This window comes from Acanthopagrus latus, chromosome 15 (assembly GCF_904848185.1).
Source record: "Acanthopagrus latus isolate v.2019 chromosome 15, fAcaLat1.1, whole genome shotgun sequence".
NCBI lineage: Eukaryota > Metazoa > Chordata > Actinopteri > Spariformes > Sparidae > Acanthopagrus > Acanthopagrus latus.
In genome coordinates this window covers 17,870,266-17,985,723 of record NC_051053.1, presented here as the reverse complement: position 1 = coordinate 17,985,723, position 115,458 = coordinate 17,870,266, and the positions used below count along the sequence as shown (strand labels likewise).

The 115,458-nt window shown below is 40.3% G+C and overlaps 2 long non-coding RNA genes across 2 annotated transcripts; one reads left to right on the top strand and one right to left on the bottom strand.

The window, feature by feature from the left end:
* Positions 1–5,625: 5,625 nt before the first annotated feature.
* Positions 5,626–83,329, top strand: LOC119033555. Its single transcript, XR_005079290.1, has 4 exons — positions 5,626–5,911; positions 24,069–24,118; positions 67,074–67,185; positions 79,398–83,329. It is a non-coding gene; the product is annotated as an uncharacterized LOC119033555 (long non-coding RNA).
* A 2,030-nt stretch (positions 83,330–85,359) lies between these two features.
* LOC119033556 lies at positions 85,360–113,826 on the bottom strand. Its single transcript, XR_005079291.1, has 5 exons — positions 113,394–113,826; positions 112,949–113,040; positions 87,320–87,415; positions 86,063–86,155; positions 85,360–85,468 (listed from the first exon to the last, which is right to left on the bottom strand). It is a non-coding gene; the product is annotated as an uncharacterized LOC119033556 (long non-coding RNA).
* Positions 113,827–115,458: the final 1,632 nt, after the last annotated feature.

The following is a 115,458-nucleotide window of genomic DNA, read 5'->3' as shown; positions in this document are numbered from 1 at the left end:
CATAAGTGAAGGGTACATGAGGGAAAACTAAACCAAAGCTGACTTTATCTGGTGTTTATTTAATTGCGGTTGGTTTCCAAATCAAGCATACTAGCAGATAACACTCGGCAATACTCAAAAAAAAACATGTTTTTGATACTAGCCATCAAGCTTCCTTTCTCACAATGGGGGAAGGAGATGAGGATCAGTCCAGTGCGTCAGAAATCTTCTGGATCCTGTCTTAAACCAGTCCCAGACCATACATGGACACCAATCCATGTTTGCATCTGGGACGACATGGTTCTTGATGACACCGATCATATTTCCTAAAACAAAAGCCAGTTGTCAAACGGCCAAGGGCGTGGCCAACACGGACTAATACAGGCCCATCCCAAATTCAAGATTCAAGAAGACTTTATTTATCCCGAGGGAAATTGTCGGGGGAAATACCGGCTGGGAGAAAATAACAAAGGGGATAAACTCTTGACACCTGTTACCTAATGTGCATGCCAACAAAGTGTACATTTCCATCACTTTAATTCACTAAAATTAAAACATAGAATCATGCCAAAGTGCTACAAGATGGCAGGAGCTACATTAGTACAGGTACTGTAATAGATTTATGTAGTCCAAAAAGATGTTCCTGCAAATATTTATTGTTTAAAGCTGTTGATACACTTGTAATGTTTGCCACGATAAACTTGTACACCCAAGTATTGAGTCGGAACTTATGCATCGCTAATAGACCAATTTGCAGTGGATTTCATGATGAGGTCATTGCAGTTTTGGGACAAATCGTGGTGGAAAAGTGGAAAGAAGCCGAGAGAAATGGGAGGCATCCCCAGAATGGGGGGGGGGGGTCTCATTGTGCTGTTCAATGTTAAGGATTTTTTTAAAAGATGCCCTTTCTTTTTGCAGAATAATCTCATTAAAGAAACCATGAATATGGACAATTCAAAACCATTCTGGGCATTCGACCAAACTTGGCTAAACGTGTTCTTTCTGGTTCAGGGTAGTTTCATGCTGCTTGACAAACCAAATACCAATTTCCTGTGAGCTGTGCCTTGAACTTTATGCTTTCACATTAATCTTTACGCTTTCACACTAATCTTTACATGTCCATGTCCATGTCCTTTTCTTTTTTTGTCACGTTAGATGTTTTCTGCTGGAGGCATGGCAGACTTCCTGTCTCCTACTCCTTAGTAGGCTAGAGACTTTATGCCCACCACATTTGATCTTTGCTTGTCTTGCAGCAAACAGTCAGCTGGACCACAGTTATGCTCCAAAAAACAAGCTAGAGGGCACACACAGTGGAACCTCCACTCTAGGTTAGACAGTTTGTCCGTTCGTCAGCTCCAGTCGTGGTCACTTGAACAATAATGCGGGTGATGTTGATTTTGAGCTTTTTTCTATTGTTGGATCCATTGGAAGTTACTCTGTTTTCGATATAAATGCCGTGGGATTGCGTAATAAACGTGGGAGTAGAGTTTTGTCCCAGACGACACTGAGGTATGTGTTGAGAAACCGTGGACTGTCTGCCTTCACTGAGCCTGTGGGGAAAAATGAGTGCTGCCTCCAGGAAAAATCCCTGTGTGTTTGTTTCCACAATAAGCCAGTCTAAGTGTGTCACAGTGAAGACGCCCTCCAACGCCGCGGCTTTTCTCACATTGAAACTCTATGCACAGAAGCATTTTGTGTAAACTCTTACTGAAACATTTAAATCCACAGCCTAAATGAGGACCACCACAGAGACAAAACAGTGCAATATATCAGAGAAGTAAAGAAGAGGGTTATTTTGTAAGAGGGGCTTTTTTTTAATTATCCTTCTTTTTACTTTTCAAATCTATTCATCATAGGAGCTGAGACAACAGAATCCCAACATTTACACGTCTTCTTCTAAATCCTCACAGTTTCCAAACCAGCCAAGTGGTTGAAATCCTGTATGAGTAATTCTAAAGTGTGATTTAGAAATAAGACTAAAATGTGACAGAAAAACTACGATGGATATGAACTTATAACAAATATAATTTCAAAGACGACTACAATCATGTACTCTGTAGCGTGATTATATTTGTTTTGTATAATGCCAGGTCATTCTGTCTGTCCTCTTTCCTGACAACTGAGTATTATGTGGGTTTTAAACACCTTTTCCAATCAAAGGGCAGGAAAACACACATTACTGCCTACGTTTTTTACGTGCCAAAAAGCTTGGATGCACTGCAACACTTTGTTCTAGCTCGCTGTTAAAAAGCAAAGTCACTCGCATCCAAGAGTGTGCAAGACATTTATTGAATTACCAACGCTGAGTTGCTTATACCATTATGTGCATATGCAGGAGCTCAAGGTAACCTGCTAAAAATAGACAATTTACTCTGGTCCCACTGACTGTAGATGAGTTTGCCTTGATGTTGAGTTTTTGTTTTCTGTTTCTAACTCTAAAGAATGGAAGTTTACCCAAGTTGATCACAGAAAATTAAACTATCCTATAGGCCTATATGTAATAATTTTATATACCAAAACTGCCAAGATGATCACAGTTCGAGTCCATGTTTTAACATCTGTATGTGAGAAACCACCGGATATATTTGACGAGGGATCCTTGTGTTCCAACATTTATAAATACGACATATGTGTAGATATATCTAAGGACAGTTTCAGACTTGAACAGGAAGTAGGCCATCTGCAACCATGACTGTGTTGATGTAACTGGGCTTTTTTACCGAGACTTCAGGGTATCTCCAGCTGTTTGTGGTGACCAAGACAGGTATTTTTAGCCCAACCATGTTAGTGTTTGGACCACTGACCAAGTGTTTTTTGTGCCTAAACCTAACCAGAGCATAAGCAAAGTGTTGTTACCACATAATAAACTTAAAGAAACATGAAGTTGCAACATGAAGAAATGCAAAGTTTTGACTCATCTGTTGTTTTGCAGAGATGTACATGGTTGTTCTGCTTTTTTTTTTTTTTTTTAACTCACTTTAACATCTCATGAGCCAACGCACTGATCTAGATAATATGGGTTGTATCACACCCTTAATGCTTATATACGTACTTGTTTCAGTCCAACATACAGAAACAGTAGTATCTGTTCCTCAGAAGTGTCAGTAGAGATTCAGCAAATGACTTTCAGGTCATCTGTGGGACAAAGTTATTGAAACATCAAAACTGGGAGGAGTTCATAAATCCCGACATGACAACACATCTGTACTTCCCTCTCCTCCAACGTTCACATTTCATCACCAGGTCGACGCTACAAGCAGCAGTTGTTTGCATTTAAAGAAAAGTTATGTAAATCTTGACAGGAAATTTCTCACTCAGCATTTATGCAGAAACTGGGTTCATCACGGTTCGTTTTATACAGAAGTGTGTTTACGTGTGAGGAAGTCGCCGTGTCCATCTCATTGTGACTCGAGCGAGGAGACGGTTTGGTGGTTACTTCCAAGCCTTTCAGAGCAACAACAGACATGCTTTCCCCCCCTCTGTTAACGTGCCTGCGTCTACTTTTGAGCAAGGCATCAAGATCTAAATGAAACAAGCTGCAGGGAAGTCACCCCAGCATTTTGCCACAACTTCTGCTTTTGATTCCTCTGTGTCTCTGTTCATGAAAATGTGGTGAATTCCCCTGTCTTCTTATGCACGCCGGCTTTTACTATATCTGCATAATGTCCTCTATTATTAGTCTACGAAACATGGAAGAGGAAAAGGAGAAGGATGATGGATGTGGTCTTACCTAATGCAACTTTAATTATGAAGTCAGTCTTGATGGTATTGATTGATGGTTCTTTCATTCCTGTATGTCTTTCAGTATCTTCTGTAATCCATGTTTATTGATCAGAATGAGAATGTCTGTGATTTCTCGATGAATAAACTGAACTTTTCATTACTCATTTCGTTATACACTTTTTGGCTACAGAATCTGGTACATGTCTAGTGTTTGACAAATAACTAGGTCTGATTTACACACTTTGGATTATCTGGTGGGTTCAAATGAGAATTTGCCGGCCTGTTTTGAGACGACCAGCCAGGTACGTTCTGGTGCCTATGGAGAAGGCTGTGGATTGATGGATTGTCAGGAAGTTTATCTGCCGACATTCATGGTCCCCAGAGGATGAATAAAGCACCAGATGGATTGGCACCCAGTTTGGTACCAAAGTTCATGATCCCCAGATGTTAAATTGTTAAATACCATAAAAATCGTTCACACATTCTTGCTCCCTTCCCGATAAACTCAAATAACATTGGCGATCCTATAATGCCTCACTCAGTGTCATTGTCAGGTCAAATTTTTACTTTAATTCATAATTAAATACCAGTGGATCTTTTGACATTCCTGAGTTTGGTATTGTGGTTGTTGCTATCTTGGTTTTCTGGATCCATAAGTGACCACATTTGGACAAAAGGGTGGAGCTGGGGAGGACAGCCTGACCAAATGGATCTGAATGGAAAATCAAGGATACACCATTGCAGTGACATGTCAATCACAGTTTAGTCACGCCCTAACGCGTACCCTGCTTTATCACCAGTTTCACTCTAACATACAACATTTACAAAATAGATGTTGCGCTGTATTCAAGACGACCTGAATCTAGCAATTGAGACCTGGGCACATTAGTAAGCTGTAGATCAAGTGAGAAGTAGGGTCATTTTCTCATAAGCTTACATATAATCAGAAATCTTTTTGAAACCAGTGGAGTCATCCCCTGCTGGCCATAATAGTGACAGCAGGTTTCTTCCACGTTGGCTTCACGGCTCACATGGTCAACTAAGACTGTTAACACAGTAAAGATTGCATCCGCGACTCAGCACATTAGCATCTTTGAGCATGTCAGCAGGCTAATAGTATTTGGGAGTAGTCAGGAGTATTAGGGTTAGGTGTGTGGAAAACAAATTTGCGACCTTTCTTTCTTTTTTTTTTTAAGAAGTGCATCATGAAAAAATAAAACTTCTTCCTCTCACTTTTTTTTCTTCTCAGCCCTCGCCCAAATACTCTTCGTCTCACAGATCTGCAGAGAGAACAGAAAGTCTTTTCTCAAATTTAGTCACAGCTGAAAAATAAAATACACTTTCATTTCATTGAATCTATTGAACCTTGGAGCCTGTTGGCCAGTATTAGAACAGGCCTCTCTGGTGTCCTTCTTTTTGGTCACATTAGAGACATTTTCATCGTTACAATGCCAAATAAGCTAAACACACTGTTAGCTTCTTTACAATAATCTGGTTTTATTGATATTGTTTGGGCTCACAGGGGTGTGTCAGCAAAGCCAGGAAGCCCACAACAATGAAAAACATCAAGCAAGTGGAGTTTCATAGAAAATGACTCTCCAAACACTCACTTTACTTTTACTTCCTAGCCCAGTAAATGTGTATTCTTTGCAGATGACACACTCTTACTGCGAGGCTGTGAGTTCACCCCATTGTTCATCAAGGTCAGTGATAGATGTGCTTGAACCTTCAACCATTTCCAAATTAATGCCTGCACATGCACTGTTCCTCTGTGTGTCTTTCTGCGTGTGATCCGGCTTTAAAACAAACAGAGAGCTCCATTCATGATGAGGCTTCCTCTGGTGCAGCACAGAGGGAAGGACAGGAGGTGGGTGTGACTAAAAATACAAAAATGTATTACACTGCAAGTCTGTCTGCAGCCTCAGTATGAATGGTGGAGCTGCAGAGGACACGTCTGGTGCAGCAATTAAGAAAAGTTGGTGAGAGGAGACGCACACAGAGAGAGGGGGGGAAAGAAAGAAAGAAAGAAAACGCGCACATGGCTTTGCGGTGTGTTCAGGAAGATCTGCAGAGCGAAAAGTCTCAAAGTGAAAGAAAATGTGTCAGGGCACACATTGGTGGAGACGCGCGCCTTGCCAAATGTTGCCTGAGTTTAAAAAAGAAAAAGAAAAGCCGTGCACAGTTTGCGCCTGGCCGCCAGTGACGTGAGGTAAGTCTGTGAGTTAATTTCTCTAATGAATTAAACGCGTAAAAGTCCGATTTTCCTCTTCACAGCTGTGCCGCCTTCAAAGTCCAAACGAGGAAGCGGGTTGTGACTTTGCTGAAACTTGGGCTGAGTTTGTGTAAAGTTCACTGAGCTATCTCAGTACCTTTACTGCACAGAATTGGACATTGCAGAACTGTCAACTGTTCCAAGAAGTGGAGAGAGGTTTGAGGGCCGTGCACGGCGCAGTCATGCGTAATGGGCGGTTTGCGCACCGATAAAAGGAAGTTGTGCGGTGTCAGACGCAGATAGTAACCCGGCCTTCCTCTTCCTTTTGTATTTTTTTTTTTTTTTTTTTTAAAGATATTGAATGACAAGTTCTGAAACGCTTCAGTCTGACATGCTCACTCCTATTACTCTCTGCGTGCTGCAGCCACGAACGCACAAAAAGCGTCACTGGAGCCGCAGCGGCCGGTTATTATCACCAACCCGCAGAAAAATATTCCTGCAACTCGTGTGAACGTCACCGAGCTTTTTATAGTCCGATCCTTATCAGTGTGTGAAGTTTGGGTGGTGTGCTCCTTGACAGAGTCTTAACAGAATGCAGTGGGCGTCACTGAAATACTTTTATAAGCCGCTGCCGCCTGGGAAGTCAGGCGCTTGGGAGATGATGCGTTCAGGCGCAGTCGGAGACGAGGGTGACCATGTGCTCACGACTTCAAAAACGCAATTTAATGCGGTGTAGAACTGGCCCAACATCCTTCAGAATTATAAATATAACAATAATAACATAAGACGCATAATTGAGTATTTGATAAGAAGAGCCCAATGATTTTGTGACACCTGAATGCTGGAATTGAACATAAATCATGATGTTGATAAGACATATTATGACTCTCCAGTTGCAATTCCACAGCACAAGTGGTATCTAGTTGTAAAAGAAATCTCACTCAAGATCCACTTAGTAGTTGTTCTGGTGCTTTCTGTTAAATGACATGATCTTCCTCAGCCGTTTGGAGTTTGTCTAGTTGTTCTGGAGCTGTAGATGATTTTATTTCACGTCCACACGTCCAGGCAAATATAGCCTTGTCAGAGTGTGGGAGCAACATGGACGGCAATAAGTAGTTGTTTTGCTTCTTATCGCTCAGAGCGTCGTCAGTATTGGAGTGACATGAAGAGCGCGGTAAACGATGACGATACAACTTTCGCCCACCATGATTCAACTCATGACATCAACTCTTTTGCCAGAATGTTCTTTAGACAGCATTCTTGCATATTTTCCCAGACCTTCCCAATGCAACTTTGGCCATTAACCCAACTATTAAGTGCTGAGCTGAGTTACAGCCGCCCTGCTTCAGAATAAGGAGTCTTGAAGCTGATTGCGCTAGTGCAAATAAAGTCATACAGCTGGTTGCTTTGGAGTTCCTACAAATTTCCTATCTTGGGTGTAAGTTCCCTTATAGGACAGAAATCCGGCAACTACTCTAATATCAAGCATGATGGTTCAGTCATGACCTTGAAAATGGCAATTCAAAGTAAATGAGGCAGTCAAAAGAGGGCTGTACTTGGTAGGATAAACACTCAAATCAATCAAATATTTCATTGTCCCATTCGAAGTCAAGTCCCACTTACCAGGTTTTCCCAGAGTGCTCAGCTGCGTCTTGCAGTTATAATTAGCGAACAGTAACAACTAAGAAAAGTGATGAACTGGTGGAGACGATGAAATGCAGTTGTGCACTCTGAAGAAAGCTGATGGGGTTTGATGATCAGCTGGAGGTATGTTTGAAAGCTCAGAGAAAACCTGGTAAGTGGACCTTGAGTTCAGTGTTTTTTGTCAGACTTGGGTTGTTTGTCTCCTCTCTTGTTTGTCCATCGTTCGTTCTTCCGTACGCAATCCACTTAGGCTGCACTTGAAGTTCAAATGATGCCATCACCCCTTCGGTTGTGATTTAGTTTTAATATTTCCAACAGTATTTGAACTCATCGCCACACTGGAGGAAAAATTCTTGTAATTTTTTCCTCATGATGACACAACCGCTTCTTTAATGTCCTGGTTCTGTGGGTTGGATACAGAACATGATTCGCTCAACGTCCTGTAACTGCCTTTTGTCGTTATGTCACCACCTCATGTCTCCACTATTTGGACTCATTAAAAGTAAAGATGTGGCGGTTCTGCAGGCTGGTGGTGAAGTGTGTGTGTGTGTGTGTGTGTGTGTGAGTTTCATACTGAGTGACATGGGGTTTCCCTGCCCCCTGTTTCCTCCATTCATGTGGTCGGGAGACTGAAGTATAGAGCTGTCAATCCGGATATGAGCTGAATATTGAGTGTGTTTGATGGAGACAGAGGAAGAGAAGACAGTACGTGTGTGAGAGTGAGCGGGAGTATGTGTGTGTGTGTGCATGTATGTGTGTGTGGTGTGCATTTTTGTGTGACAGAGACAATAGGAGGCAGTGTGTTCACATGTTTTAATAATACAAGCATTATTTAAATAGGCTTGTTGTTTGAGTTATTGTATTGTATTACGTGTGTGTGTGTGTGTGTGATATGAAGACAGCAGCTCAGTCATTTCCTTGTGTTGTGTTTCCTAGTGACCTCAGCAGCACACGCTTCCTCTTGTCACTTGAACCGTTTTGCATCCACAGCAACTAAAGCCGATGCTGAGCAGGATGTGTGTCTGAAGTTAACCAGTAACCTACTGTATGTTTTTGGCTCTGACACAAGATGACAGATTACATGTAAACTACCATAAATCAGTATGTGTTAGCACTGGCGATAAATCGCATCATGCCAAGCTAGCTTTGATTTCCGAAAACGCATCGCAAGGTAACAGTCTTAATAAAAAAACATCTGTTAATTTCTGCACTTCTAACAAAATGCAGTTGTAGTGTTGTCTTTTCTGTTGAGCTTTCAAAGTGCCACTAGGGGGCAGTGTTACTCCAAAACTATGGAGATTGCCGGATATTTTCCAATTTAACAATAAACTTAATTTCATTATTAGGTTAACACTCACAAAACTTTTCTTTTGGCGCATCTTGATAAACAAATATGCTGATAGCAGTTGTCTGTGTTGGCCAATATCAGGGTGTAAAGTTAGGTGTACAGGTGTGCCAGTTCCAATATTTATCGATCAGGAAAATAATAAAAAGTTCTGTTTAGGTTCACTAAATTTAAATAAGCTTCAATCAATATAGACACGACTCTGTCTGGGCTATGAAGCTGAAGTCCCCCCCCCAAAGGAATTCAGAGTCCAAGCTTTTGTTCTAACCATGATCAGTAAAGAACGTGCTCTCCGGTGACAATCAGCCGCTCTGTTGTAAGTCGGTGAGCATGGAAATAAATCCAAAGCAGGAACTTACTGATTATAGGTTGCTCTGTGTGCTGTGCCTCGGTATAGACAAATTAGGGGAAATGTACACGAGAGATGTTGCCATGGAGACGGAAAGGTGCGGGGTTCATTTCACGTTCAACTTCCTCCATCAGCGCTAGGTGAGATATAGGTTCAAGTGTGATTCAGTCTGATTTATCGTCAGGTCGTGTGTTGAAGTAGCCATGATGGAAAGTGAAAGAATGTAGAAGGTGGGACAAAAACAAACTGATATGGTGTATGCTGCATAGCAACACCTCTTTACTGTGAAGAAGCAGGTAAGACAAGTGCAAATGTGACGTCAATGCCGCTCTTTTTCTATTTCCTGGCCCCGGTGATAATATTCAACCTATTTTTGTCTCCTACTGATCATGTCATGCGCCCACATCCTCCGTTCTCAGTTGAGCAACAGATAGTGAACTGCATAGGGGCAGTGTCGATCATATATGTTGTCATAGAGACAAGACGCGTGTAGCACTTTATCTCTCAGAGCACAAAAGCCTCATCCTCGCCAGTGCTTTTCTGCCCAACGAAATGTCAAGTGGACACGGGCCTTCTCTGGCTGAATGTTAATAAAAAAGAAACACGTCGAAGTTTGCGGTACCTGATTATTTGGCCTTTTGGGAGCAGCAGAACCAACATGTAAACACAGCGACATATCAACACATCAGTGGATGGGTTCAGCTTGATAGGTTTTTGTACAGTTGCTGCTGAAAATAGCTGCCTGCCGTGGCAAAGACTCTGTTAGGAGCAATGAGAAGGCACCGAATGGGAGAGCAGAAGCAGGAAAATTCAAAACAATGAGCTGAAACACTCTAAAACGCTCTGTAGAGCTGAGGGGAACTGCAGAGTCACGTGATAATTCTCTGTTGGTTTTGCTTATGAGCAACCCCTTTTCATAGTCATTTGATCCATTGCTGATATACATATTAATTATACAGTAGCAGCTTTAAGTTACCCAGCACCGCCAGCCTCAGATCGTCAGAGCATTCAAGCGAGAACTCTTTGGGGGGGCCAAGTCGGTCCCAATGAGACTACGAAGTTTGCAGCTACCGCCCAGTCGATTACAGAAGAGGCTGCCTCCTCTGACTGCACCACAGCGGTGGGGTTGCTCTGCTCTTCTGAGCATGCAGTCAGCAGATGTCTGTAGAGGCCACTCCTGCCCTCTCTATGCTGCAGACGGAGATGCAAACCACAGATAGCTCAGTCAAATGAAAGTAAACCCTGTGTCTATTTGTGCACCGACAAAACCAAATGAGTAGGCAGCTTTTACATCACGCACACATACTGAAATTAGCCCAAGTCACATCATGCTCACAATTTGTAATCCTTATCGGCTACGGCTCGACATGAATCATGGCGTGTCATTTGGTTGGATTAGAAATGCCCAGGATGATATTGTCTTTTAAACTATACATTTACAGGAAGGACCGGCCCTTAACCTGCAGCTGCGCCTCCGTTTTAACGTTCTCACTTCAGTTAAAACAGTACCTTGTTCCTCTGTGTGTTCCCACCTCTGGTCTTATGAAACCAAAGGGGATAAAGTCACAGATGCACAGTGGTTTCTCTTGACACTTTTTAACACTGGGCGGCCACTATGTTTCATTTCCAGCAGTAGTAGTTTCAGTGGAGAGTTGTAGACTCATACAAATAACCTCAAAAAGGAACAGTAGGGAAACTTAAGTGCTTAGAGGTGAATTAAAAAATGGATACCACCCTCATGTCTATGGATTTGTTATGGAGCTGGGGTCGGGAGGCAGTTAGCATAGCTTAGCATAAAGACTGGCAGCAAGTGGAAACCAAACACCTAGGAAGGTGGCCAGTTTCGATAGTGGCCAACCTGTGCAATTACAACGTCACCTGACGCACTGAGGATGGAAAAGCCCATTTCCCTTAAGCTTACACTGTGGGAAAGCAGCTGTAAAATAATTTGAGCCATTCAATCCAAGAGCTGCAAGATTAAATCATTTAATTTCCATTCAAGTTAGCCGGGCGCTACACTGGAAGTTAGCCGGCTTGATTGGCTGAAGTCTCAAGTGTCGCCTGCTCTTTGGGCCCCCGAACGTGGACGATCCGGGTAATTTTTATATCTGGAAAGATGAGCTTCTTTGGCTTAATGCATCACTGAGGAGCTTTCAGAACTGCTGTATCTAGATTTGAATTGTTAGATCCAAAGGGGGAATAGCAAGCCTGGCTCTGTCAGCATGACCCCAGGAAGGCACTGCACTCAGCCAGGAAACAGCTAAAAACGTATTTCCGAGAATGCCCTTCATGCTTTAAATGATTTGGGATGCTTTTAAACATTGACGAGAAAGAATATTTCAGATGAAGTATATCAAATTTGATGTCAAATTACAGCGCAGTACAAATAGCCCAGACACAAACAAAAAACAGGCTTTCCTGAAAGCTTTCAGATTCTATTGAGACCTTTTGCAGTTACAGTAAGTGTACAGTACAGTACATGCATCATCGCGGTGCATGTTAACACAGACACATGCGTCACTCGCTGCACAGGGACAGCAACACTTCCTCTTCTGTCTCTGTCAATGCTCGATTTTGACATATCAGGCGAACAAACCCTTCTTATCTACTCGTCAACTTCTCAAATTTCCAGGAACTAACAAAAAGCAGCCTTGTTCGTAGCTTGACAGGCGTTGTGTTGCATTTTTTGAATTCACCAGCGGGGTTGTCTGAGAGCCGGAGAGTTGGTGAGAAACGAGATCTTCCTGCTGAGGTTCAAACATGAAAACCACAAAATTTGTTTTATGCAAAATCCTCCCTGAGCCAGTGCTCGTGTCATGTGAAAAATGCGTGAAGGAATGTGGAGGGATGTGGAGGAATGCGTGTCTGCATTCATGACTTGTGTATGAGAGTGTTTAGGCTTGTGTGTGTGTGTGCGTGAATTTTATGAGGGTGGTTCTGCACAACTGTATGAATGTGTGGGTGTGTGCATACGTGTTCGCCAGCTGGAACCTCTTTTATTCTGGTGCTAAAGTGAAAGTACAGTGAGTTTTAGAGGCAGGCTGATCATCTGTCAGCAGCATTCCTTATCTACTTGCAGTGTTTTTCACTGTTTACGAAAATCTTATCTCGTGATAACTTTCGGAGGCTGCAGTTGACTTGTGTGGCTTTCTTATCGCTGGTGTGTGTCTGTACCTCCGATGGGGAGGGTGGGTAGAGAGCTGTGTTTTCATTCCTGTCTGTTTCTTGGAAAGATGTCTCAAAGTTTCAGTTTTTGCTGCACAGAGCTGCAAGAAATCAGCTCGTGATTTTGTCGAGATTTTTTTTATTTTTTTTTTTAAGCCTTGGTGGCACAGAACAAAGCTCTGACAGCCTTTTATCCTCACTGTATGATTGTTTCTACAAGCTACCCGGTCCCTCTATAACCAAAGTGAGAGTTGTGTCCAGATTCTAGGCACAAAGTCAAAGGCATTTCCAGTGGGTGTTGGACTCCACCACGGTTGTCTCTTGTCCCAGAGTCTATTTGGAAGGTGGAGCATGGAAGGAAAATCCAAAGTGCAGAAGCTAAACAGTCACCTTGCACGGCAGCTGGATTAGTGAGAGGCTTCAAGTTAAACACTGTTGGCCAGTCAAAGAGCGATCGGACCAATCAGACATCTTTTTAGGAAAAAGGGGTTTGAGATGTGACAACGGTGAGAACCAACAGCTAGCTTGAAAACAATGGCAGCCCGCTAAGAAGTTGGCATGGATGCTGCATGGCATAGCAGTGGGTTTTTTTTGTTTGTTTGTTTTTTTAAGAAAGGGAACGCATTTCTTCATCAAAAGAAGAGCAACCGACACAGCTGCTAGAGATTGATCTGATGGTCGTTTGAAGTTTGCCCATCACAATGGAAGGGGACTGGTACTAAAAGTACAAAAGCTGAGTTGTTCTGCAGACCAGAAGGAACTGATCTCTGTCCATTTTTTTTCAGTTCAGTCAGAGAAACTGAAGTGACTACAGCGCTGTAACAACATTCATTCCCATACCTTAATAGGCAACAGCCCCACGTCTGTTATCAGCACCTGAACAAATCCTCTTCCTGATTGACGGTAAATTGCAGCAATAACAGTTCGAACACACTCATAATACACACAGGATTCTGTTGTGCGACCACCCTGGTTTACAGTTATAGCTACTGGTTTCCAGTAAGACGCGGCCATAGGGTGCAGCTGGGTGGATGAGGATGTGCGACAGTTCTTGTGTAAATGCTACTGAGGGGTTAACTGTCTCTCTCTGTGCAACTCATCGATAACTAACGGCTGCCACAAATGCGCCGTACACTTCTACTGTAGGGTTTTTAGTCAGAGCTACTGGTTTCCAGTAAAGACCTGCACCCAGTGGCTTCACAATAGAGGAAGTGGTGGTGGTGAAAGTCTATTCAGAAAAACAAAAAGTTTCACGTGTCAATCGCTTATCTTTTCATGCAAAATGTTCCTAGCCTCACATGCATTTACATATCTGCTTTTTTATTTCATTGAGCTGATGCTGCAGCTACTTCCTGTGAGCACACACAGTGACAGTCAAGGTCAAAGGCCACAGCACACTGCAATGAGTACGACTCATGTACCTGTTTCAAACATACTGAGGTATACTTGCAGCATGTGATCGCTAAAATGTGATAACTAATTTTTAAAAATAGAGCTGACATAAAGTTTTTATGTCTTTTGAAGTGACCAACACAGAATCTGAGCAGAATATTCAGAGTTTCTGACAGAAAATCAGTCAAGTTTAATATCTGCAACGACTCTACTGCTATTGTCGTATACTATTTTCAATTTTTGTTTAGTATGAAGTAAATTTACTATTTAAATTAGGTGTAATAGTCACAGCCAGTGGATACACAGGCTAATATCGCCACTTAGTGGAGAAACACAGTCATTACAGTCCGTGTAAAGCTCCACGCCTGCTCAAAATTCAACTGCAACAAGTTCACTTCTGCCCAGTGAAAGCTGAGGCTTGCAACTTTACTACTCACAATCCACAGCAGTTTGTTGATCTGCAACTTAGAAGAAGAATCCATTTCTAGTTTCTGTGATTTTTAAAAGCAAAACCCAAACTTTCATGAGTTCCAGCTTCTCCAATATGAGCATTTGCTGCATCCTTTTGGCTCATGTGATAGTAAAGTGAATATCTTTTGGTTGATCAGACAGAAAAAAGCCATTTGAAGACACCAGCCTGGGCCCTAGGAGCTACTTTCTGATCTCTTGTAGAGCTAGAATATATCTCCTATAAATCTGGAGATGAATGAATGATGAAAACAATTTGCTGCAGCACTGTATACCACCCAGATGCTCCAGTCTAGTCAGGTCAGCCAAACTTCCAGCCTCACACCAGCAGCACCACTCTGCCTCCACCTGCTGGTTAAGTTTGAATCTGACACCTTCTTCCAACGCCTCAATCACTATTTAAACCTTACCTTAAAAAAAAACAAAAAAAAAACTTTAAGCTGTTGTTTTTTTTTTTCCATTTTATTTTAATCTAACATTCTATATATTTTTTCTCTTTTTTCTTTTGAGCATTGGATGGTTTAAATATTTATTTACTTGAGACCTCGAGACAAGAATGTCAAGCGTTTAATTATTTAATCAAAGGGAAAACTGCTACATTAGTTCTGATATATATATATATCTTATATATAAAGGTCAGGGATCAAGCTGAAGTCAGTTTACACCTCTGGTTAGGCCTTTAAACTAACAGAAACTAAGGAGGTACAGTTGGTTGTTGACTCATTGGAGGTTGCTGGTTCGATCGCGGCTGCACATCATTTAGTATCCTAGGCCAAGATACTGATGTGTAGAAATGTAATGGGGTGCTTTGGTCAGGAAGCTCTGTATCACATCAGATCAGCAGGTCGGCGCCTTGCACAACAAACTCTGCCAACAGCGTGTTGATACATTTTTAGATACATTTTGAGAATAATGAACAAATGTCTACCCATTACAAAAAACATGCACATCAGCTCAGTTATATTCATACAAAATACAGATTTGATACATGTATCCACAAAAGGCAATTTACTCAGTCAGAGGTTCATTTTCATTCTAAACATCATATTCGTTCTGAATATTTTTTAAAATTTGATAAAATACTCCAGTACCCCACCCTGCTGTCCTCAGTGTGGGCCCTGGTTGATGCCAGAGGGGGCAGTATTTCCCACATCATCCCCATCAGCTGCCTGTGTGTCTCAGTGTGCTGGAATTAATCTCAGTGTGCTCGTGCCCTCCAGCTCACAATCAGTGGGTTCTTTCATCCTCTGTCATTTCCAGCGGCTGAATGTTTGAAACCCCGCCCCCCGGAGGAATAGGTAGTATTGATTGGTTTGGCGGGTGCCAGCTGGCAGTATTGATCGGCATACTTAAAGACAACAATGAGGAGAGCAGTGAGAAGCAGCAAGGTTTTGTTTCACACAGTAGATCAGCTCAGCGAAAGGCAGACACAGCTGTGGCAATGCACTAGGCTAATTTGGTGTGTGTGTCTGTGCATGTGTGTTTCCCTCAATACATTGATTAAGCTGCAGCTGAAATTTTCCTGAATTGGTGGGACAGAAGGGCAGCTGCACCTGCTCAGGGCCCTGGTCAGGATGTTGGCTAAAGATTAATATACCACTACAGAAGTCTTCAGTAATAAAATACTTGCTTCAGTTCAGTAGAAATGGATTCCAAGTAATCAAGGCCACGCCTCAATGGTGCTTTGAGCTAAACGCTAATGTCAGCATGCTAACATGCTGATGCTTATAGCAGGTATAATTCTTTAACTGTCACCATCATAATTGTATTAATTACTAACGTGTACAGCGAAGGAGGGTTTTTCATTAGTTGACCTGATCATAAACCAAACCCTGATGGGGTTCACCCTGAAGGAGAACGTGAAGTCTGAGAACTGGCTAACAGGTGGCTGATGGCTACCAGGTGATGGTAAGGTTGAAAGGTGAAACAAGACAATTTTGGAGTGCATTGTTTTGTCTCTGTCAGGTTTGAATGAAGTTTGGCTTACAATGATCTTCGAGGTAGAGTTACCGTTTTCATAGCAGATTGATAAATCCTTACGCCTGATTTTGCCCCGTCTGTGTATTTTGGTCAGAGAAGCTGCTGCTAGTCTGACATCAACTTATCACTGCAAAGACGAGAGCAACGTGTTTCAATGATGTCTAATTGATTCCCAGTTTGAGTGTGAGTCTGGGCAATCGCATCGATCCACTATATCAGATTACTTTTATTAGTACAATGTCAGTGAGTCACCACCGGACCCTCGACGTGGACAAAGGCACCCCACATGCAGCTGCAGCCCTGGTGGTCTCACTCATCATTAATCATAGTGGAAGCCCACACATTTTCTCCCTTTCTGTCCCATACACTCAGCCCACAGGACCACACACACAAATCTGGGAAAACACAGACCTACCTCCCACACTGATACACAAACTCATAAGACGAAGACAGTTGCACGGAGGCCGTCTCGGCGGGCTAATCAGAAACACAATGGAGTCTCAGTGTATCACCTGGAAACTAATAGTATTTAGACGCAAGAGGAGGTGAGTCAGATCCTCTGTTCCCTCTGACTCATGAGCTAAACCCAGACTGGACTCTCCCAGACTGGATGGAGAGGGAGGACAGGGAAACCGTTGGTGGGGGGATGGAGGGAATGTGGGAGTAAAGACGAGGGAGGTGAGGCTGAGAATTCATTTTGCAGGGGCAGATAAAACAGAATAAACACTACCAAGTAAAATATGCCAGAGGTAATGAGAGGTTTCTGTTGAGACTCTCTTGTTGGTCATTGTGAAAGGCTGAATCCTGTCTGTGTTGCTGAACAAACATTTTTATTTCTTTGATAACATGTTTTTTTTTAAACTCACCTACACAAGTAATGTTTTTAGATTTCTAAAGCTCACACACACTCCCCGTTTAACTTCAGTGTACTCACTTGTGTAGTTGCCTTCTGAAATTTTCGTGTCTGAAAACGAGTTGAAAGAAACAATCCAGCCATCCAGCTATATCAATATCGGGGCCGATATCAGATCTTAATCGGATCCCTGAAAAGAAAATTTCCCCTGTGTGAAAAAGGGTTTGGAACTGCAGAAACTACCACTTGAAGTTGGGTGAGTTTGACATTCAGTCTAAAGTCTGGATTTTTGTGTCTGCAAATAACGTATTTTTGTAACCGTGATCATTCCATATTGTTCGTAACCGCTTTTCATCAGACTCTAACGATATTTAACCATAATTTATTTATCAAGCCCATATTTAAAACAGGACTACTTGAATGTGTTGATGGATGTCTGTTATTTAGTCCACCCCTGTGCATGTGCATGATTGCTAAATTATTTATGGTGACATTAACAGAAGAAAGAGAGATACACCAAGTGGGTGAATGGGTGCAGGTTCATTATTACCAGCTGTGAAATCACTGAGTCCTCAACAGTGTTTCCATGATAAAACATCACCAGACGGTTCCACTTTATGTTGACACAGTAACGGCAGCAACCAATAATGTGTCTTCAGAGTTAAAGAGGACGGAGGTGGAAGTTTTGTTTTGAGAAGATGGAAAGGACTGAGGGAGAGACAGACAGACAAGACAGACTGATAATAATGTTATTTTTCACCCCCAATAGTTTACATTCAGCGAATGTGTTTAAAGATATTTTATATAACATTTCTGCATTACAAATGTCTGAAAAAAGACAAGACCTTTTGTTATAGATTTTGTTGAGTTATGTATTAAAATTATTCTGTGTCTTCTAACCAGAGAAATCCACAAGTTTATTCAAAATGGCGATGTCGTACCGTGCCTGACATGACAAACAAGGTATGACGTGGGGGTGATTGTGTGTTCACCATCAGGTCACCTCTGCAGATTGCTGCTGCAGTCAGGTTGATAAACAGGAGTGAAGATAAATCAAGATGTTGATCCCAAAAGTTATTAAGTGATGTCTGTGCTCTCCTCCCGTTGGTACACGGCGTCAGACTGGAACACAATCTGATTCTGACTCTGGGTGTTTACTCCTCCAGAGGGTCTGGTTCTGTAATTAGTTTCATAGGTATTATCACAATGAGACCACGACACGCACTCTGATACACACATTATAATCGAGACACAATGTGTTACTCTATAGTCTGGGTATTACACAGCCCACTCTGACACACAGAAAATGTCACAGAGTGAGGTCAGCAGTCGGACCCCTCTCACCTGCTGAGTCACCAGGATGCCCTGCAGAGTGAGGACGTGGCAGACATTGCTGGTTAGTCAACACAGACATATAGGAGTACCTAAATGAGTAAATGCTAATGTAGGAGAGTAGAACAGTTGCAGGACCTGATTGCAGTACTCTTCTGTTAAAGAGTTTTGGACTTTTTTTAAGGTGTCTCTCAACAACCAGAGGCAAAAGGTAGCATAAGAGTAGCTTCAGTCATTTCAGTCAGAAAAATCAATGGTATCTAGGTACTAATGAGAGGCCTTCTTTTGTCTACCTCAGTCTGAGTTTAAAAGAAACACTGCTTTATAAATAACCACGCATTTCTGAGTTGTAAATCTACACCAGCAATAACTTTAAAGAGGGCGTGGATTAGTAAAGTCACCAGCATTAGCAAGGTAACAACGTGATCTTATTATTATTATTATTATTTTTTTTTTCAGAGTTGGTTGACCAAAACCAGACTTTCACTGCTAGCTTACATGCATTAGATGACCAGAAAGAGAGAGAGATAGCCGCTTTGTTGGACATATGAGTAAGCAATGTTTTGTTTTAATATAACTATGGCAACTGAAGGTTACAGTTTCAAAGGATCATGTTCTCATAGGATACACTTTGCGGTACTGGTGTCAAGCACTTCAGGCTCACCCAGCCATTACCCAGGGGCAGATAAAATATCATGAACACCCAGTAATAATAAAAATAACAGAAATGCAGCCAGAAAGCAGGGTTTGGATGCCATAGTCTGGAAAGTAATTATATGACATTTTTTAAGGAGGAAAAGTCCTGCTCAGAGCCTTGAAAGACTCAATGTTTCTCTATATATAAAAAATAGTTGGATTGTTGTCCTCGTAGGATAGTTACAATGTTCACTAAAACCAGACATGTTTTATGTGTTGAGCAGCTGTTTTTAGTTGTAAGAAACCAGAGCTATTCTGTGGCAAATCTGACGCATATTATTGCTCATTAGTTAACCAGTGATGAAAAAAATGTTCAAAATACAATTTATATATTTTCCTGTAACTATGGCCGTACAACTGTTCAAAATATTATCTTTTTTTATGCATTTAATACATGTAACCCAGCTGTAATACACTGATTCGTATTTTACTGCCCATACACACTTATATTTAAGTAACTTTGGCACTGTTTTACAAACATTTCACACCAACACTTATCAGTATCCATCTTTAGGTCAGATAAATGGAGAACACAGTCTTATTTTAGAGACGAACAACGTGCAGTATGCACATGGGCGCGCACACAGTCACCCATAGCAACGACTGTGCCAGGGTTGAAGGTTTGATTCCCACACGGATACTAAAGATAGACCCCGGTGCCATTCATTCTCATATTATGTGTAATGGGTTCTCCTTGACTCATCTGTGGACTCCCACAACGAGCACACTGCTGAGCCAGCATTTCTCACTCAAAGTCTTACTTTCTCTTTTATTCTCGGTGCGTAGAGTCTGTTTAGCTGGAGGTCAGTTAAGTAAACAAGTAAGAAAACAAGAAAATACATTTTCATTCACTGGCTTTATGTTGTTTTTTTTTACCTTTATTTTAGAGACATTTACTGTACATAAATGTAGAAGCTATATACTGGATACTGTAACTGTACTGTATCATCTGTCTGCCTCTGCTTCAGTGTCATTAAATCTGTGTTGTATCTTTTTTTATATCAAGGAAGATACAATCAATTCTATACATACCATGTATGTAATTTTAATATATTTATCAATAGTAGCAGCATGGCTCTATGGCGGGGGACATCAGCCTGTTCATCGTTGATTTTACCACTTTGTTCCACGCTAAAATATTTCAATGACCGTTTAATTGTTATCAACAAACATTCATTGTCCTCTCATCTACCGTAGCTCCACCTTTTGTCCAGTATTTGATTTGCAAAATTGAAGAAATTTCCATTAATCAAAACCGTGCTTTTTGTTTTAGCTAGTTAGCAAACTTTAGCATACAACCATGCTAAACAAATGTGGTGAACATGGCAGAAGTCATGCCCCGCCCATCGGACCAACAAGGGACCTTTTTTCAGTAAACATGTGTGTGGTAGTGAATGAGGAGACCCCGTTTCTTCTGTTTGAATTGTAATTGAATCGTAATTAGAAACACTATAGTCGCGTAAGTGCCCTCGGCATTAATGTTCACCCAAACCCTGTCAAGCCGCTCCTGTATATTAGCTAGCTCACAGAACTGACTAGCTTTTCTTTCACCTAACAGCGTATGACAAACTGAGACCTGCAAAATGTACTTTTAAACCTACAAATATCATATGTGATTAATAACTGAGTTCATACGGAATCAAAATGTGTTCCCCTACACTGACTACCTTACACATGTTTTTTAAAATAAGGTGCCGCTGGGCACACTGGAGAGTGCCTCACTTGCATCTCTGTACATGTTCACATAGTCAATGTTAGCATGTTGGCGTTAGCATTCATCTCGAGGCGCCACTGTGCTTGAGTAAAACCTAAAAATGACTTATAATTGCATTGACGTTAAAATTGTTTGGTGGTTGACTATCTGGTTTCTGTGTGTGTCATTCGACTGAGCTGCAGGAGGCAACGCTGTCTCGTTTCACTTTACACGGGCAACCACTAAATGCCAATACAGTAAAAATGCAGGTTAGCTTCGAGCTGGATTGTATTTAACCAGACAGTCGTACATGCAGTCTGCTGCAGTCATATTGCAGAACTGTCATATCCTGTTCATCAGCAATATCAAGTATATGTAATGAGGCTGAAAATACAGTAGCATCCGGTGCAATGATCTGCATCTGTTCCTCATTTCTGTCAATGCCAGCATGATTACACATATACATGAGCCATCATGTCCCAAGTTTTTACTTGCCTGTGTGTCTATGGGTGTGAGAGGTCTATGTATGTGTGTGTTGCACAAAGCGTGGGAACTACAGAGAAGGATGTGTGTATTTACAAAGTTGGCTCTGAGTTCCCATGATTCCCACCGGAGAGGAGACTGCATTGGATGGGCCGGAAATTTGCTTGTATCACAATAACCCCCAAAGCTGGCTGAGTTATACTGTGACAACAGAACAGAAGAGTTCAAATCCATCCTTCACACCTTGTGGTATTACAGCGGATTTCATGTTGGTTGCCTTTCTGCAGTGCTAAAACCTTTCCTGAAACGTTGCACTTTGCACCAGAGCGAGTGGCGTAAGGTACCATCTGACTGGAGAGGGGTCTTGAATATCACAAGACGAAACACTCTCAGGATGAAACGGTAATTTAGTTTTCACTTTATTTGTCTCATTACTGCCATGTCGACATGCGTAACATCTGGCATGATGACACATTTCTAAATGTCACAGAAAGTGCTGGTCAGGCTGAGGGTGCAGATGTTTCAAATACTCGGATTTACCAAATATAGACATACGTGATAATGAAAGTATTTCCAGTTATGCTCAGGTGAATAAAAAGAAATGACAGCCCCCCATAGCTGAACCCGTCCGGCTTAGTCACATTGAGACTAAGAATCAAAGATGTATCCATCTGTAATGATTCACAGGTCACTAAACTTAAACTATGCAGCTCATAGTTGTGAAACAGACTTTCACTACCAGCCTCATTTCCAATTTTGATATCAGGGCTCAACTGACCGCACTTCAACGTTAACATTAGCTACACAAGCTACTGATCGTACCAGATTTTGCCCATCTGTGTGATGCATCTCACTGTGTTTTTTCAAGACATGCCTAAAAGGCTTCTGATTGGCTTGCGTCATTTTCATATGACGAAAGCCTCAGCTGCTTTGTGGTCCTGGTACTCAGTGCTTAATACACCCATTACATCTTTGAATAGGAGAAGATGAGAAAACGGATGAAGTTCAACTGATAGGCACCTTCTTCCCGTCCCAAAAAAGTAGAAAAATAATGTAAAGAGAGAGGGAGATCGGTGGGGCCTCTACGGCAGGGGGCATCTTCTTGGCTGTCCTCCTGTGTCCACGCACCCATGGGTGCCCTGTTATTACCGTAGGGTTACTTTGTGAAACTGCCAGAAGCAGAGTTGATACAGCAGATTGTGAGCTGTAATTTCCCACACCAACCAGCAGAGCTGCAGTTTCTTTAGGGTAGTTAGGTAGAGTAGTCAGGCCGGATGTCCTCAGGGCAGAGCGGCATCATTCTGACTTGCAGACACCCGGCCTGACCGGTCCGCCCAACCCAGGGACACTGAAGCTCTGGGATGGCTGAAGTGATTGGTCGCTCCAGAGGATAAAAAAAAACCTAAGAGGAGTTGCAGAAAAGCCGTATGGAGGCCGAAGAGGTCAGTGTGTTTACCAGGGAGACTAATGCTCATAAATTGCTGTATCTGAAGCGAAGCGAAGGAAAAACAGACAAAACGAGAGCTACACTATCAACAGTTGGAGTCAAGTGTAGCAAGCTAACCAGTGAAGGGCAGCTAATAAGAGGGGGAGTAGGATGGGTCTTGCAACAGTGGGATCCATAATAACAATTGGCCTATGGTTATTGCAGCAAAGCCCTGAGTGTACTGAATTGGACAAAGGTGTGTTTTATTTGCTCATCAAGTAAGTGTTTCTTTGTAAAACTCAGTGTATTAGCCCATTTCCTCTTCATAGTCTCATGTGATTTTAATTTCAGAAAGAAGGAAAACAGGAATCTTCCCAAATGATTCCTTTAGACATTGCTCTTAGCCTGACTTCTCAAGTGATGTATAGTCAGGAAGTGTATGTGCAGCTGAGCGATCAGTAACCCTTCCCTGGATGGACTGAAGTTAAGTTAGTATGCCTCTGGGAATTATGGGAAAAGGGGAAAGCTGTTTATTTCTGAATTCAGTGGCAGATTGTGCTGTTTCTCATGACACACACAGTGGGGTCAGTTAATGGGTCAACTTCTCAGACTTTCTCTGACACACACACACACACACACACACACACACACACACACACACACACACACACACACACACACACACACAGTTTGAACCTTAAGATGCAGAAAGATTGCAGCTTGAGTTTTGAGTTTGTGTGTGTGTGTGTGTGTGTGTGTGTGTGTGTGTGTGTGTGTGTGTGTGTGTGTGTGTGTGTGTGTGTGTGTGTGTGTGTGTGTGTGTGTGTGTGTGTGTGTGTGTGTGTCTCAGAAAGTTGGCCACTCATTAGTAGAGAGCTTCATGAAGGAAGTGGTTGCTACCGATGACTCAGCCAAGCCATGCATTTCATTCTTTCTGCCTCCAGTCTCTCTTTGCGCTCTCCTCTCTCTGTCATCTGCTTTTCTCTCTACATTCTATTCATTCCTCTTTTTCTATTTGGGCTCTTTCTGTCCTGTCATTCTCTCACTCTCTGAATCTCTGTGCCCCCTTGTCTTCTCTCTCGTCTCCTGATTCATCTTGACCTTTGGGGGGTACCTCAGTGTGATTGTGTTGTGTTTGGTTGTGTGTGTGTGTTGTGTGTGTGTGTGTGTGTGTGTGTGTGTGTGTGTGTGTGCGCGCGCGTGTGTGTCTGTGTGACTAGGACACTCAGCAATGTGTGTGGGAAGATAACTGGCTTCCTTCAGAGTGATTAAAACATTCCTTCTCTGTTCTTTTTCCTCTCTCCTCTCTCTTTCTCTGTCCTTCTCAGTTTTCAGTGAAGACACCCTGATGAAGAGGAGGATGAAGACTGACAAACTGGTGAGTGAGCGCAAGCTTGACAACAGTTGTTTTTTTTTTTTGTTTTTTTCCCCATTATTGGCTGGAATTTGTCAAGATGGAATGCAGGTCAAGGAGACACTCTTGTAACAGATTGTAGTGTTTGGACTGGTTGAGGGCAATTGCTTTGATTTTAGATCCGCCTGTCTGCTTCAAGACAGTTTGATAACAGATCAAAATGAACAAATACATACATATTACAGGTTGTTGTGTTGTTAGACTTTAGAAAACAGAGGGCTAAAGAGCAGGAAGGATTCAAAAGCTGGATGGAAAATATTACAAACATTTTCCGAACATTCGTGGATTGAACTTGTGTGAGGCACTGAACACTATAAGATGATACTTTGTGCTTATTTCTTTTCTCTAAAGTCTTCAAAAAGCAGCTGCTGTATCACACTTCTTGAAGATAGATCACAGTGAGGGATTTTCCTTGATCAGTAAATAGCACGGCATGCAACAGCGGGATGTCTCGTCCTGCGGCACAGCATTTTAAGACGCAATGTAAAATCAGAAAGTGGATAATTAAGAGACGCAAATAGCACAGTTTAGGACAAATGTGCTCAGTCTTTTGGCAACCGGTGAGGTTGCAGCCAAGTATCGGCTATATTTGGCACTTGGCTCATAGCATGCTTCTCCAAACTTAGTCTTGTAATCGCGGTGTGATGCACTGACCGCACCTGTGAACGGCTGAAGTGAAAGTAGCGGTGTTGTATATCATGGCGATATTACAGCAGCTGAGTTCAGGTGGAACAAGGCAATCAAAGAGCCCCAACTTGAAGAACTTTAATCACTTTGATCATTTTGTGTACAGGAATGAGTCTTTTACTGACGTTTGTGAGAGTTTCACAATATGCACTGACGCACATTATACAAGACATGTAGGCAGTATGTTATTATATAAGGAAACTAACGAAACTACCTGTACTGTAGTCCAGAATCATATTTTGGCTTTGTTAAGTTGGCTAGCTTCATGTGACGACTTCATTTATGCACCGTTTGCGTATCCTTGTGTAGTTATTTAAAATAATGTGTTGGACATGCAGTGAGGCGTAGAAATATTTTATTTTTTGGACATTTTTTTAAATGATCATTTGGAAGATGAGGGCGTTCTTGCTGTTGTTTTTGTTTACCTCATGACGCCACATGTCACTTTACATCTGTTATCTGTTTATCTCGCCGACCTCAGAATATGGGACTATTTCAGCTCTACTTGGCTTTAAGACAACATTTTGCATGCTCAAATATTTACAAGCAAGCAGCAGGCATGATTAAGATCACTGTGGCTAACAGGGTAGATGATTTTAATCATCGGTTCGAATTTCCGTTTTTCTATCTGATTCTTTGCTTTGTGATTAGCTCGGAAACCATAATTGCCATGCATGTTTTAAGAGAGCTGGTTACCATGTTCCAAGGAGGGGCCCCATTCATTTCTGTTAAAGTTGCTAACTGGGCGAATATACCGTGGATGTAGTAAAGGAAATCTAGATATAGCAATGGAGGCGGAGCGTTGTTCATTTATAGAAAAACTGCAGAGGCTCCAAAAATTTGACTTCCTTGTGTAAATTTACCTGAATCTACCGTATTGCTTCCGCATTGTGCAGCGCATAGGACGCCTACAACAGACTCAGGCTCAGTGGCTAACCTCTGGTTTGGCTTTCCACGAGCTCAAACAGAAGTTAACATCGTGGCTGTAGCAGACAGTGGCTCAAATTCTGATGGTGAAATTAGTCATTTTGCACAAAAAAAAATAAATAAATAAATAAATAAATAAATAAATAAATAAATATATATATATATATATATATATATATATATATATATATATATATATATATATATATATATATATATATATATATATATATATATATATACACCATTTTAAAGCTGTTTCTTTCCCAATGTAAGCTTTACATTGTAATTACATGGTTTGGCCACTCTGTCAAACTGGCTTCAAGGTGTGGTGCTTTTCCTGGGGGCTTGGTGTTCACTAAGACAAATATGTCTTCACAGCCAAAGCCATTTCTGTGGGCTTCATTTTTTGGACACTAGCTAGCATATCTAGTGGAAGCTAGCCTTAGTGCTGGCTCACTTTAACCTGCTGACTACCAAGCTACCTAGCTAAACATCTGTGATCATTTATTCAGACAGAATGTGAAGCACATTTTCACCAAGGACCATTTGTGCAGCCTGTGTTTATTGGCCCCAAACAGCCAAATGTACAGACATTAGCTGTAAGCTAACAGATCATAGATTGTTCAGCTCAGCATTTAACTTTTGTCAGAACTCCAGGAACTTGTTTTTTTATGGTATTTTCCCTCCAATTTCTCTTTTATTTTGTCTGATGTTGATTTTTTTTTTTGTGTGTGCTAATTTCTATCTCCCATTGACGGGTTTTTGCCTGAATTCACATGGCTTCAAGTCATATCATGTCTCTTCATGTCTACCACTTGAATCTTTCCACTGACTGTAGATATGCAGTCAAAACATTTTTATCTCATGCAATCACGTACCAGATTTAGCTACTAGCTGCTTGGTCTGCAGCATGTTCTGGATTGATCAACAAAAGTTAAGGTTGTTTTCTCCATTGAACCTCACACCAGTGGGAGGAGGGTTCACAGTACCTGGAAAGCGACTCTTTCACCGCACCCTTGTGAAGTGGGTTAAAAAAAAAAAAAGAATCACTGTTGGCACAGATTTTGATTCAAAATGTCAATGTTTGAATCAGTGGTTCTAGTTCACGATGTTAATATTAAGAATGAAACTTTTTAGTTAATTAAGGTCCTGAATATGACCCCCCAAGAAGACATGAACAGCAGTGCCGACAGTAGATGTACCTGCTGGTCTGTACGTACTACCCTGGAGGTCCATCATACATAACTGATCTCCAGGCATGGTTGTGGATATTGAGACGCCGCCCTAGTTTGCTCACATGCAGACCTTCGTGGACATGCAGATGACCAACTTCAAGTTACTCAGATCCTCGTGACCATGCTGATGTGGAGAGTATAATTTGGGCTCCCAGCTGCAAAGCAGACGTGTCACTCTTGTCCACATCAAAACTTAACCTCCAACAGAAATCTCTCAATCCGAGGAGAAAACAAAGCCAAGAAGCTCAGCGGGGGCAGTGGTTGCGGTTACATTTTTAGCCTGTTGATGCCTCACATATGCCTCCTGTTAAGGCTTTAATTTGAGGCGAACATTAAAGACCGTCCCCTCTCTTAATCTCAAACATGATTGTTAAAAAACTGACATGAAAACAGTCCAGCACGTGATTTCTTAGTGATAGTTAGGGCCTGCTTTATATTTACAAGTCTGTGTCAAGAGCCCCTCACAGAGCAATGAACTTATTTGAACATTTGTATTTGGTTAGGCCTCTCTTGCATCTCATTTGACTTGTTCTCTTGTGTATTTTTCCCCACCGGACAGTCTTGACGGCCTTGGCCTTCTTAGTATCAGTGTGTCGTCAAACTGCGTCCTAAAGGGTTGGTTTCATGAGCTGGTCAGCAGAATACTGCTGTGTTTTCTTTGTTATCTGTAATATGTCTTTCACTCTCTTTTCCCCACACCTCTATGCACACTCTTCATAATGATCTATAAGTGGTATCAGTTTCCATATATTTTCAGAAGAAGGCTCAGAAACACACACACACATGCGCACACACACACACACGTACACTCGCACCCACCTATGCCAGCCCTGTTCCGTCAAGGCCTCCCCCCGTTTACCGTAAATGTGTGTTTTTGTCATCTGTGGGCCTGGATCAAGTGATGCAGTTAGTTTTGGTATCATGTCCGTGGCCGTGCATCTCCACCACTGAGAGAGACCGAGAGCAGTGCAGCGTGGGTAGGCGTGGGAGGGCTGTGACAGAGATGACTCAGCGCTCTGTTGCCGGGTAGAGAAGCACTAAACGCTCACCCACCCCCATACGTTTAGAAAATACAATATCTGATGTAACTGTCATTCATGACCCAGCCTTAGGTAAACACGTATCTAAAGCCTACATGGATAATATTTGCTTGTCACGGTTCCCAGAAACCATTTTCCATTGGTGCTGTAAAGGTAATGGATTTAGATAATGACAAATACTGGCAAGAATCAAAGAAATACCTGGAAATGATTGTTGTGGTGCGGCTCATGTTTGAATGAAAAATTTGTTAGCTAGCGAGCACTAGCAAATCCACTTGGGAATAAAACTAGTCACTCCTAGAGCTTCTTCTGCTTATCACTTTGAGTTCCTGGTAAAAGAAAAATCCACCTGTTTCGACCCCGTCTCCCAGAAAGTATAATTATATAATAAAAATGCAGCTGCGAATATATTTATAAGTCAAAGTGACGCAGACAGGATTTAGTTTTCTGTTGCTGTAATGAGGAAATGTGAATTAACAAACCTGTTGATGCCTCTGAAAGAAATCCAGCCAGCGGTTGCCTCTGACAGCACAACCTAGTTGAAACAATTCAATAGTCAACTTATATACCTGTATGAGACATGTGTGGGGGTACCGTGGCCACCCTTTGGGCCGCCCCTGTCTGCTAATCAGATAATGTGGTTTTAAGTTTGAGTTTTTTATTTTACAGCTTCGTACGTGGCTCAGGACCAGAACTTTCTGTGGTAACATCCATTTTAACCCTCCTTTAGAAATGAGCCTCTAAAGGTTTGAGTTGTTTAAAGCTAACTTGTGAAGTTGACTGTAAATCAACCAGGTTGTCTTTATAATCAGCGGCAATTGTCAACAATTTTGTTAATCCCAAACATTTCTTTTTTAGTTAGTGTCCTATAAAATAAAATAAAATGTACAGCTACCACTGCTGCAGTGGGCGGATATGTCAGTAATGTCACCATGTCAGCGCTTGAGTCATTCATATTAATTTCCACAAATAATGTGGGGGAAGCTGTCATTAAAACATTGCTTTACAGTGCCATCAGCAGGTTAAGAATAATGGTGTTAATTTGTCAGTTTGAACCATTAATCACTGTATTGTTGTGTGTACATGTACATATGTGTGTATGTGTATGTGAAATATTCAGATGGCCCTAATTTTTTTTAACACATCCATTTTTGTCTTCAGTTGTTTAGTTTCAGTGATCTTGATCAATACTTATTGTTTGCTGTCTTCGTACAACTAAAGTAGTAATGAGGAAACCAGCACATAAAGACATTACATGTGATATAATGCATCATTATTATTATTTCCTTCTGTGAGCCACATGGCTGATAAACTCCACAAGGACACCATGTAGTCCTTTGGCATGACTTTGAGTACCACTTATATAAAAGGAAGATAAAAGTTGGGGTGTGCAGCAAGTACAGAATTCATATCTGTGAGCTTTTATTAAGTCGTCAATCGATTCTACAAGCAGAATTTTATATTTACTGTAGTTGAATAACACTGATGGTAAATATTAACACTTATTGTTGATTCGTGCTGGTCGTAAAACTAATTAGAATGAAACAAAAGGCGTGTCTTCTAGATTTGAGATTCAGCAGAAATATGAACATTTTCGAAAGAGGTTTCAGTCGTCTGGGCTCAATTTCACACCGCAAGATGGATACAAACAACATTTAGAATAAGTAGAAGCTTCTTTTCATTTTTTTTTTTTTTTTTTTTTAAACTGAGTTGACAGGAATGTATTTACACATCACAAGTTTTGGGTTCGGCAGATAAGAGCAGCGACAGGAGAAGTGAAAACTTGCTATGTGTCAGCGGGAGGATTAAAGCAGAAACGAGAGATTAGAAAATGACTTCGCACCACAGCTGCTTGGGGATACACAGCCGATGATGGGCCCCATTTTTTTCAGCTTAATTTTCCTCTACGAAGTAAATTAATAAGCCTGAAATGTTGTATACAAATGACTGCTGATTTACTTGCATCACTTTAAAATGTCTGCGTCTCGAGGGTAAATTACACAAATGTAAGCTAAAATAAAGACCAACATTGAAGCGGACATGACAGACTGATGACTTAAAACATCCTCTTCCTTGCCTTTTAATCAAAGATTCATTGAGGGACTGACAAATCAGTCTCACCAGTCACCGCCGCTGTTGTTTTAGTGGCTGTTTCCTGCTTTTATTAATAGCCAGGCAGTTAAGACGTTTCAGCAGGAGTTTGGGGGACAAAGCTTGATGAAAAGCTAACCTTTTATCTGTTGTAATCATTCTTTATTTGTTGGCTTAGATCATTTACCACTGGGGAACAAAGGAATAGATTGGCAAGTATTGTGAGAATGCAAAGCAAAATTGCAGGCCCAATTCTAAATGATCTCTTGTGTGTTCAAGCTGTTTCCATTTGGCAGATAGAACCTGCTGAGATGCAAGAAACAATAGATTTAAAGTATCAGTGGTTCCTGCTGCTGTTGGGATGTTGAGTAATGTTACATAATCCCTAGTTTTGGTGTGAGGAAATCATACGAACGCTGATGGCTGTGTTGATTATATCACTGCTGCCCTGGGATAATAAAGATTACCTTGACTTGTTGTTGTGTCACACAATGTTCCTCAGCAGATGGAGTTTGTCCAGTTGTTGTCAGCAGTTCAAGATCAATAACTCGGTGCACTTTACAGCCACATTTGCCCAAAAGTTGAGATTGAAAGTTCTCTCTTGACCTTGGAAGCAGTTGTTGACAAAACTATCTCACCACAAAATCCATTTAGTGGCTGTTCTGGAGCTGGAGGACAGAACAAAGGGTAGGCTGGAGTTTTTTTTTTTTGTTTTTTTGTTTACCTGGTTGGGAGTGTCTGTGCTGCCAACCAATAGTAGCTCCAAGCTGGGTCTCTGGGCAGACTTCACACCTGGGTGAGAAGACCTGGAGGACTGTGGGGGACTGAGTTCAGTTGAAATCCCACAATGAGTGAATTCATCTGTGGATCCCAACAATGCACCAGATTAATTCCTCAGTTCTCTGACAGCTGCTACATGGACCCAGTGCTGAGATATTCACCAATGGTTTCCAAGGTCAACTTAAAATATCTACATTTAGAGAATTTTGGAATAAACTAAGCAGAATTTTATTTGAATAAAATATGCATCTTGTTAATGGAACCTCAAATTTGCTGTCTTGAAGGTCCACTTTCATACAGTGACTTACACACCCTGTGGTAAAATGAAATTTGACTTATCACGTTCACAAGAAGAGAAATTACAAATGTGTTATCCTCTTCTTCAGGGTGTGATCATGCCTGAAAAGGCCCAAAACTATGTTACAAAGGAAGAAAAAAAACACAGAGCAAGTTTCACACAGTGAGCACAGTAAAGCATATTTCTTTTATTCCACAGTACTTTACAGTAAATGCTAAGCGTGAAAAACAAGCCGCAATAAAATGAAGAAGAAAACAACGAAAGAAAAAAAAAATGAGCAGAACGGGGCCAGAATTGCTTTCTGAGTGTGTGTTTGTGTGAGCTCGGTACCGGTTTGAATCAAGCAGGTTTTGATTTGTCTGAAGGTGAAACCATGACATCGTCCTTAAAATGCCTTCTTACTGTAGAAATTCATGAGTCAGTGAAGAGGAGTTTCTCAGCCGCCGGGTCGAAGCACCTCATGTGGGTTCAAGCGATTTGCAGAAAAAAGTTGTTGGAAATGCGTAAAACTGCTTTGGCGACGTTTTGCTCGTCCGTAAGGAAAATTAGAAATGGTTAAAATGGAAAAAAAACTTCCAATAATTTGGTGGGAGCTCAATTTATCCTCTCAAATATAAGATACAACAGAATATATTCACACAAATATGTAGCTGCGCGATCTGAAAACTATCACGTGCCAGAAAAAAAGGGCCTGTTTTAGTGTGTGTGTGGGACCAGGAAAGAGCTGGTGATTTGTGTCCATAAATGACGATCAACCTTTCACAACACACTTGAATGAGAGTGTTTTGCGTTCTCATGAGTCAGATGTCAGGTTCCAGATCAATAAATGTCAGAGCTCAATATCCTGTCAAGGTGAAAACAGTAGTAGGTCACTAGTTTGTGGGCGTGTGTGTGGGCGTGTGTGCTCTGTTGCGCCTTTACTCATCAACGATTACGGTCCAAGATACAGTAAATGACTAAGAACGCCACAAACATCACTCTGGTCTTTACTCAGAGGTTGTAAGAGAAGTCACAGATGACAAAGATGTTTTCAGGAAGCTCATATTCTACGGTTGGCTATCTCGTTTGTGTTTTTAACCCTTTTAACTCCCGGAGAAAAATGAGTAATGTCTGCCTGCTGAAGACGTAATTCTGCTTTGTGAAATATGGAGGTTACAGAGTTCAGGTGCAGCATTTGAAACATGTGGCTGCGTTCAGTTACTTTTAAACAGGATATCACCGTAGAGAGGACTGCCGGTGGCCTCCGTGATGCATTTAGCATTAGCATTGGATTAGCATTGATAGCTGCGTTTGTTATAATCACTGTTCTGAAGTTAAAGACTTCTGTTGTATCTCCGAGATAAAAAAGCAAAAGAAATCTTTATTAGAGCCCGGACAGTTTTTGTGGCAGATACCGATAATAGGGAGTAAAAAAATTCTAATATCAATATATTGGCGCTGAACGCTGTGGTTCTTAAACAGTTGAGACGAAGCTACGTAACAGAGGAAGGATATTTTATGGTTTAAAATTTGAAAAAAAACCATTAACTTTACCATCTTAATTGATACTGTTGCACTGAAACAGTAAAATTTACTGGGAATTTCAAGGTCCAAATTCAAAGAGAATTTGATTTTTGAGTCAAATACTGACACTTTGGGATCGTAGGGAAGTTGTCATCAGAAAGGCATTGACGAGTTGGAAATGAAACTCAAAAATCAACTTTATTACACCAGTGGACCTTTTGATAATTATAAATGATCTTGTATCTTCTTCTGCAATATAATATCTAATTTTTAAAAAAAAACGCTTTTTCCTGTGTAAAAGAGTTTCTGTATATTAGCATGTAACTTTCAGTTTATAGAAATAAGGGCAGAGATTCACACTGTTGTTGTCCTGCGAGGTATTATACGTGCATGAAACAAAACAGAGCGTAAGTAATGAGTCGGCGTTTCTTGTAAATCCCTGCAGAAAGTCTCATTTTCCAGCAGAAATGATAAGTTTAAAACACCGCGCCATCTTCTGCCTCTCAATTTCTAACCACACAGTTTCAGCTTCAGGTTTTACCGGGTCTAAAAAAGGTGAGGTGACTCTGAACGGCTCTTTCCGTTGTTCTTCTAAAAAAACAAACAGGTAGATCACAGAGGTAGGAGTGTGGAGAAACAAACAGGGCTTATGGTAAAGTACGGTAGGTCTGATTCTGGGAAGCTTTAGCAGGCGTCCATCATCTTCACCGCCAATCACGAGTCTATGAACAACAGTGTACTGACGGATGAAGCATTCACAGAACACACAACAAAGCAGGTGGTGGATGTAAGGCCTGTTGTCAGAGGACATTTAGATGTTCAGATTATGTCACATTAAGGTGTCTAGATTTAAAGCTCTGATTTTCTGCCTTTTGTTCACATAAACCAGCATTTTCTTTTCCAGAGGTAAGTCTGATACAAGTCTTTTAATGGACTGTAGATGGATTCTTATCATGTTTCACTCCAGTTGGGACAACTGATGCAGCCTGAGTCAAGTGAAGATTGTGTTCTTAAAGGGAAACAAAGTCTGAATAAATGCTTTTAACTTAGATATTAGTGACCTTAAGTCATATAATCATCACAGGCCACATGTTGTCAACATTTGTTAACATTACTGGGAAAGTTACCAGATAGTTTTCGGTGAAGATTCGCTCACTGATTTGTTATAATGCCACAAAACTCTACTGATGTTGTAAAACTGTATGAAACTAAGCCAGGTGATATATATTTAAAGGTGCACTACGTGGTCTTGGGGAAGAACTGTGAATCAGAAGAGAAAGATCTTCATTGACTGATTCTTTTATGCCTAAACAAACTAAATGAATACACTCTCTTTGTTTTCATGACTGAATAAAACAAATTTACCTTATTCACAATGTCATACTGTTTTACTTGGTTTGTATGCGGCGGACCCTGCCACCTTTCTAGCTTCAAACAGTGTTCTTATTTTCCCCTGAGAACAGCTTGTTTATTCAGTTATGGAAAAAATAAACATTCCTGAGTTTGTATTATTATCACCTCGCTTATAATGAAAATATTGAAATTCTGAGTATAAATTTCCCAAACTGCCCCTTTAATTGACTAATTTCTATTATTTAATTGGAGCTTTATGGCTTTATAACAATGCCCTCTCACCTTTTGAATTGACAGTAATACAGGGAAAAACTGCAGACGAAATTTTCCAGAAGTCGAAGTGTTGCTCATTGTAAACCAGCGGTTTCCAAACGACGGTATAATTAATTTGAAACATCACCTGTGGTTAGTATCGTGCAGCAGCTCCATGTTGCTGCACTGTTACTGTTTCAGTAAAGCGACTCCGTTTTGCACACGTTAGTAGTCGAAGAAACGGGCTTCTGCGTCTCCGTGTGGTATCGTAAGACGAAGTAAGGCAGAAGTTAATATTTTGCGACATACAGCACACTGTGGTCACTGTGGTGTTCGTTGCACTGGTGAAGCCGAGGGTAACATACGCCTCGTCGTATTTTCTTGCACTTTTTGAGGCAGTTCTCTCATCGTCTACCTGAAGTCTTATCACAAACTTGTCCATTCTTTGCCTGCAGTGCACAACCATGCCTCATTCATTAAGGCTTGCTTTTTGAACTATTCACCCATCTTGGGAACTACTGTTTTAACAATAGCTTCTTCTTAGTGTATTTACATAATTGAAGATACACAGGCCTTCAGTTTAACAGTGAATCAGACTTTATGAGATTATCAGAGGGTTTCAGCACTTTAAAGGCACAGTTCAGATCTTTTGATGTGGTATTGTATGAGGTACTTACGTCCCACCTAAAACTATATATATATATCTGTTTAAGTGCACTTCATTCCACTCATGCGTAGGAATATGGACGTGGTACCATTGAGGGAGTGTATTGCCAAAGGAAAAATGATTTTTGACAGCAAAGTAAAGCACCAAGAATATTAAAACAAAAAGTGCACACTTAAACGGATATATATTTCCTTGGTGGGACTAATTTCAGGTGGCTAAAGAGCTGCTGGCTTGGTTTATAGCAGCACGATGCTCTGTCAGGGGGAGAGCTGACCGTCATCTACAGCAGGTAACACACTGACTAGAGACAAGTGCCTCACACAACCCCACATCCAAAGACCCGCACTATCCCTTTAAAGTCTTTGAGATGATACCAACACAAGAAAGAAAACTCCATTATGAGTGGAAGTGCAATAAAATGCATCTTAAGAGGCAAAAGTCAATTCTCTGTTTTTCCAGTAATCAAAGATCAGCATCTATAAACTATATTTTATGAGCTTATTAGGAGTTTTAGTCTAGAGGCTTGTTGAGTGTGTGCTGGGTGAGAGAACCGCTGCATGCTGGGATAGATCGGGTCCACCAAGCAGGATTAGAATATGTGAAGACATGAGCAGGGACCTGAACTTGTGCCGTCAAAGTAGACAAACTGCCTGTGTGTGACACAATGAGTTGGATATTCCCAGTTGTAATCTGTGTCAGTGTCACATTGTGTTTGTCTTAAAGGTTTTTCTGGGTTTTTTTGTTTTTTTTTTCCCTCACCGTTTCGATGACACAGGGGACGTCTGCTTTCCAGGAAACTTTGGCCGCGTTTCCATCTCATATGACAAAGTCATCGTGCGTTGAAGGGTTTACCTGTGGGAGCAGATCTCACTGTAGGGGGGTGTAACTGAAACCAGGCGAAGGTGACTGACAGTAATATGAAGTCATGACACACAGGAAGTGTGACAGTGTGTGAGTGTGTGCTACCAGGAGGAGGGAGGGCTGTTGTAGCTCGCTGTTCTCTCCACTAGAGGGCGACTCCTGCACACAGAACACAACCTGCCCTCTGCAGCACTGTTGTCCCTGCCGCCATCCCTCAGCCTCACCTGCCCTCTGACAGACTTTTCACTCGACTTAAAACGTGATTTTTCGACGCTTTCTGTTAAATTTCGATCTTAATCCGACTTTAACCTCAACCGGCCGTGTGTTTTATGTATTTAAACATCGAGTGTGTGTTACAGGAGGTTTGTGTTTCATCTCTCACAGCTGCACACGGCGGCTGTCGGGCAAATAAATAACACTTTTTAGACAAAGTAATGAATATAATATACCACTAATATCACTTTAGGTTGTGATAGTGTAGCTGTGGGGCTTAGTGTTGAGTTTAAAGTCACTTTATGCTGCTTCATGGTGTGTGTATTCCCTCTAATGGACACTTATGTAAGCGTAATATCCCTATAAATACAAACACCTCACGATTAATGCGGCTGTTTCGCCTTTTTTACGCGTGAATATGATCCTGTATTTATGCTCGTCATTTTATCCATCTAGGCTAAAATGTCACATTATGTACAGGGTTATTTCTTCTTCTTTTTTTCCCCCAACACACTAGTTCTGCTGTGAAATCCTTTGTCCTGCATCGTGCGGTCCTTACAGTCAGAAAATGCTCTCATTTAGGCACTTTTCCGTGTTTGCATTAGCGGGATTTGCAGACAAATAAAAGATGTGATTTTTGCCAAAACGAAAAAAAAAAAAACGCACAATGTGCAAGAGTTTCCTCACATCAGCTTTACGAGGTATTAAAGAGTTAGAGAAGGTAAAAACCCTGCGTGTTACATAACCATGAAAATCTAAATTGACTTAAATTTAAATGCTTTTTTTGTATTTCGTGCGTGATTTTACGCGGTGTAATATGGCAGTTTATGATGTAGATGATGTGGATTTTTTTTCAATTTGTAACTGCAACAACATAAAACACATATACAAATATTCTATAAATACAAATATAGAATAGAATATACATATAAAACAGGGGCAGCACGTCGCCACTTAAAAACGTTTTTTGTATTTTAAAAAAAATCACAGCAGAAACGTACATTTAACTTAAATTTATCAGCATCATAAAGTTTCTGTATGATGAAATGTTCTGCTGCTGCTGGAAATGAAATAAAAGAAGAAGAAAAAAACGTCTGCAGCTGCAAGAACAGACACGAGATCAAGCACTGTTAATAATCACTGTGATCGATGATTAACACGCGGATGGCTGTGATGTTGCGTATTTTTACTTCGTGTGTTTCTTGGTAACTGGACTGTTCGCACTCCGCAGCCACGGATCCACGCATGGAGCCGGTTTCTGCGGTGTCACGGTGAGCTGCGCGCATGTCAGCCGCTTTTTAATGTAAGCTGATGTTTCACACACACAAAAAACAACGTGGCAGGTAAAAAAGAAAGGAAAGCAGTGAAATACAAACGTGACGCGTGTTTTTAACGTTTTGCCTGTGTGATTCCTCCTCCTCCTCGACGTTTCATGGAGGGTTTTGCGGCGCGTTTGTGCCATGTTACGCGTTTCCCTGCGCGTGTAATGTGTTTATGAACGTCGCTGTCAACCTGCAGCCTTGTTGTTTACCTTTCCATTATGTCTTTAACCGGCAGAATATTGTTAAACGAGGAATTTGAAGGTAAAAAAGTTGTTTTTCTTCTTCATGTGTTAAAACATAACCAGCACCAGAGGAACTCAGCTGATGAATCGCTGCGTACATATTTGATTAAATACATTTAAAAAAACAAAAACAAACAAACTAACTAATTAACGCCGCCATTAAAGATCATTTCACAGATAAAAACGGCGCAATTCTTCTTCTTTTTTAAAAAAAAAAAGAAAAGAAAAGAAAAGATGAAACATCACATGTGAAATACTCATACTTCCTCTGCGTGACGTGGAAAGGCTGCTTGCCAGATGTGTTTATTACTCTGTAAACATCCAAAACAACAAGAGCAGATAATCTAAATGTCACAACCTGATAAGCTTCCTGTGTGATGAGAAGGCAGACATTTGACATTTTGGGTTTAGTTTTTTCCTTCTCACACGTCGGCACACACACACACACACACACACACACACACACACACACACACACACACACAGAGAGAGAGAGAGAGAGAGAAAGAGGTCGAGTCACACCGGCAGGAATTAAACGACTTGAACAAGTGTTTTTCAAATAACATGAAGAAACACAGATGATGTGTTGAGGAAGCACCTAAATGAATATAAATTCCTTTTGACTCCTGTGTTTTCACCAAATGACAAACACAGTCAAAACCTTAGCAGCATTCTAATTTAAGTAAATAAAACAATTAATAATGTATTAATTAATTTCTGTTTGATGATGGAATTGGTTTATAAATATACAATTACATCCAAATCCTTCTATTTTTGCTGTAAGCTTCTGCTTGGCATTTGCAGCGCAACACTGAAGTGATACCTTTCAATATCTGAGTCAAGGGTGATCGAAAAAGTAGCAGCAGAATCCCAAAAAAAAAAAAAAAACAGCTTCAAACCAGCGTAAACAAGCACCTAACTGTGAAATCCACTTGAGCGTTTTGAATTTCATTTTCTTTGAACTTTGAATATATAAAGTTTCACATCTTTATTCTCATGTGAGTGTGTTTGTGTGTTTCTGAGTCACCTGCGGTCGTGAGGCAGATAATATTCACCCCGCTGCTCGCTCTCGCTTTAAGTCAGCATAAAATGGATATTAGAAATGCTAAAGGTTGAATGGTTCAGACAGTTATTGGTCCATGTGGGAGGTTGTGCAGGTGGAGCTGCTTTAAACTGTCAAACCCAGAGAGGAGAGCAAATGCGTGAAGTGTCTCGTGGAAAATGAAAAAGGAGGGCAAGCTGCAAACCTGAAACTAAATGCTTTCTTGTTTCAAATAAATTGGCCCTGTAAGGAAACCCTAAAAATCACGAGCTGACATGTTAAAACATTGTGAATATTATTGGATTTACCGTCTAAAGATTAATGTCATAATTCAAAATCCATCTTATGTATCATCACTATATCAAAAATTGCATCATGTTGCAAAAACAACATGCACAAACACACTAACGATGACCAGCACATGTGAAGGTTTAGTCTAGTTTGTTTAATTAATTTGACGTTGGCAGAACAGTAACACAGTGAACAAAGCACCAGCCCCAGACACACTGCACTGATGCAACACCTGCATGGGAGGCTTTTAAATAGATAAATAAATAAATAAATAAATACGAATGTTACAGCTAGAAGAAAGAAAAGAAAAGCAAAATGAAAGAATAGAAAGACAATGAAGGTCATAAATACAGTGCAGTCATTAATATAAAGAAGATTTTAAAAAAAATCACAAACACACAACTAGGGCCTGTAGAACATTTGTGTGAGAACAGTAAGTTGTGTTGCAATTTTCAAGATAACACTTTCTATTTAAAAAAAATCATTAATTTGTGGTATATTTGTAGTTTCTTATTTGACAATTAAAAAAGAATGCTTTATAAAATATTTTTAAGCAATTGTGTATGTTTTCTAATTTTTTGTAGATGTTCAATAAATACTGTGTCATTTGTCTATAAACATAATTTGGATGGCACATTACAACAGTACAATACATCCTTTATGAAGGTTATAATGTAGTTTGTCGTGCTGTTGAATTGTATTGTACAAAGAGGAGCTTCACCCTCACTGATGTGAATGAGGTGAACAAAAACAATTAAGTAAAAAAACCATGCAGTTCACTTCAGCAGATCCCAGCTGAATCGGCGCGTCTCTGAAACACCTGAACGTTGTAATCTTCATGGCTGGAGGGTTTACAGCAGGACCGTGGAGCCGCTGCAGCCACGCGAACATTAGATGATGTGTTCAGGGTGACAGCATCTCCATTTTCTGAAAGCAGGAGGATTAAGTCTGAGTTCAAACGGATCTGAAGGTCTAGATTTTTATTAGAAGCTACGTGTAATGTTTTGGTCATAGAAAATGAATCTTAGTGTAAGAAACGTGTTCTGAAGTGTCAGCTGTTGGCCTTAAAGATTGTTTGCTGACCGAGATATGGACCGGAGTCACTGTTTTGATGATTTCGACTAAAAACAAAAGACATGAGACTCGGCTTGGATTTGGAAGTGAAAGACTTGCCACTTGTTTTGACTTTTCTCTCTTCATCTTAGGTTTTGAATTAGCTCTTTTTTGGTCTTGCTGGTAGAGTTTTACTGTTAAATTTGATATCTGATCAAGAAGAAATTCAGAAAGGAAAACACTTTCATGAAGCCTTTTGTGTTTTGTTTGATTAAATGTCTTCCATTTGATTTTCCACCAAAAATCAATAATTATGATGCAAATGTAATTTATTGTCATACCTTTTGATATCATTAGTAGACAGATATTAATGTCTTATCTTTACCCAGATAAAGACCAGATACTGCAGTGTTTTGGGGGGGTCTTGCTTTAGACTTGGACCAGATCTGCCACGTCTGCCTCCTGAACATGTTGTAATTTGTGTTCAGCGTTCAAACTTGTTGATCAAATTAATTGTGGTGTCAAAAATGATGCAAAACTTTAAGTTACAGTGAGCTCAGAGAGGCTTTCTTTCCCTCAGCACGAGTCTAAAAACCCCAGACACTGCACAGACAATCATCCTGCTTGGTGAAGCTCAACGTTTAGATTTACTTCCCAGATTGAAAATCACTCCTGTCGGTTTTCAGATGAACGTCATGTGAAACCGTGCAATAAATACAGTACTTTGATTCTAATCAAACGCCTGCTTCTACAAAAAGCACCGTGGGCATCAAAGCGGAGTCAGCTATACTGTTGTGGTTGAGTTCTGTTACCGATAAAATGGCTACTGTGTGAATTTTTTTTTTTCTTTCTTTTTTAAAGAAGTGACTGTTCAGTTTCAGAGATGGAGGTGAATGTGCAGGGATCTGAATTTAAACCTGCTCAATTCAGTTTGTTTCTTTTTTTTAAAGGGGAAATATTACCCCCCTCACACGTTTATCTTCGTGCAGCATCTTACAGTATTGATTACACAGTTCAGTTCACGAGCGTCATGTCAGTGATATATATTGATTTATATTTACATTGTTACAGCTGAGTGGGGTTGAATTTTAGCTTTAAGGCTGTTCGTATTCAAATGAAACAAAGTGTTTTTCTACCCCGAGGGGAAGGAGTGTGTACAAGAGACGCCTGCCGTTTACACACACCTCATCTCGTGTGAATGTAAAGACATCACAGTTGAATGTCAGTACTTTAACCTTGTCACTTCACTTCAGATCAAATGTAGGGCACTCCTCCAGACTGAACAGAAAACGTACCTGCACGCTGCTGCTCTTCTTACTGCTTACTGCTCCTTTTTTCATATTTTTTTTTTAGTTCAGAAATTGAAACTCACGCTGCTGTTTCATTCGGGTTTTCTGGTCTTGATAAGGAATTAAAAGTATCGTTTTACTCTGCAGATCAAACCCTAACATGTGATTTAAACTTGACAAAAACAGTTGCAGTTCCTTTGTGGGAAAAATGAATGACCATTGATTTTTTTTTGTTGTTGTTTTGTTGCAGTGGCCGAAATTTCAATATTGAGACAAATGTATAACAAAATAAACAGAAAAATAAAACATTACAACATGATAAGGCTATGCATAAGATGACATTCAACAGGTAGATTGGCACTAAAATCTCGTCCACTCTCGACTGCATGCTAACAAAATAGCCGGTTATGTAAGGCCTCCATGTCAGATGATGTTGAATCAATAACAGCACTGACAACACGCCACCCCAACCCGGTATTTACATCTCACAGAGATGTCCTAAAATAACTGGGCCACTGAGCAATATCTTCATCGCACAGAGCGTGTTTCCCTGTGAGGATCTCTGTCACGGATCGTATCGCAGGAGGTTTCACTGTGGCCTTGAAACTCAGTGTTTGTGTCCACTCGCCACTGCTGCCGTGAAGCTTCATAAGGAAATGAGGCAATGATCCTGCTGTGAAGCATGCCGACTATGGAAATGAGAGATTATTATCATTAAGTCCTGCTGTCCCACTCGCAGCACACATCCACCCACACACACACACACCTACACACCCAAACCTGTTAACACCCTCATACTGTCTGACGCAGGTAAACACCCAGACACACGCAGTTGTCTCAGCCTGCATCTTGTAAATCTCTCATTTTTTGAGGTGTTTGGTTTTTTTTTTACAGTGTTTGCTTTTAGCACAATAGGATCCTGAGTCACCTTGACAGATATTATAAATAACTTTTAAAAGATTTCTTTTAAATTAGACATTTCATTTTTTTGGAACTTTTAGATTTTTTTTTTGTATTCCAGCTTTTGGCACAGCACAAACTCAAAAAAGCATGACAAAGAGTAAAAGAAAACAAAACAACAACAAAAGTAAAAGATCATTTAGTTTCCATGTTGGTTCTCAGTGACATTATGATCATCTTTGTGCTCTTGTACTTTTGTTCTGTAGTGATTACTGTAATATGAAGTGTAATGAGCACCTAACTAGTACTCCTGCTCTCAGAGTACTTGTTACAGGTCATGTTATCAAGTACTAATTACAAATCATCATTGTGGTTTTCATTACATACCATGTTATCAAAGTGAAGACTTGGCATGTCGTCTGTGTTGTTCTCCATTGTGCTGCTGACGTGATGACGTATGCACAACAGGTAACGGCTGTGGGGAGCTGGGGAGTCGCAACAATTGTGCTTTGGCTCAATACGGAGCAACCGAGCCAAGTGTGAATGCACCTTAATAATAAAATGACTACTTCTACGACTGATACAAATATGATTATAACTTATCTTTATCATGAATATGAATGCTGTTACCACAGTTACTACTATTACAGCACGTATGCTACTATAACAACCACTACAGTTATTATAACTGATAATAGTCTACTAATGATTCTCCTTAAAATCCACGAATGCAGGTTAAAGTACATGTTAACATGCAAGGTTTTTTACAGTATGTAGTAGTACTGTATGTGTGTACCTTTCTTTGTATTCTGTTTTTGTCCTGCTTCTTTATATCATGCAGAGTTTTTGATCTGTGGGCTGTTTTGTGGGTGTGGTTGCAAAATGCAACTGCAGCACGGGTGTGTTCGTAATGCCTCAGGTTGCATGTGGATGATAAACTTCACTTCATGTCGCACATGTCCACGCTTCTATAATTTGAGGTTAAGTTAAAGTTTAACAGTCAGATTTCTCTGTAAAACCTGGTCACAGAGAGACCGGGTCGGTCAACCAGCTGTTTGACTCATCAGCTGCCGGCTCAGAGGAGCTGCACCAGCTTGGACCCAGTGTGGGATGGTCATACCCTGACGACCACAATTACTGGTTAGGGTGGTCACTAGTTCCGGATGATACTGTGCTCTGTGCACATGTTCGTCGTGTGTGGTTAAACGGGGATTTACCTCATGTTACCAGAAATCATCCAGCTCCTGACCCACAGAGGCCCACCTGCAGATCTGTTTTGTTTTCAGGACTGAAGTCACATCCTCAACATTATGTAACTTTTTTAATCTTAAAATAACAGCCTCAAAATCTTGACAGCACAGTGTCTCAGTAATAGTGGGAATGGTGTCTCGGTCTCCATTTGCTTGTTTCTGCACTGTGTAACCTAAGTGAGAGGGCAGGATCACAGCATTACATACACGTGTACTTCAACATACATGTTTTCAGCACATAATATTGTTATGATGTCGTGAGTTTTGTGCATAGTCAGCACCTACATCACGTCTGACAGCTATCACAGACCTGGGATTTGTAGCGGTGTTGCACTCAAAATCGCACAAAATGCCAATATCTACATAATGCTGCTTTAAAACTGAAAAAATAACTTGCACATTTATTTTGTAAGACAGGTGGTAGGAGAGCGACACGCTGTTGCAAGCAAACTCCCACACACAAGTTAGACAGTGTGGTGGATTTGGCTTGCAACATAATGTTGCTTTAACAGGGTGATTTTGGTGCTTTTAGACTCAATATGTTAAAATTAGACCACTTTAATGACACATAGGACATAAAAGAAATGGTAAATAACTAAAGGATTCTGTATTTCCCCACACAGTTTTATTCCTGGAGGCAAAGGGAAGGCTTTGAAACAGTATGAAGACCTTCATATGTGGAACATAAGTGTGTTACGGGTTTGTGCTTTTCAAATAACTCCAAAGGTAGTGGACAGAACTATGCCATCTGGTACAGTACTAATTTTAGGGGAAACACAGACAAAGGTCTGACAGTGAGTTTCTCTGCGTTGGTTAATTTGTTGATTTTCAGAGGAATTTCCTTCAAAGAACCACCCAGTTTTAGAAAATAACTTCCATGAAATATCATATAAGAGCTAACCCAGTACATAAAATATTTTAAAATAAAAATAAAAATAAAAAAAATAATAACAATAATTAGATCAAATAATTAGGACAGGCTGAGACATAACGTTTAGACTGTTTGTTTTTTTTTTTTTTTAAACCAGACATACGTGCATGACATTTGTAGTTGCGTAAAGTCACAGAAGAAATACTACAGTAATTTGAGTAAAATATTAACCACCTGGCTCATCTCCTCTCTCAGAAATGTCACTTTCCTCTCTGCAGTTTGGTGCATTTCCTGATCTTCCACGGGTTGTAGGCATGGCATTTAGAGCAGATGAGCGTGACCTTTGAACGTTAGCATTAAGAGAAAAACTAATTTGAATCTTGCACACAGCTGTAAACAGCAGCTACGACTCCCTGTTACTGCCAGAGGCTAAAAATACGAAGACCTAACAAAAAAAAAAAAAAACTAAACAAAAAATCAGGTGTGTGACTCCCACTTTTACGCAAAAAAACACACACGGAGAGACAGTGAGTGTGCAGTGAGTTGAACCTGAGAGGGTTTGTGCTTCTGTTGACTTTGTCGTGTGAGTTGGCAGCCGATGCCATCTTTGAGCTCTTACTGTAGCTGAACACATGATGGCTGACGGGAGGAAACCTGAATCCAATTCATTGTGCCGTCTATTCCCAATAGATTTGAGGAAAAAGTGAATAATAAGCATGATATGTACAGTTACTTAAGAGATTTTTTTATGTCGATGTTGGTAATTGAACATGCCAACTGCTACTGTATGCTGTAATCTAGAACACAACTCAGATATATTTACAAGACAGACAGTAGTTTGCTGTTTGATAACATTATCAGCACAAATCACAATCAGCAACACGATGAGCACTTCCCAGTTGACACTGCTCAATATAGAACAATGTCTATGGAGACTCATGATGTTTGTTTTTATTCTTTTAAGTTTGGTCTTAATTAATACTGTTTTTCATTGGGTTGTGTGAAATTGGATGACTGGAACACAGAATCCGACCTGCTGTAGTCCTGAGCTCTGCTGGCTGCAGGACACTGAACCCCAGACAGGTCTCTGTGGCCTCTGCAGGATCTGGTTTCGCGTTGTTTGGCTGGCCTGACGCCCATTTTCCTTTTCCTGTGACCAGACATGAGCCCGGGAGAAGCCTTAAACCAAGCTGAGTTAGCATGACTCAGACTCTCTTACTCCCTGGGGCCGTCCGACTGGTCAGTCGAAGAAAGTTGAAAGATGCCAAAGGCCGCGATGCCTGAGAGGCCGTGATGTCTGAGAGTCGGCAGCTTTTAATCCAAAACACCTTTACAATGTTCATGACAGCACTCCTGCCATAACCCACGCAGAATACATTTAATTTATCATCAAAGGAGAGCAAATATTCACACGTGAGACCAGAAACCAACAAATTATAGTGAAGATAATTGCATTTAAGATATTCTGATACTATAACAACCAGGAGTTTAGATTTTTTTCACTCCCCGTGCTCCTGGACATGGGTGAAGTTGAGCCAGAAGCCGATCATCTGGCTCTACATTCAAGATGAATCAGTTATCAAAATATCTCTGTTGTCCGACTGATTGATTGACTGATTGATTGCTTGCTTCAGCTCTACAATTGGCTGTTAAATATACATACATAATGTTGTCGAGAGATCCTCCACATTTGTACTACATCGCTTAAAATGAAAGTGGGGGGAAAAAAAAGTCAGATTGTGAGCTCAGGTGAGAGGAGTGTGTGGGCTTTATTTGGCTCCACAGATGGCACACACACACACACACACACACACACACACACACACACACACACACACACACACACACACACACTCACTTAGAAAAAGTTAAATGTCAGCATGCAGCAATACCGATGCCTCCTGTCAAACACGTCTCCCTGAATAGTAAAGCATGAAACCCACAAACCTTTTCTCAGTTTTGTTTTTCAGACAAGAAAAAAAGAAAAAAAAAACTGTTGTTTCACCTTGAGGCTGACTAAATATGGCATGTTTTGAGCAGAGATATACATTCACATTCCTGGAACCTGGGCGATATCCCCACCGCCTGTCACCTGTTTATTTATCAGAAACAGTTGGTTTCTGATGGATTCCCCTGTCACTGCCTGTCTGTTCCTGGCACGACGGCGCTGTGCGAGGAAACGATCTGCTAATTTGAGGTAAAGAGATCATGTGCTGAGCGATCACAGGCGACCTGCTTTACCGCCTGGCTCTTATCTGATCTTCCTCTCGCTGATCTGTGCCTTTTTATTAAAGCAGAACTGACATGAACTGGACTTTCCCATTGGTTTTCTTCTCGTATTCATCAATTCTGGGCAAATATCTTTTCACTCATGTGTTACCTGCCTCAGCACCCCTCTGCAGTAAGGCTTATAAAAGGCTTCTGGTACAGTTTTTAAGTATTAAAGTCAAATTGAAATCACAGTTTGTTTTTTTGGTAAAACATGTCACATATTTTTTAAATTATTCTTTATTTGACAGTCGAAGTGAATGAGTCCATGTTTGTAGCTTAGGGACACTTTAGAAGGCTGACGTGGGTAGTTGTTTAAAGTCTGTGTCACTTTCAGTGTTTTGCCTCAGGCTGCTTTCTTGCTGTTAGAGTCATCAACCGCTTCATGCAAATGCGGTATAAAATAAAATGCGATTGGCTTTACGCGTGGACTTTTGTTTATAAAAGACAGAACAGGACATGATGGCTAGAAAGCAGATCTGTCTTCCGTAGAAGGACAAAACAACATGAGGTACAGTTCAGTCAGAGCTGCCATCTCGATTTATTGTCGCGCCGCTTTAAATTGCAAAGGAAGCTGCCAGCTGGCAAATAGAAAAACAAAAAAGAAAAAGAGCTTCAGCAGTGACGAAGATCTGCGACTCGAGAACAGTCAGACTTTAGATCATTCTTTTATTATTTAAAGCTCACTTGTTTAAATAAAAAAATAAAAAAATGCGCGCTCAGATAATCGGCCAGTTGTCCATGTCTGAAAACTCACCACAAAGCCACCACTGTTTTGGGTTTCATGTTTTCATTTCAACTGAGGGGTGGATTAGGGAAAGTCTGCGGCCTTTTAGGCTCAATAAAAACTCTTTCAGGAACCCGCTGCATATAGTCAAACCTGCCCGGTGGTCAACGGACTCGATCATTGTGGGGAAAACATTTGGATTACGAAATGCCGTGAAAAGAGAAGCAACGAGTGTAGATTCATCACTTTGAATGTCATCCACTACATTTACTTATCACTTTGATCCTGTTCGCACAATGACTCCTAGTGATTCGACAATTCCTGCACTCATCGAATGGTTTTCAACATGTTTTGACTCCCTGGCAGCCATCAAACCTCTGGCAAGTCTCAAAAGGTGTGAGTTGTAACCGTTAAAGTGTTCAGTGAGTCATATTTTCTTGAACTTCTGATTATTCTCTGTCTAATTTTTCCTCATCGTCTGACATGATTGGGGTTGTTCCCTGGTAGCTTAATGTTAGATCATCACTTTAATTGGTTTTCACAATAAAAGGAAGCCGGCAAGGTCAAACATTTCTGACATCCACTCTTCCTATTGTGACAGCTGAGAGGCTGGACTGGGTTAAATAGTGACTTGCACATATTTCATAACGTTAAGTGAAGCTTGGAGTTACCACATCACTTGGGTGTACCCTGGTTCATCACGGGGGAACACATAGTACACTTTTAAAATAACACAAAATGATGCAAGTCGTGAATCGAATGTTTTTCTTGTGGGAAACTTTATCAAATGTTGCCTAAGATTTGGTGCTTTGATCACAAATGCACCAACCTACAGTATTTTTTTTTTATTTTTTGTTGCTTGTGTCTAGGTTTATACTAAGGACAGTAATTACACTAGTGCTCAGGTGCTGTCTTACAGTGCCATTGTTGCTAAGGCATACACTTGACTCCAGAGTTAATGTTAAAGGGAAAGTGCACCCAAAAATGAAAATCATGTCATTATCTTCTCACCCCCAGATGGAAAGTTAGATTAAGTTTTTTGAAGTCCACAACATGTTTCCGGAGCTTTGAAGCAAAACAGCTTTTAGCATTTTTAAAAAAAAAAAATACAACTGATGTAGGTGGGTACATGTTTTCAGATGGGAAAACAAAAGCACAAAATGGCTCCATACAGCTCGTCCAGTGTAATCAAGTCTCTGGAAGCCCAGAGATCCCAAACTAATTTGATAAGACGTCCTCTACACCCTCGTCATGTAGTCAGGCTTGTGCACCCACTCATCGCGTGCTAATGCTTTAAGCTCAGCAGCTACAGTGAAGATTTCAGTTTTAAAAAGTTTGTAAAAAAACATAATATCTGTTCAAATCAATTTACAATCTCAGGGATTCTGGTTACTTGTATGGAGCCATTTTATGTTTTTAGAAATGTGGACTAAAAAACTGCTTATCGGCAGTGGGGTCAGCAGACAATCATCAAATTTTTATTTTTGGGTGACCTTTTGTTTTTTTTATTTACATCTGTTTTGCCACAAAATAGGGTTTCCTTCACCCTGAGGGCAGCAAAAGTACATGAGCAACAAACATTTCAGATTTGTTGTCTCACTGTAAAGCCAGTTCCTGGGTAGCATTGCTCTTACTCTGGGAAAGTGTAAACTTCTTTGTTTTAGCATTATCAGTTTGTTGTCAATTTGTTTGTCCGCTCTCATATTGAAGTTGTCGTTGAGGTTCACCACATAAGAAAATTCAATAAATGTAATATTACATAAAGCACTGACAATGCAGCTGCAGCACTTACCTCATCGCTGTTGTACTACAACCACAGCAAAGAACATTATTTGTCATTGATGTTTGTGTGTAACTGTAATTTCTGCAATCTGTGGGAAAAACAACAGATCAGATGAAATATAGCGAAACGGAATTTGAGTAATCTCACTGAGGCGTGTGTGGAAGAGAGAGTGATGCTCTTAATTTGTGCATCAAAGGTGAATGAAAGTGATTCACCAGCATGGTAAGAAAATTGTTCTCTATAATCAAAATGAATTTATTTTTGACTCTAGTGCCTGTAGTAACCTACCTTCCTCTTTTTCTGGAAAGATTGAATTCTGTCAAATGCATATCTGAATAACCTAACAGCGCTGGCACATTTCATCAACTGCTTTGAGAAAAATGGACATAGTAGACACTAGATTGGCCTTTCTAAAAATGATTATTCACAGTTGAATCAACAGTGAGTCTGTGCTGTTGTGTCTGTCTGCGAGCATGTGTGTGCATGATACCTCTCCCACTTGTGGTTGTCTTGTCTCCCAGACCGTAGGAGGCCTGCAGTCTCTATCAGGACAGTTAAAAATGTCTGCATGCCACCACATACACACACACACACACACACACACCATTCTGTGATGAAGATACTGATAAACACACAATTTTTTTGGCTGGAGGTTCAAGGACATATTGTGAGCCAAACAGTCATTTTACCTCCCACCCAATCAGATAAAATCAACTTACACTGTTAGAAGTTGCACCGCAAGTGTAAGTGCTGTACTTTTGCAAATTTTAAAATTGTTGAGGCAAGAGCCATAAAGGAGATGTGGTGGAGGGGTCTATTGTTTCAGAAAAACTCATAAATCAACACACTAAAAGGTCACAGGTTTCATGTCTGCAGCCAATAACATTTTACCACATGACAGCCTTGTATCTGGTTGAAGCGTGAAGTTACTCACACTGAGAGCTGCATCGAACCAAAACTCGCATTTGGCTAAATATTAAGAATGTAAACTGATTTTAATTCTTCTTTTATTCTTTACTTTACTCACTGTCAACAAAGACCAACACAGAAAATGTTTCCAAACACATGCGCTCCTCACTTTTGTGTAAAGTGCCTGCAGCCATGCTGGCATCTCTGTGAGGCTGTACTTTGAGCACTGCTTTGATCTAATAAACCGATCCTTATACATAAACAGCTGAATAGGTTGATTCCCAAAACAACACATATCACCTTTCCCAAAAATAACATCACCACAGTGGCATACGAGAGACTGGTTTACAAGACCATCATCAAATAACTGGGTTACTGCTGCAACCTCAGTTATGTTATGCACATGCGGTCACTTCGCTACGTTAGCACATTAAAGTAACTCACTGTTGACTGTAGTGTCAGAATGGACATGAACAACAGTCTTCAGGATGAAAGTGCTTCTTTAACCCAACCATGGAGTGGTGGACTTTACTCCTGACTTCCTCCTTTGCTGCCGTAATAATTACTATGGCCACTAGAGTTCGCAGTACAAAAAGAAGAGTAAATATGGTATATAGTTCTTTTTGTGATGAGCATACTACCATTAGCATGCTACCATGCTCTCAATGACAATGCTGACAGGTATATTGACCATTTGCACTGTCTTAAACTGATGTACTAGCATGCTAATATTAGCTAATTTGCACTGAAACCAAGTACAGCTGAGGCTGATGGGAATGTCAGCATTTCTGCAGATGTATTTAATTAATATCCTGATTCTCACCTGTTGATGTTGTGCTGTAAAATCTGGACAAGATGATCACACAGTGTGTGTACCAAATGTTACGTCACTCTGTTGAATAGTTGAGACATTTCCCCCAAAAGGACAAAAAACGCAAAAATCTTAGTGATCAGTTTTTGAAGACATCATTTTAGTTAAGTATTGATAGACACTGTTAGTTTTTGACTTTTGGGGTTCCTTAACAGTAACAAAAGTGCATAAAAAAACAAATTTATCCTGAACTTACAGTAGTTCCACAGTATTCATGGAGCTGACATCGTGTACACAGAGGCAGAAAGACACTGACTTCTCATTTTGCAGCCAAACACGTCATCTCGAACTTTCTGGTCCACCACTGCAGAGACCAACCCGTCTCCTAGAAATTACGTTTGTGTAGCACCAAATTGTTTCCCCAAATCATCGTGGTGACAAACATAATTGCGGATCTGACTTTGTTGACAGCTGAACGTTTTTTTGAGAGAGAGTGAAGCGCTCGTTTTTTTGTCCCACACTAGAATCGCTGGGTCGAGACTGTGGTTTAAGTTTAATGTTGATAATCACATTGTCTGTAAGTAACTGCAGACATGTACGGTAATAAACAACATCATGATCTTTCCCTCACCTAGGTTAGTGCAGCCAGTCTTCAAACATAACCATAGCAACGTTTACATCCACGTCCTCTCACCTCTCGTGTAATAAAATGTTTTGTAACTCAGTGTAACCTTAGGGCAGACAGGCCTCATTGTTTCTAGATCCTTCACACTTTGCATATAGGAAGAGAGTGGGAGTCAGCTGCTCTGCTTCATTGCACTTGGACACAGCAGGTTGTTCTGTTTCCTCTTGGATTATTTTATTCTGTGGCATTTTAATACAATACAATCATAGATTTAAATATATATTTAGACTTTGGTCTGTCAAACTTTAAAATTAGGTCTCTCACAAAATTACAAGGTGGGTCGCCACAGAACAAACCTTTTTACAACCGTTTTTGATATTCACACAAACAGTTTGGGCTCATCGCCTTTTCTGATTCTGAACCAAAGTGTGGACTTTGTCAGCATGTGTGATTTGAGCGACTGAAACTTTGTGATACTACTTGAATTTGTTTAATGGTTTCGTGGGAAGATTAACCGGAAGAGTGACAGGACATGGGATGGAAGAGAGGAGGGATAACATGCAGCAAATGCCCGCAGGTCAGATACGAACCCTGGGCTGCTGCAGCGAGGACACAGCAGCTGTAGATGGGATGCACACTCCCCCGTTAATCAACGTCTGCATCTAGATCTGATAGTAACAGAGGGATGAACTGATCCAACCTCGATCACACCATCTTCTGACCTCATGAGCATGTAGGGTGAAATCAGTTTGAAGGGGAAACTTTAGTGGAATCTCAAGCCGCCAGCGTGCTTCATCAGAAGCGTCTGACGGGTGGTCAAACGGCTTTGGAAACCCCCTCCACTCACATTGTGCCTAATTACTGCAGTGATTGGCCAGGTGTCAGAAGGTGAGAAAGGAACCAAACTCTGAACTTCTCTCTCAGGCTCTCTTTTTTTAAACTCTACGTGTCTATTTCTGTCACTTTTTATGTGAACAATGTACCACACTATGAAAACGCTCCAGATGAGACGGTCTGAAAATCTGCACCGTTATCCACGTACTTGAACGATATCTCAATATCCTATAAATCTATGAAGGCTGGTTTTTCACTCGTCCCCCGTGGTCCAACAACACGTTGTGATGAACTTGTTCAAAACAGGCACAATTTGATCCTGAAACTTTGTCTTGTTGAATGATGTTACACAGAAGCACTTCATAGTCCAAATACGTGTTTATGTTTGCATTGCTTGGAGCAAAACGGGCCAGTGCAGACCCAAACTGGTGCCAGCTACAGCAGAGATTCAGTGTTGGACAAGATAGGAGGATACTGCATGACTGGACCTAATGCACAGACATCAGACGTTGCATATTTGTATCTCTGCAATAGAAAACTGTGAAACAGATTGACTGTGAATGTTGAGGGATATTTACTGCTTGTGTTTTTCCTCGTGGTATGCACACATTTGAATGGAGTTTTGTTCTGCTTGTTGTCTCCCATTGTTGCTTGTTGCTGGGCAGTGTCATCCAATTAAATGACCGGTGGTGGGTGAAACCGCTCAAGTTGTCAGTCCTGATATAAAACACCACTGCAGAGCACCGATGGTTTGTTGAAAAAAAAATCACAGGATGTGCTGTAAAATTACTTTTGAGGATCTTTACTCACTCAGTTTAACACACTCTTGTTGACTTCCCCTCGCTGACTTCCCCTTGGAAGATCCTGCTGTCGTCTTTAGTGATGGTGCAATGATAGTGAGGGGACAATGGTGTGACCCAGAGTAAATTGATAGACTATTTCAATTTCAGAATAGTTTAATGATTTATAATTTTTCAGGGTGGCTGAAGTAAATATAAATATCCAATCCTCGCACATGTGAAACATGTGTACATTTCACACATATCATATCTGCATCAACTGACTTTCTTGTGAGAGGGAGGAGGGGGTAGTTGGTGGCATGAGATGTAGGTGAGACGGTTGCCAAGCGAGGGACACGTGGCAGACCACCACACTGACAAAACCAGTTTGTTATATCCACATGTGAGGCAACAAAACTAAGAGAAAAGTATTATGAGACATCCAAACATTTTGCAGATGTGCGTGTGGCTACCAAACTTGGTATTTTAAGTGAAAGAATAAACCCTTCCTACCCACAGATAGATTCTAATATAGATATTTATCCCAAAGGAAATGTTGGCACTCTGTAGGCATCCTCATACAGCAAATGCAACATACTAATACTCACAACAACACAAGGGTGAGGATAAAACGGAGCCATGAGGTGATCGTCTAGCCGCCACAACTGCTACAAAGAACTGTCTTAAAGGTTTAAATGTGCACTTCAAGAAGAAGAAATTTTAATCAGGAGAGAGATTTGTGTTTTTTTTTTTATGTCCAAACAAACTAAATACACAAACCCTCTTCATTTTCACAACTGAACAAACCGAATAAACAAACTGACCTTAGAAGAACAACACAATTTCATGCCGTTTCACTTTGTTTACACGTGGCGGACCCTGCCACCTCTCTAGCTTCAAACAGCATCCCTGCAGGCCCTTACGTTCCTCTGCGAACAGCAGACCAGCATCACTGACACACATGGAACCCACGTTTCAGGTTTAGGTGCCTTGCTCGTGGGCATTTTCAGGTTACTCATTCACTTTCTCCGCGTAGTTTTTCCGAGCTGAACTTTCTTGTCGTCTTATTAGTCACACTGAGTGAAGTTCAAACCACTTGATTTAATTCTTGATACCGCATGATTCAGAACTCAAAATGTGCACCTTCACTCAATCATTTAATTTATTATTCATTCTGAGAGCGTAGCAGAGAAGGACCCAGCGTGTGTGCTCATGAAGGGGTGGTTATCTGGGGACTAATTCAGTGAGTGTGGAGGTGTGTTAGGCCTAGTTATAATTGGTTGCCTCCGCACTACTTTCAACAGATGGTGCTGTCGTTTTCATGTCACTTCAAAATGGAGACCACAGCTCTCCTCAGGACTTTTGTTCTCTCTTTCTCTCCCTCTCAGTGCAGCCTCCCACATTTCTCTCAGGTCGACACGCACCATAGTCTTCTCTGTTTTTTTGAGTCCCTTTCATGGCTTTTTTTTTTTCTTTCACTTTTGTTGTTTCTGCCTCAAAACATTCAGAAAAACACGCAGACGGGAGAAACGTTGACTTTTCTATTCCTCTGCTCGCTGCGAAACCCGAATCAAAAGAGAGCCGCTTTGATCGACGAGGCATTAAAAGGTGACATGATTCAGACTGAACCCACGTTTTAGAAACTGGCGCTTCGTTGTGAAAGTTAAACTATGACTGGTGAATATAAGGTAGAATTTATGACAAACATTTTCTACAAGCTCTACCACATTTCTTCTTGGTTGAGTTTTACCTGTGTCATAATTTAAACAGCCACCTTTTCTTTTTGATACTTTACTTTCATCCTATTTTACCATCTGTATCTTTCTACCTAAAATATAGTTCTACAAAAATGGCGGGCAGTAAATTTGAGGTCATTTTCGAACTGAATCCAAATGAGAATAAAGACTGTTTAAGGTCTGGTTTTTTATTTTTTATTTATCTAAATGCAGAAATTAAAATCTGCAAGTGCTCATTTTTTGTACTAAATCTTTTATTTTAATCTCTTTCTTTTCTGCTATCTCTCTCTCCCTTTCGTCTTTCATTTTCTCCTCTCTTTCAACTTAAAAATATCAGCTGCAGAGAAAGAGGAAAAGTGTTTTCGGCTCCTCTCTACCCACCATTCTCTCATCCTCTCGGCTTCCTTTTCACTTTTTGAAACACACACCGCGCCTGATCGCATCAAAGCCCCAGCCTAGACGGCTTCTCCTTTGCTCTCTGACTAATTTTGATAGTAACAGACGCCGAGTAAAGCTCATCTCTCTCTCTCCCCTTTTATATTTTTAGGCAACACAGTCATGCTGGATTATGTCATGTTTTTCAGGTGTAGTCTTTTTTTTTAATTTGGGTCGCGGGGACGATCGTTTCTAGCGACGCCTGTTTACATCCCACAGAGGCGAAGGCAGGCTCCGCTGTCTGGGGAAAAATTGTCCACCTCAGTTCTGATTTGACTTTGTGTTTGCCGTTTTTGCCGGGCGCTAGAAAATTGTAGTCGGAGGCTGGGTGGTGTTAAGTCACAGGGCCCTGAACCTGAACGTTCTTCGGGGGTTGTGAATGACAGAGTTGAACTGCTGATGTCGGTGTTGCAAAGAATGACAAGTAATAATTTGAAGCTTGACTCGTACGCAAAGCGTGGTTTGTCTGCTGCAGGTTTGTATTTTTTAATAAATAAAAACTGCGAGTAATAGTGAAACTCTGAATCAGAATGAGAATTACTTTGATCGATGATCCTTTAAAGGTGACATCTAAACAGTTGGAGTGTGGGTGGGGTGATGTTAAATGTTCACAAACCGTTATTTTTTTTTCTCTTTTAAGGGTACAATCTACACTTCTGAAAGTTTGATGCTTCAGAGTGATATTTCAATTATTACTCACCAACCAAGGCTTCATATGCTCAAATGGTTTTATGCAATATTTATCAGCAGTTTTGTGAGTCCTTACTGACATTTCAATGACAGTGTGTGTGAAACTTAATTCAAGCCTGTTTTAATTAAATCAAACAATATGTCCATGGTGTTGAATTTTACCTAAACAAAAAAAAACCTGATGGGTCATATTGAAAGTGAGGCTGCTACTAAAACTAACATGACATTTATTTGTGTCAGATTTGTTTTTCAGGATGTATGTCAGTTTCAAAATAAGCTGTTTAAACTGACATATACGCTCTGAGTGTATTTTGTGTAAATCGGTGTCAGGCTTGTTTTCTTCATATAAATAAATCCATCCAAGTCATACTGAAACTATGATGCTTTGGAGTGATAATAATACCCAGCACACAAGGGGAAATTTGACTTGAAATGCTCAGTATCTGGCAACCCACTCAGTTTCGGCTGGAAAGAAAAAAAATCTTTTAACCTTTTCAGCAACAACAAATGCATGTTTAAAACAAAAGCAGAAAAACAAAAAGGGTGAACTGAGGGTGGATGAATATCATCAGGGTGCCGTGTAAAAAAAAAAAAAATAAAATAAAAATCCAGCTGCTGTTGGGTGCGGAGGGTGATGTGATTTTTCGTAGGATCACCCGGTCATCCAAACACACAATTTGAAATTCCCTTAGCGTTTTCTAGATTTTCTATTTCGCATGTCCTGTGACACGTGCCTGTTTGATAATTTCGTGTTTGTGACTGAGACGAGCAGTTTCAAAATGAGACAGTAGACACAATATTTCACGGCGCATCGTGTACCTGCAATATTTATTTTCCATTGTTGTGACTAAATTTGTGGGACTGAATGTTTAAGTTGAGGGGCTTTTACTGATTTTTCCTGTAGGTGTGTTGACTTGATTGCCCCTGCTGATGACTTAAAAAGCAGTTTTAACATTTTAATCATTGTGTTGAAATGCAATTCAGGAACGTTTTCAAATTATGAATCATAATTTTAACTGCTTTTGTTTTAGTTTAGATAAATAACAAGCAGCTGTATAGTGAGGGTTTTATATCTAACTTGAAGCACATTTTCAGTCCCAGTTATCATCCTCTTCAGGGAGGTTTTTTAAAGTGCTTGCATGCACCGGTTAGTTTTTAGATATTAAATGTCTTTTTTGTTTGTCGATTCTCAGATCTAAAATGAGACACTGAGTAAATATAAACATGTTTATGGTTTCAGTCAGGCAGTGTTGCGTGCTCTGAGTCCGTGGGTGGCATCCCTGTGTTGCCATCAACGAGTGTTTGACTAATCACCTCACTGACTTGTTCCAACTGTCTGCCTGAGTGTGTGTCTGTGTGTGTTTATTCAGCTACTTTAATGTATTGATCTGTGTGTGTATATACTGTACTGTGTGAATTGTCTGCATCACCCCCTCTGTGCCTGTTGTGTTCCTGAATATTTGCCTATTTTTATACATTATGTGTACATGTGTGCATGTATTTTTGTGTCTTTTTCAGTGTGTGTGTAAATGTGTACTTATAACACATAACATTACTACGTGTAGAAACATATGATGTGTTTGTGTATGTTTATTTCTGACTTGGTGTTCTCTGAGTGTGTTTATTTCTGTTGTTTTTAAGTCTTTGTGAGAATAAACTTGTGTATTTATGGTATGTATGTGTATATTTATGAGCATATTTTGATATGATTACTGCTACTAGCCCGTGTGTGAACATATTACTGGTGTGTGTGTGTGTGTGTGTGTGTGTGTGTGTGTGTGTGTGTGTGCGTGCGTGCGTGCGTGCGTGCGTGCGTGCGTATGTGCGTGCGTGTGTGTGTGTGTTATTGTATATGTGGCTGTATTTTACTAGCTGGTTGTTGAATGTGTGTGTCTATCTGCAATTATTTGTTTTTACAGTATTATTTTGCATATACATGTATTTGTGTATTTTTTACAGTAAGTGTGCAAATGTGTTTGCACTTATTGTAGATAATATTACAACTGCTATGTTGTGTGGGAATGTATGTACATGTACATGTGTCTATGTCTACATATATTTATCAGTGTGTATGTGTGTGTCTTTACATGGTTCCTGTGTATGTGGTTCTACTAGTGTGTGCAGTATAAACAGTTTTTATATTTTTACATCTGCCACCTTACTGTCTATATGTTGACTACATATAACTGTACGTATGTAGATGATGATGATGATGATGATGATGATGATGATTATTATCATTATTATTATTATTATTATTATGCTTTTTATCACCAAGCATCAACCTACATCTACTTGTGTGTGGTTCTGCTGGATGTGTGTGTACTGTTGCAGTTAAGTGATCACGTGCAGTATTGGTGTGAATGTATTATAATGTATACACGTACATACTGTATGTTTGTGTCTTCTTACACATGTGCCTCTGTTTCTATGTTTGTATGCACTGTGTGTGTATATCCACTTGTTTTTGTGACTGTGTACATTTGTTGTTGCACGTGTGTACTTGCAGTGTTGTGCGTGTGCACATGTACACATTTTTCTCAGTGTGTATCTTCTTACAGTTTATTTATATATGTAATATCTAATTATAAACATATGCGCCTCTACATCTTTGTGTATGTCCTTTTAGACTATATGTGTATACTAGATTAGATAGATACACAGAATGACCATGTCAGTGTGTGAGTCAATTGCTGAACGTATGTGCTGTGTGTGTGAGTACAGTGTTTTTATGTGTGTCATGTGCCTTTTGTGTGTACTATGTAGTCACGTGTTTACTGTATGTAGTCCTGTTGCTACTTCTAATGTACTGCTATGTGCATTTGTCAACAGTGTACAGTGTTCTTCGGCACATGATTTCTCTCAGCTTGTGCGTGTGTTTTCTTTTATAATGTCCCTATATAGTCCTTTTTCCATATTTACTATAAGCTATTTGTGTGTATAGCATGTGTGCCTATGTCATTGTATTACTACTCATACTTTTAATGAGTGTGCATGCAGTTGCATGTGTTCACTGTTTACCTTGTGTGAATTTATTTGTACAGTATTTACAGCTGTTTGTACATATACTTGACTGTGTGTGTGTGTGTGTGTGTTGCTGTGTGTATAGTATGTATACCAGTAAGTAATTATACGACCACTGAGTGCATTTGTGAATATGTGCATTTATTTCTAATCGTAAATGTGGTTCTGTTACTGTTTGGTTGTCTGCAGGTGTGTGTACATGTACATATTGTCATCTGTGTGTATGACATGTGTAATGTGCCTGTTTGTTACAGACTGTGTGTGTGTGCGTCTGTGTGTGTGTGTGTACAGTATGTGTACCTATGTAATTATTACTTGTCATACTATTACCGTATGTGCTCGCAGCTATGTGTGCAATTATTTGTGAGGGGAACAACTCTGTGTACATGTATAACATTTTGTACTGTGGTGTGTGTGTGTGTGTGTGTGTGTGTGTGTGTGTGTGTGTGTGTGTGTGTGTGTGTGTGAGGTGTATGTTAATTTCTGGCTGGGCATGTGTGTTCTTGGTTATCTGCATATACAGACGGGTGAAATGAACGGAAAGGCTGCATGAATATCTTGAGAAACTAAACTACACATTAAATCCCCTGGTTTAAAAAAATGTACCCAGCACCAGCTGATTGTTTTGATGATATTTCTCATATACTGTTTTTTTATGTACACATTTTGACACAGTGAGATGAAGCTGTACCTCCAAACAGTCACAGATTTGCTGTGATTTGAACAAAACAATGGCATGTTTTTAACAACCAGTAAGAAATGGTGACGTTTAAGTTTAAAAAGAGCACATTTACTGGAGGCCATCATCGAAGCACATCATATAGAACAATAGTGTTGATGCCCTCAGAAGAGTTTTATTGATTTGCAGAATCAGCACTGTGACTGTCCTCACAAACTATGATTCTGTTCCTTCATTCTTCACCCGCCTGCATGTGTGTATACAGTTTGTGTCACTATATGCAATGTGCTAAAATATAGGTTGTGTGTGTTCAGCACTATGTATGTATATATTTGCATGCACGTGAACGTGTGAAAGCGCTTGTTCCCTCTTCTCACTGCTCATCGTCTGTCTGTCTGTCCCGACTGACATTTACACATTCAAATCAGACTGTTTATCGTCATTTGAGGCACATGACAAGATTTTCAGCCTTTCCGGCCAGCAGAGGTGCTGTTTGTTTCATGTTGTAGGAGTCACTGAGCACAGACGCGATGCTCTGACATCAAGTAAAAGCCTCACATCTTTCACAAGTAACTTTTCAGGAACTATGAGGCAGCCTTATTTGAAGCTTTACCACCGTGTTGTTGACCTTTTATGACTAAAATTTAATTAATGCTCTTTATAGCAAGTTCATATTTATCTATGTTTTCATTCGGTTTGGGGCCCTCGAGACCCTTGGCCTTCTGTTTTAAGCACTTCCTTTTTTTCCTGAATAATATTTGTTTTCAGGAAATAGTTTTGATTCTCATTTTCTGTTATTTCTCAGGGAATAATGCATGGATCTGGATGAATAAAAAATCAAGCAAAGGATTTAAATACGTTTTTATACGTCTTTTATCAGTTGTTATACATTTACAAATAGGATATTTGATTACCTTGACTGAATTAAAGGGGACTACTGGGCCTTGGCAGAGGTTCTAGTTTGCTGTAGTTCTGGGGAATAAATAACACGTTTTGGATGTCTCTATTCTGCAAATAACAACTATATTCATGTCAATTTTCAATGCTTCATTTTTTAGTTTTATGTCAAACTGCTTACATGAGTGGAAATACTACTTTCATCCTGTCAGAGTGACATGGTTTCCTCATTTTACGTACATTTTCCCTGAAGTAATTTATAGTTTTGCAGAGAACACAATCAAATCAAGTCTCCCTTATTATCAGATGATGGAGCCCAATAATATGACCGAGTTAATGCTCAGATTTTCTGAATCAATTAATCTGTTTTTGAACAAGAGAAGACAGAAATGACAACAGTGGATCAACTGAATCCTCGAGGTCAAATCTCTTCAAACGTTGAAAATATCAGCACCCGTGTCAACAACACTCACCTGTCCCCATGATTAATTATTAACACATCCATGTTATCAGTATTTACAGAGCTCTTCACATCCATTCAAAGTCAAACGCACATACACACACCGTCTGTGTGTGTGATCATTGTTCATGTGGAACATTGCGCGTGTCAGTTTTAAAACTGGTGTGAAGTGGTTCTGATGACAGGGCTCAGAGTTGACAACCAGCATCCTCCCAAAACTTGGCTGTCTAATCTAGTAACCATGGCAACCGTGGGAGCACTATGACATATCATTGTTGACTGGTGTCATACAGGCACAGTTGGACTGAACCAAGGGGGCCGGTCATATTCTGTTCCGTCATTACTGACCTTAATGACTAACTCAGAAATGTTCGAGTTCCGAGTCGTCTTTCAGACCGCGTCAGTGACATTGTTTGCTTACATCGTTGTTTCCCAAAAACGGTTGCTAGCAGCAACATCCTGATGACATCACATAGGGCAAGAGAGATGCACGCTTTGATTGGTTGGGTACCAACATGTAGGCTGTTTTTTTCATCTCACAACAAAAATTTATGACTCTATAATAACCTCATCTGACACAATAACAAACTTGAGACATACATATTTTGCAGCCTGAGCCCAACATTATTTGTTGTGAGTACGCGAACAGACAAGGTGGCCTATTCTTACATATTGCACTTTTAACAGGAAGACATTTTTCAATTGCATTATGGGAAATGTAGGATCCATGTAGATCCATGTGCTCTGGTGAGGTTTAGGCACAAAACACCACTTGCTAAAGGTTAGGAAAAGATTGTGGTTTAACTTCAAATATTTGCTTTGTTTGCCACAAACATGGCTGTAGGATATCCTGACTTAAAAGAAGAATGTTTTCTGTTGCCAAAAATGTAGTTGTAAAACGTCCTGATGTCTCTTTGAAAATATGCAGTGTTGTCATGTTTGCATACATATCTTGAAATGCAGTCTGATCTGCTGCCACTGGCTTGGCAGCAAAGTCAAGGATCAAAAATGTGCACATACGAAAGGTTTTGTAGAAATGTCAGTATGGTGAAAGAATGTATCGGTGGTTTACACAAAGGTTAACTGCCAACATTTTATGTGGGCAACTGGGCTGATTTCAGCTTCTGTTGATTCAATTTTGACAAATGTACTTCTTATCTGTTTCACACAAGTTTGCAAGTGCAGTGCACAGTTGTGTGCAATACCACAGTAAATCTCAGGTGCAGCTTCAAGTTCAGCTATTTGGATTCATGATCAAGTAATAGTAATAGCAATAGTGTTATATGTTGTCTGTGAGCTTGTTTCATCTGCTCTGTTCTGTTGATGGTGCTGTGTGTGAGAGCACATTAGAGGAAAAGTTTAGTGGTGATGATAACGTCAACAGACATTAGCAGCATACCGATAAGAATCATTGCCCTGGGTCGTATGAGATTTTGTTCACACTGATGTTGATCCTCACAGGTTCCCAGGAATATTAGTCACCTCTTTGGTTTGAGTCAGGGTGGCTCATCACTCGTTTCCTTTGTTGCAGTGATCACTCTTCTATCGTAGTCACTGCCAGTGACCTGTATAGGAACCTCAAATGTAAACACGCCACAGTCGGCCAGGTACTGAGAATTGAAACATATCGACTGGATTTTCCCTGTGCTCTGCCGCCTCAGCAGCTCACTGATATTGAACCTCTCACTTCCTTTTTAAAGCCGCTTTGTTTACCAGCCTACATGCTATTTTTACTGGAGGCCTCTCTTTCTCTGCTCGGTCGCAGGCTCAGTTCACTGTTGAAAAGGACAAGTCCTCTTCAGCACGTGTCTCGTTTGGAACAACGTGCACTTGTGGTAATTTTTCTGTGCAACATTTGACACTATATCACCTCAGATTCAACAGGTGGCTTCTCTGCATGATGATATAACAGCCCTCGGTCAGGTGCTTCTGATCTGGTCTTTGTTTTTCTTTTTCCACTTATTCAGGATTTTTCGCTTGTTGTAGTAGAAGCATAAACAAGTTGTGCTTTTCTAAAGACTTGATGAATGATACTATCTCAACTCTACCATCCCGTCCTTGTATTAGACCAGATTGGTTAACTTGTTGTTGATTCCAACTAAATGTCAAGCTGTGTTATACAGTCGTTCACTTTTGGACAGAGCCATGCGAGCAGCTTTCTCTTGCCTCCAGTCTTTCTGATAAGCTCCGTTAATCACTTCCTTGCTCGCTAGCTTCATACATAGCTGAATCACGCAACCGGAGTTTGTAATCCAACATGTCTCTGTGATATATCCATCCTGTGTGAAGCTTTTATGCTCAGTTCAAACGGTAGCAGAAAGGTTGACGCAGCACATTTGTGAGGCTGGAGAGGGATAAAATAAAAAGCCCTAGTGCACAAATGTAGTTATTGGCAAAGTGCGTGCTAATTTGGATGAACGCAATGCCACTTTTAGAGATCAAGCTTTTACATGACATCATTAGCAGTACCTGGCAGATGTTTTGGAGGTCAGTTTTCAAGTGTAAACTGAACAATAGTCCGCTCGTCTTTCTCCTCTCCCATCATCATGAATCACGCTGACTAACCCTGCAGCGCTGTGAGAACACACCAACGGCTCACATCTTAAAATGTTACGTGACTTGGATGTGTTTTTGTAGTTTTTCTGTTGCCAAGAGGTCAATTCAGGACGAGAGCTCCGGTTTCAACTGAAGGTTAATTGAGAATATGGTAATGTGCATGTACAGTTCAAGGTTAAGTCATTGAAATGCAAAGTGCAGTGTGAGCCGGTGCAGACAGAGACCCCCAGGCAGAGTTGTTGTTTCATCACATGACTGTCTGTTCACAACACAGTGTGGGAAGAAGAAACCCAGAGAGAGAAAAGAAGAAGAAAACTTGACACCGACAGAAAGGGAGACAGAAAGAGGTGAAAACAACCTGGAGTGTCACAGGATTTGTGGTGTCAAAAGAACATGTGATGCTCCGAAATGTCCGAAAAAGATGCAAGACAGACTGAGGATGAACGTGATACAAATGTATGTTTTGTAACGACGCGTTTGTTTTGAATCCTCGAACAAAAATCGCCACTGCAGTAGCACAAAATTCAAGGTGTAAAAGTGCATAAATAATGCTGAAATGAACATCCTTTTTAAAAGTGAAAGATAAGAGGTGAGACAGTTGAAAAATTTTGACCACCCACGTCAGATCTTCTTTCAGCGTCTGTCTGTCTCACACAGACAAACAGGCTTCAGGTTCAGTGAAAATGCTTCCCACACAAAGGCCTCTGTGCATCTGTCTCGTGTGTGGGGGATGGCTTTTCAGACGTTGCATCATGTGTGGAACGATACACATGTAGAGCTGCGAGTGAGCTTTTACTGTGAGAAACATGACCGAAAAAAAAAAGACACTCCAAAACCTGGTTTGAAACGTGCAGAGACGTTAAGGGGTTAAACTTTGTTTTCCTCGTCAGCGTGTAGTTTTACCTACATTGCTTTCAGGGCACGTTTTTTTCAGTTCTCTTAGTGGGATGTCTTGAAAACCTGTTCACAGATTTCAAAGAAAGTTTTGCCACATGTGAGGTGCAGAAGCAGATGTCTTTGTTTTTCAAGACATTTCTCTGTTATCAAACATAGCTCAAGGATCTTTTTAAGGGACATCTAACTCCACAAATGTTGCACTTTAAATTGTGTTTACAGGTTTTGGGGAGTACTGCATTTGTGAAAAAAGTAGTGTGAAAATCCTTTTTGTGGCTCCTAGTGAAGCTGCATGTAATGTGATAAGTGTCCTCTAGTGATGTCACTCAGTGCATAAGTTGCATTGTGGGTAATGTGGCTCCAGATTTTTGAAAAAGAAGTATGCGTTGTTCTGTTGTATCAATTTTCAGTGTTTAAACTGTCCAAAATCGGTCCAACAGTGTTACAGGAGTGCAAAACACCGTGCCTACATTACCCACAATGCAACTTAGCCTCCGAGTGAAATCACTGGAGGCACTCTAGTAGCTTACATACAGCTTTTTCTAGAGCCACAAAAGACTTCATACAACTTCTTTTTTACATATGCAATAGTACTCCCAAGACCTGCAAGCACATTTCAGTGTGTAAAATTGCTGAAGTTATCCTTTAACTGGATTTAATACTGAACAACCCCAACCCATATTAACCCTAACTGACCATCTGATTATTATGATTATTCTTAATGTGTGTCACCGGGTCAGATTCTAACTTATCAGGGTGAATAAATCATAAAATAAAATTAAAAAGATATTGCAGTAACTATAAAATGACAAATTCTAGATGAATTTAGTCTTTCACCGATGCTGCAGATTTATGAAACACATTTGACACGTATGTTCTTTCTTATTATGAAACGAGACGTAGTCATCCAGCATCTTTCAGTGGTTAACACGTGAGAGACGATTGTTACCAGTCGAGAGGGCATCTTGTTATCTCACATACAAGAAGAAAACTCTGCGCTGCTGTGGAAATGGGGTCAATTCAGTTTTCTGTGAGAAAGAATTTGCCGGGTGTAAACACGGTTTGACACCTTTTCCGCCCTGTATATGCACATGATTAGAAATTTCAGCACGGAAACGGGTATTTCTCAATAAGAGCGTTCTGAGTGAGTGTGAGTGTGTGTGTGTGTGTGTGTGTGTACTCCACTGATTATATAGAGACATTAATGAGTCGGGTTGCTCCAAAGGAAATTAGAACATCAGAGAGAGATTTCAGGCAAGCTTGAAATGTTCTCATTTCTTAAAACAGCAGAGTGACAATGTGATGTGTAAACAAAATTGTGCAGACGTTAATTTGATAAGTTATGGAAATCTTTTATCTTGTTGGCAATATATTTACAGGAATGTTTATCTGTTAATCTGGTATCTTGCTAGTTGGAGCTGTCCAGGCAGCTGGTGGCTCACAGGGTGGAGACAAGAGGGGGAGATGGGAAGCAACGAGAGGGAGCAGGGAGTTGATGGGGATGGAGTCAGTGTGTCGTGACTCAACTGTGCTGTGTTGGAGCTCACCGGAGTTATGAGGAAAGCTGTCACACACCCGTTGTCACTCACGCTGGTATGATTAACAGTGCATACCAGCACAGTGGATGCTTCAGTCCTGTTACAGAACATAATCAGAACCAGATGAAGGCTATGGCAAAAAAAAAAACAAAAAAACAAAAAAACAAAAAAACGCTGTTTGCATTTTGCTGTTGTGTGCATGTCTCGGCTCTCCGGGTTTGATCTTATCACATCAGAGACCGGTTTTAACTTGTGCCACTCGGTGAATGTGATAAAAAAGGGTTAAAGGGTCGAAGAAAAGAAGATTTTTCAAAGATCTGAATCAGTCATTTCTTTCTGCCCAACCTGATCGCCAGAATGAATGTGAGCTAAGTAAATTTATGCAAAACCCCAGATATGTTCAAGCTTTTTCTTGTGTCGCAGCTTTATGTTTAGCATACTCTGGTTATGTTTATGCACCAGAATCAGTTTGTCAGGGCGAGGGAAATATCAGGGTTTGGTTCAAAATCACAGAATGAGATGGTCTGATTTCCACAAAAAAAAGGAAAATATCCCCTGGTGTCCTTAAAAAAAAACAAAAAAAACAAAACACCTGGTTTTCTTGCCTTAAAAAATGTCTCTACTTGTCCTTAACAATATCCAGTGGTGTGACTCAAGCTGTGGGTGGCTGCTTGGCAAGCTCGTTGCCGTATTGATGATGAAAAGAATTAATTTTAAAATGCACTGCTCTGATCACGCCATCTGTCATCACCCGCTAAGTGCCCCGCCCACAAAAATATCCCATTGGTTACACTCCATAAGTAATGGCCTGTCAGGGCTGAATAATGTGAATCTGCAGACTCAAATTTGGACTTTTGACACCAAGATTTTCAGTTGAGTGAAAATGTACAATAGCTCTAAATATCAGTTTACAAATCAATCTATCTGTACATGTCCACTGATCATATTTTCAGCCTCTGAGATGATTTTCCATAAGGTTAAGAAAAATACTTCCAGTGGGCTCGGATGATAAGTTGCTAAAGAACTCTGTATGTAAAAAAAAAAATGAATGTATTTTCGTGCTGTATTATGGCTTAATGATGGGGATTTTTCTTTCTTTTGTAGGCTGAGGCGCAGGATTGAGAAACTGCTTCACCACAGGACTATCAGGCAGGTTTCCACCACATTCACCCATCCTGACAGCCGGTGGGGAAACCACCTAAGCGCAGCTCATCCGGTAGGAGTCAACACATTTATAAACTACTGTACTGGCAGTCTTATCAGAGCCTTGTTGATAAAATCAAACATGTTTATGTGACTGAATCCAAAATGATTCCCGCTGAATCAGCTGCTCCAACATGTGGAGCTCCTGACCAGCAGTAACAGTATCTGACATTGCAGCAGCAGAAACAGCGAGATATCGTTTCTAGCTCTCTGTAAGAAGTGTTCAACCCACATTGATGCAGTTTCTTAATTATTCTTACTACAGCTTTGCTCGAGTTCTCTTTTTGTGGTTAATCTTTTTTTAATCAGTAAATGCTGAAGGTCAGGAGAACTTCACTGGTCCTGTCGAGTGTGCGACACTTGTCCTAAATCTTCAAAAACCTGCATTTAGAAAAACAAAAAATGTAGTGTACAAAAAAATCCTCCCACACAGTCTCTCAGTTTCTGTATGCAGGTTACAGCAGGGTGTTTGTGTAGTGTTTGTTTCCTTCTGCGTGCCTTTAAGGAAGACACCAGACTCAACAAAATTGACATTTCTGCAGCAGTTGCCTGTGAATGTTTTTTGATTGTTAACCAGCAGGCCCACAGTGCTGTACTGGAACAACACACACCCATTTACACGTCATGGCCTTAGAACTGGATCTGTATCCAGTTATGTATTCTATGGAGCCCCATAAGAATCTTTTCAGGATTTCTTTTGTGTTACCTCGCAATATCTTTTGTGTTTTCTCACTATAAATTATGAGTCACATCACAATACTTTTCTTCCCCTCTGCTGCTTCGTAGCCTCTTTATTATGGATCCCTCTGTTTTCACAAGACCCGGTGGTGTTCTCTATGCTCGACTCAAACTCCAGAGACCACCCTTGCGGCCAAGAGCTTCTCCGAAGGATGTGACGCCGAGAGGAGCAGCAGAAGACCGGGAGAGAGGCCGGACTGGTTCGTGTGATTACCTGCAAAAAAACCCAGCTCAAAACAGACTTTGACAAAGCCATGGGAGGAAACACTTTGAGTCAAGCATAGAGGATGCAACCAGGTCTCGTGAGAACTTGGGTTGGATGGATAATAACGTGGCTCAGAAGTAATGGAAGCAACAAAAGTACTGGGACATAACAAAAGCAAAAGGATTGTGAGGCTAAACGCTAAACTCATAGTGACATCGGATCTGTGTCATTAAATTTGTCCCAGATTCGATCACAGCTCTTCGAGTTGTAGATAGAGGGGAATATTTGTAACAATTTGAATGTGCGGTCTACAGCAAAATCTTATTCGAACCCTGGTTTAAAGAGGGGCTGACATGAACATATTGTCAGCTTGCTTTGGTGTGTTTGCAGCACTGATGTGTAGGCGACTCTGTGACTGTTGCAACATCGCACGCGGACATTTTTCGTTGTAAATTATTACTTTTCCACTCTGTCAGTTTTTTTTTTTTTCCCTTCTTCACTGCATCGGGGGGGGGTGTTTGCCTTCAAATGAGCAAACAAACCATCCAAATTGTAATATTCTGTTAACACCTAACCAAAATCTATGCCACATCCTCCCTCCTCCTCTCTCCTCCCTCACATACCATTTCCCTCCAGCCTCTAACGCGGGCTGACAGTGAGTGCAGCTGCAGCAACTCAGATTAATTTGCTAAAGTGGAGTCCATCCATCCATCAGTCCTAATGATCAATAGTATAAGTGTCATGATGTCAGCTGGGGCAAAAAAAAAAATCCAAGTGCCAACACCAGAAGCTCTCGTGTGATTGTGTGCTTGGTCTTTTATATATCAGAGAACGAGAGACTGCCTGGAAACGGAGGCGAAAAGCAAGAGCCAAGAGCTGTAGCAGCTCATATCAGCAGCTGACGAAGCATTTAGAAAACCTCAACGTGACGGTGGTGTCATGCTGCATCAAGCAAGTAAAACACAAGGTTCACACTCATTGTCTGTACTAATGGGGTTGCCAGACGTACAGCGCCTATAAACTAGGGAGTGGTAAGGACACTGCAGGTGAAAATAAACGTACGGAGCAGGGGGAGGGTGGTAATTCACAGAATAACAAGGATGATAATTTATGAGAAAACTTAAATATTGTCAGAGATCTTAAAGTCATAATTACTTGGAACAATATTGCAATTGGCCATGTATTATGCCTGAAGTGAATGATGTTATTAAATTATCCCCTACAATCTGATTTAGCAGTAAGGAAATTCTGATTTTAGCCTGGAATCACCTTATTGTCATACATTTTGGAACTTTGAAGAGCCCTGCAGGCTTCACTGTCACGTGTTTTTTTTTGTGACTTTAATGTTCAGTTTTTTTTTAGGAACATTAACTTTGTATAACTGTTGTCTCAGTAAACCTTCAGTATCTTGAGTTCCCTGATTCGACTGGTCACAACATGTTTACACCGTCATCACTGTTATTAGATTGTGAGCACGCGTCATGTTTTTCTGTCAGTTTTTTGGAACATTTGCAATAACAGCATGTCAGAGTGAGACGATTAATGCTACATTTCAATCTCACGTCTGTCTTCCTCAGACTCTTGGCAATTATGGTCTTACTGAAGGCATGATGAGTAATTATTACTTTCAGATGAGAACATTATTCCACTTTGACCTTTATGTATTCTTGCATCAGTGTGCTTCATTAAAAGTCATTCTCCACGGTTACGCAACCGCTTAAGGAGGATTTAATGTTGCTTTATAGAAAACAAATGAGTGATATTTAAGATTGTGGATGAATGAGGCCAAAAAAAAAAAAAGTTTGTCAGCTGGTTCCCTGTTTTTTAAAATCATGATCACAATCATTCCCTAATCTAATTGATTTTACTCTATATCTGCCAAACAGGTCCCCTGACTTGTAGCAGTTACCAAAACCTGAAACACAATGAACCCAGAAATGAAAGTTCAGTCATTATTTATGCACCCTGCAGGTGGAAAGTCGGGTGAAGTATCATAGTCCACAAAACAGTGAGGCAGCATTCTCCTCCTACAACAACTGAAGTAGGTGGTGAACTTGAAATGGCTTCATACAGCTTGCATGGTGTAATCTAAGTGTCTAGGATCCCAGAGACCCCACACTGATTTGAAAAGACGTTATTTTAATATCCTTTTTTAAAACTGAAATCCTCACTGTAGCTGCTAAGCACATTAGCACACATCCCATCTGAAGTGGGTGTATGAGCTCGACTGCACTTCAGAATGGAAACAGTGTCTTTGGGGATCAATTCGGGATCTTGAGACTTCCAAAAACTTGAACTATGGAGCCATTTTATATGTTTTAAAGCAAGTTCTCATCCACTTCAGTCGTTTAGGAGACTGATGTTTCAACGCTGCTTTTTAATAGTTTTGAAATGCACAGAGAAATACTGTCTCCCTGTCGATAGAGGCGTCGGATCAGAAACGTTTTTCCTGTTTTTCTAAAGGGGAGTAGCAACTAACATATTTTGTCAATAAATTGGGTGAATTGTTGTTGAAGATTTTGTCTGAAAGCGACGTCACTTATCTGTAACAAATTTTCTTGAGTGTGGGTGCGTGACAGCCCGTGTGCATCCGTGTGTCAGCTGAGTTGAAACTGAAAGTGCAGCGTGTTTCCAGTCATCTTCCCTGTGCTCAGTCTGGACTCGGCCACTTGGCCAAAGGCACACACACACTCACAAACACACACATGGCAGAGCACAAAAGCAGCAGATGTAAAAATTTCCCTCTTAAAAAGTCTTGTGCCAAAGAGCCTCCATTCATCGACTTGTTTTTACAGCTGTTTGTACGTGTGTGTGTGTGTGTGTGTGTGTGCACGTCCCAATTTGTGGTAAATGTATCACCTTTCTTTTTTCTGTTCTTCCTCGGCTCACTCATTTTTATCTCCACGTCCATCTCTTCGGTCAGCACATGAGCTCCTTCTTCCCATGAAATGTGAAAGTCAGAGCAGCGTCCAATAGAGCGTGAGCCTCTCGCTCCAGCTGAGAAGTAATTTCTTTCATCCTGCCAACTTTGTCCACCTCAAACGATAGGTTTCCAACTTTTGAATACTCAACTCCTCCACTGAAAACATTTGGACATTGTTATGGCAGGAGGAGCACAGGTGTTACTAATAACTTTAATGACGGCTCTCTTCTATTGGCAGTGTGAAACTGAAGCAGCCGTGATTAGCGTGCCTTTCTTACTCTGGCATGTCAAAGTGTCTTATGAAAGAAATTGGCCCATGAAAGGGTAATTGGTCACTGTGTGCATCTCATCAGAAGGAAATGGGAGGCACAGGAGATTTTTCAACAAAATAAAAATTGTGTGGCGTGTAGGGATGATGTTTATTTTAGACAGATACGTGGAACATATTCTGGAAAATGAAGATGCAGGTTGAATTGCGGCATCTGTCAAGTTTGTGATGAATACATTTTTTTCTTTTTTCTTTTTTTTTTAGCTTTGATAGTGAGTAAGATGTGCCCTGTGTGTAAACTTCAACTGTAGAAGAGTTCAGCAGTCGCTGGAAGTCACAATGCCTGTTCCTACAAGTTTCTCCCTTTCATAACTCTTTCCACATTTGAATTTACAAAAGCAGCAAGACCAGTGAAATAAATAACTTTTGCCCCTAAGCAGATCCTGCTGAAACTTTAAAAAGGTGACACAACTGATACCAGCAGAGAGAAAAAATAGACCGGAACCGAGTCACCAGAATAAATGTTGGTGATGTACATTTCTGCAAAGCACACAGAAGCTTTTGTTTCTGCATTTTCAATTTTAGGTCTGGCTAGGTTGAGGCAAAAAAACAAACAAACACTTGGTTAGGGTTTAGGCTGAAGATGTCACTGACTGTTAGTTTTTGTTTCCTCAAACATGGCTGGAAGTTTGATGGAGGAGGTTTCCTTTAAGATATCCAGGGACGTCACACAAATGTTGAAACGCAGTCTCGAACTGCCTTTACTGTAATTCCACCAACATCATCTCTACCTCCTGACATGGATCTCATGTCATGAACTCGTCATCGGTTGAAATGTCAATATTGTAGCTTAAGACATGGACAAAATAAATGCGGCAGTGCTTTGCAGAAAACATTAATTTCCAACATTTTATCCAACGAACATCCTTAAACCAAAGAAACTTATCTTTAATCAGTTTTAACCCTCCGAGCCGCACCACTTATTTTCTTTAATTGATCTGCAGCCATGTTAGAGAACAGAAGAAGAGACCATGCATTGTTCTCACTACAGTCACAAAATGGGTAACGAGGAGAATTATCTGTCAGCTTGTATGTCGCAACAACAGCTCGATGCTCACAGGCTTTTTTAACGTGAGTGGCTGTTTTTGAACCTTTGATAAACAGACCACGTTAAATGTTCTTTGTGGTTTCTCTGTGCAGCTGTAGGCAGCTTTTACTTCATTTGATCTCAAAGGATCAGTGAGTATGTTTTAAATGTTGGTTTGCTTTCAGGGTGTTAACACGGCAGCACATGTTGCAGGTTGCAGTCAACAAGCGAGCTATGTGTATGATGGTAGGCCAGTTGTTACTTCTTCATGTATAAGAAGTTGCTACATTTCATCTGCTTTTTCACTCTGCAGTGTCTTTATTTCTTATTGTTCGAGTGTCCAGACTTATTTTAACCGTGGACATGGGAACTAGCGGTGCTGAAAGTTAAAAAATTATAAATGCCTTCAATTATCAAGCAGATCTGGGTTCTATACGCTTATGTACACTGCTACACTGCATTATTATGGACTATGACGCTGTTCATTCCTGGCCGGTGATCCAATCAGAAGGAGACAGCTCACGTGTTTCGACAGGCATCTGGAGTGGCCACTTGTGATCACATCTCACTTCCCCGCTCTATCCTTTTTGTACAAATAAATAAAAAGGATTTAATGTTTGAAAAAAATAAGAATTTGAGATCCAAAGCATTACACAATGATTATAGAGTTCCTCCTAACTCAACAACTCACAAAATGTAGTGAGTAAAGGGAGCTCTGGGTGTTATCTGTCCCTCCTCAGCCCCTCGCTGTTGTCGTGACTGCTTTGATGCAATGCAAAACTCAAATTATTGTAAATTATTGTTGATAATGATTACATCTAAGCTCTCCTGGCCATTCAAATTAACACAAAAACATGAACACCAGACACCATTTACTGCGACTGACTTTCAAACAGGTCTTATACAACAGCCATCAGGTCATAATGTTCAATGTTGTTGAAGCTGTTTTAGACTGTTAATTCAGTGCTGTACTTTGAAGTGCTGTTGAAATATACTGTGTATATATTAATATAAATATCAGAAACTCCTCTCAGCATAACATTGTATAGTCAGCACCACAGAATGGCCATAATGTTGAATCTACATCTCTCTAAAACAAGCTCAACACCTCTTTGAACACCATAACCCTCACGAAGGCGGGAGTTACTGCATTAGCCGAGATGTACTTGATAAGTAGAGTGTATAGTAGGTAGCAAGAGCAGCATTCGGTTCAGGTGTATGACTCAGATAGCTTTCTGTGAAACAGAGGATTGTCAGGGCGATGAGTCGCTGCTCGAGTCACCTTTGATCTCCAGCCAATACATACAGCCGAGTACTCTTAAACCGGCCTAATGCTGATGCAGGTTTCTACTTAATCATAAAGGGAAGACAAGACAAAACGTCTACTCATACATCAAACTGGCAAATCTCCTTTCACTGATAATGAATAGGCGTCAGGCACCCATGGCGTAACCCCTGATCTTCCACTGAAATGCAATTTGTATTCACACTTAACTGGCTGCACACAATGAGCGAGTGTCAGGGAGGAGCTCCACTGGAATACCAACAGCTACCAGGCTACATTTATGATGCTAGGTTATTCTTTCATCTAATCGTTGTGGCGATCGCTCTTAAAGAAGCTGCTGAAGCTGCTGACGTTGTTGTTGCTGCTCAAAACGTTCCCAGAAGTTGCCTAATAGCATTACACACCAATGCCATGCCATGTTTCTGGTACAGGTGAAGAAAGGCCATGTGGGGTGTATTATTGCTATTATTTCAGACTGTAATAATGACAGCTACAAAAAGACTACAGAAATGGCAACGAACTACAAACTAGTGGCAACATGGCTGTAAAAATGCCCTTATTATCTTTGACTCGAGGCTGACCAAACATCCCTGGATAAACATGGTCTTATTAAACATTCACACATTGCCCTTGAATTATTCCTCATTCCTGTCTTATTTAAAACTTCTATCACATAGAAATGTTGCTCCGGCACATTTGGACCAAGAGAGTTATAGCCATATTTTCCAATAAATAATTAGACATATTTATTTGATTAGATTTATTTATTAGAATTGATTGTAACCGTGGACTATACCGTGTAAACAGAATTGATTTGGTTTGAAACACATGAGTGGTAACAAGCTTTTAAAGCGTCCCGTCACTTTCTGTTCAATAAATGTCCTCCACGGTGTTTAACACACTGCCCCGAGAGCGCTAAATGCAGATCCACTTAATCAGGCAGCGACGACAAAGCGCCGAGTCATCCATCAGACTGGTTAATCCTGTCCCTTCAGTAAATTATTCATCAAAGTTATATGTCTTTGTCCTGAGTGAGAGAGATCACTGGAGCGAATGGGCAGCCTACAGTCATACTCTTTTTAGACGAGAGGCTTGCAGAGAAACTTATTGAGCTTGTGTTTCAAATGTTGCTGCAGGTGTTTCTCTGCTGAGCAGTGTTCTTTTGAGCCTTTTTGGATTTGTTAAAAATTGCAAAAGAATTCTTAATTTACCTGTGAAGTCTGGGTTTCTGATAGTTTATCCTGGGACTGACCGATGAAAAAGAATCAGAAAACCTCTCAGCGTGTAGCTGCGAAAACACGTTTCAGTCTCGCTCCGAGTCTGAAACTAAGTGGTGCTTCGCTTAAAAAGGGCAGCCGACTAATTCATCTCCGCAGCTCTTAACAGAGTGATTAACAGCGTCGCCGAAGCTGAGGAATTTGTCTGGCCTGCGGTGAGTGTAATGGCTCAGAGTGAGGAAAGAGGCAGGGTTATAAATGGAAGACTGTAATTTATCTTTTTTGTTCTTCCCACAAGGTCTTTAATCACCGTGTCCACCTTTGGGATTAAGAAGGATAAAGACATTCATCGTCAGAAGAGAGCCGGTGAAAAACTTCAGCTGAAAGATTTGTCTCAATAAAAATTTGTCGGTATAATATAAGATGGGTCTGTTGAGGTTTCAGTTGTCTACCACAGACTTTGTTTTCTAAAAATGAATCTTTAAAAGATGGCAAACAACTGTATTGCTCTAAATGATCTCAGATTTTATCACCTGTTTTTTGAAAATAAGAATTTAAAAAGTGATGATACATTATTGCAGTAGGAATAACATTGCACGGATGCGATAGAAGCATGATTTTTGTTTAGTTTTTTCCTTAATCCATAAATTGTCACCTATTTCATTATTTGCCCATTATTATGATCGTTGATCAACTGATTTGAGTTTTTTTTTAATGAAATACATTCTCTGATTTCGGCTTATCAAGGGTGAATCTTGTCGTATCTCTTCACTCTGACAGTAAACCGAATATCTTTGGGTTTTGGACCAAACAGCTAAAAGATGAATCAAGAAAAAAATCAATAGATTAATCGACAAAAACAATAATCATTACTTGCAGCCCTGCCAGTTTTCTGCTGCACACCAAATCTACCTACAAGTAAAAAAGGAGGTAACCTGAACTTTTACACTTTTTACCAAATCTTTCTCTTTTTTTTGTATTAATTTCATAAATTAAGCAGACACAAACATCACATATTATCATATCAACATATTATCAGAGCAGAAATTTGTCATAATAATCAACATGTTGTGGTGGCAAGTATCAACAACTAGTCATAAAATATCTGTTTAAAATGTGTGTGATGTCCATCTGATTTAGAAATGTAATTTTAAAAAAAAACACCCGTGCAGAGTGATTAGAAAGATGAGCACAAAATTAAAACATGGATGTCTTCTCATACACAATCAGATCATCTTCACACTACAGGGAGCGTAAACTTTCCAGAGCATCATCTGCTAAAAAAAAGTCTAAATCTGTCAGCGCCTGCATGCGGCTCTCTGCCTCATCTTTTCCAGTGATGCACGGCGCTCAGGGGAGGAGGTCCTATTGTCTGTTGTGTAGCCAAAAGTGTGCGGCGCCTTTATTCTACCATTGAGACCGAACTTCAAAGTGCTTTGTATTAATCCATTTAGACTGGGCAGACGGGGTCCATCATGACTAACAAAGTGTGGTCAAATCAAAGTGACCCCATTAGTCTTAACGGAAATTTGATGTTTATTGAAGCTTTTAAGTTTCAGGGATTTTGTTCGACTCTGGTCCTGTTTAACTTTGATCCCTGTATCAAAACGTATGCCTTCGCATTTTGCAGTGTTTAGTTTGGATGTTCTAAGTAAATGATAAATGATAATGATAATGATAAAAAATGTTGAAGAGGAAAGTGAAGAGACAACATTTTTTCGGGCTTTGATGTAAATAATAATACATAATCTAACATGAGGATGTACATGCACCATATATCTGTGGTTAATAATCAACAGGAGTGCAGCGTTTGCTTCAGTGAGCTGAGTGGATGTTTAGGTGTTGATGTTGAGTTGTTTGTTATCTATACAGGTGACTCAGGTGAACGCTTTCACTCACCATGAGGCATTTTTTTCTTTTTTGATACATTAGTAATTTGAATTTAATGTGTAGAATCAGATACAACTTAGATTTTTACTCAAAACAGATAAACAAAACTGCTTTCCTCGTTATTTCTTGGAGTATAAAGATATGATACTTTGCTTTCTGTCTGTTTTTGATCATATAAAAGACGATATAAAAGTAAATACAGACATGTTATACACATTCGTGTCATGACGTCAGGCTGACTGTTGTATTTTCACTCTCATGTCAAATTTGTCCGCTGATGCACTGCTGGCATCAAGCCATCAACACTGTATGTACTGTGCATGTAAAAATACGCAATTGCACATTATTTTACTGTTATTTAACCGTAGATGAGGCTTATCGTCAATTAGCTGTCCCTGACCAGATGTTAAAAAGGCAACTTAAAAAAATAAACACATTTGCAATGTGTAGCACAATACATAATGCACAGGACAGTGCAAAGTTTGGACAAATGGACAAACAAAAAGAAAGGATGAGTTCTAGCTGTTCTCTTTTATTGTGCTTAAACGTGACTTCTGTTATTGTTGAGCCGTCTCTGACCACAATGTTGAAGGAAAAAGAAATAAAATTCTGCTGTATTAAACCAGCGGGAAGATCATCTCTGGGTTGTGCCTTAATGTGTATTTTTAGTCAAAATCATAGCCCGAGGTTTCCTTTGTTTTCGTCAATGCTGCCCTGTCGTGTGTGTGTGTGTGTCTCATGTCAAAGGTCTTAAAACAGGACAGAAAGTCTGGAATTACAGCAGGAAGCTGCAGGGACGTTGAGCACAGATGTTTAATAAACACAAGTGTCGCAGTGAAGAAATCACATGTTGTCACTTGCCATGTTGCTTTTTGTCTAGACTTGTACTTCAATTTGTCAAAGGCCATAATTATGGCAGTGCACGAAGAGTGTTTTTACTGTAATTGGATGAAATTCATGTTTCCTAACCCAAGGGGACATATAGGGGACACCTGACGAGCAGAAGGGACTGTTGCGTGTGTTGTATCAATTTAGCTTTAAGAACAGCAACAACAACAATTATGCTTGTATTATTTTAGTTAGTCCTAGTTTAATTATCAGAACATCAAGAGGCGTAGATGTCAAACACATATTCAGTTTTGTATACGAGATATTCATATGCGATCTTTGATTTATAACCCGGTGGTGGTTTGTGAGAAAAATCGAATTATTTAAATATAATCTTATTCTAATAATAATAACACTTGATATAATTACATTTGAAATAATAATAATAATAATAATAATAATAATAATAATAATAATAATAATAATAATGATAATAATAATAATACATTAAACAAAAATTAAATTAAATAAAAGACAGCGAATCAAAAAACAAAAACAAAATTTAAAAAAAAAACAGCAACATTAAAAACCTTTGAACAGATATTTTCCATGTGTGTGTATGCACAGGTGTGTTCTGTAAAAGTTTTTTCAATTGAGGAACTGACTCAGCTGCTCTTATATTTACAGTTTGGGGACTTTGCCAGCCAGAAACAGATGGATGTGCTCCTATAGGTCGAGTGTTTGTCAGAAGTACTAGGATAATAGATATTATTATATTACAATCTTAGGATAAGATAAAAGACAATAAAGGCTTTTTAATCTTTCCTTCCTCATTTCTTAATATTAAATGTATTGAGTGCCAGGATTGCCTTACACTTTGTGCTGTTCACCAAGAGCACCTGACACAAGTTCAGCCGACATTATCTATTGTCTAATAGTTACAGATGCTGCAGATTTTATTATTTTTCCTGAAACATCTGGTGGACTAAATCAAGCCTTTGCGCGGGCCAACTTTGGCCCATGGGCCTCACTTTGGGCAGCCGGGGGCTATATAATAATGACACCATCCACGTTTAGACTGCTTCTTATAAACTTAGCATCCACTATGTCGTTTTCTCTGCTTTTGTTAGTCCATAGAAAGACAGAAAGACACGGTTTATAGAAATAACAGGATATTAAAGAAAGGCCATCTGTCCTAAACACCACCCTGAGAACTTCGGGCATTTCTCCCAAGAGATATCAGAAAAATACACGAAACCAAGAACACACTCTAGATTTCCTTGTTATGACTGTAACACATCGGTGGTGGGAGTAGCCATTAAACAGCATGACCTCAAACAGGTCACTGCTTTATATCTTGTCATTAAAAATCTACAGTGTTTATATTATAGTATTATATTATATTATAGGCCGTTATAATACCTGATCATAATAGCTGTGAACAATCAGAGGAACCTTGACAGATTTTAAGTCCAGTTTGTTCCTTTTGTTATTTTTAGGGAATTGAAAAGTGTTTCCTTCTCCACAGCTATGAAAAAAAGCACATTTTTTATTTGTGGGTAATAAAAGCTGATAGTTTATTGTGTTGCACTGTGAGCTGTTCCAGCCCGTTGTATTTTATTTGCTCACAGTAGGCCTATTATGCACTTAATATGATGCCCTTTGCTACCTGAGCACCGCATCTTGTGTGTGAATATTTTTAATGTCATTTCCCCACATATTCCTCCATTTCCCGTGTTTCTTTTCCTGCACCCTAACAGTGGTTTTCTCTTGTTCTGTTCCAGTTAAATTGTCGCTGAGTCAGTTTGGGGTCATGACATCATCATCATGAGATGGGAAGACTGGTGAGCGTTGACCACAGGCAGCAAAAGAAGAGGCGGGTCCTGTGTGTGTGTGTCGGGGTTTGCAGCTGCTGGTTCTTGGCAAAAAAAAAAAAAATTGTGCTGTGGAGTTGCCTCAGGGAATAATTTGCTCAAATGTTGAAAGGAAGAACAAATTCAAGAGGTTTAAAGAGGCAGTAAGTAAGATTTTTATTGTCGCGCTGCACAAATGACCATAAAACACCTGCAGGAGGTTGATGGTGCTGTTAATCGTCCAGGTGTTGAGGTTTCTCTGGCTTTCCAAACCGTCCTTCTGGCTTGTGGGCTGTTTTTGAGCAAAAGCTCCACACCCAGTGAAGTCATGCTGATGCTGTTGAAACCACAGCTGGTGGTGACCAAACATGTTAAAATGACCGAAGATCTGGAGTCTTAAGCTTCTTTAAATTTACAGTAACACAAATTTATTTATACATCATGCAGAGACGAGCTGAAAGAAAAACCTATTAGTTGCTGGGGGCTTTCATTTATCTCTGTATACCATAGCACATTTTATTAAATGTTTGATTATTAATATTATTTGTTATTTACAGACATACATAGGCCTCATGAAATGGAAATCTGCTTCAGCAATGTCATCATAAAAATGATAACGAAAAAAATCCCCATTACGAAAAACTTTCCAAATAACGACTTTGTACCAAGTTGTTATTGTGAAACAGTGAGGAAATAGTACTCATCTCCAAATACTGATATATTATGTCAAAGTATCACTAAATAATGACTGAATGAAGTATCTCAAACTATTGAGTTATCCTTGCTAAACAGTGCGAAAATAATACATGATTAATCTGAGAATACTGAGAATCTTTTAAAGTGAGTTAGTGTCCCGTGATAATACAAGTTCTATAGCTCTATACGTTGTTTCCTCATGTGCCAAAGCAACAGACTATTTCAAGAAAGTTTCCTGTTTTAAAGTTTTTTTGTTTGTTTGTTTTGTTTTGTTTTGTTTTAATTACATTGATAAAAACGGGCTTCCATGAACATGTAAATAGACTAACATTTATTTATTTAGTGATTTATTACATTTTTCTGCTGGACTTGTGTGTTGAACTGTTTTTGAATAATATTTTGAGTAATTATCACTAATTGTGATTACACACACTTACAGAAAAAGTACATCATGTATGTCGATAAGGACAGTTTGAAAGGTGCTAAATAAAGACGAAAATGAATAAAGAATAGAGGATTATTGCATCTGCAACACTGTAGCGTACAGCATTAGTGTTGTAAGCATCTTTCAAGGTCTAAGTGCTCCGTCAAGTTGAATATTTTAAAGCTTATTTGAAGCTCATTTAAATGCAATTAGGAATAACACTTTGAGAAAAAGATTTGATGTCCAGCCTCAATGACTGAACAGATTTGTTCTTCCTCCCTGTGTGTTGCTGTTAATATACCTCACTTGTATTTTAATAAACATAACAATAAAACTTAATTGAATAAAACATTAACTTGTATGTGAGTTCAGTCCAGCTTGTTTTGGTTTCAAGGTCATGAAATTCACTCATAAGTCTAGTAAGAACAAGTGCATAACCGCACTACTGCGTCCATGAGAGAACACAGATCAGTGATCAGTTTGTCATTTAATTACAACATACAGTAGTTTAGGGTTGCTATGAGCCATGATTTTTATTTCAGATTAATCTGCCCAATCTTTTCTTTATTAAACGTTTCATCAGTCAAATGTTTATTCTTATATTGAGAGGATTTGCATCACAAAGCTCAACATGACGTCATCGGCTGAAAAAAAAACCTCAAATAAACTCAGATAGAATTTACATGAGATGGAAAAGCAGCAATTTAGAAGCTGGAAAAGCAAATGACAAACTTTTGACACAAACACTAATTTAATCAGCTAAAAATGTTGCAAATTATTTTTCTCACTCAGCTCGTTTCAGCTCAAACATGCATTGAATTTAATCCTCATATCTTCCTTGATGCTCTCAAACAAGCAAAGCATGTAACATCTAAACCTGTTTTAACAGCCATCAGATTACTTGTAAATGTAAACGTAAACATAAACGTCATATTGCATACATGACTGCTTTTTTTTTTTCCGTAAATACAGCATAAATCAGTTAGTAGTTACAGTTACAAGTTGCAGAAAAACCAACAAGTTATTTTATTTATTTTATTCATTATTATTCATTCTCCCCAAACTAAGACCGGACATCAGGATTTTGGGGACTACAACATGGCTGCTCATGTGTTTTGGCAGGTTTCCTCTTCAGAGCTGTAAACTGGGTCGATTGGACTGAGTTCAGCAACAAGTGGAGCCATAAAGACCAAATCCAGCTGCGGTGGAAACAGATGATGCACTTTTAAAAAACATAATCTGATTTGTTTTCAAATATTTATGCAAGTCGAGGAAATCTGTATTCTCAGAATCAGATATATAATTCAGCAGAGTTTCAGTACAATCGCCTCGTCTTTAAAAAGCACGTAAGACACATTTTATTTGAGGAACGTTTCATAGTTGATCAATAAACTGCTGATCATTAAACTTCTGGCTGAAGTGTCGCTGTTGAGTCACACTCTGCCAGAAGTGTTTTAAAACTATTAACAGGTCATCTTTTATGGGTTGAGCGAGTTCCGTGACCTCGGGGCTGTAAACCCACATTGTTAAATTTCAAATTGTGGTTATCAGTGAGAACATGCATCATTCCAGGAAGATTTACTTTTTCCCGAACACATTCGGCCCCTCAGAGGAATGTTTTTTGTTTTTTGTTTGTTTTTTTTTGTTTGTTTGTCCTTGGATGAACTGAATTTTCTGTTTTCAGCCTCAAAGTGACGGCCACATCAGAGAGATACAGCTGTTTGTGTAGAAGTCTGAAATTTGTTTATCAATGCTCCGTCTGCACGCACAGCTAATGGTTTCAGCTGAGGGGGGAGAACGGGCATGAAATACCACATTTTGTCCTTGGCTGGTCACTGAGAGCATGTCCACACTGATGCCCGTTTATAAATAACTTTTAGATTTTCTCCCTTATCCTCTCAATCAAAATAAAGCCTCATTTTCAAGCACTGGAAACTAAACGTGTCCAAAATCCTGAACTATGATTACACATTTTATAGCCACGTGTTACGTATAAGAGACAACACAAATCACACTGAAAAACCTGTCATTAAACTTCATTGCAGGTGAAGTGGACAGTGTGAGGGAGTCATTTTCCTGATTTTGTCGGCCTTTGGTCTTCTCCTACACACCTGTCGATCTTGAGGTGTGCAAAACCTGTACTCTCTGATTTGAACTAAAAAATGAAAGTAAGTAAGATATTTTCTTCTGTAATGTAGTGGAGCAGAAGTATAAAGTAGCATGAAATCAAAACGCTCTTGTATAACCATGGCAAAAATACCAACAAAATTAAAAATTCAGATTTGTCACAGAATAAACAATCAAGTGAAACACTAAAATATTCCAGTATCCCTAACTAACTATATTAAGTGTGTATAAGACACCTGAGGGGCTCCGTACAGTTACAACTGAGGTACACGGAGCAGGTGAAGCGAGTTTGTGACCTCTTATGCTGGAGCTTGTTTGTGTTTTTTGTTTTATTTTAAGATATCGCGTTATCAGAAAATCTCACAGCAGCTGCCTAAAAAAAAAGAAAAAAAATGCAGAAAGAAGATGTCACGAATGAGAGAAAAAAAAGGCTGAGTGTGTGTGTGTGTGTGTGTGTGTGTGTGTGTGTGTGTGTGTGTGTGTGTGTGTGTGTGTGTGTGTGTGTGCGTGTGAAAGAGAGCGTGTGAACTAGGAAGAGAGGGACAAAGATCGAACAGGAAGGAGCGTGTGTGAAAGAGCTCTGACAGAGTGAGTCAGGGAGAGAGAGAGAGAGAGAGCGAGAGAGAGAGAGGAGGAGGAGGAGGAGGAGGGGAGGGAGATAAATTTGTCTGCCTATAAAGCTCTGCATGCTTCTCGTTTTGGATGTTGTGCCTGTCGTATCGTGTTTAGCAGAAGTGAATCTTGATTGTAAGAAATGATGAGAATACACTAATAAAACATCTCAAACCCGGGAAGATGTCTGTCGTCGTCGTTGATGTTGTTGTTGTCGGTGTATTTGGAGGAGAAACCACAGTTGACCTGAGAATCGTTCAAATATATCTCTGTCATCTAGTGAAATACTCGCGTCATACGGCCGTCAGGTCAGGACAAGCTGCCTCCCCCCGGCTCCTCTTTTTGTGTGTCTCACAGCTGAAGTGAAGCTCCGAATTGTTTCATGTCCTGACCAAAGGAAGTGACTTTTTGTTTTCAACAACGCTGCACAGTGATAATGACAGTGGACAGCAAGTGACCAAAACTGTACCATGAAAACATATAGTGAAGCAACACATCTCATGTTTGATTCACACAAAGGATAAATAATCGCTGACACACTGACACTTTTAAATGGACACTTTGACCTTTTAAGTAGAAAACACGACACTTTGTTAGCGCTACTGCTACTAAAATGGGCAAATGTAATAGAAGTTTTTTGCAATAATCCATTATAATGGCCAAATATATTGAATAAGATTTAAAGGGGCAAGATCTTTTGTTGAAAACATTTACAAAATGCACTACAAGTATCAACAGAATTTGAAGAAATAACAGTTTTGATGTTATTATGTCTTTATATATTGTTACAGAGATATCTAGATTGCATGGGAACCAGCTAGCCCCGGCCCGTAACGGTCTAAAGTTCAAGTGCTGTCGGTATAAACACCAACACTCCACTGGTCCCCAAACTCCCCGTGCGGACCGCTAGCTTCAAGGCTAACAAAGCTAACTAGTCAAAGGGGGCTACAGTAAGCAGGTACATGAAGGATATGCTGCCCTCCACTTGTTTTCAGTATAAATTTGACAGGAGGCCAATTCCTACATACTGCACACTTTTTTGCTGTGACGCATCAAATGTCCACAAGTCATTGTCTTTCCACTCTGTTTCTCACTGTTAAATTAACCTGCAGTTTTCCTTTAAATTTTTTTTAGAAATGTCTCTTCCAATAAAAAAACGTTCCGTTCCTCAGCAGCAGTCGGGAATTCTTGCGTCACTGCAGTGACGTGGAAGTGTTATTGAGGACGTGTCACTTCTAACCACACCCAGCAGAGGTGCAAGAGCCTTCCAAACAAAGACAACACTGCTTTTTAGCCTAGTCTCAAAGGCACAGCTTCACATTGTGATTGAGGGTTAGATAAGAGGTTTAATATGTCAGTAATAATGGAACTACAGCCAGCAGCTGAAAACAGGAGGTACAAAGGCACCAAAGTCTCTATAAATCATTCTTTTGCTTAGAAAAAAAGATGCTTCTTATAACGTCACAAACTGCCTGTGAATCATGACACTAAGTTGTGTTCAGTATCAAAGTAGTACAGTGATAGTTTTCTGCACGTCCACGGGGACACTGATAACAGGAACTTACTGGATTAATATGAGCTCAAGTTGTCACCCACAGATGCCATGACAACACTGTACCTCCTGTTTACATTCCCCAAACCCCTAATTACGGACACTGCAGCACTGGGTGCAGCTGTATTTGGTTTGTCAGACTTTGAAAAAAAAAAAATGCTTTTGTAAAAAAAAAAAAAAAAAAAAAAAAAAAAGCCATCTTAAATGTTTGTATGAGGTATAAGAGTTCGGTACACCTTTTTGGGTGCATATATATATCTATCTGTAAAATGAAAGCTGAAGGTGATTGATTTCCATTTTTCTTAAAGCAGCTTTGAGGAACTTTTGTTGATTCGATTCAGCTGTATGAGCACCATGGCCTCCAGTGGTAAACATCTTGATCCGGCCAGTGTTTCCCTTTTTTTCCCCTTTTGAAGGCAAGTAACAAAGTCAAAATAAAACTGTGACATGAACTGACATGCGGCCCCATGCTGCATGTCATCCCTCCTCTCTCGTCCCGCTTCCTGTCAGCTCTCTGAACTGTCGCGTCAATGAAAGCCATAAAGGCCAAAAACAAAAAAACAGAAAGCCCTGAGCAAGTGGTTTTTGTGCCTAAACAAAGAGAGAAATGGAACATTCAATATACACAGAAGTCAATTTAAAACATGAAGAAACGTTCAGTTTTAACTGAATACAGTATAGCACCCAAACTAGCCTGAGGGTATATCACCCATTGATTGACTGACTGATTGATTTTATGAGCTGTAGCATGATTAGCTCTGGGGGGACAGGGCAGGAGCTTCTTTTAACCAAAACTTTCAAAATGTCAACAAGTGTCAAATCGGTTTATGGATCTCACAGATAGGTGAGTGGCGTGGGGGCAAGGGTGTGGATGATGCTCAGCAAAGACACTCACACACACAATGAGAGTTCACAACCTTAAGATTGAGTTAGACAAGGTCATCATTAAACTTAAAGATGCGAAGGTGGATGAAAGAGGTCAGAGGAAGTGATGAGTGATATGTTTTTCTTGAAACACAGATCTTATTAAAACATCAATTTCAGTTTTACTACAGTTCTCTCACTCCAAACAGCTGAAAACAAGTGTAAATATGTCTCCTTGTGTGCCAAAGCGATTCTGGAAGTACAGAAAAAGAGACAATCGTTTTCTACAAGTAGATTTGAGATATAATCACACCCTCTTACGCTATTAAATGAGTCAGCAGTTTGTGTTCTTCAGTGTTGCCGGGCAGATTGGTGCAATCTGTCAGTCAGTACGTCTGTGGTTTGATCTGGTGACTTAAACAGAGATTAGATGCCAGACGGGTGAAGGTAGAAACTAGGAAAGAGGGGGTTGAAATTTGACATTTTGATGAGGTCAGGTGAACACACACACACACACACACACACACACACACACACACACACACACACACACACACACACACACACACACACACACAATACACACACACACACACACATAAAAATACTGTGTGAATGTCAGCCACACAGTTTTCAGTGAACAGGTCCAACACACCACAGAACAAAGAGATAACTGTCCTGAAGCTGCTGCTGAACAGTAAAAAGTATAAAGATGTGTTGTAGCTGCGTGGGTCCGTGGGTGGTATATTCACAGTCCCCAGAGGATGAATGCTTGTGACTTTGATGATCCTCTGACTTCTCCTTTCACACCACCATCAGGTTGACATTTGAGGTTTTGTAGCAACTAGGTCAACGTTCAAGTTTGTCCAATACCTTGGTTTATGATTAAATAATGTGAATATTTTCTGTGTCTCTTTTCTGCATTCCACCATCTCCCCATACACTACTCAAAATCAGATAGGGATATTGGCATATGGCTGCATACATGGAATAAAAGTGCTACATTATTTTTGGGGACTAAAATTGTGACAAAACAAAAAAGATAAAAAATAAAAACCAGATATGTCAGAATAAGAATCAAACAATCAAATGAGACAATAAAACATCCCAATTTATAATAACTAATTTTGAGTAGTGTACATGCACCAACCTCTCTGACATCTAACTACAACAAGGACCACAATGGAAATAAGTCCTGTGACTTTGCTTTTTTATTGTGCATTTTGGTGTTGTAACTATGTAACTGTACTTCTACAGTGAACTGTCAAATAAATGAACTAAATTAAATCATCAGCTTGTAATCGATCTTTAATACTCCTTTGCAGGTGTTAAACTGCTAACATGCTAAACTAATGTGGAGAACACGGTAAACATTATACCTGGTGGACATCAGTTACATTGCGATATCTGTCAAAATATAAATATTTCAAGCAGCCCAACTAAAAAGAAATTCTATTCATAATAATAGCAAACTGTATTGTTTTGGCAGTTAGTACACAGAAAAATCAACATAACTCAGCACTTTGTATTCACAAAAAATAATTATGAAGTGCTTCTTTTTTTGCATCTTTTACTTACTTATGTTTTTCAAGATCTTTCTGGAGATGTTTCACTGTCATCCACTATTTATCTAAATCCTTTTCCAGCAATGAGAAGCTTCTCCATTTTCTTTATCTGTTGCATAAAGAGAAGAATCAGAGATTCAGATCCATCAGCAGATTAAAAAATGTTGCACATTTACAACGTGTACCGTTTCCCAGAATCATAAGATCTGGGCCACGTCGTTCCTCCTTTTTTTTCCAGCTGATGTAAACCACACCGGTGACCTGCTTTACGATATTTTATGATGTTTAAAACATTGTTGTTTTTTTTCCAAGTGCAGCCTCCTTTTGTTTGCAATTCATTCTTGTAACAAGTGAAAGCCAATTTGACTTGTTTTTCACTTGAGTCCAGGTGGCTGTACATGCAGGCAGGTATATGACCCAGGTGAGGCTACTGTAACATAATGCCCTGGTAACGATGACTCATCTGTGTGTTTTTGCTGCGACTTCAGGCGATAAGACGAACATAAACACGCATTAATCAAGATGAGCTTCACGTGTACTCCGGACTGTTGTTCTTCACTCTGCTGACTCACTCATTCTTTAACTCCTTTCTGTCTTGTGTTGGGTGTGCATGGTTGTGCCTGCCCTGGTTTTTATGCGCATTTTGAGTTCAAAATGAGGAAATCAGCCGAAATCCTGATATAGCATGAGAGACCAAAATGTGAGTGCAAGTGCAGCATCATTAGACAAGGTGAATGAATCCTCCACTGAAGAGAAGGACAACACTGAGGATTTACTTTTTTTTTTGCTTTTAACAACACGTTCACGTATGTATGATGGCTGCCTCACGTATCCGACGTCTGTTTAGAGTGTCAGTCCTCAGAAAATTAACACTAAGCATCTGCAAAATACAATGTGCGCATGAACAATAGGAGCAGTGTAGGGCCAGTATGAGGATGTAACAGGGTCAGGGGTCAGTAACAAGTCCCAGGAAAGAGAGCCAGGCTTTGAAGACAACTTTTGTAGTGGCCAAAACGTGTGATTACATCATCATGGGATGCACTGCAGCCCCAAAAGCTTACATTGTGAAAGAAGCGGCTGTAAAATGGTGGAAAAATGTTTTGGAGTGTCTCAACTCCGGACAAAATGGGGGCTGGATAACATTTGGAATGTCTAGACGGGTCACTAGTTCTATGGGCCCCGCAACACAGAAAATCAGGGTCACTCTATAGCTTGGAAGTCAAGCCATTTTGACTTCAGACCACCACAGGGCAGCTTTCACTGGAATGAATCATACTCCAACACTGTGTCCAGATTTTAATGTAACGTCTTTAGTCAGCAAGCTGAAAAGACAACAACAGGACAACAAGTTAAAGTGAGAAATCTAGAGTTTACTCTCCAGTAATAGATGTTGCATATAGGCAAGTGTGAAGAGCCACGCTGACCACACAAATAGTCTACAGGAATGTGGTTAAAAAGCATCTCAAGCCCAATAGGGAATTTGAAGCGGATATGAAACTGAGCATTTGACCGGTTATCTTTTATTAACGGTCATCTCGCTGCACTCTCTCATTCTGCAATGGTTTAGTAGCAGCTGACTGGAAAATCAGCGCCACCAGCTGTATATCTCTGTGAACCAGCTCCTTATAATCACATTAAGACAGTAGATGGAAAATGTGCATTCATCTGAATTTTCTTGACATTCGATTATACTTTGTGATACATTTGGTTTATAATCACTTGTTTAGTTCATAGAGTTTACCTAATAAAAGTTCAACATGCATGTGTACGTGTAATAAACAGTGAGAACAAAGTGCTCATCGGTAATGAAATGAACTCATGAAACATGATAGCACTTTTAGTGATTCAAAAGTATCAGTGATTCTGGCCCTGATGGGTATCAGATCAGCGCTAAACTCTGTGGTGTTGCCCAGACGTGCCCTGAGTGTGGAGGAACACGTCACGCAGGTCACCAACAACCTTCAACTTTGGCTGAGACAGAGCACATGGACATGAATTTGCCTCAAGAAATCCATATTAAGCTGTTGAAGGTGTTCAGTAGTGGTGGTGCCCTTCTCCAAAAATCGTAGACAGTGCTTCAAAGCATTAATACCTTCAGAGATTATGGTGAAGATTTTAGTGATCAAAGACATAACAATTTGTTTTTTTTTTGTATTTTTGAACATTACGCACTGCTGCAAAGACAATCCTGCTTTCTTTGTCAGGTTTCGTATGTTAACGTCTTCATCGTTGACTAAAATCTAAGATCAGTTTTGTTTTTATCTGCAGGCAGGCTGACTAATTGTTAAGTCACCCAGCCAAGCAGCAGCGCAAGTCTTGTTAAAATATAATTACTTAACCAGAAACGATAGTTCATCATGAAGATGTTGTTACATGAACACAGAAAACAAATAGCCTGTCAGAGGATTTTTAATGCTGTGGTAACGGCCAACTGGAGCGTAAACAAGCACACAGGATCACAAAAGAAACCAAAATATTACTCATGATGAGCAATTTTATTTCATTTAATCTAAAAATAAATTTGTCGGCCCTGAAATTTCTTTTATGGCATTGTTTGCCTTCATTAGGATTACTATGCACTGACACGTGTGCGTGTGTGTGTCTCAGTTACTGCAGTGCCTTTGTGCAGCACTGACTGAGAATACGCCCGGACATGTCTAAGAGCAACCTTGCCACACACACGTACACACATGCACAATCGCATTTGAATCTACACGCTGCTCAGATACACACACTTACACATAGGAGCATGCTCTGTGGTTAGAGCCAGCTGCTCAGCTGGTTTACAGCCCAGATAAGACGGTCCTGGGTTCAGCCTCACTCTGACACTGTGGACTTATGTTGGATCAACAACAACCTTTGACGTCAGTGACACCTTGCACGGAAGAACTCACTGAGATCGCTCCACTGATGCATCCACACTTGTACATTTCATACCATATTAACATTTCTCACATATCTCAGTAATTCACAATCACATTGCATGTTTATGATCTGACTTTCATATCAGGAGGTGAAGTTGCACATAATCACAGCTCAAGACTACATTTCAACATTTTCACACACGTGGATCGACAGGTGCGTAGGAGCAGAACAAGGGCCGACTGAATCAGGACAATAAAATCCTGCATTCACTGTTCATCTCGTTTGCAAACCAGAATGAACTGACAATGTTTTTGTTTCTGAACTTAGTCTGAATTTTTAGATGTACGCTGTTGGTATATAACGTATGTCACCGGTCACTTCTTCCCTCCTTCCTTCTGCTATCTGTATGTGCTGTTCTCCAACTCTTCGTCGCTACATGAAACCCGACAACCTCCAAGCTATTAGTCTACAATCTGGAAATGGCAACTTCCCCCTCACGCTAATCTGTACGCTAACTGCATGAACATAAACACGCAGCTGTTACCTTCTTCTTATGATGGGATTTATTCATTTCAACCACAAACCAAGCTTTCTACAACACCACTTTACAGGGGCACTGTTGCCACATCCTGGGTTAAGACCAAGACCATGGTGACTGGTTTAGAGACATGCAAACAAGCATTTTTTTCCCCCTCTTCCAGAATGAGAACTGGGGCAGCCACACCTTTTTTCAGTGCTAACATGATACTGTGGAGACCCTAACCACATCCTATCCAGTCTATCTGTAAACACAGCATTGTAACAGGTAAATGGTCTTGCTTTTTCCAGTCTACTGACTGCTCAAAGCACTTTACAATACATGCCACATTCACCCATTCATACACTGATGGAGGAGGCTGCCATGCCAGCTGCTCATCCGGAGCAATTTGGGGTTAAGTATCTTGCTCAAGGACACTTCGACGTGCAGCTGCCAGGAGCCGGTGACAACATATCCGGAAGAAACAAGCACTGCCAATATTTTCGCGAGTCAAACCCGAAGTCCTTTAATTTCTATGGGAATCGCTGTGATGTTTGATGTCCCTGCGAAAACGCCTCCCCCTCTGTAATATCTAAATTTTAATAGTTTGAACTTTAGCGGCGGATTTGGGAGAGAGTGTATGACTTTGTGCTGTACTGTAGCTTAGTAGTTAACATTAATGGTCCTGCTCTTGTCCCTGCAGACAGAATTAGCCTTTCACCCATGGCTAAACAGGAAGTGTATCCATACATAAAGAAATGCATTTCCTTGTGCTGAACACTAGGGGCATTTACGGAACTACAGACACTGATCGCATACTTATGTGAAAACTAGACGTAAATGCCATTTTCCAGTGTATTGAGCATCACAAACCAAGCGAGCCTCGTAGTATTTGGATGAAGGTAGACATATCACGATACCTACAGAAACGAAACCTTCATCTACATCTCAAAAAGCCGCAACGTTCTGTATCAGCGTGACTGCAGTTCAACGCTCATCAGCGTTACAGACGGCATGTGTGGTCAAAGATCAGAGCTGCCAACAGCACATGTAACTTGAGTGTGATCATGTAAAGGGGAAGTGCCGGGAAAAGAAAAAGAGAAATAAGGTAAAAGTGGAACATGTTTGCATTCCATTTACTTTCATACAGTCACTAATGCTCTTATCTAGACTGAGCAGAAGAAAGCAGGGAGCTGATCAGCGCCATGCTCAAAGACATGTCAACAAAATGGACTGTGTTGGCTCCCTCCATAAAGAAAAATAAAATAATTTATTGCGTCATGAAATGTGTCAGCTTTCCTGTTAAGTGTTAAGAATGACTGGCAGAACTGGTATGATGTGACAAACCTTCATGAGGACGGGGCAGAGGTGGATGTTTTGGCTTATTAGTACTTTCATTTTGATGCTGGAGAAGTTTACATCCCATCTCGTGCAGAATACCAACAGAGCATGAATGGGACAGAAATCCTGACCATAAGAAAATGCTACAGAGCTGTAGAGAGTGTTGATTTTGCTGTGCTGTCATCATCAGAAACTAGTGTTGCTCATAGGATGACAGTTCACAGATCAGTGTTACTGCTTTAAAACGTGATAAGAGACAAATTGAGGAAATGCATTTTTAAAGCGCACCACCTTGTGCGGTGTAAGCGAGGGAGAGGTGGGTTCGGTTAAGGGAAGAGTGATGTACCCATGGTTGCTCAATGCTGTTCCAATTATTTGAAACCTCCTCGAAGAGCATGACCCTTTTGCCAGATATTAACGTGTAAACGTTCGCTAGAAACGCTCAGTTGCTTGACACAGACGTCTCTGAACTGTGTCAAACCACATAAACGTATCAGTCATAGTTGCATATGATGTGTTCTGAGACTCTGTGACACTAAAAGCGGTGATTCACACGAGTTTCGTCCAGTCAGGCGGTCACACAGCTGTTGTGGTTGTGTTTCATAAGTCTGGGCATATTTGCAGGGATGATGGAGATTCCCCTACCTTATTTTCACAGCAGCACGCGAGTGACCATGATTAGAAAATGGTCAAATCTGACAGAAAAACTGAAAGAGAGGTTGAGAGGATCCTGGTTCCAATATTGCTGGGGCAGGAGTTTGCATGTTCTCCCCTTGCTAACGTGGGTTTCCTCCACGCATGTCCCCGGGCACGTCGCTGCCCCTTATCCCTCCTTCTTCGCTTCTTCTCATCCTTCCTCCCTCTTCAACTCTTCTTCTGGTCCTCCCTCTCCTTCTTCTTGTGGACTTGTATTCTGCAACAGTTCTACAGGTCATATATGATCTCTGGATGTCACTCAGTGCACTCAGAGAAGTTATTGTCAGGTTACAAGCGACCAGGGACTGGGCCATAGATACCTGGATCTCACTTTACCAGCAAACAACTTCTTCAGTCTACTTGTGCATGTGCAGACTCTGTTGCAATAATAATAACTAAGACATTCAGAAATGTTAGAGGGCCAAAGAGACACAGAATAAGCAACAAAGACGTCAGTAAAGTCATGTTCTCCATGGTTTTCTTCATTGTGCTGCAACTGGCAATGTGAGTGCCAGTAGGGGACTGGGGAGGAGGGAGAGTCGTGCTTCGGCACAGTTTCTGAAGAACTGGGCCAAGTGTGAGAGCGCATTTACTGAGACTTGGATGTAATTTTTAATTTATGGCTCCCTCTGCTCATGGCAATAACGTCGTCAGCTTTTTCTTACCGGGGCCTTCGGCACCTGAGTCATGGTCTAATTGGGCTGCGAGGCCTGGCAGCCTCTTTCTTATCAGGGCCATCGGACCGCAGCCGTGGCTTAATTAGGGCAGCCGAGGGTAGACCGGGGAAAAGGGCCCAATGGAGAAAACGAATGTAAAACCAAATACATTGTAAGACAGAAGATAGATGATGGCAGAGTGGTGTAGCACATACGATCAGCATTCCCTCTCCCCTTTCACCCAGATATCATCAGGATGTATGGCCTTCTTCACTTGATTTTAGATTAGTGATGTGCTCGTTTGTTGAGAATGTCTTGACTTTTTTCAAACGGAAAAACAAATCATTCCTGTGAATGAAAGCCAAAACACAGGATAATGTTTGGTGACAGTTTTGTAACAATATATGCAACAATTAATCAAATAAATTATGTTTTTCTTTTTGCAAAAGCAATTATAGTATGTTTGAGTTGAGGAAATAATGGTGGTTTTATCTAATAAACTACAGTAATGAATGGTTAGGCTACTAAAACACTTGATCACAGCGGGGGAGATTGTAATCTCAGTTAAATATTGAGAAGGTCAACAGTGACACAGAGCCTGATGTGTTTTCTTTATTAACATTTAACTGTTTTAAACTGTCAAACATTAACTTACTGAGGTCCCGATATTCCCAGCAACATGCAAGATTAGCATACAAACCCCAGCATCAGTCTTTAGATGTCCACCAGCCACCTTCCTTCCTATACAACATAACACTTCAGAACAAGGAAAGAAATTTGACTGGCAAAAGACATGAGTACTGTATAAACATCATGTCCAGGAGACCAGGGTGGGATGCTTTCAGCGGGCACGAATTCTGTACGGTAGACTGATGTTTGCACCCCATCATATACCTGCAATTACGTTTGTTTTTTTTTCTCCAACCATAGCCACAACCCCTCAGCATTGCTGTGTGAACGTCTACACATACCCATAAAAAGTGACAATGACAACCTATTTCATTGTATTGATAATTCCACACCTGTCACATCATGTTCACATTGCACAGATACGACCTGACTTTCAAATCAGGAGGTGGAGGGAACGCTAGTTGAGAGCTGACCGCGGTTTGGGACCACGTATTCCACGTATCAGTGTCATACCGCAAAATATCTGTAAGGAACCCTGGAGCTGTGTTTGAGGCCACAGAAACTGATATTTCTGACGAGAAGTCTTGACATCTCCGGCCGTGTTTGTTGTGACCAAAGCAAGTATTTTAAGCAAACAAGTGATCTTTTCCTAACCTGAAGCAGTGTTTTTTTGTGCCTGAACCTAAACAGATCATGAGTACAACGTTATCACAACAGCAAACTGAAACGTAAACGAAGTTTAAAGGTATCTGTGGTTTGCAGAATCTTACATTGCCAGACATTTAATCAATCAATCTGCAAAGGTCACTTTACATTGTCCAGTATGACTATCATTCATGGGTCCTGGGCTATTAAAATCTGTCTGGTTGCTTCTGTTTATGCCATCACTGGACTACTTTTAGCAATGTTGCTGCATTCTCAGAGCTTAGCTAGTAAGATGTTGAGGAAAATGTTATGATGGCTTAAACTACTTCTACAACTTGAATTATTCATTAAAAGTCAGCTCATGTATAATCCACAGGTCTTTTCAGGCTTACTGGTGTGTTGTGAAAGTCCTTAGTTGAGTAGATTCCCTTTCTTTTTAAATGTTGACACTAGTGGTTAAGTGAAACATGCTGTGCCGGACACAAAGAGGAAGAGTCGAGGCGTAGGAGTGAGGCTGGCATTGCACATGGCCACTTTGCATGAAAGGAAAACAGTTTTTTGACCACAGGGGTTTGTAATTCCACAACTGAATTTTAATGTTTCCATTTCTCTTTTGAACGACGCTGCTCCCTCCACATGATGGCTGGTCACCTGCCAGTGAGGCTGTTAGCGTCCAGTGATACACGCGATTTCAGAGTGAGGTGAGGTTTATTCAGCATGTTAGAAATTGTGGTGCATTTACAACTCCTGGAGAATTCATTACTCTGGTCATGTTTGGCTGGACTGTTTTACTGATTCAATGGAAAGTGAGTCGAATCTGCCCTGACATGTGTGAAACCACGTGCGTACACACACACACACACACACACACAATGTGCTATTTTGAAGGTAGTCGAGTTGATAAGATATGCATCTATGGTGCGGGACATACAGTGTGGCAAGTGCAAATGTCAAATCTATTTTTGTTCCTTCTCGTTGTTTAACATTAAGTTATGGTTACAGAAGCATATTTTCTTGTAAAACAAATTATAACTATATATCTCCTGTTGAAACCTGAATGCAAATAATGGTGGTCAACATTTACATTTCCAACATTAACATCAAATTTAATTTAATTTCCTTATAATTCCTTCAATAATGTCCAGCTTACTATGAGGTGGCCGACCAATGAGCCTCAAAGATCATCTGTCAACACCAGGTACAAACTAGTGCAGTGCTGATGTTACAAATAACTGGTTTTATCCTTTAAAAAAAGTATGAAAAGGAAGTTTTTTATGTTACGTACAATATCAATTATCAAAGTCAAATTAAATGGGTGGAGGTCGAAAGAAACAAAATAAGGTAATTCACTGATGTAGAAAGTCTTTCACAAGCCCTGTAAAGCTACACATGAAGAGTTAAAAAGAGCCATGGTTAAAATGGAGAAGCTTGTCGCTGAAGAGAAGGGGAGGCGTACACACACAAACACACACATGCACGCACGCACGCACGCACGCAGAGTTGTGAGGCTGCTGTTGAGTCTGGGAACAAGCTGTCTTCTTGTTCAGACACACCGGACATCAGGCGGACATGTTGAAATGTGAAACTGCACAGTCATACTCACACTGACGTACTCGTGCATGATATCATCGGGAAGTGTTGCAATTCTTGTATCCTTCAATATGTGATACTGCTCGCTGTGCATTTATTAGTTTACTCAGTGGTTACTATTTGAAATAAAAAAGATCCAAAGCAAGCCCCAACGTGAAGAACTATTGTGAATTCAAACATAACGCACTTATCGGGAAATTTGTTTGGTCTGTGTTCACAAAAGAGAAATTTATGGCTATATTTCTTACTTTACAGCCATGTTTAAAAGCCAGAGAATGTAACTTCTTCGACAAACATAGTTGGTTGTTGAGTCTCTTTCCCAGATCATCAAATACTCAGACACCAAGCCAAACCGACCTGTGAATGAGACTCGACGATCAACTGCGTTTCTCCATCAAGTTGCAGTTTGTTGCTTTAACAGATTATTTCTGGGGCACGATAAGATGAGCTGTGGAAATGTGATGTTTTTGAAATGAGAACAAGACAGTTCAGTCTCAGTTTCCCCCTCAAAGGATGACCACTGACACCGTGTACTTTCAGTTTCACAGTCAGCCTTAGTCTGTATTTGGAGAATCCACCAAGGTCAAGTCAGTAGATGTGCATATGCACACAAGAAAAAAAGAATTTAGGATCCCATGGGGAAGTTAGAGTGGAAATATGGGCAGACAACTACATAAAAATACAAGAAAGAGCTGTAAAATAGGAGACGATTAAAGCAATGAAAGCAGTAACAAGGGACAGAAGAAGAAGAAAAAAGATGCTGCTGACTATTTAAAGTTGCTATTCTTGTTGCAACAGTAATTTGTGGTGCTCCTGTGTTGAATTGGATGGTATCTTAGTGTATCTATGTTCTTCTCATGAATTGGATTACACCATGTTGCACAGGTATAAATGTCATGCCAGCTGGTGTCTGTCATGAAGAGAAGTGACAAAAAGAGAAACTGTTTTCCAGCAAGCTTACATCAGGAGTAGCCAACTCGGTGCCCACAGGCACGTGGTAGCCCACAGTGAGCCTATGAGTCACCGATAGGGCAACTTAAACCTAGACCGTCTCCTGACACAGATAGCCGTTTAAATAATAAATAACAGCAGAGACATTATTGTGAGAGGTGAAAGAAGGACTTGTTTGGGTGCAGCACGGTGTGGTGAGCTGTAGAGAAGTTGGCGCCAAGAAACCATGCACATACTCAATAGAAGTTTGCCTGTGGACATTATTTATTTTATTATTTATTTAATTTTAAACCATATTTTGGGACAAAACTTTTAAGCAGTTTTCATCAGATCTGACTGGCAGTTCAATACTGGCAGTTTGTATGTTTCTGTGATCATCATTAGGGAAGCTCCAGTTCTCTTCTCATTCATTTGGAGCGGCCTGGTCTTGTCATCCCCAAATAACCATCTGGGGGTCTTGCAAAGATGGCTGCCGAGTGTGGAAACTTGCCTGTAAGGACTTTGATTGAAGGTGAACTGAGCAAACAAGTAGCCCTTCATGTGACTCTCCCTCCTTGACAGAGCGCTCAGTCTCAGAAAGGTTCAATGTTCTTGTTTTTTTGCGTTTGTGCAGTTTGTCAGCATCGCTCTCTTGCTCTTTGATTTAGCAGCTATTAGCTAGCTAGGCAATTTTGCACATAAAAAGTCTGGAATGGGAGAGTTTCAGATTGTAACCTTTACTTCAACTGCATTTTGATGTCAATCTTAAGGTTACAATCCTTGGCATAAGGTGTGAAACAGCCATTAAATTAAATTGGTTTGTTTCATCACTAAACTTTATTCATATAGCACATTTAAAACAATCAGTAATTACATACATAGAATTTTACAGGTAGCCGAGCGAGTGAGAAAAAAGAAAAAACGTTGCAAGGGAAAAAAATTGATTAAAGTGAACAGAGATTAGTTTATAGATTGAATGTGTTTAAAATATCGCTCATCAAAAGAATACTTAAAAGATCCACACTTAAAAAATAATAAATAATAAATATAAATGTCCCTATATATGGTCATGCGTGATCACTGCAGATTTAAAAATGATTCTCACACAGTCAATTATCTAATTTGCTGTTCAAGATGACTCAAAGTACATCCACAAAATGAGTTTACAATCTCTTCACCATCACCAGCTTGTGTATATAATGAACCTATGTAGCCTTTCCCTCCCTCTGAGCACAGAGCTCAGCAGAGATTTGTGCTCTGTACTGTGTTTAAATACCTGAACAAGAATAGCCCAGCCTATCATATGAGCCTGCTGTGACAGGTATGCTGACTCATGAGCCAATCAGCTGTCGAATTAATGTTAGAAGGATGAGTCACAGTGGCTAAATAGAGGCAGGAATCTGACTGGTGGGAAGAGTACTGAGTCAGCAGGCAACAGTTCCTCATTGGTGGAAAGGCTGACCAATGAAAAGTGAGACTGTCAGGCTCACAGTAAGAACCAGTTTAGGAGGGAAAAAATGAATGAGAGGGTTCAACTTTTGTGACTTTAGCTGATATTGACTCATGTTCATCAGTGGATTGATAGTTTATAAAGTTTATAAAGCATGAAAAGTTAGTTCGTTTTTTTTACAATGTCAAAAATATCCCAAACAATAAGGTTTGCCTCTTCTAAAATATGTTTATGATAAACTCTATGCACATTCTTGTAGTTTGGTGTTGTTTGTGGTCCTAAGACCAGAAAACCAGTTAGCATATTTGCACATCAGGTTCCCTCGTCTCAAAGTCTATGAGGTTCTTGAACTGATGTTTGGCTGTATGCCTGAAATAAGGTCTATGGTTACCACAGGCTTAAGATAGTTATACGTTTTGCTCTGTGTCATAAAATACATCATTAAATGTGCCGCAATTTAATTATGAAGCACTTATGTGCCTTATAAATGGTTGCTAACAAGTGGCTAAATGAGACTACAGAAGTTGTCAGGGATATTAAACCATCATCACACCAAACACGGAGACTCATCCACTCATTGGTCCGTCTTTAGAGGCTAACTTCATTTAAAAACTATTCAGATTTTAACTTTACAACTTGTAGATTTATCAATTTATAGAAAACATGTATAGTCAATGTGCAGTAAGACGCATAGGTGGTGATATTTATCACGCGACCGCAGTGTAGTCCATTGATAGCCAAACATTAGCTTTATACTTCTAGGGATTTCATTTACATGTGGTGAAGTGGTGTTCATCTGTGAAGATGAGCTTGCTGAGCGAAGTATCATAAGCTTGTGTTTTTCCACAGAGCTTATTTTCATGACATTCCAAAATACAAAATTTAAAAACAAAAAAAAACAAACCCAAATGCTTTTTGATGAGGGAACCAGGGTGATGCTAACTTCTGGGTTAGCCTACAAAAATATGTGATCGAGTTTCTTTGTTACTACCAGCCCAACCTCATTCTCCCCCTCTAACAAACATGTGATGCGAAATGCGATACTAATGTACAGTATGTGCCGAATACACATTTGCAACTCATAAAAGCCACACCCAACCTCATCCTTCAACATCTCCTCTCCTCAACTTCACCTCATTACACCAGGATTTACACACCCTTCTGTTCACTGAGCAGGCCGGAGATCCTGAGTGGTGACTCCAGGTCCAGGGTGGTGACTCTTAACACTGTCGGCACCTGGTGAACAAAAGCTTGCGCTTTCCTCATGCCGCCCACTTTCCCCTGCACCAGATGGGATTATTTTTGTTTCAGCAGAGGTTTTCAGTTTTATGCCGAAGTTTCCATTGAACAATTTGTGGTTTTGAATAAACACTAAGCTCTCGTCCAAAGAGGCAGCTAATGAGAGCCATATTCAGGCTTTCTCCCTCTGGTTTGGGTTCTGGTGATAATCATGAAAGTAGGGGTTCTCAATATAATTGGAATAAAAGGAAGAATATTATGTTTTGGTGTATACTGCAAATTTGACTTTTGTTAGCCCTCAAAAATAGTCATTGTGCTTAATTCAACTCCATCCATTTACCCTTGATTAAGTTAAAATGACTGAATGCTAATGTGAATGCTAACCAGCTAGCCCCAGTCCCTCCTGTTCATAACGCCATTTTGTACCGCTAGAGACGATGGTCCAATAGCTGGTGTAGGTTCATTTGGGTGATTTAAAATCACCAAGTTCGCCACAGTAAACTTACAAAATGTCAAGAAAGTAAATATTTTAACACCTTGTTTTCTTTATTAAAACATAAAAAAGCAATTGTAAACCTTCTCAGTTCAAGTTTTTCTAACTAAAATTAGCTTCATTTCCTTGTTAACTCTTCTTAAAAGTGATAGAACAAAACAAAAACTGATGTTCCGTTTTTTTCCTCACCCCTCCCCCTTAGACATCACCACTGGAGATAAGAAGATGAAATTTATCAGCCTTGGTCAGCAGGCATGTGAAATGTCCTAAACGGATGGGAGTGTCCAAATGATTTTTTTCAGCTGGATGTATAATAGGAGACCCCGCAACAGCTGTGTGACTGTGCCAGTGCCAGTGAGCAAGGGTTGGTTTGGGAAAAAGGCCTCAGGGTTTCCCAGATAAACTCCTACCAAACTAACAGCTGCTGCCAAAGATTTTGGGAGCATGCTGCTGATGTTAATGTAGTTTAAATGGGCAGGAGAATCCATCTGTGGAAGCACAAGAAAACTGCTGTAGTAATTCAGTGATTATGTTCTCTCCCCATACAACAAGGAAGCGATAACATCAGTGTGTTCGCTCCAGTTTCAGTGGAAAATCCCAGAGTTACTGGCAGTACTTAAATTCAACAGGTTTCATACAAATAGATGAAACCTGATAAACTTCACAGGCTGACAATATTTAAAACAAAGTGCAGGCGTATGTTTAATATTGTGCCCAGCTCAATACGACGTGAAGTTCATGCATTTGTGGCTGTAAAATCTTCATAAAAATGTATTTTCTACCAGCAGTTGGAGAAAAGGTGTAATTTTATTAGAAATGGGCAGAATTTAAATGTAGCTCCATCACTATAGGGGATAAGATAGCTGCTATCTGCTGCTCACTATACTGGACTTGCTACTCTTCATCTGTAGCAACTAGCTGCTGGAGAGTAGTAGCTTGGTTAACCATGGAGCCGAGTGCCCTATTAGCTGACGGAAGTCTTGGCACGTTTGGTTTCTGCGGGGTGTGTCTGTTGTCAACAGCAGGACTGGGACTGAACACAGAGTCCAAGACTGGTGGATAAAAGTTTGAAGTCAGTGGATAAAGTATGGAGGTGATTTACAGCTGTTCTGACCGGGACCATGTCTCCATGGAGAAAAAAGTCATGGCAGTGAAGTCCTGAAGCTTCAGAGGACAGAGAGAGTTGTGCAGGCAAAAATGGTGTGAGCCAGAATATTTTAAACATCTTACTGTGTGAATCGAGCATTTATTTTGACCGAACCTAAATGTGTAAAGACAAACCAAAACCATGTCTTTGTTCACTAAACAACTTCAATTTAGAGGGTGTATGGTTGTACTTTTCTCTTTAGTAAGTGTAAAATTATTTCCTTTTCTTGACGTTTTGTGAGTTTGTTTATGTATCATAATAAAAAGTGAACTTGATGCTTTTATATCTCCCAGATGAAACTACAGGGGCTTTCACATTATCGTCTCTTGCGGTACAATGCGGGACTACAGGACAGGATAGACAGGATGGGTGTGGGCTAGCTGGTTAGCATGCTCACTTCAGTACACAGTGCCATCTTAACACCAACAGTGATTACGGTGATAATGACTGGCCATATCTCACCAATTGTTCCTTTACACTCTGGAAATCCTTGCTCAGATTCCCACATTGACTCCGCAAAATTCTCCAAAGCAGGAGACTTATGAACGTTCAGTATCTTAAAGGAATAGTTCAACATTTTTGGGATTAAACTTTTCCTTTATTTTTTCACCCAAATGGGTATTTCCTGGATTGTTTCTTGGTCATGACTAGTGGTAGGTGGAGAGCCAGGCTTGTTTTACCGTTTCCATGTTGTCTTTAGGCTAAAATATGCCAAGATGTGGCTCAGTGTGAGCACATGGACATGTTAGTGCTAGCTTATCAGTCTTCTCATCTAACTCTCCAACCAGAAAGTAAGTAAGTAAGTAATTCCCAAAATGTCACACTTATGCTTATTAAGAGTTAAAGTTTTTCCAATCAACATTTCTGTTTAATTTGGAATGAAACGCAGAGGAAATTGGTAATTGCAGTCACATTAGCAGCATTACCACCATCCACCGTGTCTGAGCAAGCAACAGGAAGAACAGGGCTTACAGATAATCAAACTTCGCTGGGAAAAATTTCCAAGAAAAGTTACAGGCACATTCACACATGCACACGTCGCACATGATTATGAGTGTGAGAAGAGATTTCTGGGAAGTGCAGTGCAGATAGAGTGAGGAGGTAAAGATGAATGTTTATGCAGGTTACAGAGCAGGCTGGTTTATTCCAGATATTTGAAAGACATGGAAGCTGCCAGGTACTTTCAGATGGAGAAGGTATTTACCTTGTTGAACTTATTTTGTCCGACTCAAGTGACGTACTTAGAGGTCTCATCGACAAACTTGCAGCTCACCCCTGCTGAGTGAGATGTTCATATCCATCGTGTTTGCCAAATTCTGCTGCATTCTCCATCCCGTGCAAGTAATAAACTGACGGTGATGAATCAGAAACGCGCGCGCTGCATTCAGAGGAAAATGGACTCATTATCTTTCTGTCAAATTTTCCTTTGATATAAAGAGTCAGTCTGGTAATTACTGTCAGACTGTGCGCGACTGACATGCACAGTTTCCTGCTACTTTGATTCCTCAATCTGGCGTCTGTTCCTTCTGACTCAGAAATGACACATGCTCTTATCAGTTCAATGATGTTTGAGCCTGAATATTCAAAGGCTCTCATTTTTATTAAATATTTAAAGGCGAGTCTTTGAAGCCACATCACAGAGCATGTACATTTACGAGTGCTAAAGTCCTCTGCTTCACATAAAGGGGTCGAAACCTACTGAAAGTGAAACTAAAATTCCTGTAAAAGCCATACTCATAGGAAAAATGAGTCACAGTACCACATGCTGTGAGGATGAGGCATCACAGAAACTACAGTACAAATGGAAAGGAAACGAGCCAGCAGGAATCCCACTGTCAGCTACTTCAAAATCGTAGTGAGAATACACATCTTCAACAAATCATAAAGTGCCTTTCACGTGGGATACAAGAAAGACAATTCAGGTGAGCTGCATGTTTTAGAACAGGTAGTTCCTGCTGGTTGTATGGGAATCAGATCTGCCAGGTACTTTCAGCTTTCAGATAGGAAAGGAAAATACCCTGGTGCACGAAGAGTGAAATAGCAAAGTTGGCAATGATCAGACTCAAAAGAAGGTGGCAAGAGATGCCACACAGAGTGCAATTTCAAAACAGGCTTGTTAGTTTAGTTTTAGCAACATTTGCAGGGAATTAGCAATTCTATTTTAATCTTTTATATAGACACGCTGCCTTCCCAACATCACAAGACCGATTTCAACTATCAGTGCGTATCGCGCATGTAGCGAGACTAAACGATGTTAAAGACAAAACAAGACGGAAGCAGACAGAGAGGGAGACTGGAATGGAGAGAAGGCGTGGTAGTGACAAAGGCTCAGGTTCAGTTGGCTTTGCACAGAAATGGCTGGTAGAAATGACCTTCAGAGAATAAGTTCAAGAGCCTGTACTTTTACTCTAGTGAAAAACGTAGGTGCTTTCCATCCTTGCATATCAATTAGTCCATGAAGAAACTGAATTAAGATTCCCCATCTAATAATCCATTCAGTGAGAACTACTCACATGAAGTCATAGTAATCTCATCATTTGTTAACTTCATGATACATCCGCCATTAATTAGCTAACCATTATTTAAGTACATGATGACTTGTACCCTTCTAAATTGTTACCAATAACTTAAACAATATATTTGGTGAATAAGGCAGGGTTTGATTATGAACCAGTCATATATACAAATCCCAGGTCTGTAACAGTTTGTTGTGCTAACTGCACATAAAACTCATTACGTCATAAGAATGTTATGTGCTGAAAACTTTGTACACTGAAGTAAACACGTATGTAACGCTGTGATCCAACCCTCTAACTGAAGTTACATAATGCAGAGACAAGTGATATGGGGGCAGAGTGGCTGAGACAGAGACACCATTTACTCTATTACAAGACACTGTAGCATCTAAATGATTTTGAAGCTGATATTTTCAAAAGGGAAACAAAAAAAATTGTTACACTTAAAACATAAAAGAAGCAGTTGCACAACATTAAAAAAAAAAATACTCCACTACAAGCAAAACTCAAAATGCTCAAAAGATTTCCTTTCATTTTTTGTCTCTACAAGTAACTTTGATGTTGTGTTGTGCGCTTTGTCACGTACGGTTTTAATTGCTCTGTGCCAGATCTTTCTCGAAGACCTTCTGAAACTAGAGAGGAGGAACTTTATCAAGAACCCAGCTACAGCACCTTGCACAGCCCCCAGAGACCACACATTAACCCATGAGCCAAAGAGCTCTCTGACTGGTGCAGAGGTACAGCGGGGGCGGGACTTGCAGTGTGGTGTGATTACCAGTAAATGGGGAGGGATCCATAAGGAAAGTACCTGAAGATTTTGAGATGAGCGAGGAGTCAGGAACAGGTCAAGTGCATTCAGCTCTGTTTCTGTGTGTGTGTGTGTGCGCGTGTGTGCGATCATGTGACTGCAGCCTGAATCTGCACTGACTGCTAAACAGTGACTAAAACTGAAAATCACATGTTTTCTACACATGAAACTTAAATCTTAATGAAGCCACGATGTGTCTTAGACTTCCTCATATAGTTAAAAAAAAAATAATCTCCTGACCTGCTGCTATTCAGGAGCTTTGTTGCATGACACACAATGACCTGTGTGTTTAATGAGTCGGAAAAGCCCTCCCGCTGCCGTCCCACGCTGACACAAACTCATTCAGAGACACACTGGTGACTGCTTTAAGCGGAGAAGGAAGTTGGAGAGACAAAAGTGGAAAGACAGAACGGTTTCCCTCAAATAATAAATTCTTTATTTATTAGAGAGAGAACGATCAGATTTACAAACGGAGAGACAAACACAAACAAAGAGACTCTTCTCACATTAGTGCAACCGTACATTGTTTGCCTCAGTTTGGCCTCCATGACACATATTTTCCATGACCCTCCAGAAGGCTTTTAGATGTGGTGGACCTGACTGTAAGACGGCTCTGCATCTACATCAAAACAACAATCATGGCTGCTATAACATCCAGCGAATAGTATTATTTTTTGTATTTATTTTTTTTTTTAAATATATTTGTGCCTTATTTTGCTATAAATCACAGCCAAGGACATGAACAAATGTCTTAATGTAAGCTTGGGAAAAAAATATGTACACATTTTTGTAAAAAAAAAAAATGACACAATTTAAAAACACCCATTTTTCTATCGATTTCCAGGCCTTTTAATGAAATTGGAAAACCATAAGACTCGACAATTCAGTTCTTGTCCGTCTGCATCAAACACCTCATCACAGGTTATTTGACCTTCTGCAAAACCCTTTCTAACATTCAATCACAACATTGTTTAGTTCAGTGATACGATTACACACAAAGCGAGGTGTAGAACAGTGTTTCCAAACTCAGTGCACCACGCTCTGTTCACAAAATGTTTTCAGCCGTCTGGCCTCCATCAGGGCGACCATCACCACTCTGAGGCTTCGTTTTCAAGTTTCAATGTGAAACACTACCGTCATGAATTAAATTGCGATGGATGAATGCAAAGTAGGCAAACAAATAAAAGCGTTTAAATGATAATCAAAACACGTGTTGAGAGTCAGTTTACAGCACATTCAAACAAACATGTTGTTTTAATGGAGAAGTCAATAATCCGCCTTTTTCCGTCGTGCCATGAGCTACCACGGTCTGATCTCGTCCTACACACCAAGTAGTTTTTCCACACAACAGAAGGCCACAGCACGAGGTGCTGGTTACCTTGCTGGGGAGTTACATGGAGATCTACTAGAAACACGCTGCACACCTCGCTGTGGCTGCTCCACATGTTCTCCTACAGTGCTTACAATAAGGGCCGCTCCATGTATTACATACCTGTAGCATGGAAACATTTACCCACACAGGAACGGCAGACTGCCATGAAAATGTATAGAGGAGGTAATTAAATAACACAAATAAAATACAAAAGTATAAAATGGTGACGCATTCACATTTGTGTGACATGTGTGCCACATTGGTATTTCTACAGTATGTTTCATATAATGGCCACATTACATGTTCATGGCCTGACTGTCATATCAGACTGAAGGATGTCAAGCCCAGTTCAACATTGGTAAGACTGACACCTCGGATATTTTTATGGAGACCTTGGGACATCTCCAGCTGTGCTTGTGGTGACAAAAAAAAAAAAAAATACAGATATTTTTCAAGAGAAGTCGGGACATTGCCAGCTGTCTAATGTTAGAAAATAGTATGTGAAGTACTTTTAATTGGTGTCCAACTGCACACTTTTATAGAAAGAGGGCATCTCAGCTGTATTTTGTGCAGGTGTACTATGACCTTGTTTCCATTGTATCTGGTTTCATCAGCCGTGTCCAGTTTGTATATGGTGGATATCCAAACTGTTCCCTGAAAAATTTGCCTTTGCAGCATCAGACATGAACATTTATTGATGAGTCAGTGTCAAAAGTTTCTAAATGACTTCATATTAACAGAGCCGCCTCTTCCCCTTGAACACTTGCATAGTTTAATGATCATGAATCTCTTCATCTTTGGGGCTGGAGCTCATCGCCAGCGTGCTTCACCCTGGGACAGGTGGTCAGTCTCACAGAGCAGTGATTCATCCGATGACGATCATCCAGCTGATGAGTACGATGGGCAAAAAGAAAAGTAGATTCTCTGGTAGAACCTCAGCTTCTGCACAATAGATGATGTTCGAGACCTTGACAAACCCTGGCCTGCCTGCTTTTTTGTTGTTACAGATGTTTCACAGTATTTACTGTGTATTGGCAACTGTCCTCTCAAAAAGATTTACTTAAATTTACACGAGTAGCCCGGTTACCTCAGACTGTGGTCAGACATGAGTCATGAGCTGAATTCTGATATATGAACTTATAACAACTCACAAAGTGATAAACACCACTTCCTCATTTGGACTTGGTCTTGGTTTCCATTTCTGGGAAATCAAGGTATCTACGAGGACAAAGTCAGTGTTGGCAACATGTTTTTCTCACTTCAGTGGAACTTTTCCTGTTTAGTTCCCTTTTCTCTGTGAACGCTCAGTTTGTAAAGAAAGTTCCAGTACATTGTGAGGCAATCTTGCCTAATTTAAAACACAGGTGGAAAAGAAAAAAAAAAATCCTCTAAATTAAAAGGTGCACTATGTGGTTTTGGGGAAGACATTTTAATCAGAAGAGAAAACAAACAGGCTAAATAAATAAACTGTCTTTGTTGTCATGACTGAATAAACAAACTGACCTTAAAGGACAACACAGTTTCATACTGTAATACTTTGGTTATATGTGGCGGACCCTGCCACTTTTCGAGCTTCAAACAGTGTTCTGGGGACCTTATTTTACTCTGAGAACAGCTTGTTTACTATTATATGGAAAGGTTTGTATTGTTACCCCATTAATGTTCTAAATATTATCTGAGCTTGAATTTCTTCACCAAAACTACATAATTCCCCTTTAAACAACAAAATGTATTATCAATCATCATTCAGATTAACACATTTTCTGATCTGACACCCCATTACATTGACTGTCAAACAAATCACTGTTGTCAAAATAAACCTTTTTTTCCTGATGTAACACAGCCGTGGTTAATGTTTCCTTTCACTCCAACATGTGTTTGGCTTGTCATTAATTCACTCTGATGTTTGAGCTTCACGGTGCAGAAGGTCGACACCTAAAAGGATGTTTTCACGCTCATTTGCTTCAACGCCTGGTTTAGTGACAGTCAGTCAGTCTGTGTTTGTATAGAGCCAGCTCACTGCAAAAGTCAACTCGTGACACTTTGCAACCTGAGCAGGTCCAAACTGAACTCCCTGATAAATTATTCACTGAGCACAACTTCTTTGGAAACCAGTGATGGTCCAGGATGCAACTTACACAAGCTGATGTGGATACTAAAGCTTTTTTGGATTTATGAGAAGGAGTGAACTTAATTCTGCTGGAGACTGATCGTGCTTTTTAATTTTTTTCCTTCCCAGCAGCATTTTACATATGTTCTTGTTCATGTGAAAGATCTTGAAAGTTAAGAGGGTCAAATTCATTTTTTATAGGAGAGAATTTTTTGTTATGTCTGAACACATGGCTCAAGAAGATCCTTACAAAGTTGCGGGGACCTTCGGTGGTGTGGTTACAATAACAACAATTTGGTTACGGTTGAGGAACAATGCTGAATGACTGACTGCACTGTTGGCGCAAAAACAGGAAACAAACATAAGTGTCACTTACTCAGGGGACACCAGGGACGTGTCCTCACTTCTTATTTAAAGTGACCAATTTTTGTCAGCATCATTTTTTTTTAAAGGCCTCGTTACACTTTAAACTCTAACAATGTGATCTTACTTTCAAAAAGAAACTGAGTAAACCAATTACCTCGAAATTACCAAGTAAAGCAGATTATTAAATCTCAGTTGTAGGAGCTTTAACAGCTTAAAATGATTAACCTACCTTAAGTAAAGGCAACATTTTCCAATTTGCAGTGTAGTCACAAATGTGCGAGAACGTTCTGCTACAGCGTTCGCTCTGAAAGCTCAACTCTTTTTCCCCCGCTGTAATCATCTCCTCTGACCTCACAGGATCAGTCACAAACAGCCGTCTCTTGTGTCACAATATGACACGATATGACCCATCCGACCACCCCGACCTCCTTCCTCTGCGGACTCTGTGGCTCTCTGACATAAATTCCTCCTTCGCTCTCAGCAGACGAGAGTTATTATTAATGAGTGAGCGAAACCTGCTGGACTACGGCGCCTCAAAATCTTTCTGGATCATTTGTGACTCCTTTTCCGAGACGGGCGACACGCAGGATACTCCTTATCGTCTATAAGCATCTATTTTCCAATTAGTATGTGAGTTGATTCTTTTCATAGTTTCACATTAGTGCAGAGTGGAGGCCCGTTTGATCTGAGTCAGTGCATTTCCTGTTTCACATCCTTGTGAGGTCATTCCCTGCTGAGTGACTCACTGATCCAGACGAGTACAGCGTGAAAACAAGCTCGCAAAGCTTTTATTAAAAACCAGCCGCGCCAAACCTATTCAGATATTTAGTTTCATCTGTGAATCGAGTCCTACATTTCCCCTAATGCAACACAAGGGTATTTCATCAGAACGTCCCTGCAAGCAAAACAACATAACTCTGATTTCTGTGACAATCAAACTAAAGGTCGATGTGTAAAAATCTGTGGAGGGTCCTTATCAAGTGTTTCTCCCCTGAGTGAATTTACCACTCAGTGTTTTTGTATTCTTACTTGAACACAGCACAATATAGCGCAACACAAAAGCAACCCAAAGTGATGCAAAAACACAAAAACAAGACAACAAAACGCAACGCTGTGCAACACAGACCCCTCAAAGCATGGCTGGCGTATCTAAAATAAATACAAGCAGTAAATACAAAAAAAACCTTAACAAGGATGTTGCACAAGCCTTTCAACCTCTTCACTTTAGTCAGGTGAATCTCACACCGTTCTCCCCGGAGGAAGGCCCGAAAAAATCAATTTCAGCAGCATCAAGTTGTTTGGTCGCCCCGGGTGGAGGAGCAGCTTTGATATCTTTGTTTTTGAAGATGTGAGCGCTTTTGATTCTGAAACCTGTGGCGGAGGTTTTGCAACAACACCTGACTTTTTTAAAAACTTAAGTGGGGTTTAAAAAGGTCTTTCACCGGCTTCACAGAGATTAGACGTATTTGTCTGCACGTCTGCCCTGCAGATTTTACAGTGAGTCAAAAACAAAGTCTGATGAAATATTACAGAGTGGCGTGATGAGGCTCACGGCAGGAGACAAAGGAAGTTGTGTGTTAACGTGTGTTAAATCTAAACCACAGCCTCACATGTGGTGTGAATCTATCCTACTGTCTTTAATTTTTATTCATCCAATAAAGCTGTCTTGTTACGGGGCTTTCACACTTTCCTTTATGGGACTAAACTTGTTAAAAAAAAAATAAAAAAAAGTGTAATTTCATTTCGAAATCAGTTACAGATAAACTAATAAATGCATCACAGCTGGACTTGATCTTGTCCAACTCCCGTTCATTAAAGAAACACTGAAATACATCCAAACTGAGCAACACTTCAACTGGGAAGGAGCCATTCAGCAACATGGGTCCTTCTCACAGCGCGCCATGACTCACAGGCTCATTTTAAAGCATTTCATTCAGTTATCATGGAGGTTAAATTAGAGACTGAGAGACGCCATGACACCATTGTCAGAGCTCTCCATGTAACATAGGGTCCATTTTTCCCACTTAAACATAAACACAACGTTAGCTTTGCTTTACTTATATCTCATATGAGTAAAATGTGTGTGAGGGGGACCCTGACAGAAGTCTGCCTAGACTACAGTAATCTGTCTATTAGATCTGGCCCTGATAATCACAACTGCAGACATGAGCTCAAATTCAACCAATGCAACCTTTTTTATATATTGTCACATTATGTTTTTTTATTTGTTACAAAAAAAAGACAAATGCCCTTTTAAATCTTTCTACACAGTGCCAGCAGTACAGTTCTTTTAGGGAAACACTGAAGTCAACATTCATTTATTTTTGTCAACCTACAGTCAAACCTAAAGTCTATCGCATCTGGAATCAGCGCTTAAAAGCACCAACTATGTGCTGATTTTCAACCGTAGAGCAGGTGACTTTAAGCTTGGAGCTTGGACCCCTGATTGCACATACAATATTACATAAAATCCTGTTGCATATTAATCTGGGCCTACAACAACATGGAGGGCATGGCTAATGTTTTGATGCATTCGCCTCACACTCTGTGGTGGTTTCTGTTGCTTGACTGAGTTACAAAACAACTCATAAGAATGTCCATACACTCAGGATAATCATTTAGATTACAGGCCAACATGTTTCAATAACAGTTAGCTGACTGCACAGTGATTTAGCACACGGTTCAGTTAGCTTGCTCATATGATTGCACGAGGAATCATGAGCAGACCATCACATGATGTGTATCTTCAGACACTTTCTAAATAGAAAATTGTAATAAATATAATCACACAGTAATTTTGGGGAACCACGTGCTGTAATCTGAAGAGCCCTTTGGGGTCCTGGACCCGCTGTGGAAGACCCAGGCTGTCGAGCAGGGTCCCCAAACCAGAATGAAAACTTAACTGTGGACCACAGGACAAAAAGCACCTAAAGGATCCCAGGTTGCCTGAATTGACAGTGTCCATGCTCAGAAAATTAAAAATGATGAAAAATGCACCTTGTGCATGCACCCCCCCCACCCCATCCCCACACACACACAACACACACACTCAAAAGAGTAATTCATGCTGGAAACAAGCCAGCAGGCCACACCTTGGGCCCTGCGAAAGAGCGTAAAAACCCCCAAGGCAGCTAAAACCACCAAAGTCCAGGGAAAGATTCAGAGAACCTGACCTCAGTGTCCTCAATGGTAGCTGCATCCCTGACACCACTATGATGTTCTGATCCTTACAAAGTTGTCACCTCATTCGGTAAAACATGGGCTGCATTAAACTAGGATAAAATTGGGATAGCTGCTGCCAGTCACATATCTGACCCTGAATTCTTTCTAATTGAGTAATTCAGTCCAAAGCAAACTTCATCTCTCTGCAAAACACCATCATCCTCAATCAGAATATATCTGAAAAACACGAGTCCTCTTAACTGTTCTTAAAGCTTCTTTTGTCCGAGGGGAATATCATGAGACAGAATAACACCGAATCTCGCTGTGAGTCACTGGATGACGTGTTTGCTCAGTTAACTGCCAGCGATTATATGTTGTTTTGAGACAAACCTGTCATTAACCCCAAGGGCACAGAGGCGGCAGCAGCGGCGGCGGCAGCAGCAGTCAAAACTGTGCGTTTGGACTTCCAGCGTTTTCTACACTATCGAGTGACATCACAAATCAAAAATAAATCTACTTTTGTGACTTTTCATAATGTTTGAAGGGAAGGCAAACACAAAGCAGTTTACATGCGACAGTTCTGCATTTTGCCGCATGTAAACTGACTGACTTCCTGAACTGTATGTTAGAACTTTTGCCCTCGCAGACTCGCATGACATGTGTCACACTTGCATTTCCCATTCACTGTGAAAACAAAAAAAAAAAAAAAAAAAGAAAAGAAGTACAGGATATGTAGTAAGAGAGAAAAGATAAGACAAACTTGTGACAGCATGAACCAACTCGGAGCAGGAAAGAGACGATAAAATTAGAACTTACGAAAAATAAGGTTAATATCAGAGCGCTCAGCCTGCAAAACAAAGTCACCAATCCTCTTCTCTGATGCGTGGTGTGATCCAAATTAAAGGGTACAAAACAAACATTAACAATTAGTCCAAGTCTATTAAAAACCCTTAATGCAAAAAACCTCTGATGTCGCTGTCATGTCTGTAATGTCAGCCTCGCTGCAGCTGTTTGCACACACAAATATGACGGCCAGTGACTTTAAACAATTGCAGAGTCTGTCTGTGACTTGTTTTTAATCCCGTGTTTGTAAAGTGAAGAGTTCCTACCATTCAGATTCCCCTCGTCTGGAAGACAAAGGATCCTGTGAACTGTTTCAGCATTCAAGCATGGTCCTCTTCCCGTCATAGAAACATGACAGCTGGAAGGGAGTCAGAAAGTCGAAAGAAAAAGAGCACACATTAGGATGCAAAGAAAGTTTTTCAGTTGGTCTTGAGAGGATTTCATGATCATGAGGATTTTTTTCAAGCTTCTAATCTTTATAAAAGAGGATTAATGTGAGCCAAATTAGACCTGGAAGGCTATCACATGGCATTGTTGTTGTGTTGAGAGTAGCATTTTAGCAAAATAGCATTCATGTGAATAACACTTTGAACTTGACAGTCCACTCATCGCTGGCCTTGTCAACCCAAACTAAAGCGGGATCTTGTGCAAACGTCCACGCTTCAGTCTTTTCACAGGAAAGCAGAAATGCCATGATGTGATGTGACTTACTTCACCTCAGCTGGCTGCAGGCCTCAGGCCTGTGGTGTGTAGCATTTCCTATTAGAGCAGCAGGGGTTTGTGGGATGTTGGAGCTGTAAACAGGAAGTTAAGTTGAGCACGAGAGAGCCGGTACAGGAAGTGCATCAGTCAAACACAATTAATCATTTCCAATAACTTGGTCGCCTTTTTACAGTAAGTCTACAAGTAAACAGTTTCAACAGGCACCAGTTTTAGACAATATGGAAATTACTGTTTCTGTTTTGTCTAATAGCGATGAAGAGACACAGTTTGAAAAGCTCACCGGTCAGGTTCTAATGTGCAATCTCTTCCTGAAACAAACACATTCAGATGAATCCAAATGTAATCTCTCATCTCTTAGTTATTTTTTTAAAATAAAGTCAATAATTAATTTTCAACATAACTCAAACAGGAATCATTGATGCATTTGTTGGTGACTATTTCAAAGCCACAAGTTAGTGCACACTGGTAATATTTTGAATGTATGCAGGACTGTGCCACAGCGGGCATGTTCACGTACGTTTTTAATAGTTCTTTGACACTAACTCTGGACACACTTGTTTGAATCTGTTTACAATGAGAACAATGTAGAGTTGTGATGTGGGAGAAGTGGAGGGCCACATTCATTTTTCCCACAATGACTCACTTTTACGGCTTGGACTGGCAAACACCTGAGAGGTACAAGCTCGTAAACACAAAGACATTTGTGATACAAGTTAAAACAACTACTCACGAGGTGCATTTTGGTAACAGCCAATCACTGAGCTTGAAAATTCAGTTTCCCCTGTTTCCTGTCTTTGTGTTTTAGGAGAGGAGACAAACCACTTGAAGCATTTTGAATAAAAAAAAAAAAAAGTCTGTAACGCCAGAGATGTTTGTTGTATGACACATATCCTGCCCTCTCCCCTCCAAGCATGTGCTTTAACACAGCCGAATTGGTAACAAATCAGCCAACCGTGTTGTTGCACTGATCAGAGCTCACAGTTGAGATTCAGAGCAGTTTCAACCGACTTGGAGCTGCTGCAGACAGATTTATGATAGGCGTGGAGGAGGAGGATATCGTGCTAATGCATTGGATTACCAAAATAAAAGTGAAAGAATTAGAGATGAAACTCATATTTGTTCAAGTGCTCACACCACGGCACAAAAAGTAAAAGTGTTATCTTTGTGAAAAACAAGGGGATCACGTGACTTTATAAGCTGTTTTCATCAGATTTGACCAGTGATTCTGTACGAGTAGTTTTTATGTCCAGTCAACCACAAAAGTGAAGTTCCAGCTCTCTCCCCATTCCTCTAGAAACGGGCCTGGTACTGTAATAAAAGCCGGAAATTAACTGCTCAGGGGCGTAGCCAAGATGGCTGCCTTGCCTAAGACTCACCTGAAAAGGACTTTTAGGCTAATTGGATTTGCAAGATCACCCAAATTTCCACCCTGTGAACTTGCAGACTGGGCCCCCACCGACCTTAGTCGTACGTCTGTGACGCGTTCACTGTCATCACGTCGAGTCTGTGATTGCGTGAGACTGCTGATAGTCAGCCCTAAAGACTACAGTTATAGTATCGTTAATCTATAACCTTAACTTCTACGTATTTCTGTATCACAGCATTGGTCAAATATTATTTCTGGCCAAGACGATTCAAGTAACGTTTTTAAGTTTTTAGAGATTGATTGACTTAGATTGATTTACCAACTGGCTCTGCAGATGGTGATTGGTTGGCATAAGCCCAACAGGCAGTAAGTGTTGAAATATATCTTTTAGTTGACAAACTGGAAAATCAGCCATCAACCCAGCAGATTTATGACTTTGTGTGGCTCAGGTTGCTGTGGGGTAATTTACAGTTTGGTGTGTTTGCTGGCTGGTTTATTTGGTTTGCGCTGATTATTTTTTACTGCCCTGGAGATGTTTTATTGTCAGCCTGTTTCACCGTGATTCTCTTTTTGTGCAGGTTGGGTGACTTCGATTTGGTTGTTTTAAACTGGATCCTGTTTGGGCTTGCTGGCAGCGGGTGTTTTGGTTTTTTTGTGGTTTTGGTTTGGCTCCCTCTGACATGTTTT